Below are 137,434 nucleotides of genomic sequence, written 5' to 3'. Positions count from 1 at the left end.
AAATACAACTAAAACAACAGTTGGATAGCTATTCCCTACTTTATTGGTTAGGATTTTTAATTGCATAATGCAAACTGTTGATTTTCAAAATAAAAAAAAAACGTACCATGCCCGGCATTCCAATGCTGGAGCAGGAAAGCTTGAAATACCTACCAAAACACTTGAATACAGACATACTGTCAGTATGGAAATGCTTCTGTGCAGGTGTTAATCAAGTTAAATCCCAACAGCCAATCAGCAAGAAGTATAGAGGAAAGCTGCATGCCTATTGGTTGATGCCCTGCATTCCATTCTGATGACTCATGCCCAAACGTGGTAAACAAGGCAGACTAACACAGTAATACATTTGCTATAACACAGCCAAAAAACTCAAATAAAACCATTCTAAAAGCCTGTATCACAATAATTTAAAAAACGCCTAGGGGTATTTGCCCACTGTACCTCCATACCAAATTTCAGGACCTTAGGCCCTAAAATGAAGAAGCTGAATCCATTTAAAGATATGGCAGGAGGAGGAGGAGGAGGAGAAGGAGAAGAAACATCAGAAAAAGCAATATGGTTTCACCACACCACTTCGTGGTGTGGTGAACCCATAATTAAATAAGCCAAAGACTAGACCTTTGCTTGGCGAGTAATAGAATTTTCACTACCGGTTATAACTGTACTGAATATGCGTCCATTGGTTTATTACTTACACAATACACAATTTGAATAAATTTTGGTATTGCATTCGATATTCCTTCTTATTCCGCCCAAATGGGTCAATTTTAACAATTATAGAGCGTATTCGGTGTAAGAGTCACTTTACGTAAAGCGTAGTTATATGGTGCCGGGATTTAGGCGAAGCAAGCTTGTCCGAATGCAACATAACATATAACGTTAGCCGCAGCCGTTGTGAATTTGGAGTAGAGCGTTTACAAAAGCATCCCTTTTTTCCGTAGGATTTGGCAAACTTTTACAAGTTCCTGTATTTCATGGATGCAAAAAAAAAAAAAAAGCGAGCGCGCACGTGTAGTTTTTCCCATATATACTGTGTTTAACATTGTGCGGATGGCGTTCAGCACCAAGGACAGGCACCGTTTGCACGGAAACATGTTGGGAGTATGCCTGCAAGCCTGAGGCGTAATCTGCCGTTTTAATCCCACATAATTCGTAGTCAGACCGTTAAAATGCTTCATATGCAACAACACATAGCGTATACAATCGGTGCCAGTCCATGAAAAGCGTAACATTAGGTATATTAGTGCCTGGACTTTCGTACTTTCGGAGTCAGCCCGAATGAAACGTAACATGTAGCCGCTGCCATTGTGAATTTATCGTAGACCGTTGACAGTTCCACTCCTACCTTCCTCAAGTTCATGCCATATTTCTGTAAGGTTTAGCCAGCTTTAACAAGTCCCTGTACCTCACGGACGCTCAAAAAGCGAGCGCGCGGTTGTGGTTTTCACCTTAACTATAATCACTATGTGTTAAACATTACGTGGATGGCGTTCAGCACCAAGGACAGGCACCGTTTTGCATAGAAATACGTGGTGCCGCTTCCGAGGCTGACTGAATTAACAGATTTCGGCTGCTATACTTTGGAGATACCTATAATTGTAGCTGCTGACGCTGCCTGTGTGTAATTTTGACACAAACTAGTCCGAAATTTTGAGCAGAAAGCCATTATTTTTGTGAGGGGATTAATTCTTTGGCGGTAAAGTAGTTGTGGTCATCAGGTTAGTATTTAGACCAGCTGTTGTGCACAGCTGTGTAAAAATCAAAGTGGTACGGTCCACTCAGTCTGCGTCTGTTGGAGCCACGCGGGGAAGACCAGGAATTATTTCTCAACTTTTTGGTAAATTTTCGGCTTCCAACTCGAAAAATATTCATTCTAACGTGTAGAAGAAATCTTCGGGGATGTTTCCATGGCGAAGTTGTAGCGTTTTCGAGATTTTTGGCGAAGAAAATGCGGAATTCCTGACGTGGTTGATTTATGGAGAAGACGAGAAAATGGCGCCCAGTGGAAGCATGGCGTGGTCGTGGGGAGGGCAGAGTTTTCACAAGGTAAGACAACGAGCCGTGCCGTAGAATTTATTTCCTACAAACTGATAACAACACGTTACGATATATTTGTGGTAAGTTTGTGTGATTTTGAGAATGCAACGCGCTAGTTTTTGGGTGGTTTTTAACTTCTTCATTGTTTTCTTCACAGAAAAAAAATGGAGGTTTTTATACACCAATGGGCTTCTTGGTTTCAACAATTATTGTGTCCCTTCCCGGCAAAGGAAAGATGGGTAGGATATTTGTGGGACTTTTGTACATTAGAATGTGTTGGTGAAATGTTCAAAAGAATTTTCAAACATTACTCTTCTGTTGGTTAGATGTTTGAGAGAGGTACAAAATGGCAAGGTTTTACTCTAAATGACAGCCAATCTGATTTCTTGTTTCATCATCTTTTTTTTCTAATCAACATGAAAAAAATGTACATTTGCACATGTACTACTGCTACTAGTAACATGTAACATTCATGGTTTTGTATCAACCCCAAAATGCTCATTTTTTTGACACTAAGTTTTTGACACTAAGTCAGACTGTTTTTCTACTTGTTACAGTTTTCCATTTATCAATACAGTGATTTGAATAAATGTCCATCCTTTGTTGAGTTTGAATTATAAAAGAGGCTAGTATGTTTGTTGACTTTGTGACTTTGATGGTAGAAAAATGTGACTTTTATATTAGAATTTAGGGCTATCACTGGGTGCCTAAGCCTGTTGTTTTTTGGCCAAGCTATGAGAGCAAACCTAATGATATGACTTCTGTTTGTCCAGTTCAAAAATTTTAGCTAGGAAGTACATGTATTTTCCGTACTTACAGAGTTAACATCATTGTGTCTCTGGAAGTACTAGTAGTTTCATGTGTATCCAGTGTCAGTTGCAGACATGTGCCCTTCCATAGCATAGTGCATTTAAAGGCAGGAACATCCAAGCAACATGTCAAAATGTATAGTCACCAGCATTTAAATGTATGAAGCTTTAACGATAAGGTATCTAGTTTGCATTTGTTCAGTGTTTTATCCCAATGTCTATCACCTTGTAACTTATTCTTTTTCATACACTCCTGTAGTTAGCTGTGTCCTGAGAGTCTGCCAGCTCTGCAAGTGTTCCTGTCCAGATGAGATGAGTCTTCTGATGACAGAGGCACCATACAGTAGTATCAATGAGGCTAGGTGAGGAAAATCAGAACTCTGCATTTTGCGTACCATTTATACTTGATTATTTGAGACAAGTGTTTAACTTGGTATCTCTACATAGTTAGGTGGCTGCTGACTGATGCAGTAGTGACGATTCCTGTCTGAACCTGACAAGACTGGATTGGACCAGACCAGACCAGACGACCCCAGAAGATCCAAGTAGAATATCAGGTGATAAAAATTGAAACTCTGCATTTTGCGTACCATTTACTTGTCTTATTTGAGACAAGTGTTTAACTTGGTATCTCTACATTATAGTTAGGTGGCTGCTGACTGATGCAGTGGTGATGATTCCTGTCTGAACCTGACAAGACTGGATTGGACCAGACAAGGCGACCCCAGAAGTCCCAAGAAGAATATCAGGTGAGAAAAATCTTAATTCTGCATTTTGCAAATTCAACTTGCTTGGTGTATTTGAGAAAAGCGTGTAACTTATGCCTGTATATAGTACTTGGCACATTCTTTCTGTTGCTAGTATGTCATAATTACATTGGCTTTAAAGAAATAACACACAGCCTGGATTTGTTTATCAATGTTACAGCATTTTTCTACATCAGATTTATTAATAAGCAAAGGGATAGTTTAATCGGTCAAGTTTCTTATCTATTATTTAATGGTCATTCAGTGTTGAATGGGAGAAGTTTTTGCATCACACTAATTATCCTTTCATTATTACATGTAGGTGTGTCCTGATGTTCCTGTGCTGACTGGGAGAAACCTGTGATGACCAGCAACTCCTGTCCAATGCAGAGCCTGTGATGCAGAGCAAATGAGGGCTTAGCAAACCTGTTGACTTGAAGACAAAGAAGATTTGAGACACAGCACAGAAGACGACCAAGACATTGAACTGGTAAGTTTGTATTTTTTTTCCAAACATACATTTGAAAGGTTGACATGTTTCGAAGATGTTACCTACATAGTGCCATCAGTAACAGTTTTGTCTGACACATCTTTCTGACAGAATTCAAATTTGAAGCCAAACCTTCACTGCATTTGATACCAAAATATCGTACCTGTTTGACACAATGGACCTTTCCGGTCGAACAACGTAATCCCGTCCCTCTGTTCTATTTTGAACACCTCGGTCAAAATCAGCACGGGAAGGGGCGCGCAGGCCGCTGCCGCCAGAATGTCGGTTTTGCCGCCCAACGCTAGGGTCAAGTTTTCAGTGGCGAAAAACTCTCAGTAGCCCCCCAAAAAGGTTACACTATCTTAGTTGAAGTACGTATACACATTCACAGAGTAAAACTTATTTGAGGAGGCGACATGGTTAGTTTAATGAGAGCAAATGTTTTAGCTCAATGCGGATGCAGGATGCGCCGCATAACATCACACGGTAGACTGACAAGAGTGTCCAGTTGCTGACAAATAGCCGACGTAAGTGTTACGCAGAGTACGTGTATCTGTGATAGGTTTTTCACGGCATTTGCTGCATGTATTGCAGCTACATACACGGCCAGGAAAAAACGAAATGAGAAAAAAAACAGCTCCGGTGGTCATGAGGAAGGGCACAACTTATGTTATAATGGGCTTTGTGATACACGTAGAAACATAATCATGCAAACATGGGACATAAACAATAATGAGGGTGTTATAAATAGTCTTTGGTTAACTTGAAATTGCCTCCGATGTCACAAATTTAATTTCACCGGTAAAACAAGGAGTACTCATCAAGTAGACATCAACTCATTTTGCTGCTCTTAGATTTCCCGCGCTGATTTTGACCGAAGTGTTCGAAATAGTACAGGGGGTTTGACGTGTTTGATCCGGAAAGGTCCATTTCTTTGCTATATGGTATGTTGCAAGTTAAGACATCTGGCCAATAACATTTTGTAACAGTATCGAGGAACTTTACCTAGATCTTTAATTCACAATTGGCAGTTATACCTTAAGTAATTTTTGCTGAAGGCAATATTTCCTGCAGTAAGTTGGTGATACACAAATTACTGTAAATCACTTAATGTTTGAGGTGGCGGCAGGTGCAGCAAAAAGAAAGTTGGCAAATTGTTTGTTCATGGTTATAAGTTTGTGGTACAGAAGTGACCGTGAAAACTGTGAAATATAAAAGTACCGTGAAAAAAATCACGATTTATAGTAACTCTTAGACCAGACCAATTTAATGGTCTTTCTTGGTTTTCAGATTTGCCTGCTTTATTTTTTGGGGATGTCAAAAAAAAGTATGCTCACATTTTGGCACCAACAGATGAACAAATTCCTTGTCTTCCTTGTTGCTACTGTGAAAACGTTTCTATTCATCCATGCATGCAGTGATTTGATGAAAAGTTGAAAATTCATTGTCTGAATTGTAAACCAGCCCAGTTTCTTGAACTTGTGACTGTCATAGTATTTAGAGTATCAAGGGATGCCAGAAGGACTAAAATTGTTTACCCTGGACTGCATTGCTTTATTGAAATTCTGCAAAAATCTGTGATAAAATTGGTGTGACCATAGCACATTGTTTTTTGTAATGCTAATCGCTGCTTTCAATACACTGATTTTTGTTTATCTGTCTTCAAGATGACATGTGGATGATTCGGAGACTGGACTGTAGCAGGAAGAAGGACCAGACTTTTGTCGGCAGATGTCAACCTGTGTAAAAGAAGATGGGGAGGTGTGAGTATGTTTTCTTTATTAACACGAGACAACACTCCACATGCATTCAGGTGCACACACTTGCACGCGCATTTCTCTCTTTTGCCCTGTTCTCTCAACTCTGCCTTTTTTTCCACGAGGAGCCATTTACTTTTGATCAAAGCAGTCAGCTTTAATTCCATGACAAAAGACACTGAAAAAGTTTTCGTATTGTATCGTTGAATACCAAATTGCCCCAAAATTGTTACCTTGGACCTTCAACACTTAAATTCTTCCGCCAAAAACTAATAGTATCTTAGCTGGCCGCTTGTATTCCACATTGTTATTCTGAAGTCATATTGTTCAGCTGAATAATTGCCAAATTGCCCAGAAATTGTTCCTTTGGACCTTATTCACTTAATACGTTCTGTTAACCTGTAAATTGAGTGAAATTCTCCTGGCATATTGTATAGTAGAATGCCAAATTGCCCCCAAATTGTTGCTTTGAACCTCTACACAGGTAAATTCTGTGAACCCGTAATATAGATTGAGTGAAATTCTCCCGCCAAAAAGTTTAAATTAATTCCAAGTTGTTATCCTCTTTGTATCATATAGCGGAATGCCAAATTGCCCCCAAATTGTTGCTTTTGACCCTTACACTTTTAAATTCTTGTGCCAAAAACTTTGTACCTTAGTCAGCCCTTTCAAGCCGTTATCCTGAAGTATTATGTTAGGTGTCACTGAAAAATTTTTCATCTTGTTTAGTTCAACTATGCCAAATTGACCAAAAATTGTCGCTGTGGACCTTTACGCTTAAATTCTCTCGCCAAAAAGTATCATGATTCTCTTGCCAAAAAGTATGTTAGCCGGCCACATTAATTCCATGTTATCCTCTTCGTATCGTATCGTATGAATGCCAAATTGATCCAAAATTTGATTGCACTTAAATTCTCCTGCCAAAAAACTTAGCAGCTAGGCCACATGAATCCCACACTGATTCCTTGTGAACTCCATTTTCCTGCCAAAAAAAAAACTAACTGGGACCCTCACCTGGTTAATTAATTGGATTAAGTTTTCCCGCCAAAAAACTTAGTATATGGGGCACTCTAACCTTGAACTTGTGCACCCCCCTCCCCACTCTTCCTGCCCACCTCCCACACTTCTTCCACAACTCACACAGTATGTTAGTTACACTGTTCCAACTCTCTGGACTTCTTCAAACGTGTAGTCACCACACTCAATGCTACACAAACACTTACTGTTGATCGAGTGCAGTTTTTCTGCCACTTAGACTTTAGAATAATCTCTTGCTCTCCTGGTCGGTCAATGCACTAAGTGTACTCCCCGTGGGATGTCTTTCTGGAGACATTGATGCTTCGACACATCAGTATACCAGTGCAATTGACCGACCAGGAGAGCAAGAGATAATTCTAAAGTCTAAGTGGCAGAAAAACTGCACTCGATCAACAGTAAGTGTTTGTGTAGCAGAGTTTGGTGACTGCATGTTCGAAGAGTCCAGAGAGTTGGAACAGTGTAACTAACATACTGTGTGAGTTGTGGAAGAAGTGTGGGAGGTGGGCAGGAAGAGTGGGGAGGGGGGTGCACAAGTTCAAGGTTAGAGTGCCCCATATACTAAGTTTTTTGGCGGGAAAACTTAATCCAATTAAGTAACCAGGTGAGGGTGCCAGTTAGTTTTTTTTTGGCGGGAAAATTGACATTAAAAGGAACCAGCAAACAAAACACTTAATACCAGCTTTGCTCGAAACCTCTTTTACACTACTTTAAAAAAGACTTTCACACTTAAACACTAAAAACTGTCTACTGACTGCCTGAACTTCAATCTGTAACTTAAATGTGGCCTACATTTCAAGTAGAAAGCTTTACATCACATGTCAACTCAACCTCTCACTGCAACAGTCTATCTACAGTAGTGTTTTTAGTTTTTACCTGTGAAAGGTCTAATTTAACGGGAGCATCAAATGGCAACTCTGGGGCCATCCTTGTCGCACGAATCTGAAATTTTTTGCTGTGGTCATGTCGACATTGTGCTATTTAATCCTGAGTTTTAAGTTAATTCATCAATCCAAAGTTTTACAAATCAAAGTTGCCAGTTTTACTTCGGATCCGCCTTTTAAGTGAATGATCACTTAACGCCCTACAAAGTATTGGACCTTGCGCATCGATAGCTGGGCCAAAATCCATCCCCACAAATGAGAAATGTTCTCGACAAGTAGGTGTCTCCTGAATTCCTGTTAAGTTTACGTGCTGCAAACACTTTTCACGTACCTTTTTTAGGTAAAATATACATCACAATATTTTGCCAAAAATGGTACTTAAAAAGCGTGTACAGCACGGAAACTTCACAGAAATTCAGGAGACACCTACTCGTCGAGAACATTATCATTTGTGGTGGTGGATTTCAGCCCAAATATCTATGCGCAAGGTCCAATATTTTGCAGGGCATTAAGTGATCATTTGCTTAAAAGACGGATTAAAGTAAAAGTGTCAACTTCGATTTATATAACTTAGGATTGAGGCATTTTCTTCAAACTTAGGATTAATAAATGGGAGCACAATCTGGACATGACCACAGAAAAAAAATCAGATTCGTACAACAAGGATGGCCCCAGAGTGGTCATTCTCTAAAACAACACACTACTTTTAACTTAGAAAGTCACGTGAGAGTATATGATCCTCGTATTAATGTTGATCTTTTGCAGAGACCTCCAGTACCAGGAAAGAGATCCTGACCCACTGTCAAGGCCATACCTGCTGGTCACTGGACCTCTCACTGTGACTGTACTACATCTAAAGCCTACAACAGCCTGTCTATTTGCGAAATGACTACTTTTAACTTAGAAAGTCACGTGTGAGAGTATATATAATTCTCGTATTAATGTTGATCTGTTGCAGAGACCTCCGGGACCAGGAAAGAGATCCTGACCCACTGTCAAGGCCATACCTGCTGGTCACTGGACCTCTCACAGTGACTGGACTACATCTAAAGCCTACAACAGCCTGTCTATCTGTGAAATGACTACTTTTAACTTGGAAAATCTTTTGCAGAGACCATCGGGACCAGGAAATAATTCCTGACTCACTGTCAAGGCCATACCTGCTGGACACTGGTCAATCTAACCTCTTATTGTACCTATCTACTTACTGTTTAATTTAACTACCTAAACTATTTGTGACGTCACTACATTTAAAGCGGCTACCTTAGTAGTTAAATCGTTCCAAAAAGTGTTTTGTTTTGCTGATTCCTTAACTCAATTCCTCCCTTCAAACATTACACACAGCTTACCTGTAGTACATTTCACTCTACAGAAAGAAAGCACAACATTGCCTTTTCTATTTTCTGTACATAAATAGGACATATTTCTAACAATCATTTTGTGACCAAAGTATTTCCCCAGCAATCAACTCCATCATTGCTTCAAGTTAGAGTCTGTGGAACACCTATAATGTGTTTTTGTATATTTTGTTAATATATATTTTGTTAATATGAATAATCCTGCTTGTTATTTGACGATCAGAGATAAACGTATATAATTTTAGGTAAATCAGAGTCTAGATTTTAATGTTTTTCGTGTGCCTTTTGCAAATTCATAATTGCAAGCACGTTGCAGTGGGAAGATATAGTACGTCAAATTACTATGTTTACACATGTACTATATTTTAGAGATTTAGAACATTCCAGGTCAGAAGTGGATATTATGTGATTCTTCAAAGAAAAACATTTAATTTATTATACAATATACTTATTCATTTGATCATCATCATCACAAAAATGTCTTTGTTTCATCTTTGAATGTTTCATCTTTTTTTGCTTTAAGTAATTGCTTGCTTCATCATGTCGATTGTCATTTCTTCACACAAAAGTTACTAGTAATTTCTTTTTCAGAAAGGACTTTAAAAAGTGAAATCATAATACAGTTTTGTGGTTGTTTTGAACAGATTATATTCTGGACTTTCCTTGAAAGTTACAAACCTTGAAGTTGGTACTCTTGTTGTTCCAAATCATAGTTATTTTTGTATTTTTTTTTAATCAGAAAACAATTTTGTCAGATACCAACAAATGCCAAATCTTGACTGTGCATGTATATCTTCACCAGTAAACATTACAGCTAGAATTCATGATCATTATGAAATGTCTCTTCATTTTATCTTAGAGTAATTTTCCATGTTGAATGCTTTTATTTGCCTTAACATTGTTAATTGTTGCTTTATCGATTGTTTTCGTGTCACCATATAGATTTGCTTCTTCACATGAAGGACAATTGTCATTATGATAATAGAAATGGTTTTTAAAAGGGTGGATGTTGATCATATAATGAAGATATCAGGGAAAACAGTTTGATCACAAATGCTGTTGAAAACATATCCCATTGCTATACAGAATAAAACAACAGACAATTATTAAAAGTGCTCTCCTCAATAGGAAAATGTACTGTGTTCTCCGTCATATTTGCAATAAAATATTAGTCACAACCTTAACCTAGGTATTAGTTAGGAATGTGAACTCTTTCAGAAATGACAACAAATAGCAGGGAGGGCCTAGTTGATGAGTTTCATCAATGGTATTCAGAACAAAAAATTCAGAGGATCGCAAAAGCCCTTTCCCAACATCTTTCATTGTCATTTTTAGGGGTCTGCATGGGAGGTCCCGATCACGCTTAGCGCGCTAACTTTTATAAGGCAGCGACCACGATTTACACTTGACATTAAATCAGAGTTGTTCGACTTCAATTATGCAAATAGCAAGGTGCGAAATTCTGCAGAGCAACGACCCCGTATTACGATTCACTTAATGGTACAGGCTGGACGTTTTATTACATACATTACATTTAATGGTGAATAGAACGACCCGGCTCGCATTAACTAAAACGGTTGATTACGTAATGCGGCATGCAGACCCCATTTTTGAAAGAGTTCAGAAATGAAAGTAGACTCACAGTCAAGTCCGATGTTCTCTTGTCTCGTAGATAGGTGACAGGTCCCTCAGAAACACTTGTCAGGCAAATCCTCCTAGAATTTGAACAGGAACACAGGCAGGTCCTCCAAGAATGTGGACAGGAACACAGGATAGCTGACAAGCCCCACAATGTCAAGCCTACGGTGTAAAAGAAATACACAGTCAGAAATTTCACAGGCTAAATAAATAACAATACGCACAACATCATACATTACTTGCAATTCGTTAAAACTTGAATTGGGTCCTGGAGTTTTATGCTTTGTTTAATAGTGAACATTCAAGCAAAGGTACACATAGAGTATCATGACCATAGAAAATCACATAAAATACATATCACATAAAATATTACATCATAACAATCAATATGACAAGACAAGACAGTGTCATCATACTATCATACTATCAAATATCAGTTCAACAACATTCAAGCACAGGTCATATTGATGGAACATTGTGGGAAAAGCTGGCATACATGTAAGCCCAGCTGAAATAAAACAGTAAAAGGTGAGTAGACTAAACTACCATAAAAGGCTTTGAAAACGGCTCTTAAAAAAGCGCCCCATAACGGCCGCTTTGCTAAATGCAGGCTTAAACCTACTCTCCAAGCAGAGGTTTGGGGTTGGGGGTTTGCTTTTTTATCGGGGTTTCTCTTTTGCACTGGAATTTTTCTTTCACCCACTTGTATGAAAGAAAAATTCCAGTGCAAAAGAGAAACCCCAATAAAAAAAGTTAAAAAAAAGCACACCAAATTCCCCCAACCCAAACCTCTGCTTGGAGAGTAGCTTAAACCCTGGGAACCGTCGGCGCTACAAATACATGTATCTTACGCCATTCTGTGTTTTAGCTTCATGTTATCAATAAACGTTCGGTCCAAATAGTAACCACTATATAAAGGACAACGTTAAGTGCGACTCACCACCTAAAACGGACGTAACGCGTCTTCCAAGACGAATTTTACCGGAGCTCTTTCCCTACCATGCCGTCTTCCTGAAGCGTGGCCTTACCACCTGACAAGAGATCACCAGAATTTGCATATTCTCAATTAAGTAATTAAATCAGATTAGACACCGGTGTGATCCCACATTTGTTAATGAATCATCACAATTTGCATTTCTTTGTAAAGCTTTAAAACGTAATAGATCAACACTATTTTCATTATATCATTATTTCGCTTACAAATATATCATTCAACCTCAAAAATATTCCTTTAATCTTTTATTTCAATAGATGACAGAATTACAGTTGGTTTTAACGGGTTTTAACACAATACACTTTTACTTCACACAGTCCTGAATTGCAATTTGCTCTTATGCTTTAAACAAAATATTGTCTCGAATGTTTCTCAGTATGACATACCTTACAATATCCTCAATAATGCAAAAATTACATTTTGGATTAATCAACTATTCAGTAAATTTGTGTTTTGTCACCCTCTGTGTAGCTAACTACTCTCCAAGCAGAGGTTTGGGGTTATTTTTAGCGTGTTTTTAGGCTTTTTTATCGGGGTTTCTCTTTTGCACTGAATTTTTTTCCACCAAACCCAACCCAATTTCAGGTTTGGTGGAAAAAAATGCAGTGCAAAAGAGAAACTCCGATAAAAAAAGCCCAAAAACACGCTAAAAATAACCCCAAACATCTGCTTGGAGAGTATAGCTAACGTCTTTCCTGGCGCCCTCCCCTTCCATCAATTTCTTTCAGAAAGCTACAATCTTTTCTTGTTATTTTCCTTTATTTAGTGCATTGAATTTCTCTATTTAAATCAATGAGGATTAAAGAATAATCAAATGACTGCCTTACCTTTCTATACCTTTCCTCACTTACCTTTCTACTAGCATTCAGAAAGAATCCCTACTTCTATAGTTCCGGTACGTTAAAATCGCCATGGATCAAAAGCGCCCCACAACGGCAATAAAACATCACTGCAGTAATAGGGGCAATAAGGCTTAAAGAATATCAATTGACTACCTTATCACTTACCTTTCTGTTCAGGAAGAAACCCTGCTTCTACAGTTCTAACACGTTAAAATGGATCAAAAGCGCCATGGATCAAAAGCGCCCCACAACGGCGATAAAACATCACTGCAGTAATAGGAGGAACTGAGCCAACGTATTGCTGCAGTCATGCAACGGACTGCTAGGGGCCGCTTTTGATCCATGTACTACACTTCACTTTCGTAACGTGTTCGCAACGTATCCCGAGTCCTATCGTAGACAGGGTGGGCTCTCTTCGAGGCTCTGCGGTCCCTTTAGACTAGTATCTCTCCGCTGCCTGACTAAACTATGTCTCGGTGGGATTTTTGCGCGGTTACGGTACAATTCTCACCGCGCAAAACACACAACGGGTGCCCACAGCGACCGGTTGCCTGGTTGAGAACGGGCGGCGGAAAGAGTCTACCGCCCCGAGGAGTGCCCGCGCGATCCACGATAGACTGGATACCGTGCTAGTAACTTCGTAAGCCTGGACCGATTTTCAGTCACCAACAAAGTAAAACTAAGAGAAGGAACTGCTTGAGTCGAAATAGTTTTTATTTAATTTATCAGCATTAGTAACTTCAGAGGAAGGGACCGGTCCGGGAAGCCACTCAGCCGCGGAGCTAGGCGCCTGTTTCGGGTCGGCGTTCCTAGTCACCCCCATCAAACTCCTTTCAAGCCGTACCCGGTAATTCGTGCCGTACCCTGTACTTTTTCGCCGTACCCAATGGCGGATATCGCTCAGCCAAGCCAGGATGCCAGGCCCATAACACGCCAAGCCCAGAGTCAGACAGCGTGCCCGTACCGTGAATCAGAAAGGGCCTAGCTGAGTCGGCGAAATATCCAATATCACGCGGAGAAGTGTACTGATTTTGGAGGAATGTACGCTCAAAACTGGAGGAACGTCCGCTCACCTGGAGGAGTGTACGCTCAAACCTGGAGGAATGTCCGATTTTGTGAGGAATGTACCAATTTCGGAGCAATGTCCAGATTAGATTGGTCGGGGTGATGTTGGCACTGGAGCCGATGGACTGGCCTGTGTACGCCCTGGAAAGCAGCCCAGCACCAAGGCTAGGCGAACTCCGCTGGCCGGCTCAAGAGTCCCAACTACCGGTGCAGTACACTGTGGGACAGAGTGTCGCCGTGGACCGGTTGGACTCAAATACGAGGCCATTTAGCCATAGCACAGGCCTCTCTTGACATGCTAAATCATTCCGGACGACCATTTCTAATTATTGCCGAAATGTACAGGCGAAGTATAGATTGAAACTGACCCCGGAAAGTACTAGCGGAGCGGAGCGTTCTTGTCTACCTGGGCGGGCGGACAGTACTCCCAGCGCCGTAGAGATACCTGTAGCCTACGATAGTCTGGATGTAGTAAGTTGGTTGTATTTTAACACACTATTGTCTCTAGCGTACCATAGAGAAACCACACTAGCCATGTGATACTCTACATGACAGAGAAGAGTCACATTTTACCGACATTTTTCTTGAAAAATGTATCCTGGGCGCCTGAGCGCAGACCGGCTTCCTCCGAACAACCGGCCGCGGCCGGGCGCGCGCCCGCCCGCCGAAGTCACCAAGCTTATCCCCCAGCTAGTATTTCTCCACCTCAAATGTAGGAATGGAAAGTTTATGTCATGAAATAAAGTTATTTGTGGTAGAAATTATGCTATCCCGGCTCATTGTTTGTCGTTTTGTGGTGCAAAGAGTTGTACATGTGTAAGGATGCCGGCTTCCGGGTGGCGCGGCTTCGCTTCGCGGTTTCTCAGAAAATTGTGCATTCTGCAAACTTGGAGACCGTGAACTCACCGAAAAATACGACAAAAACTTTAACGTACGGCTTTCCTTTTCCATGGCGTTTGAAGACAATATTAAACATACGACAGAACCGTTGAAAGCTTATTGAAACTGCCAAGCATTTCCTAGAAAAAGAAAAACTTGTGCCTCAATCAAGTAAAATTGGTAACCCCCAAGAGACCCTAATTTCGGCCTGTCAAACCCGGAAGTGAGAAATCGGGACCACCTGTAACAGTTAGGAGATTTAGCCCACTCGCGGATTTGGGCTATTTGGGAATGGCCAAACCTCGGAAACTCGTGAGGGGGTTTCCAGTTTTTACGTAAAATTTGATATTATAACTTTATAAAAGTGTTTACAAGCCCAAAACTAATCATTTTATTTTCTTTAGGTTACTAGTGAAATAATTGGCGACAAGATATCGAAATTCACGCGTTTCTTGAGGCTAGAAAAATATTCTACTGTGGGACTAATATTCATTCATAAACTTCTTAGGTTTCCTTCTGTTTGTCAAATGTATGTATAAATGTAAAGAATGACTCATTTTACACATTATACTGCAGTGGTTTTGTAAACACAACCGTTTTTTGAACGTTTTGTACCTATTTCTAAACAGCAACCCGACGATAATACTGTACAGTATACTAACTCGGCCTTATATATAAACCATAACGCCACTCGTTTCACACTTTTATTGAAAGACATAATGTCTGACGTTTCCTCATCACTGCTATTTTGTGGAATTATAACCTTGAAGCGCGCTCCTCTGCTCAAGGACGGCTTTCTTCTGCCGAATAACTCGGTAGCGTTATGTTCTATTCCCGCCATGTTCTATCTTATCTCCAAGCAGATGTTGGGAGGCTTAACCATAGTGTTTTCCTATCTGATGTTTCTGTCACAAACCGTATGCTGCCACTACGTTAGGAAGGCGGTTTGCGGAAGAATCGGGCATATAGGAAAACGTTACTATTTAGCCTCCCATCACCTGCTTGTAGATATGTTCTATGCATGGATTTTAAACACAAAACTATGGGACCATCTTGGATAAAACCAGAGTATTACATGCCACAGCTCATTATGTATTCTGCAGCTGTGTTGCTTTTTTTATTCCTCAATTGACCACAGTAACAAGTGCCTTTACTTTAGGGCTAATGCACACAAATCTAAATTAGAAATGTTCAAATTTAGGTATGAAGCACAATTTACATACCTTTAGCTGCAAAACTAGGGGAAATCAGCCTCAGAACAACATAATAACAAACAGCGAAAAAGGCATCTTCATTTTTTAAGGGAGAGTCAGTTGAGCTAAGGGGTCCTGAGGTCACATTTTGACCCTTTACAGGTTGTCTCTAGAACAGGATTGAATGTGTACATGGTGATGAGTTCCCTATCATTTCAAATTCAAAGGTATCTGTATCTGCAAGTCTGTAAAGGAATTGAGTGAATAAATATCAACAAATAAAGACCTCAAACATAACAACAAAGGCACATTTTCTTACTCCAACTTGATTTAATTTGGCAATGTATGACACCATCCTCAACATCAAATTTTCACTCACAAATCATGGTTATATTTATATATATATAATATCAATGTTGATTGCTCTGTTAAAATCACACAGATAATTATGTCTTTGTTTACATCAATAGTTACATCATTTGTGAGTAATATAGTGTCAATAGATCACTACATTTTTTTTACAGTTAAATATAGAAGATTACAATAGTAACAATAGCTTAAAAATGGCTCTTTGCCTTCTTTGTAATTCATAATATAAAGACACATTCGTTGAGGAATTTGGCACTCGAGAATAAAAAGTCTATCTTAGATGTATAACTATATAACTTACAGCAGCATGTCGGATTGACAAGATTCTCTAATTCACTCTTATTACATTATATAAAAAAGCATGTTAAAATTTAAACCTATCAATGAATTGATCATTCAACAGTTTTTGTGACATAAAGCAGTAGATACTACTATTCACTCTCCAAGCAGAGGTTTGGGCTTATTTTTGGCATGTTTTTAAGCTTTTTTATCTGGCTTTCTTTTTTGCACTGGCATCTTTTTTTTATGCGAACATAACACCAGATAAAATAGCCTAAAAACTTGCCAAAAATAAGCCCAAACCTCTGCTTGGAGAGTACTACTATTACTATACTTAGCTAATATAATGGATATCTTTCAAATGATGTCCCATATTCGTCTACTGCTGTTGAATTCACATCTGATGAACTAAAGGCCTTGTAGTAAATGTCATCAAAATAAAATCCTTTGGAGGCAGGGTTTCTATTGGGGTGTCTTGGTTGGAACTTGAGTCTATTGACATACTCATACGGCCAACTCTGGTCATACCGGGCTGTTTGGAAGTACGCCCCTCCTCTGTGAGTGAAGACTTTGTTGATGACATAACTCCACTCGTCTGCATAATCAGCTGGTCTGGCCTGGAATGTCATCTCTATGCGATGCCAGGTGTCCAGTTTAAGCAGCGGGGTGATCTGTACGTAGTGGAACTGTGCGCTGTAGCCACAATTTCTCACTCTCGCGCAGTATGTGTAGTTTGGGTACGTTTCTGCTGTTCTCACGATGACGCCACTGGTTGTGGCAAACAGTTCGAGGTAGTTTGACGCCCGGAGCGTCCCGTCCGGATTCCCCGCGCAGACGGCGATACGGGAACTGTCGCCTCTCTTCCTTGTAGCACGGAACCAGAACGAGGCGTAGAAAGCGTCCACGTCGGCGGTATATTCCCCGTCCATGCGTCCTGCTGTCACGGACAGACTGGGAGAGAACGGGGTTCCCTTCCCAAGGGACAGGTCCCCACGCCTCAGCTGCCAGGACTTCCTACCGGAGTGGTACTGCCTGTTGGAGATGGCCTGGCCTCCATCCCTCGCACCTGGAACAACAAGGATAGTATCAGTATCATAAGACCTTACGAGAGCCGCTGTACTTTTGTTGTGTCAAATAAAGTTCTTCTTCGAAATTGTAAACTGTCTCCAGCAGCATGACAAACCACAGTTCCACATCTAAGACTCATTCACAGATCACTGATGATGTCTGAAACATTTTGCTTGTCTGAAACATTTTGCTTTTTGCAGACTTAATCTAGTTGTGTAAATAACCTATATCATATACCATACTTTTGTAACATTTTGCAACATTGTGTTGACCAAAAACGTAGTGACAGTAGTACAAAGTACTGGTGTTCAATAACAGTCAAATACATTGACAGTGTATTCAGTACCAAGGACAGTACTAGTGTCACTGTCAGTAATGTAATTAGTATCAGGACCAAGGACAGTGTAGTCAGTACCAAGGAGAGTGAAATCAGTACCAAGGACAGTGTAGTCAGTACCAAGGAGAGTGAAATCAGTACCAAGGACAGTGTAGTTAGTACCAATGATAGTGTAGTCAGTACCAAGGACAGTGTAGTTAGTACAAAGGATACTATACTATACTATACTATACTATATTATACTATACTATACTATACTATACTATACTATACTATACTATACCATACTATAACAGTGCATGTACCATGGATAGCGAATTCAGCACCAAGGACAGAGTTGTGCCATTATATGTACAACACAAATGTATATCTCCAGACAAGTCTCACCTATGCATCTATTGTTTGTCTTGAAAGGAAAGTTGTCCGGCTGAAAACAGTCTTCCAGAACGTCGGCTATGGCCCCGCCCGTCCAGTTGCTATTGGTGATGCTGTCTCCTAACAACCAGTCGTTTTCCACCGTGTACCCTAGAAATGCTGAAATAAAAGAAATATTTTACTGTAAGCACCAAGATGGTACTGCTTTTCTAAACACTGGTCACCTTAGATTTTTATTTTATTTACTTCATAGGTTACCACAAAACAAGGCTCATGAGAGCCACTCAAAATGTTTTGGGTTACAGTACAGTCAGTGAGGACAGATGTTTGTTGACCTTAGATTTAAAAGTACATGAGGGAAACAATAATGAGATTTGGAAAGGGTATGTTAAAATAGGATTATTGTGTTTGTCTTGACAAATCTGTTAACTGAAAAGTCTTGAAAATATAGTAATCTGGAGGAAGAATGCACTTTCAGAAATTCATTGCATTTTAGAATCATCTAGAAGATGAGTTATTACAGTAAGATTTCAAAACTGATTTTAAAAATGTCTAATAAAATCTTAGATGACCAGTGTTTTGATATTATCAATGGATTCTAGTCAATTACTTAGAACATTTCATTACATGTAACGCAGACTAAATGTTATGGAAAAAAACATATGCATGAAACTTACCTACATGTAGAGTAGCATCTAGATGATAGAAGAAGTAATCTATGCCATAGCTTTCTATCTAATCATAAGTAAGTTTTATACATAACTCATAGTCAAGTCACTTTATTTTATCACCAAATCACCCAGGCCTCAACTCTCAATTGTACATAATTATGTTACCATATTTACTACTACAAATTACACAAACATCAACAAATAATATTTGTCTATATATTGGTTATTTTCTTGTGCGTTTATAGTTTAAGGAGACTTTACAAAGTCCTTGTACTTACTATAAAATTCAAAGCAAAAGTTACAAAATTCACAAATTCTTGTACCAACACAAGTCAGAGAGATACAGTAGAAAGGTAGCCATTATACATGTCGATAAAAAAGCACCAAGTTCCGAACAATGTTACACCTGAACAGTATCTTTGTAAATGTTGATTAAACTATGAAAAGATTTAAATAAATGAAGTGTCTTATATTTCTGGGACTCAATCACTCAAGTTTCAGAAAAGGGAATGTCACCAAACAAGGTTACCAAAGCCGTCAATACAGTGTGTTATTTTCAAAAGATGTTCCATATTCGTCTATTACTACATCCGGATTGGAGGCATTGAACGCTTTGTAGTAGATGTCATCAAAATAGATGCCTTTGTACCGAGAGTCACGGTTAGCATGACGAGGGTAAAATTTCAAACGATTCACATACAGGTATTCGAGGCCAGTGTCGTAACGGGCTGTTTGAAAGTAGGTGCCTCCGTTGTGTGTGTGTACTGAATCTATCAAATAGTGCCATTCGTCTAGGTAGTCAAGAGGTTTGGCATTCAGTGTCATTTCAATGTGGTGCCAAATGCCCAACTCTAGAGGTGGCGTGATTTCAAGGTAGTCTAAAATGTCGAGAAACTGTGCGTTATAGCCACAACTTCGCGTCTGGGCACAGTACGTGTAGTTTGGAAACGATTCTGCGGTCCTTACGACGACTCCTGATTGCCTTGCATACACCTCGACGTAGTTGGACGCTCGTAGCGTTCCGGATGGATTTCCCGCGCAAATCGCAATTCTGGAACCGTCTCCGATATTCCTGGATGCACGGAACCACAGAGAGGCGTAGAAAGAGTCTGCTTCGCCCGTATAATTCCCGTCCGTTCGCCCAACTTTTACTCGAAGGGGAGGGGAAAAGGGCGTCCCTGGGCCTCGCTCAAGACTACCCCTCCTGAACTGCCAGGACAGACGGCCTGAGTGCTTCCTTCGGTCCGAAACTGCCTGACCGCCATCACGGTGTCCTGAACACTGCCCGTTTGTCGAGAACGGGAAACTGTCCGGCTGAAAACAGTTGTCCCAGACTTCCGCCACGCTCCCACCAGACCAGCTTCCAGTGGTGATGCTGTCGCCAACCTCCCAGCCTGTCTCAACATTGTAGCCAATGAAGGCTATCAAACAGGGCAGAAGTGTGAAGAATCTCATGAATTGGTGGCATGCAATGGTATCCTTAATTAATAAGGTACTAAACAAGCCACAACAGAAGCAGAAGAACACTTCAATACAAAGCGAGACAATGCAAGCATCAGTTGGGATGTCGATTGCATGAAGTATACCAAGCAACAGCAAGATGACGAAAGCATCTTATTGCACAAGAAAGCATCTTACTTCACAGGAAAGCAACACCACTTACATGTACGTACAACAGTCAACATGAAGCAGGTCACAGTTTGTTCTTCAGCATCAGCAAAATACAATAACTCCAGGAGCTCTTGACACGAAAGGGACAACCACTGACATTGATTGATCAACAGATAGACACCAAGAGAAAGACAGACATATTTTTATACACCATTATAAGCACAAGAAAGCATCAATCACACAAGGTTCAACCACTTGCGGTGACAAGACCAACAGTGACAGCAAAACTTGGCAAGATGATGTGACAAAGCCAGCCAGATGTTAAATGTCTGCATCAACAGCCACGACTACACAAAGCAGCTTTCAAACCTACCCATCAGCAATCGTGTCAAGCATCTCACAAAACAAAACATGGAAGCCCATGCAAATATACAGCTAATGCTGTATGTGACCGTATAATATGTATTGACTAAGCTATTGAAAGCCAGCCATATAGCAGCAGTAAGTCTTACAACTTAAAAAAACATTAATTTTTCAAAATGGCAGTCGAGTGAAATGATGTAGCGGTGAAAATGAAGCATTGTTGATATCTTCATTTGTCTCTCACATTAAGCACATTCAGTCATTGGCAGCAGCTAGGACCATATTTAAGCAAAGCAGCTCAGTTTTGTTAATATAAGCCAAGGACATTTCAACAGTACAACAGCACACAATTGACATACAAGCTTTGTTGTGTTGGGAGTTTTAGCAAGGTGTGGTAGCGCGGCAGCCAAGACAAGCACTCATACAACAAATGAAGCATATTACTTTGTACTGCTAATACAAGCGGTGGGATCTACAACACTAATGCAGCAGACTGAGTAAAAACATTCTCTGTTGAATGAAGTTTGATACGTACATATTTCGCAGTCCTTCCCCGTCCAGTCCCAGGGACAGGTACAGTAGTACTCATCATCATCCACTGCAAAACACTCGCCATCGTTCCTACAGTAGTTCACATCACACTCTCGTTCTGAAATAAAGTCATCAGGTCATCACATATTTTGCTTAAGAGCAATTTCTAACTGTGAAATCTATAAACCAACAGGAAATCTAAAATCTGCACATATCACATTAATTATATGATGAAAAAGTCCGGCAATCAATGCAAGTACACCACAGCAGATTGGCAAAAGCATTGTATCTGTAAAATCTGCGATCAGATTCTGTATAGCTTTATCAGCTAACTGTCCTTAGGCGTAACACACCAACTTTGCAGGCACACAGCGCAGTGGCAGCTGGTTATCTCACACTGAATGACCTGTACACCTAACCTTTGCACATTTAACTACATATAAGTGTTGTTAGACCTATTTTGTGAGGATGCCTCTACTGTACTGGGTGGCAGCAAGTTCCACTCTGTTATAATATAGGAAAAAAACAATAAATTTTTTTTACATCTCAATCGGTTGAAAACTCTGGTACTTGAAGGCATGACTACTATTTCTTGTTCTTTTCTGAACTGGTATTAGAAACTTGGTGCATCCAACTAAGTTTATTACTATTTGTGTGCTATGAGTGTGCATGAATAAAAACAAATTAAAGCATTAAAACAACTATTTGCATAAAACGGATTAAATCTTTTTAGAAGTTACATGTACATGCAACCAAAAAAAGTTTTAGAATCATGATGCATTTCAAAGCAGTGCTAAAAACATGAGCTAACTTACTTGTTTGACAGTTGACACCCTTGAATCCAGGCACACACTGGCATGTGTAGTAGTTCACATGGTCCTCACAGGTCGCGCCATTTTCACAGGGGAGTGATCCACACTCATCTGTGTCTTGAAAAAGGACGGGAGCAGGGAAAAGATAATCTCGTATATCTATATAATGTGCATGTCTTCAATTGACCTGCACTGTGAGCAGTATTAAATGTTCTTGGTGTCTTGAGAGGAAAAACCTTTTGACCCAATGTTGGTGGTGCATTTTCATGTTGGTGTTCGTGCTTGCATTTTGTTGATTGTGGCTCAAATGTTTTCTAGAGATCTTCAGACTCTCTCAACCAGACAATATTTGTATTAAAAGCCTACAATTCAAATAGAAGAATAATAAAAAACCTGCCTTCGAAACACACAGAAGTATCAATGGTTGTTGAAAAGTGGGACTGTATTTTTTTTCAAAAGTCCCACCAACACTCCCAAGGTCATGTAATTTGATTATATGGATGACATCCTCTGGGAACCCCAAAACTGACGGGAGCGTGCGAATGAAAAAAAAAAGTTTGGCAAAAAAAAAAAGTTGCCTCCATTATGAAATCTAGGTGGTCATGACAGTTGAATAGACTCTTCATTTTCATTCCTTGACATTTTCTTTTTGTCCCTTGGAATGTTTCAATATTTTTCCAATATCTTTTTTTTAATTTACGGCATATATTTGCTCCTTTTGCAGCTACTCTGTAGGATTTACAGTATGGTCGAAACCTTTTTTGGGGGGGGAAACGGCCAAAAATTCATGCAAACATAGATGTCATCCATATTATCAAATTAACATGGCCCAACTTACTGATCTCACAGTTGACCCCCTCAAATCCTGCCGCACATTCGCACTCGTAAAAGTATGTCAGACCATCATGGCACGTCGCATTGTTCTGGCACGGGTTTGATGCACATTCGTCAGTGTCTGAAACATAACAATTAACACAAAACTGTGAGAATTTAAATGAGATCTTTAACAAGTCACCAAGTTTGTATCTGTCATCTTACTATGGAGTTTCATGTTAGTAAAAGCTATGAGTTTGAACAACTATATTTAGTAAGCAGGATATCTTAGTTCATATATTACATGTACCTGTAAATGTCTCCCAAAAATTACATATTTAATGTCCTTCTCTCTTCTGGACTAACAAATATTATTCAACACAAGGTAGATGTACAACAGATACTGCAAAGAACATCAGGTCTACAATTCAGTCTTACTAACAAATCACAAAAACCCAAGAAAAAATGGGTTGTATTTCATGAGAGGTTTTCATATCAAGCTGCCTACTGTTTTCGCAGTGGACGCCTGCCCAGCCCAGCGGACAGGAACAGATGTAGCTGTTGTGTTGGTCCCCACATTTCCCCTCATTCTGGCAAGGATTTGAGGCACACTCGTCTGTATCTGTAAAAGAAAAAAACTTATTTCAAATCTGAAATTTTGTACATCACCATCCTAACTTCTCTTGCTTTCTTCTACATTCTGAACTTCTGAAAAATCCATGCATCTTGAAACTTAAACACACAACATTTTAATATCTGAGTGTAATGCTTCTAAGTAGTATACAGTCACTGTCACATTCTTTATTTTTAAGAAACTGGTATCATGGCCATATACATGGCATAGACATATCATACTTGCTATACAGAACAAGACAAACGTTTTGAATGTACAATGTTGCCATGAAATATACAAGAAGTTGCCATACTTTTACCATAAATTAAAAGGGCCTCCAAAAGAGCAAATAAAGGTTTAAATGTGTAGAAAAAATTTTCCAGAAACAACAACTAAGTTAACTCACTTATTTCACAGTCATACCCCTCCCAGCCGACAGTACAGTTACAGGTGTAGCTGATGTGTCCATCGTAGCAGGTAGCGTTGTTCTGACACGGAACGGAAGCACAGTCATCTATGCCTACAGATAGAAGAAACACAATTCAACAATTTGTCACCTGGTAGGAAATTAACAGTGATTGTACAGTGCCTAATGTATTACTTGTATGTACAGGACTTGTGAATGTAAGAGCAGATGAAGTTTATTAATAACACTGAATACATGGTCATCTATGCCTAGTCAGGTGTATAAGAACATGATTCAGCGATATGTCATCTGGCAAATAAAAAATTCAAATGCAACCTGTCATCATATCAGCTAATTATACCATGTATTGAGTATAAGCTTCATCTGCTCTTACATTCACAGCAACTGTTGAACCTGTACATACAAGTTTACTTAATCTTATTTATTTGGATTCGCCAATGGTACAAGAAATATATATGTGGAAAGGAGGGAAAAACAGGCGTACATGTATAAACACCTGTACATGTATATACATGTATAAACACCTTGAAACTTTGCAAGTTGCCTCCCACATAATACAATAATACAAGTAATTTGTTACACATTTAGACATTTTATAATGTACATGTACATGTACATGTAGTAACATACATGTACCACATTTTCATATCACTGTAACACTGTACTTAGACCTATAACACAGGACAACCTTATCAGCCTAAGATGGACTTGTAAGAGAACAAACCTACTGTAAAGCCTACTAAAGGTACACATGTATCTCATTCCATTACAACTATATAATTGTAACTTAGTAGTATAAAATCCTGCTCACTTGTCTCACAGTGTGTTCCCTCCCAGCCTTCTGTACAGCTACAGTTGTACCCGTTCACTCCATCCACACAGGTGGCTCCATTTTCACAGGGGGACGATTCACATTCATCAATATCTGTATGGAGCAATAGAGAAATGTAATCATGGTGAAACATATTTGATTGTATCAAGGCTTGTACCCCTCATTTAACTAGTAGGACTGTTAAGATTGAAAGGTATATGCAGCCAGGCAATCTTCAATCCAAGTGATTTGAAACTAAATGATGAAGTTAAAACCACATGTCATTGAGTTTTCTTTTACAAGTACTATCTGTTAGAAGTAGTTTAACTATCTGTAAAATTGTATGGATGTTTGCCCATTGTTTAAAAATGACATTTGCAACATTTAACATGCATATCATATCAGTGTAATGTATTTGCCATACACCATACACTCAGTAAAACAAATTGCAACAATGTAGGAATAGTTTATAGTAAGTTGACTTAAATTTATCCTTCCAACATACATTTGTACCCTACCCAAAATGTAAAAAGGTTGTTCCATCTCAAGGTGAAAGTTACTGTAACTTTAATAAAGAAATAAATAAATAAATACTGTAACTTTCTCAGTCAAGTTTGTGGCAAAAATGCTAAAACTTTATTTGTCAAGAAAGACTAAAATAAGACATTGACTTCTTACTGATTTGACAGTGTACTCCAGTATACCCAGGAACACATGTGCAGACGTAGAACCCGATGTTGTCCAGACAAGTGCCTCCATTCTCACATGGATCTGATGAACATTCAATAACCTCTGTGGAAAGAATGGAAAAATCATTATAATATATAAGTAAAGTTAGTACATGTGTATGGTCTACCTTTGTACACAAATTGTAGAGCAAGGGTACCATGGTCTAAATATTCAGTGTTACAATTATAGTTGTTTTGCTATTATGTACATCAAATAATTAAGTAAGTTGTGTAGGATAAGATGATGATTTCTGAACAAATTTCTTCCTGATTCCAATCAATGTAGACTGAAACTGGTTTATTGGAGAGATTACAAGCAACACTGAATGTGAATGCACCTACATGTACTTACTAACTCTTACTAGTAAATCTAGATAGTATACAATGATAATACATGGCATTCAAGCAAAGTGAATCTATGACAAGGCAATGAATGGCAACAATTTGTAGTCACTGATATGAGTTGAAACTAGTGATGCATACCGGTTCACTGGACTTGGATCCGGACTTGTAAGAATGTTTAGGTTCAAGTCCAAAAAAACCTAAAAGTCAAGAACCGAGTCCGGACTTATTACCATAAAAGACCACTTCACATACCCCTTTTCTTTCCAAACCACCTAAAACCTTCCGTAGATCGCAAAATCTTTGCTGCAAAATGAAGAAAACATTGCCATCGGGCATCGTCAAGTACCAGCTTCCATGTTATGTGGCCAAGTTTCATCTAGACAACATTGCAAGGTTGCCAACATGCAATTTTGTATATGTCATGGCTTTAGGTCCGGACTTACAAGTCCGGAACTGAACCTAAACCTCTGGACTTGAATCCGGACCTGAACCTAAAATTGGGTTTAGGTATGCATCACTAGTTGAAACCTACCTATTTCACAGTTGACCCCAACATACCCCAGCACACAAGCACAGCTGTATCTGTTGATATGATCACTACAGGTGCCGTTATTCTGGCACGGGCCCGAGACACACTCATCTGTGTCTGAAAAACAAATAAGGGGCACAATAAAGTAGTAACTCTTCTTCATGAAGCATATAGTAAGTCATTGGTAGTAGTATAACATAATTGCTTCATATGGCTCATGTTTTCAGCTACATGATTGTATATGACTGAGTCACCCTTAATCTTCTTGATGTGTGGTGGGACCTTTTACATTCTTTTAGAGGTCTGCTACCTAAGGTCAGCTTTAGCTTCCCATTCAAAAAGAAAGAATGAATGCAACCACAAGCAATCATGCCTGAGTAGGGTTCAAACATACATGTATGTCTAATGGAAAAAGTCTACATTGACTGTAAACATGCAACATCAAGGTATCAATAACTGGGTGTGCAGATTAGTTATTATAATTAAAGCACAATCAAGATAACAAGCAGTTGTTGAACTTACTGATCTCACAGTGAACACCCTCCCATCCTGGATCACATTCACAGGTGTAGTAGTTGATGTGATCGTGGCAGGTGGCGTTGTTCTGACATGGACTGGAGGCACACTCATCAACATCTGTAACAAAGATTATGAAGCAAAGATGAAAGTCCTTTCTACACCATATTGTGTATAGGGAGAGTGGTACACAATGCATACATCAATACTAACAAAGATTATAGTTTAAGTAGTCATTGAATTGTTTAGTGTTAAAATTTATAAAAGTCGAAGCTCGTTACTTACTGATTTCACAATTTGTGCCGTTCCATCCAGGTCCACACTCACAGCTGTAGGCATTAACGTGATCCACACAGGTGGCGTTGTTCTGACAGGGGTCGGACTCACACTCATTGGAATCTAGAATGATGTACAGAGAGAAAAGGAAATATGGTTTGCCACAAAAATGACAAACTGCAAACTGAAGTGTGAGGATGTGAATGCAGATTATATACAAAATGCTACAATACTTCTTTTAGTACATGTAGGTAGAAAATTACATCATTGCAATATACTCTTAGACTACTGCTACAGATCCTTTAGATATTCTTTTATGAACTTACTATCTCCACAGTCCAGTCCAAACCAGCCTGGCATACAACTACAGGTCCAGAAGTTGATGTGGTCATGACAAGTTGCGCCATTCTGACATGGATTCGAACTGCACTCATCAATGTCTACAAGGAAAAAAACAGTAATGTATTATGATTTAACACAAGCAGAATTTTCTTACTTGCCAGCATTTAACTAACAATGCTCATCATCAGGGCATGTTGATTTAATACAACTTGTCAACCATGAACAGAGCGATTTGTGTGAGCACAACGGTTGTCTTCTATGACCGTTTGTGACAGGCTGAATAAAAGTTCTAATTGGGAACTATGTGGCTCCAGATGTCTTACTGAGGGACAATTGCAGTGTGATATAGATGTCCATAAGCTGAGGAATGAATCCCCTCTATTGAATACCGCAAGGATTGTATTCTAGTACAATGTACTTACCTATCTCACAGTGGATGCCATCATATCCTGGGTTGCACTCACAGGTGTAGTAGTTCACAAAGTCATGGCAAGTGGCATTATTTTGACAAGGATTGGAGGCACACTCGTCAATATCTGTGGTAAAGACAGGAATCTGATCAACACACATTGTACAGAAAGAAAATAAAATGGCACACATTACATTGTAAGATATTCAGATTTGAAAAAACAAAAAATTAATCATGATTATTATTGTTGTTAGAAGCCCGCTACATCAGACTTTATAGGATCCTGCTGGTATCAAAGGCATCAATGCCACAGTATTGAAGCAAAGATTTAGCTTACTGATTTCACAGTTGGTGCCGTTCCATCCAGGCCCACACTGACAGCTGTAGGCATTGACGTGATCCACACAAGTGGCATTGTTTTGACATGGGTCTGAGCCACACTCATTGGAATCTAGAGTGCATGAGGAAAACATTCATTAACACATTACATGTAGGCTTCAACACACCTCATGTGGCACCTGGTAAATACAGTAACTGTATCCATTTAGCAAATAGGAATGTTAGCTGCCTCTGTATTTTCTAATTGATAATACACAACATGTAGCAAGTCAACAGAATGTACTGCGCCTGTGCAAAACCTAGATTTTTCATGGTTTGCATTGGAGGTTTGGTCAACGTTGCATCTAAATTTTTTCCCTTTTTCCTATTTTTTCTGACACAACATTATAAAACTATGATGGGATGGGATCCTTTAAAAACATGCAGACATGGCCTGAAGTTCTGACAAAGTTCTTTGTATTAATACATTATGGGTTTCACCCAGGCACAGTAAGTTCTGCCAAAGTGCTATAAGTTATAATTGTCAGACTTACTATCCCCACAGTCCAGTCCAAACCAGCCTGGTGAGCAGCTACAGGTCCAGAAGTTGATGTGGTCATGACATGTTGCACCGTTCTGACATGGACTGGAGCTGCACTCATCAATGTCTGGAAAAAGAGGAAATGTATTATCCTGTTTACATTTTACAAAAATTCCCCTTACTGGTTGTAAAAGGAAAACAAATTCAATGTGAATAGGTAAGATTTGCTTTGGTTGCACCCTACCCACTCCCATTCAGAATTACTGTGAGTGGTAACTGAAATAAAAAAAAGTCACCTTATTCAAAACAAGACAAACTCTCATGTCGAAACACTTCATTTGTGTGTTATAGTTGCCAAAAATTGAGTTTGCAATCTTATTTTAACTTCAAAATTATCTTCTTTGAAATAAAGGTGATAAACAAAAAAATACTAGTACAGTGTTTCAAAGAGACAAAACTAAGGTAGAGAACTACAATTTCAAGGAAAAAGTTGGCAATGTTGCAATCTTCCATGGAGTTGTTTGCTGCAATACAATGTATAACATTTAGTAGATCATAATGGACACTTTTATAGAAGATACTAATACGAGCATGCTGATGTCTTGGTGTCTATACAACCATGGGTATGAAACTAATACTTGATTTGATGCCTATAACAATACACAGTAACAGCACACATGGGTCTCTCCTTGGTGCTGAACTAGCTATCATTTCCATGTTTGCAGGTACAGTAGTTTCCTCAACCTTTTGAGTTAGAAATATACTGTAGCTTAATGCTGCATGTACAGATTGAATTAATTGTATCAACATTTCAAAAGGAAAAGAATTTTGGCTTGGGTCTCTCCTTGGTGCTGAACTCGCTATGATTTCCATGTTATCAATTAGTTTCCTCAACAGTTGAGTACTTTTGACTTGGAAATACAGTGTAAAACTGCAGTACAAATTGAATGAATTGTATAAACATAGATGAAAGGGAAAAGAACGTTGGCATGGGCCTTTCCTTGGTGCTGAACTCGCTATCATTTCCATGTTATGTAGTTAATGTAGTTTCCTCTTTTGAGTTGGAAATACAGTTTAAAACTGCATGTGCAGATTGAATGAATGGTATCAACATAGATGAAAGGGAAAAGAACTTTGGCATGGCTCTCTCCTTGGTGCTGAACTCGCTATCATTTACATTCATTTCCATGTTATGCACACACAGTAGTTTCCTAAACAGTTGAGTCCTTTTGAGTTGGAGATACAGAACAATTCAATCCTGTATGTACAGATTAAATGAATGGTATCAACATAGATGAAAGGGAAAAGAACTTTGGCATGGGTCTCTCCTTGGTGCTGAACTCGCTATCATTTCCATGTTATGCAGTAGTTTCCTCAACATTTGAGCCCTTTTCAGTTGGAAATACAGTTTTCTTTTGCATGTACAGATTAAGCAAATTGTATCAACATAGATGAAAGGGAAAAAAAACTTTGGCATGGGTCTCTCCTTGGTGCTGAACTTGCTATCATTTCCATGTTATGCAGTAAGTTTCCTCTACAGTTGAGTGCTTTTCAGTTGGAAATACAATTGTTTAATCCTGTATTTACATGTGTATAGATTACATTAGATAGTATCAACATAGATAAACTTATAGGGTAAGCTCAAATCAACTTAAGAGGCCACTCAAGAGGCAGTTGAGTCAGATGAATATACAATCATGTATATCTGGTCCAAAACAGATGTTTGAAGAACCAATGGCTGTGAGCATCCATCCAACACTCACTGATCTCACAGTGAACACCCTCCCATCCAGGTGCACATTCACAGGTGTAGTAGTTCACCCAGTCATGGCAGGTGGCATTGTTTTCACATGGGTTGGAGACGCACTCGTTTGTATCTGCAATAGAAAGTTGGTAATGGCAGCATTGCAAGTCGCAAACAAAAATGTGAACCTTATTTACTGTTTTCAGCAATAACTAAATGTTCTCTGTGAGCATTTTATTTTGTTACATGGTTGTGTTCATTTAAGGCCATAAGTCAAGAAGCTATGGATGGATTGTTACGATACTTGTGGGACTTGACAGAACAATAAAACAGGTCATGGACCTCCTGATGACTTTATGTCACTGAAGTAAAACTTTCAGCTTCGTATCTTGTGTTTTTAACAAAGTATTTCTTTCCATGTACTTTGTGGCCTCAGAAATAAGTGATGATGATTCAAACTTACTAATCTCACAATGAATGCCCTCCCATCCAGGCCCACATTCGCAGGTGTAGTAGTTCACATGATCATGACAGGTGGCATTGTTCTGACATGGATCAGAACCACACTCATCTGTGTCTGTAGAAGAATTAAACAAGAAAGCTTACTATGTGTATTAGACAATAAAAATGACACTAAAACTAAATAACAAATTCCACTCCATTAAAATACGATTAGAATTTCTGTAACTTACTGATTTCACAGTGAACACCCTCCCATCCAGGTGCACATTCACAGGTGTAGTAGTTCACCCAGTCATGACAGGTGGCATTGTTCTGACACGGGTCCGAGCCACATTCATTTGTATCTGTGAAAAACACATAAAGCATTACTAAACATGGAGCGATTGGATCAAACCTTTTAGTCTGGTTCTTACACAGCTCATACTTATATACACGCAACATACAAAACTTGTGTTACAGCTCAACGTACTTCTGCTTGTTTGAACCTTTGTAGTTTTTTCACAAAAGTCATGAAGAAAGAGACAAAATACATTTGAGAAGAAGAAAGAGACATAACATACAGTTACGGGTTACATTTAATTTTTGAAGTCCTTACACATCCATAAACACAAAGACTAAGTCATATAGTGAAGCCATAGACATACATCGTTACACATACATGGTATTACAAACTTTAAGACACATAAAACAAATGAATATCTGCAAACAAACTTACTGTCCTGACAGTGGACGCCCTCCCACCCTGGTGCACACTCGCATGAATACTCATTGACACGATCATGACAGGTTGCCCCATTCTGGCACGGGTCTGAGGCACATTCATCCGTGTCTATAGAACAATTCAAGAAAAGAAGATGATATCAAAGTGTCAAACAGTTGCCAAACATTGTTCCCCAACAGCTAGGAGTTGTCTACCATCACTTAACTGGTGGATGGCACCCAGGCTATAACACTTGACCATGCCTTTACAATTGGATAACACAGTCACACATCTAACAATATTTACAGTTACAATGTACTAGTAATTCACAATGTGTGATTTCTGTATTACAGAAGAACTGTGGAGAGCAATACTCAGTGACTGATGGAAGCAATGAGACTGTCTTCCAAGACAAAAATAGCCCATGATAATCTCTATAACATGTTGTGATACCTATGGTATGATTGGAGGAAAACTTTTACAACTTAATGGTATTTTTCTTAGATATAAAAGATCAAAACCATTGTAACAAACTCACTGATTTCACAGTGCACGCCCTCCCATCCCGGCAGACACTGACACGTGTAAGCGTTAACGGCATCTATGCAAGAGGCACCGTTTTTGCAAGGGTCCGAGGCACATTCTTCAGAATCTGGAAAAACATTTCATACACTACATCAGCTTTCTAATTGGTATGTAATTTTGATGTTCCTCTCAAATTAAGATGTTCAAAACCTAGCATATCTACACTATCAACTTTTGAAAGTAATGTATATCTTTGAGTACAAGTACCAAAAAGTATACTTAATTTTTATTTATTATGTTTGGGCAAGGGATTCATTCTTAAAGGCTTTTAAACTTGACACATGGGCTATCAAACAAGATTCTTACATATGTTTGTTAAACAGTATAAAAATAGTGGAGTGATGATCTTACTAGCATCACAGTTCACGCTGTACCAGCCAGGTGCACATTCGCAGGTGTAGTAGTTCACCCAGTCATGACAGGTGGCGTTGTTCTGACATGGACTGGATGCACACTCATCTATATCTGTTATGGATAATGAAATCAGTCAGCAAAACATCAGCATTTGTGCCATCCTCCCCCATCCTCTTCTATACTGTACCATCCCCAGCCTTGGTGCAGAAGTGCCATCCTCCCCCATGTACTATCCTGTACCATCCCCAGCCTTGGTGCTGAAGTGCCATCATCCCCCATGTACTATCCTGTACCATCCCCAGCCTTGGTGCTGAAGTGCCATCATCCCCCATGTACTATCCTGTACCATCCCCAGCCTTGGTGCTGATGTTCCATCCTCCCCCATGTAGTATCCTTTCAGTTGAGTTTTCACTTGAAACAGCTAAGACCAGGTTATCAGTGTTAGTGAACAAGTCAATCCCATTAATGAATCATCAAGAAAGTTTCACTACTCACTTATTTCACAATGGACCCCATCCCATCCAGGTCCACATTCACAGGTGTAGTAGTTCACCCAGTCATGGCAGGTGGCGTTGTTTTGACATGGCCCAGACCCACACTCATTCGTATCTGTGTAAGGGGAGAAAAACAGCACGGAACAAGAAAACAGATAACAACGGAAGTTTTCAGCATGCACTGTACACTCAGCCGGGTCCAGCAAAACCCTACTCTCAAACCTTAACATAATGCTCTGTATATAATTATGGGGTTTAAGGGTAAAGACAGAAGTGCACCACTTACTTATTTGGCAGTGCACTCCCTCCCAACCTGGGCTGCACTCACACATATATCTGTTGATGCGGTCATGACAGGTGCCACCGTTTTGACAAGGATCGGACGCACATTCGTCAGTGTCTACAAAGAAATGCATGCAAGATTTTGATGATATTTTGATTTTTTCCTCTTCAAACCTCAAATCTAGGCTGGTAATATTCTGAAAGAACTTCTACTAGAATTTCTAGCAATTTTCATTCAGGATACATTGTTATCAGTAGACAATTTAACATGTACTGGTAATAGTGAGACTGTTGCTGCTTTTAGTTGATGATAGGAGCTGATGAATTAGAAAAACCAACAAAATTAGCAGACTAAGTCAGGTAGCAATCAAGTAACAAATTTAAAATGAATATTGGAAAATAAGTTGAAAACTAAATTTTCCTTTAGCAGAAGATCTTAGTTGCTTCATGTATCAAATCACATTGAATGTCAGATTCCTGTAGTAGACAGTACTTACTGATTTCACAGTGAACACCCTCCCACCCTGGACCACACTCACAGGTGTAACGGTTGACAAGATCATGGCAAGTGGCATTGTTCTGGCAGGGATTGGATGCACACTCATCTGTGTCTGAGCAATGTATAATATCAATGTACATTGTCAAGCATCTCAATGAAGCAACTCTGGTGGTATATGGTTGGACGTATCCTTATAATGCCACAAGACACACCTGTACAAAAATGCCTACTAGGAATTCTCAATTTTAGGCTCCAGCAGATAAAAGTCTCTCAGAGGAAGATACTGTGTCAATCTGCTAAGTATGCTGAAGGGATACATAAAGCACTGAGGGATAGGCCCTCCTACAACCGAAAAGAAACCCCAAGTCAGCGCTAAGGGAGCGCATGGGACACAAGACACATGAAGAAGATGAAGAAAGACTGAATGCAGCTGCAGGACTTTTGTGCATGGAAAACACAGTGGAAGTGAGAGAGAAGAAAAAGAGTAATCACATCTCTAAGACTTACACATTGACAGTGTAACATTGCTGACAGGAGAATTGATATATTTAATGCCTTACTGATTTCACAGTGAACACCCTCCCATCCAGGTCCACATTCACAGGTGTAGTAGTTCACCCAGTCATGGCAGGTGGCATTATTCAGACAGGGGTCAGAAAAACATTCATCTGTGTCTGTAAAAAACAACAATTTTCTTATTTATCCATTCAACATCTCCAACAGATAGTAAAAAATAACTATTCCAATTCTTCCTGAAGCAAGAGCCCTTTGCAACCACAAAATCCAGAATGTCCAGAATATGACATCAAGTTCATGTGGCATCATCATCATTGTTGAACCTGCAAAAACTGTTGAAGAATAAGCTTTTTACTTGATGTCTTGGTGTCCAGAACACTAAACATCTCAAGTAACATAACATGGCATAACAATTGCTTAGCATACTAGTATAGAACTTACCGTTGTTATGTGTGGAACACCAAATTTTCCCATCAATGTACGAATTATTTTTACACATTCACCCACAGACTGAGGCAAAAGCAGAAGTTTTCTTAATTCCTTGACAAAGACTGGCGCTATCTACTCAAAAATTCATTTGCATTGGAAAATTGCAGTAACTTTTGATTTTATTGCAAAACAAATTCTTCCAAGAACACGTTAGATTAACCATATGAGCCTGTAAGACAAAATGTTCAATATGTTCAATTTTGTTGAATGTGGCCACAGTAAAGTTGTTTATCATAGATGGGTCAATTTGGCCTTCCCCCTCCTTACCTATCTGACAGTTTGACCCAGAGTACCCAGGAGTACAGAGACAGGTGTAGTTTAGATGTCTGTCAAGGCAGGTGCCCTGATGCTGGCATGGGCTGGACAGGCACTCATTAATACCTGAGGGTGGTATCAACAAAAGGGGGATTAAATCTTAGATTTGCAGAAAGTTATCCTTAACGTTATGTAGCATGCAATAGTCCAGTGGTTAGCAACCCTGCCTCTGGACCAAGAGGTTGGGAGTTCAACTCTGGCTATCATCGCTTACACATGCATACTACTGTAACAGTCCTTAGGATGAGATGTTAAGCTGTGATACACTGTTCATTTGGCCTGTCAAAAATAGCTAGATTTACCCAGTACAATGGACCAGGTCCTGTAAATACTGTACACAGCATCTGTCTTCTCTGTCACAACCAGTGGAAGAGTAGCTCTTCAGTGAGCTAAAACTGCATTGACATCTGTATTCAGTCCACATTCTGTTACCTTTGCCAAAAAGGTTAAGAATATGTTTTTAGTTTCATTGTTGTTCTGGTTGAACATTGGGAATTTTTGATGTGTATTTGCTTGCATTGTATTCCATTCTAGTTAAACTTACTGTCTTCACAGTGTGTCCCCTCCCATCCAGGAGTACAGTTACAGTGGTAACTGTTAATATTGTCTGTACAGGTCGCGTTATTCAGGCATGGATATGACGCACATTCATCGATATCTGAAAGATGAAGTTCTGTTAGTTCATACATTTGGAAGATGTTGCAGATATTCAACACCAAATACAAAGCAATTGAATCACTAGCTCATTTTCTTTCTTCCTTCCTTTCTTCTTTCATTCTTAATCTCTCTCTCTCTCTCCCTCTCTCTTTCTCTGACTATCTCTTTCTTGAGATTGCAACAAGACAATACAACTTATTCCTGTATTGTAAAAGTACTTACTTATTTCACAAGTGTATCCAGTGAAACCAGGAAGGCAGTCACAAGTATAATATCCTACATGTTCATTACAGGTGCCATCATTTCTACAGGGTGAAGAGGTGCATTCTATGGTTTCTGAAAATAAAGAATTATCATCTATAAGTGGACACAATCAACTAATTTATTTCAAATTAAGGCATGATGCATACATTGTACCATTTAACATATCAAACTGCATTGTTTTCTGTTAATCAAATGTGGATATTGTCTCATACAAGAATAGCATTATCACAGACATAAACATAGCAGTCCACACAATTGCCTTTGACTGAGTGTGTGACTGTAAGAGTACATTTCAATAATAATAATTTTTTTCAAAATGAACCAATCATTTAAGAACCCTGCTAACTGCTGTGCTGTGAATGAACCATTCATTTAAGATCCCTGCTGCCTGGCAAACTATAGTAAAGGATGCCAGCATGTACTAGCAATATATACAAGAAACCCAGTATTCATATGACATTGTGATACATAAGGAAATTGTTGCTGAAGCAACTTGATGGACTATCCAGTTGCTTGAGTAACAATTTCCTTGTGTATCTGATTACCTGGATGTCTAACCTTCATTGAGACATATGACATTGTGTACACTAGTCGATTATAACCCAATAAGTACCAATAACAACAACCAGTGCTCACCTACCATAGGTGTTATCCACCATAGAGGCTAAGCCAAAGGACCTATGGGAATGGTGGGGTTGATGTGAAGAGCACCAGGGAGAGAGGTAAACTTAAGATAATTACAAGAAGACTCCCACATAGCAAAGCAATGAATTTTGTACACCAAGGTGTATCTTATGTGCTGAGATTATACATTTTCACTAACTAGAATAAAAGTGCAAAACCCACATTGCTGACTCACAGCATGCATGCATGCATATAAAAGTGATCCCTTTGTCAGTGTCATTGAAAGCAGCAATATGACACAGATAATACATGACAAGCTCAACTTGGCATTATCATGCAAGAAACCAAAAGATGCAATGTGTATGTGCCATATTTTGAGTGCCATATTTAGAGTGATGTGAAATTTAAGGATGTCACTCAAGAACAAAAGAATGACTATGTATCAACTACAAATCTAATACCAGCTCAGAAAAGAACAAGAAATAGCTGCTATGCCTTCAAGTACTGGAGTATCAAATTCCTTTTCTTTTCCTAGACCTATCATAGAGCGGAACTTGCTGTACATGTGAAGCACATTTGAGGCATCCTCACAACACTAATGGCACACACGCAAACTTAAGGTTAGGTATGACAGGTAGTTCAGTGTAATACAACCAGCTAGCTGCTGCTGCGCTGAGTGCCTGCAAAGCCCATGTATTGCAGCCAAAGGGTGGTTATACTAGTCTAAGAGCTAGTATACAGATGCAGAAGCTGGTGTGTTATGCAGAAGGGCAGTTATATTGGCTATACACCTAAGTTAAGGTGTAACAGGTCATTCAGTGTAACATAACCAGCAACATGTAAAATCAAAAATAAATTTCCTATGACATATTTTAATGGGCCACAATAAACATTGTAACACAGTTGTGACATTTTTTGCTACCAAGGATAAAGTTACAACTACAAGTGCCACACCTACCATTTTGACAATTGTTGCCAGTGTATCCCTCAGTACAGGTGCATTTATACCCGTTTATCAGGTCTGTACAGGTCCCGTCATGTTGACAGGGGTTGGACGCACATTCGTCCGTGTCTGAAGAACAGGGCGTAAAGGTCTCAGGCAACAGACATCTTGGTTGTCCATGATACTGGTAGATACTGCTCTCTATAATCCTTTTTATAAAGCACTCAGCAGTTGGGAAAGGGTATGGGAGTTGAACACTCACATCACTTCCATTGAACCAACCCCTTGTTGTTAATAGCATCCAAACTTATACTTGATATTCTGCGAATACCCAAAGTTGTGTGGCCCAAAGGCTATTGAAACAGAGATGGGCATAACGCTATGCACTGTGTGGTGTGGGAAAGACTTTGGCTCTTGAATGAATTTGATGTCTATAAAATGGGAGTTATTTTTCAAGTATACGACATGTCAAACTCAACATGTAGATTTATTCATAGTGTTGCACGTAGGGTAATTCTTTTGGATGTATGTATGTTGCTGTACTTTTGTTGTGTCAATAACGTATCTATCTGTAAACATGTACATCTGCCTCATTAAATCATGACTGGTAGTAGAGTTGAACTTAAGTCTACTACTATAACTGCTTTCAAACCCACTTACTGTTTTCGCAGTGTTCGCCATTCCACCCAGGCAAACACTCACAGAAGTAGCCATTGACATCATCCCAGCATGTTGCTCCATTTTGACATGGGTCAGACAAGCATTCTTCTATATCTGGAGGGGGAAAATATAAATACCTACACTGGTATACTAAATCTTTCTATGCCTTATTTGTGTAAAATGGTCAGGCACCAACAAGTTACAGGTTTATCATACTCATGTAATATGCAATTCATCACTCAAGTCTTTTATTTTTTTTACAATGATGGCATTAATTTTGTGAATCATATAACGTTGTTATATGCTAGCCAACCTTGCAGATCAACTACAAACCACAGTGGACTTTTCCTTGACTGATTCCCAACTATGGTTATCCCTGTAACATCCTTGCATGACAGTTGGGAGTGTTTAGATGGCTATTTTCAGATGTGTGTGACAGGGGCTCAAGACAATTGTACATGTATTAAAAGTACATGTATGTACAAGGAATAAACTTAACTCTTGGACACCATCCTCTTACCTTCCCCACACTGCACTCCCTTCCATCCGAGAAGACATTCACAAGTAAAGCTGTTAATGCCATCACGACAGGTGGCACCGTTGTAACACGGCTGGGACGCACATTCGTCTATGTCTAAAAGTGGTAGAGATGAAATTTTCCCTTGTTGTAAACTTTTAAAAAGTTCATCATTTTCTGCATCAAAGAGTTTGATGCTGCCACAATATCTGAATTTACTACTAAACATTACCTTTGACAAGTAGGTTATGTTTTTGGTTGTGCAATGGTGGAGTGGCTGTTGTCTGGGTCTGCATGTGTGTCAACAGCATAACTCAAGCACCTGGTGCTTTCCTTCTATACTACATCGAGCTGTGTATGCACACGTATGTAGATGTGTTTGTATGATATTGTGTACAACAGATTTGTTTATTGATGACGATGTGGCATGTAACAAATGTCATGAGAATTATGGTATAGAATGTGTTGGTGTGTCATCAGTCATTGACTTTGAGGCTTTTATCTAAACTACATTAAAAGATTGATTTTTCCTTGAGTAACTGTTCATTTCTAGCTTACACCAGTTGCTACAGTAACTACAGTATGCCAAGTTAACACAGAGTATTTAGTCCTTGCTGTTCCAGGGTTTACTCTTGTATTCAATTAGTAGGTACTTTATGGAACATCTTTGAAGTCATGCTTAGGAATCTTCCTGTCTTGTGGATGTTCTAATTATTATACTATTATAGATTTATGTAAATGAGTGGTAGTGGTAGTCTTGTGTGAAATGATTCAGTCATCATTAACTGAGTATGTGTTGGAGTTTGGCCGGTGTCATGTGTATGATTGTGCACATAGCTGATCATACTGTAATGACTCACATTCAAACATAGGCAAACAGACCTGTCCTTGGTGCTGACTTACATTCAAACATAGGCAAACAGACCTGTCCTTGGTGCTGACTCACATGCACACATAGGCAAACAGACCTGTCCTTGGTACTGACTTACATTCAAACATAGGCAAACGAGACCTGTCCTTGGTGCTGACACACATTCACACATAGGCAAACAGACCTGTCCCTGGTGCTGACTCACATCCACACATAGGCAAACAGACCTGTCCTTGGTGCTGACTCACATGCACACATAGGCAAACAGACCTGTCCTTGGTGCTGACTCACATTCATACATAGGCAAACAGACCTGTCCTAGGTGCTGACACACATTCACACATAGGCAAACAGACCTGTCCTTGGTGCTGACATACATTCACACATAGGCAAACAGACCTGTCCTTGGTGCTGACACACATTCACACATAGGCAAACAGGCCTGTCCTTGGTGCTGACACACATTCACACACAGGCAAACAGACCTGTTATTGGTGCTGAACTACATTCTCACATAGATATACAGACCTGTCCTTGGTGCTGATCTACATTCACACATAGGCAAACAGACCCCTGTCCTTGGTGCTGAACTACATTCATACACACATATATAGTTGAACAAACCTGTCCTTAGTGCTGACACACATTCACACACAGGCAAACAGACCTGTCCTTAGTGCTGACACACATTCACACATAGACAAACAGACCTGTCCATGGTGCTGACTCACATTCACACATAGGCAAACAGGTCTGTCCTTGGTGCTGACTCACATTCACACACACATATATAGACAAACAGACCTGTCTCACAGTCACACATTGATGTGCATCACAGACAATAACTGAATCAGATGTAGGAATACTGGAGTATCAATAGCTAAGAACTCTGTATCTACACTATAAAGAACAACATTTGGTGATTGTTGACAGAAAGCACCCTCACCATATTGCTACTGAGTAAAGATGACAACACAACTCATTGACACACTTTATCACAGTAAACAAACTAGACAGCAACACAAAGACTTCAACATACAGACACAGAGGTACATTAACATGAAGACTGCACATTTCCAGACAGGTTTCTTCAACAGCCAACAAACCGTGTGTCACACCAGCTTTGTTTTGGGAAAACTGGTATCACATTAGGTCAACTGGATGTTGAGAAACACAACAAATGATGTACTTAGTCTGGAAACTGCAGTTAAACAGGGAAGTGTGGATTTAGTGTGAATGTTTGGAATGGAGTATACACCAATTTCAATTTGTTTTTTTGCATCAATTTGTTGTTTTTTTTGCATAATTTTCCTTAACTACAAGAGGCAATGATACCAAAATTCCAATCCTTTAGAAGGCATTCAGATAAAAGACTTTGTCTAGAAAATGAGTGTTACACTGTCAGAAGACTGAACAATATCAAGTTTCAAAGTGAAAAAATGGTGTATCATGACAACATTTATTAAACACGACATCACTTTAATACCTTGTCACTAATTGTTTTTTCTGTGGTTTGAAGAAGAAAGGCACTCAAGTGTTGTCTCCATTGTTCTTGGACCAGGGTGATGACAGGTGAAGACGTCCCAGCTAGAAAACTAGTGTTCTCTGCCACAGTACCTTCTACCCTTGTTACTCACAACAGTTGCTTATAGAATCTTTGCAGCATTTATATGGCATTTCCATATTTGTTGACACTTTTTAATGATGGCCTGATGTGTCATAAACGAATAGGCATGGGAGGAAATAACTAGAGGTGCTATGGTAAGGAGCAGGTGTGTAGGACTTTTTGTTCATTTTTACATTCTATAGCAATGTCTTTTGTAAAGTTGATTGATTGACACTTCTAATGAATCATATGTAAACTGATGTGTGAGTTGACTGTGTTGTGCTAGACTATGATGTGCTAGCAAAGCTGTGTGGCCAAAGGGCCAATGAAGCAAAGATGACTAGCACCCAAAACACTGTACACTGTGGGAAGGAGTTTCCTTTCAAATTGAGAGTGATGAAAACAACTGTTACTGCAGTAACAAGAACAAAGGTGAAATGGCTGAGGACACCAGTTTTCTGGCCGGGTGGACCACAGGACAACACGGATTGGAGGACGGACGGTGATGAAGGAATGACGATGATGATGAGTGCAGCTGGTGATGAGGAGAGTAGGGGATGATGGGAAGGGATGGCACACCTCAGGAAGGATTGGCACACTTTGGAGAGGAGGGGGGGGGGTTCCGATGGCTTCAGACTATTTCATAAAAACATTATTGCACTTCTTTCCCCATAATGTTTACACAGGCGATAATTATGTTTTATTGCCTCGAACATTATTCAATTTCATTTTCTGGAAGCCTTTATTTTGGCACTGCAGGAGGAAAGAACGTGCAATGATGTTTTTTGTTGCAGGACGTACTGATTTGGCAGTGGGTCCCGTCCCATCCTGGGGCACACTCGCAAGTGTAGGCAGCTAACAGGTCGTGGCAGGTTGCATTGTTCAGGCAGGGGGTGGAAATGCATTCATCTGTCTCTATAGGACACAGAATCAAGAGGGATGAACACATTAATGAAATGTTTTGTACAAAACTTACATGAAATAATTTGTTTTATCTTTGAAGAGAATCTTTTAATATAAAGGTGGTATGCATGGTCTTCAGTCACCCTTTGAAAAGAACAACTGTCACAGCCTGTTACACATCTAGTATAGAAATTAGATGGAACATGTGGTGTTAAAATTTTAGAAAAAATGATACTTCTGCCTCTATAATGAATCTTAGATTTTGATCTGAATCAAAAAAATATGAATTGTCCATCTAAGGCATTAGATAGTAACTGTCTTAACTGTAATTGCAAACTATAAATTATATATATATAACATCCATACCATATTCACAGTGAAGTCCCTGGAAGCCCAGGACACACTCACACACGTAGCCGTCTATGACATCCACACAGACACCAGCATTTCTGCAGGGCTGGGATTCACATTCGTCTGTTTCTGGAAAACAATACAATTTCATCCATTGCTATTAGGTAAACTCTAAATTAGGGTTGTCATACTTAGTCTAGTAATCTAGATTCAATTGGTCTAGAATTGGCAAAAGTATATTATACTGAGCATTGTTACGATTAGTCACTGAATAAAGAGCCTTTTTTGCACAATTAAGTGTTTTAGTCATCCAATGTTAGGTGACTGTCACCTTCCTCACCTCAGGGTAATTCTAACTGGTTCTGAATAAGGTTACTGACAGTCACCAAAAAATATTGGCTGAATAAAACACTTGGTTGAGTAAAAAAAAAGTATTTTTATTCAAAGAATATTAAACTTCAGTACACAACTGTAGCAAGGACCTACCAGTTTCACATACTACGCCCTCGTATCCTGGCAGACAGATGCAGGTATAACCTGCCACATCATCACGGCATGTGGCGTTGTTCCAACAAGGGTTTGAGACACATTCCTGTATGTCTGTAACAAAGATAGAAGCAACGATGCAGAGTGTATTGAGTACAATGTCTTTTTTTGCATTAAAGACTATCATAATTTTGTATCTGGTGATTTCTCCAAATACTTTCCACTTTCTTCTTCATTGTCTACACTGTGTGGTATTCTGTGTCTGTTTACAAGAGAGGGAAAGAGATCAAAATACAATGTGAAAAAATTTTGCCCTCTTCCCATCTCTTCTAAACAAAAGACACAGAAGTACAGCTTGATCTATGATAAGTCAATATCCATGCCAATGAATTGAAGCAGACATGTGCTAGCTATATAGCCACCTTGTTAAGTTGGTGTCTCTGTTTGCAATTAATGGATTGTAACTCAAGCTTACATATCTTTATGTCATTGGCAAAACAATTTTGTGTGAGATTTACTCAAAAGATTCTAGAGTGTACCTGTCAATGGGAAAGAATGGCTTATTGTAAGGGTGCATGAGTTTTTATTGTGTGCAATGATATGTTGTTTTTGTGTAAGCTTAACATATCAAGAGCTATTATTAATGATAGAAGCAGCTGCTGCAATGCTGTATTGGGCAAAGAAGAACAAAGTTGAAACTACTGTGGGAGGGGAATTTCTCTATAAATTTTGGCTTACAGAAAAAAGCAGTGATGCCACCACATGTTATCTTGTGTGAACACCAGATTAACATTTAGATATCCTTTTTCTCACCTTACAAGACACCTCATGGCTTTTGACAGAAAGTTCTGCTGAAAGTCAGTTTCACATGGAGACAACACACATAGTCACGACACAACACAACACAACACAACACAAGACAACACAACACAAGACATGGCTACAACACATGAGGTAGGACATTTGGGATGGGATGTCAAGATTTCATCTCTTAAAGAATTGGCCTTTATGTGATAGGGATATCTTTACATTAGACTGATGATCTTAAAAACACTATTTGTCTTTCTGAGTTTGATTTTCAAATTTGTACAGTTTTGCAAGACATCCCATCAAATCTAGAAACTTAAGACAAAAAGACGTCATTGAAGTGCACTTAGTGTTGCTGGACCCAACATCAGTTAACATAACATTCTTATTTAAGTATCAAACTATCTAGGAAGTATCTACTTAAAAATCTATCTTATAGACCATCACTATCAGATTCTATTAATTTAACATCCTTGTTGTCTACAAATGTAGGAAGCTTGAGCACTAATCTAGTTAAAAGATAATGCTATCATCACAAAAATATATCAATCTGTAATATGGAAATGATAAAAGGTATGATAATCATTATATATGATTTTTCTTTTTTACACACAATTATACTTAATATCTCTTATTACAATGTATATAAGATACATTGTGCATGTATGGTATTCTGTACATGATATGTTGTCAATGTAGCTTTAATAAAGAAGCTTTTAAAATAAAACCTACTTATTTCACAGTGCTCTCCTTCCCAGCCTTTTGTACATTCACAGAAGTAGGAGTTGACATCATCCCAGCATGTGGCATTGTTCTGACATGGCTCTGATGCACACTCGTCTATATCTGGTGGGTAACAGAGAGGATTTTACTTATCAAAATAAAACCAAGTGTCACAGATTCTACAATGCAATAAGCAGCTGAAATTTGATGGATGTACAGTTCTTGTAAGATAAGTGCATAACAATGGCTCACATTCTTTTAATGATTTTATAGCCTCACAGCTTATGACTGCCAGTGAGCCTGAATTACTGTGTTGTTATGTTTACCGAAGGAAAATATATTGTTTTTACTCAGTTTTTTCCTCTTCTTCTTCTCCAGTTATCTCTGACCTGACCAATGACATGATTTGTTGCTGTCTGTCAAAATGCTGACTAGTGTTGGGTTACATAATGTTGCAATTTCATGGTCTGCTCTGCTCCTGTCACCATATACTAGTAGTACATCTATGTGAATGTGTTGGAGTAAGAATTAACAGAGCAGACCATGTCCGAAGGTAACATTATGCATTTGCTTTGCAAAATTTAATGTTACTTCTCTAGTTTATTCATTTAATAGATCAGCTTGACTGAAAACATTTCACGTCTAGATTTAAAAAAAGACTTACTACTTTCACAGCGGACTCCCTCCCAGCCAGGAAGACAGTCACAGACATAACCATCTACCTGATCCACACAAGTAGCTCCACTGAGACATGGACCAGACTGACACTCGTCAATGTCTGAAAAAAAACACAACAATAGCCATGTACATGTATGATAATCAAACCTGATAGATAGCTAGGTTAATCATTGGTAAAATGCTAACATTTGATCCAACAAAAAGGAAACTGACTGACTTATACAAAGGATAATATGCTAAAAGCATTATGAGTGCTATTATTGCTCAAAAAACGTCAATACATTATGCTAAAGATTTACTCTCCAAGCAGAGGTTGGTGGGGAAGACTGTGACCTTTCTATAATATGCCCCATTTTCTGTCACTACTACTAGTTGGTGGAGACAAGTAACACAAAAAGGGACAAATAGAAAAGTCACAATCTTTCCCAACAACCTCTGCTTGGACAGTAAATCTTTAGTACAATGCATTGAATTTTTATGGGCAACAGTAGCACACATAATGTGTTTAACATACTACTATTAACTAGAAATGGCACCATACCTTCACTACAATGGACCCCAGCCCAACCAGACGCACACTCGCAGGTGTAGTGATTGACATGATCATGACAGGTGGCGTTGTTCAAGCATGGATCAGAAGCACACTCGTTTGTGTCTGCAGAAAAAAGAAGGCATTGTCATCAGAAACTCTCTGTTGCTAAATTCTAAAATGACGAAAACCAACAGGCTTGCTGGACAAGAGACTTGCGCTAAGTGAATGAAGTCATTTGTGCGTGATGACTTTGGAAGCCATTTTCATATTGGTTTCTCAGGGCTTGAAATACTGGGTGCATGTGCACCTTAGTGCACCAAAATTTGGAGCTGTGCACCCAATTTTTTCCTGTGGGTGCACCAGTGCACCCAAAAATGAATTTCGAGCCCTGTTTCTACATGCATGCAATTTATAGGATATCTTAAATGTATTCTAACTTTGCTACGATGTACCAATTCATTGTAGCAAAAAACCTGTGATCATCTGTGAAGTTCCAACAGGTTGGTTATTCATTGAATAAAGTCTACAGACTCTTTCACACATTCAACCAGGAGGTTTATTTAGCTGGTGTTTCGATGACTGTCTGTGAGGAAGGTGATAGATGGTCACTGAAACATTGGCTGAATAAACCTCCTGATTGTGTAAAGAGAGTCTCTGTATTATGTTTACCGAAGGAAAACATTATGTTTTTACTCAGTTTCTTCCTCTTCTTCTTCTCCAAACTGTGACCTATGACCTGACCAATGACATGATTTGTTGACGTCTGTCATCATGGTGACTGTTGTTGGGTTACATAATGTTGCAATTTCATGGTCTGCCCTGTTCCTGTCACCATATACTAGTAGTACATGTACAATGTATGTGAATGTGTTTGAGTAAGAATTAACAGAGCAGACCATGTCCGAAGATAAACATTATGCATGTTGCATTTGCTTTGCAAATGTTACTTCTCTAGTTCAACCTGTTATTGTATTGTAAATTAGGTAATATTTGTTGTCTGTTTGAAGAAGCTCACCTGTTTCACACAGCACTCCCTCCCACCCAGGAGAACACACACACATGTAGCCATTCACATAGTCCTGACACGTGGCATTGTTCAGACAGGGGAAGGATGCACATTCATCTACATCTGTGTTGAACAGGACAGTAAGAACAACACCCAGAATTAGGAGTTACGTCAGCTTGGGAAATTAGTATTACTAGTTCTTAGATACTCAACATTACCATTGGCTACAGCATTGAGGTGTAAGGACGCACATTTGTCTACAATATAAATTTTAACAATGTGTAATAATGTGCAATAATATTTTTAATAATAATACCTTTTGATAGCATATTTTAATGATATTTTGTGTTGACCACAGAGCAATTCAGGCATCCAGTTTGGTTGCCTGCGAGTCTGTTGACAGAGCATATTTTGTATGTTTGAGGTCTAAATGAATAACCCATTCTACTATTACTACTACATTCTGTTACAAAATGGAAAGAATGTATGTAACAGAACCAATTGGTAGTTTGATCAGGTTGGTAAAATAGTGTTCTAACTAGCTACTCAACAACTCTGAGGTAGAGTAAAATCAGCACCAAGGAAAGACCCTGCCCATACAAGAGAACTATCTATCTAATAGTATGATCTTTTGCTCTCATATAAAATGTAGGAAACTGGATATGGATGAAAAAAAGCTAAATGAAACATTATGCTATAACAGTAAGGTGATGTAAAATCAGCACCAAGGAGAGACCCTGTCGATAAAAGAAAACATATCTATCTAATAGTATGTTCTTGTGTTTTCATACAGAAAATTGGATATGCAAGAAAAAAAGCTTTGGCTACAACACTAAGGTGAGATAAAATCAGCACCAAGGAAAGACCCTACCAATTCAAGAAAACGTATCTATCTAATAGTATATGTTCTTATGCTTTCATACAGAAATTGGATATGCAAGAAAAAACGCTAAGTGAAACCTTTCGCTACAACATTAAGTTGAGGTAAAATCAGCACCAAGGAAAGACCCTGCCTATACAAAAGAACTACCTATCTAATAGTATGATCTTTTGCTCTCATATAAAATGTAGGAAATGGGATATGCATGACAAAAAGGTAGATGAAATCTTTAGCTACAACACTAAAATCAGCACCAAGGAAAGGCACTGCCCAAAAGGAAAATGTATCTATCTAACAGTACGTTCTTTTGCTCTCATATAAGGAATTGGATATGCATGAAAACAACCAGATTTGCATTCATCCTATTTACAGATTGAGTCTGGTAATTTTAACTACATAGTTTTATAGCAAGAATTGTCTATTTACCAATTTCACAGTGTATACCATCCCATCCAGGCCCACATTCACAGGTGTAGTAGTTCACATGGTCATGACAGGTGGCGTTGTTTTGACAGGGCCCAGAAGTACACTCGTCTGTATCTGCAAGGAGGAGCATTATTTTAGAAGAAAGTGGCTATATTTTATTCTTTTGTTTTGGATCAAAAGTCTGGGGCATAAATCCATTACCAAGTAGTTTCACCATTCCTGAATGCCATACATGCAAATAGGAAAACATGACAGACCAAATCGACCATTTATCAAAACATCGACATCATTTTGAGTTTTTTCGCTTTACTAGTAAATCGGTAATACTAGCAAACTTACTAATTTCACAGTGGACACCCTCCCATCCTAAGTCGCACTCACAGGTGTAGTAGTTCACCCAGTCATGACAGGTGGCGTTGTTTTGACATGGATGAGATGAACACTCATCGATATCTGAAACAAAAATATATAACCTAAACAACATATGACAAATATGACTAACTTGTATACAGTTTAATTTTTGGCTTGAAAATTCATCTGATATTTTGAACAAAATACGGGTTTGCCCAGTTATACCATCGCTTAAAGCTACAAAAAATGAGAGAAGTGGTGATGACTCAAAAAGATACAGTTAGAGTAACTGTTATAACTTACTCTGTTCACAGTGGACTCCAGCCCAGCCAGGTCCACACTCACACACATATCCGTCTACAACATCATGGCAGGTAGCGTTGTTCTGACAAGGGTCCGAGGCACATTCCTGTGTATCTGTGAGGCAAAGGGACAACATGAGAGATTTTGGATGCGACAGGCATTATTAAAAAAAATTCACTTTTTACATTTAGTGGCATCTGTGTGTAGTGTGTAGTGAATAGAGCGTCCGACTGTCAAGCAAGGAGACCCAGGTTCAATCCCCAGGGATGGACCGAGACATGTCCGGACATGCACTCAGACGTTGTGCCCTTGGGAAAGGCACTTAACACGTATTTTCCCCCTCAGTTAGAGGGTTCCTGGGCCCTACTAGGGTTTGGGTTGGCATTAGGAAGAGCATCCAGCCGTAAAAATCTTGCTTAAAAAAAAAAGACTTGGTGCAAGCACGTCTAACCCCCGGTTGGAGAAAAATGATGTTAAATTTGGTTTAAAAAAATACAGCATGAAATGCTATGAACACTTTCTGAGTCTATGCCAAGTATACCTTATTATCATATAGCCGGACGGCGTGGACCAATCAGAGGCCCGGATACCCGTGCTGTTATTTCCCGATAACAGCACATGTGTTGTTATGGTGGAATAACAGCACATGTCGTGTTATGGCTGATACCATTATGTTATAGGGTATAGGGGCATGCGACTCTTTCTGTTAACCTTTGTAGCATTTTTCTGTCCAATAAACTTTTTTGTTTAGCTTCATTTAAACTACAATTTGCATTAAATGAAATTATCCATATTTGTTTTAAAGCGTATAATATATTCGAATGTATTTTTATGTATGTATATATATTAAAGCTGTTGTATTTCAAACAGGAATTGTGTTGATTGACAGTTTGGATAGGCTATATGATAATAATTTTAATGCACTGCCTTTTCCTCGTTGTATATGGTGTCATAACTGCATGGGCAGCTGCCATAACCACCTCATAAACCACCTCGTTCGCTTCGCTCACACGGTGGTTTATTCGGTGGTTATGGCAGCTGCTCATGCAGTTATGACACCATATACAACTCGGGGCAGTGCATTAACCCTTTATTATTACATTAGAGGCAGTTGGTCTAAAACAGACACTTAATTTGTCTTTTCAAGACAAGATGGACATAAATAAATTATAGGTTGATAACAGTAAAATTAATACATCTACACGTGATTTTTAAAAGTTGTATAAAAATGTGTGATAAAGTTACTTACTACTCTCACAGTGGCGTCCAAACCATCCAGAGTTACAGACACAAATGTAGCCATTGACTTCATCCACACATGTTCCATTGTTCTGGCAGGGGAAGGACTCACATTCATTGGTATCTGTGGAGAAACAAGAGGTCTAATTGTTTAAATCACACGGAAACTATATATCATAATTTACGTATGTATATAGCAAGTATATATGACTATTGCATGCTTATGTAATGAATAGTATGTATCATGTAAATGTTCAGGAACTTAACTAGTAGTTGAGCTATAATTGCAAACCTTATTTTTCCTTATTTTACTTTACTGTACAAAAAATGTAACTATCTGAATTAAGAAGAAGCCAAACATGTTTCTTTAGAACAGTGTACAACTTACTGCTTTCTAGCGATATGATTAATTATAAAGTTGTTCTTTGAGGACGTAATATATATTGTCAATGTAAAATGTTTTTAAATCGCATTTTAAAATGTAGTTTTTATTGATCTGCTCTGTGTATTTTAAACATTTTCATGATTGTAAATATTGAATTGAATTCATGTATTGAATTCATGTCATGTCAGTGTGAATAAAGCTGAATCTGAATCTAAATCTGTTGTATGTCATTGAGTACATGGAGAGATTTCACACTTAGTCTATAATAATGAAAATGTTACCAATACTGCAGAGTGTTCCCTCATATCCAGGAGCACATCTGCACTCATAGTAGTTAATCCAGTCAACACAGGTGGCCCCGTTTTCACATGGATCTGAGCTACACTCATCTGTATCTGTGATAAAAGAAAGCAAAGAAAGATATCAAATCAGGTCAATGCAATTCTGTAACTTCAGAACTAAATTGTATATACATGATTATTACCGATTTACCTACTGACATTTCAGTAACCATTCAGCTAAGTTCTTTGGGTACTGAAAAGCTCTACTCCTCCAAAAAAAGTGTTTTATAATTCCCACCATGTACAGTATAGTTCATTTTCTCAGTCCCAAAAATTAGCTTAAAGTTTATCAGTTATACTATTACCAGTAGCAGAAATCATTCAGCTTATGTTATAATGTTGAGGAGTGTTTTTGAGTTCTTTTTTTTTTTGTCAGGTTATTGTTGGTTATAGATTATTTATACATGAAGATGGCACTTACTGGTCTCACAGTGAACACCCTCCCATCCAGGTGCACATTCACAGGTGTAGTAGTTCACCTGGTCATGACAGGTGGCGTTGTTCTGACAGGGATTTGACATGCATTCATTGGTATCTGAAAAGAAAAAGCTGATCAAAAGAAGGCTTTTGCAAGACATATCCCTTCAAATAAGAATCCATCTCACAGTTCCAAGTGTATAGTAACACTGTTGCAGTCAGGAAATTGTTAAACAGACTACAACACAGTACATGTGCAGGTGGAACTGTGAGACAACTTATTTGATAAAACTGTATCTTTTATACTATGATATGACTGGGAATATCACCAAGAAGTTATCATGTTACATGCACATTCTTGTGTGATGTTATATTAGTAACACCCATAGAATGGAAAAGAAGAAAGTTAGATCATACATTGTTGCTCAGAGATAGAGAGGTGACCACCCTGTGTACAACACCCACCAAAGTTCAAAACCTTTAGTTAGAATGTGAACAATGCAGGACATCAGCCAGTATTCTTTATATTGCTCACATGACCTGTTCCCAGAAATGCATGTTTCATGATAATAGGGAAAGCCATACTGACAAGACGATTTTAGGTATCTTTGAAATTTTAGGTATCTTCAAAATTCAACCCTTCCCATATGATACAGTTTATTATACAGTATACAGGACTAGGGCAGTGATTGGGGTTTGAAATTCTAATTTTCTTTAGCATTTTGGAGACAAAATAGCATGCGCACACAATACAAAAGAAGCAGGCAAATGTCCCAGACAATGCTATTCTGTACATTTCAAGTCAGACCTGTAGTGTAAGACATGCTAGTTGGGTATACTCTACACTACAGTACTACGTGAGACAAGCAGGTCCAGCAAAGCGTGTAAGAAGCAGACAGCAAGAGTTTCTACTGTAACAACTACTTGTATTCCTTAGCAAGAAAGGTATTCATAACATTCAGTGAGTTTTTGTAAAAAAAAGTACACACCACACACATCTCATACTTAATACCTTAAGTAAATTTTACTTCGTACTTGGTGTTTAGATGTTTGACATTTGTATGATTCTTACTTTCAAGTCTGCCAATTTTGACTTTAAGGTTACATTCTTCACAATGGAATTTGAACAAGATTCTTCATACATATTGTTTATAAACCAGTGGCACAATTTGTCATACAAATGTCATCATTAACACAATTAATTATTTAGTGACCTACTCACCGTGTTCCTACACAGACAATAGACCCTATGCACACCCACTACCATGCAAGTCAGTGCTTTTACCACCCAGAACATTTAACGGTTTTCCAGCTTACCCAACAAGAATTCCTTTTCTCCACCTGCTGAACTTTACCCAAATAGCTTATAATGAAGCAAATCTACTAACATTGCTGACACCGTGTATTTGCACACACATATTATGTTGTGATACAGTATGGCAACGCTTTGCTGGACCCAACATGAGAAACAACAATCATGTGACTTACACCTATTGTAACCTAAAACCTACTGGCCATGTTGGAGTTCTAAAAAGAACAGTCACTGTGACTGTGTTCTTAAACAAATAACTTTCAATTGGTTGAGTCTATTACATGCCATTTGTGTCCACATTGAGTTCTATTTTTTCTTCTTTTCTGTTTTATAGTATGCTCCAACATGGCTTTAAGGTTATGTCATAAATTGTACTGACTTGTTTGTATGATATTGCATGTTAAGATTAAAGCATTTATGATCACTATGTACCCATGTATAAAAAGGACACCAAGACATCAAGAAACATGGTAATAACTAGTGTTCATAAATAATGTCATCACACATCATTCAGACTTCAAAATGTTAATGTAGCTTATTGAATGTTTGGCAACACCTACTTATTTCACAGTGAACACCCTCCCATCCAGGTCCACATTCACAGGTGTAGTAGTTCACCCAGTCATGGCAGGTGGCGTTGTTTTGACATGGATCTGACATGCATTCGTTGGTATCTGTAACAGAGAAATATAAACTGAATTCCCCACAATTAACCTATCCTAAAAGATATCTAGCTTCAGTAAACTCTAACTGAAGGGACAAGCATTTTATTATCATGGATGAAAACAGGTGAAATCTGTATTTTGAATGGGTAAAACTGGAATTTACCTATGTCTGCTAAAACCCAGCCTAAAATATAAATTGTATACATACAATATATGACATGGTATCAAAATGTTAGAAGGTTATCAATAAATAAGGATTTTACTTCCGAAAACAATTCATCAGGCTGATAGAACATTGGGTATTGGAGTTTCTTTTAGACCTAAATCAGCTACCAATACCTGCAAGAAGCAGTACTCCAGTCAGACGCTCTGAGGAAGATGTCTGATAGATATCAAAAGACAAGGAGGTGAGAGTCTTTACTGGTTGTGTAAAAGAAAACTCCAATATCCGAGTATCTTACTTGTTTCACAGTGTGTGCCCTCCCACCCAGGGCTGCACAGACATGTGTACTGGTTCACCTCATCTTGGCAGGTGGCGTTGTTTTGGCAGGGGTTAGAGTCACACTCGTTGGTATCTATGGAAGAAGTAGGTAAAAAAAAGATGTAGGTTAAGTCTTTGGAGGCCATATTATATCTACTTATACATACCTTTATTTCAGCACTAAGGACAGGAATGCCACCACTTTACTGCATTTTCTACATGAATATCCTGAGAACTATTGTAGAGTGGAACTTGCTGCCACCAAATACAGTAGGGGCATTATCACTTGATAGCTTCAAACAATGTTTAGAGTTAGATGTGCAAAGGCTAAGTGTAATAAGTTGTTCGGTGTAGCTGGTGTGTTTCGCAAAAGAGCGGTTATACTGGCTATACAGGTACAGAAGCTGGTGTGTTATGCCAAAAGGCACTTAAAGTAGCCAAAAAGATGTCTATCAGCATCAAGAATGTCTATCATAGTAGGTAGACATCTCTATCATAGTAGCTAAACAGATGTCTATTAGCATCAAGAATAGCATAGCAAGTGTGAGGCAGGGTGAGGAAAGCCATGTTAAGGCCACCATTATTTCAGCACCAAGGATAGGAGCAGCTCTAAGTTGAAAGCACAAGAAAGCACGACATACTGTCATCACAGTTGATTCCTCTCCACCCTCCCACACACTCGCAGGTGTAGTAGTTGACATGGTCATGACAGGTGGCATTGTTCTGACATGGGTCAGACTCACACTCATTTATGTCTGAAGAAAGAAAAACCCACAAACATACAATATCATTAGTAATAATACATGGAAATTGTTACTCAGTCAACTGGATACATTTTCAAAACTGTCAGACATTTCATGTAGCATCCATTACTTTTTGTCAGTGACTTATGATTAGTAACAGTTTCTTTTAAAATGCTGTTTGGCCCAGTAAAACCTAGATGGTTGATAGTAAAAATTGAAATTGAGATGTAAAAACATTTACTGGAAATTAAACTGAATTAAGGACATGCATGAAATAATTAAAGTTGAAAACATCTTACTTATTTCACAATACAGTCCATCCCATCCAGGCGCACACTCACACCGGTAATAGTTGACCTCATCGTGGCAAGTGGCATTGTACAGACACGGATCAGATGCACATTCATCAATATCTGGAAAACAGTCATTGTATGTATCATGGTATATTCAATGACTTGCAAAGCACAAAAGTGTAATGTTAACACATAGTGTCAAGCTTTACCCATGTGTATCAATTTGGCTACTTTATATTTAGACCGAATCTTAATTCAAAGGGAGGTTGTATTATTCACAAAAAAGGGTTTTTAATGATAATTACAGATAACTATGATCTACCGTTGCATACATATAATCCCAATACAAACTGCACAGGTTTAAAGTTAAAACTTTTGGTCCAACGCAAAAAAGTTCTCATACCTAGAGCTTTCCACCCAGTGAAGCTTGTCACATGGCTTCTTTGAAGTGTGACGTCAACACTGGGTCAGTCTACTGAGGAGGACCAGAGTGACTGGTCAAAAGCTCTAGGTGAGAGAACTTTTTTGTGTTGGACCAAAAGTTTTAACTTTAGTTTAAACATATAACTACCAACACAGATGAACTTTCATGATAATATAAGCTACACAGCTTGTGACAATACATACTTGTTTCACAATGGGTGCCGTTCCATCCAGGTGCACACTCACAGGTGTAGTAGTTCACCCAGTCATGGCAGGTGGCGTTGTTTTGACATGGGTCTGAAGCACACTCATCTGTATCTGTAAAAGAAACGTGGTGAAAGACAATCTAAACAATTGCAGTTTTTGAAGAGACCTGCAGAAATTCGTTTCTGATTATCTCTCACTATATTTAACATCTTGAGTTTTGGGGGGATTTTGTTTTGGTCATTGATCACAAAAAATACCTCCAAGAAATAAATTCAAAGTGTTGTAATATATTAATTTGAAAGTGAGTTAAGAAAACTGTATCTTCTGTTATGTTTGCCTACTAGACAGTTATCATTCACAATGTACTTATTTTCTGGTTCTATGAACAACACATGATGTAACTGTTACATTCTACGATACATACTGATTTCACAGTGAACACCCTCCCATCCAGGTGCACATTCGCAGGTGTAGTAGTTCACAAAGTCGTGGCAGGTGGCGTTATTCTGACATGGGTTGGATGCACACTCATTGATATCTGTATTGGGATTTCACACATCTGTAAGCATTTGAACACAATGCATTTCTGGTGTAGAATGGAAGAGGTAGGACCTTCAGAAACCAAACCACAGAATATCTTGCATTTGTTTAGCAATGACATTTAAGTGGGGGAATCCAGCACAGACTAAAAGCTATACCTAGATTTTTCAAAACTAAAGAGATAAAACAAAAAAAATAGAGATTTACATAAATCATCTAGTAAAATCATAATCCAGAATATTATCAGGTTAATATTCTTTGATAAGCTGCAAAGTAGAATTAACCTGTTGTTTCATACAATAAGAGAATAAAAAAATTGATGGAAATTACTTGTTTCACAGTGGGTGCCATTCCATCCAGGCCCACATTCACAGGTGTAGTAGTTCACCCAGTCATGACAGGTGGCGTTGTTTTCACATGGTCCTGAAGCACACTCATCTGTGTCTGAAATATTTACAGTCACATGATACAGAGATGTATTGGCAATATCACAAGTCTAGGATTCAGAGGCGTGAATTCCAAAGAAAACCCTTGCCAGCATTATTGAGTTCTCTCAAACAAAATCAGACTACCAAAACCAAAATCCAACTCTCAGAAAAGGCACTTTCTGTACAGAATGTCACAATTGTGGAATAACACAGGCGGCAACTAGCAAAGTACTGGACTGTAAATAGTGTATTTAAGGAATAGTGTTAAGTTTGCTATATATATGTACTGTTAACATTGTAATGTTTTTGTACATGTGTCATACATGTATGTAAATATGAATGTGTAGACGACAGGAAGAATAGCCTCTTATGAGGCTAATTGTGGATCTAAATAAAACTCAAACACTGCATGAAAGAATGACTTACTAGTTTGACAGTGGACATCCTGCCATCCAGGGGCACACTCGCAAGTGTAAAAATTGATGTAGTCATGACAGGTGGCATTGTTCTGACATGGGTCTGATGCACACTCATCAGTATCTGAAAAAACAAACATATCATGAATAATTTTCTACACCAAAGTTACTGTAAGACCCCATTTTTTTAATGGAGTGGTTCAATGCAAGGCCTATACGACCACTTCTCGGCACTGAACTAGAAATATGAGAGAAACATAGCTATGTCAAGAGATGGCGGTGAACGTTTGATTTGAAAGCCTGTAGATTGTAGGTTGGTGGGAAACACTTGTCAGGGAGGGAATTCCAAAGCTTGGCGAAAGAAACTGTCACTGACTGTAAAAAGATTTCGAACAAGGAATTTGGACGGTGAAGTTGTGTGAGCTAGTGGAAAATCTAGTGGAATGCTTAAAAGTTCTGAGGGGTGGAACTAGTTGGGTGAGTTAAGACCATATTAGACCAAAGGTACATGTAGTATTCTTGATGTTAAATTTGGCATTATGTACTTAGAAAACATCAACTATCAAAGATAATGACATTGTCAGTAAGAAAAACAATCAGCAGTAAAAAAGAACAAATATCAGTGCCTTCTACTAGATAAAGTGTTTCAATTTGCTTGCAACACTCCATGGTTTAAATGCTGAACAGATTTGAATGTTCCAGCTTAAATCGTAAACAGTTGTGCAATGTGATCTGTACAATAGGACTTACTTATTTCACAGTGAACACCCTCCCAACCAGGTGCACATTCGCAGGTGTAGTAGTTCACCCAGTCATGGCAGGTGGCGCTGTTCTGACATGGGTCGGATCCGCATTCGTAGGTATCTTCATTTGAACAAAGACATGAAATTGTGTGAATCAGAGCTTTTCTATGGGATCTAACCAACTTTTAATGACTTCTGTACTGCACATAAAATCACATTATGAAGCAAGACTATCCTGTGCAATTGTGACTTCTAACACAAGGAATTGGACATGACAATGACTGGAGTTGTACAGTCAAAAATCCAACATTTCGTGTTGGAAATTACGGTTTAGGCTTGCTTCATAATAACTCCTACCAACACAGATGAACTTTTATGCTGCCCCAAAATCTGCTAAAAAAACAAAAGACAGTTGGAGAGTGAGCTATACTGACCAATTTCACAGTGAACACCCTCCCATCCAGGCCCACATTCACAGGTGTAGTAGTTCACCCAGTCATGACAGGTGGCATTGTTCTGACAAGGGTTTGATGAGCATTCGTCTGTATCTGAAAAGAAAGTCATAACAGTATTTTAGAAAACCTGTCGTTATATTAAGGTAACACCTCTTTATTCAAGCTGTCATTCTTTTGCCCACCCTGCACCTTTTCACCTTCACTCCACCAGAACCTAAAAGACAGACAAGCAAGTAAGAAAGCTTGAAAGAAAAATGATAAAAATCATGAAAACTTTGCAAGTGATGATAGCCTTTTTAAAGTAAAAAGTTAAAAGCATCTAAAATGGCACATTTTGTACATTTTGTATTTTCCTTGAAATGGCAGTGCATATTGTTTGAAGAAAATGCATTTACGGTTAGCAAAATATGCTGCACCTTGGAGTGTCAAAAAGCGTGGATCTTAAAGTTTATAGACCAATCCCGTTGCCCCTAATTCAACTCAAGCAAACCCATAGAAATGCTCAAAGCAGATCTTTGCAAGAACAAGCAAAATAGCAGATGCAAGAAGCAACAGCTATGCTTATTGGCTGATTACAACAAGCTGCTAATTAAATTTTGACGGACAGCCGGGATTGGTCTATTGCGCATGGATAGAACTGCATGCAACACCCGTAAGATGGGATGACATCAGAGACCTTACCTTCAACCCCCCTCCTACCTCCCTCCAGCTGGAAGTCCCTACTTTACCGTACTGGATCCCAATATTCCTTATGTCCACTTTATTCCTTCAATTCCCCCATTTGAATACATGTTGCTTCAGCACTTGAAGATTAGCTTGTACTACAATTGTTCAAGAGAATCTTCGAAGTGTGAAGCAACAGTGCCATGTAGGAACAAGGAACAAAGTGGACCACCTAGATGTTCAAGAGCGAAGCGAAGCAAAACAGTTCTGTTCATGCGCAATACATCAAGATATGCTGGACCCAACTGATGACAGACGCGTGCGTGTGTTTGTATGTTTGTTTCACCCTTTTCCTCCCAAGGTATATAGACACCAAGACATCAAATTGAATGCTTAAAACAAATTCTGCAAACATAAATTCACAGCTTATATTTCATTTGCACCCTTGCCATTTTCACACTTGAATCATCCCATAACTTGAAAGATATTTTTGGGAAGCGAACTTTTCTAAATGCAGTTTTTAACTCCTAATGTGTGTAAAGGGCATGCGTGACAACTCTGGCATGTACATGGATTTGCAGAGATTCTATTAATTTAATAAGTCACTTACTGATCTCACAGTGAACACCCTCCCATCCAGGTGCACATTCACAGGTGTAGTAGTTCACCCAGTCATGACAGGTGGCGTTGTTCTGACAAGGGTCTGAGCCACACTCAAAGATATCTGAAAATAATAAAATGATACAGTAACTGTAACATTGTCATTAAGACATCAATGAACTAGAGAAGTAACATTTGCAAAGCAAATGCATAATGTTTACCTTCGGACATGGTCTGCCCTGTTAATTTTTACTCAAACACACTCACATACATGTACTATGAGTATATGGTCAGTGACAGGAGTAGAGCGGACCATGAAATTGCAACATTATGTAACCCAACACCAGTCACCATGGTGACAGACGTCAACAAATCATGTCATTGGCCAGGTCAGAGGTTAGTATTTGGAACAGAAGAGGAGGAGGAAGAAACTGAGTAAAAACAATATGTTTTCCTTCGGTAAACATAAAAAAGAAATGACTGGCCATGTAGAAGCATATTGCATCTAATGTTGACTTAATCAATGTTCTTTTAGTGTTCATGTAAATGTTTGATGGCCAAAACATAGTTTTTTAAGTTGCATGAAAACTCACCTATTTCACAGTGAACTCCTGCCCAGCCAGGACCACACTCACATCTGTAGGCATCCACTAGATCATGGCAGGTGGCGTTGTTCTGACACGGGTTGGACCCACACTCGTCGTTATCTGTGTTACAGAATGGCATCTGAATAATCAGGACATGGGTATGCATGTTAATAATATCACAACCAAGGCTAAACAGACCTCATTGGATCAGTCTACTGAGGAAGACCAGAGTGACTGGTCGAAAGCTCTGAGAGAATTTCTTTATTGTTTGTGTTGGATCAAAAGTTTTAACCTTAAACATGTAACTACCAATACAAATGAACTTTCATGAAAGGATAAAATCTCTTGCATACACATCTCTTGTAAGACCAAATCTAGAATTCCTTTATGCTTTAACATATATCCTATTACTGATCATGTTGTTTTCTATATTGGTTCTCCACTTTTTCATTTTTGTTGTTGTTACACGTAGCTTTTTGCCAATTGTCTCTTTCAAAACCTACTTTCATCTTCTCTTAAAGCCATCATTATTTCAGCACCAAGGACAGCTCTAAGTTGATATTGTACAAGGTAGACCGACGTACTGTCATCACAGTTGATGCCCTTCCACCCTCCCACACACTCGCAGGTGTAGTAGTTGACGTGGTCGTGACAGGTGGCGTTGTTCTGGCAAGGCTCTGATACACACTCATCCACATCTGAAAAAAACAACAACACACGAAACAGTAGTACTTGGGCATGTTTCATAGCTAGGAAGCATGTCAGTTTGTTAAAGAAAAGTGAAACATAGCTCTAAATTGTGCAATATAAGATGTGTCATAGTTATTTGAACGTTTGTTATATCATGAAAGCATACAACACTTTGAATTTTGATTAATGTTGACTGTGTATCTATAGATAAAACATGATAAACAACAAAAATTTGTTTGTTTCTGCTGCTATACTACCTTGATTTGCCCCATTCATATTTTTGAACTGTTTTAGCGTAAAAATTCCAATGGTTTTGGTGGATGTTAAGAAAGGCTCAACTTACTGATTTCACAGTGAGTTCCATTCCATCCAGGCCCACACTCACACCAGTACTGATTCACTTCATCATGACAGGTGGCGTTGTTCTGGCAGGGATCTGATGCACATTCATCGGTGTCTGAAAAAAAGATCAGAATTAAATTTGTGTCTACATACATGTACATGTGATAAGCTAAGTGTGCTTTAAGTCTTCTGCTAATTAGCCACAAATTATGATAGGACCATTAGAAAGCAATTAATCACATAAAACTATTAATGATAAACTTCATTTTGGGTTGAAGGGTTCAAGATATTTTCTCTACTGAAAATGCAACATACATGGAAAGATGGTAGCATGCAATCTGCATAGGAAAAGCAGCATTCATAGTAAATGAAAAGCAACATACTTATCTCACAATGGACACTCTCCCATCCTGGTTGGCATGTACAGTTGTACTGGTTGACCCAGTCGTTACATGTCGCATTGTTTTGACATGGGATGGAAGCACACTCATCTGTGTCTGGAGTAAGAAATTATACCTATTTTAGAACGTTGTCTCATGTGAATAAACAGAAAACACAAAATCACCAGAATACTGTTAGAGTTACTGTTACATTTATTTGAAATGCCAGAGAGCATCCATGCAATGATGCGAACATATGTCAACTGAGACAATAATTTGCCACAAATCAGATACAATTCAGAGCCATACAGAAGCACAATTTTCATACTTACTGATCTCACAGTGAACACCCTCCCATCCAGGTCCACATTCACAGGTGTAGTAGTTCACCCAGTCATGGCAGGTGGCGTTGTTTTGACATGGGTCTGATGCACACTCATCCGTATCTGTGGCAAAAATTCATATTTTCTCAACCTCTTGAACATTCTTGACCAAAATTTATGATTCAATTACCACAGAGGTAGCTGGTTTTACACAAAAGGATTCACAAAATCAGCAAAAGCAATAAAACTAAAATTTTATGATTTTGAGGATCTTACTTATTTCACAGTGGGTGCTTTCCCAGCCTGGACCACATTCACAGGTGTAGTAGTTCACATGGTCATGGCAGGTGGCGTTGTTTTGACACGGACTAGATGCACACTCATCAGTATCTATGAATATCAGAGAGACAAGTGTGGTATAAGTACAGACAAAACTGAGACAATAATTTGAATTTTGTAGGATGATGGCAAACTGAACACTGGCTACTGTTAGTGAGACCTGTAGTTTAATGCGGCCTTTTTTTGTTGTGACTTTCCAAAAATCAAGTCAAGTGGTAGGTGCTCAAGATGGTTGTTGAAGAGAAGAATGGTGACTCAGGCCGTGTTCATGTGAAGTCAGTGAAGGCGCTTTACATGTGGTTTACCCCGAAGCAGGTTTCAAGTGGCCCCATCTGAATGCTCCAAATCACATTGAAAGCGCCTCGATCCGAAGCCACTTCTAGAGGTTGTTTTGAATCGGTTTTCCCGCATCGCGATTTGCGTCTGAGCACAATGTGATTTCAATGTGACTTCACCCGGTCATGGATTATGCGGTGATATATCTTTATTTATATGCAATACCAAGTTTTACGTGGCAGCAACTTAAAGAGCAGCAATGGTCAAATAATATGTCCATTCTAGGACGAGCTTCACCGCCTCTGGCGGGACCACGTCGGCATTCGGCCGAGATACGCTGGGAGGGGGGCACCAGAAAGCAGGTCGTTGACCTCTGACATTTATAACACACTACCTTTTGAGTTTTCATCAAACAACAATAAATGCAGTTTCAGAGAATTGTGATCGGGAACGGTTTGAAAGGAATGTATGGCACGTGGACCAGATGTGAGTAATGCGAGTTACCCAAATCGTGGTTTGGGTAACTTCACATGAACAAGGCTTCAGACTTGCATTAAGACTCAACATTTCAACTTACTGGTCTCACAGTGAACACCCTCCCAGCCAGGTGCACACTCACAGGTGTAGAAGTTGACGCCATCATGACAGGTGGCACCATTCTGACATGGATCCGAGCCACACTCTCCAGAATCTGTATGCAAATTAAGTTGTAGACATTTCAATGATGAGGGTAGTAGGTATGCAACAATTAAGAATTATGTAATGATCAACATTTTGCAAGAAATAGATTTGTCTCAAAAGTATTGACAATAGATAAATCAAGTAATGATACGTATTATCTCAACAACAACAACAAAAAAACAGGGGGGCCTGCTTCTTGTTTATTTGGCAAGCATAGAATGTAAATAAATTCAATACTCTTTAGGTCACCATTAGTTTTAAAAACTGCTTTACCTATCTCACAGTGGACTCCTTCCCAACCAGGCCCACATTCACAGGTGTAGTAGTTCACCCAGTCATGGCAGGTGGCGTTATTTTGGCATGGGTCTGAAGCACACTCGTCTGTGTCTAATGTCAGAAAAATGAGAACAGAAAAAGTTCACATAGTGAATGTGAATTCAAAGAATAATAGACAGCAAATAGTTCCAATGTGACAGAAAAGAGATAAAAAATATTTTGGGTTTGAGTTCTAAAATTAAAACCTTACTTATTTCACAGTGGATTCCCTCCCATCCTGGCCCACAACTACAGGTGTAGTAGTTCACAAAGTCATTACAGGTTGCATTGTTCTGACAGGGATTCGAACCACATTCGTTGGTATCTGTAAACGAGGATACAAAAATATTGTATTGTGGCATTCAAACATAGGGTAGGCCAAAAGATGTGGCCAGACCCTGTTATAGCACGCATTGACAAAAGAATTTACAGCACTGAAAGGGAACATCGCATGCACAACATAACTTTGTTGAAAGCAAGAATGTGCTATGGTGGGTTCTATGTTATGCTGTAAGTAAGTCAGTGTGAGGCCTCAAGGTACCCATAGTGTAGATACAAAATCTACAAGCTTGAGTCAGTGAAATTTATGTTTCTTGGTTCAGTGTGCAGAACTGACAAAAGAGGCATTGTTGTACATGTATTCTGCGATTGGTCTTCCATCTTCACTCTTAGCTAAAGCTTAATTTCTTCCAGAAAATAAAGGAAAATAATAATTTCTATTCAACTATTAAACCTAAGAAAACCACTTAATTAATAATAGGAAGTAGAATCATTATGATAATCATAAAACATATTATCATAAAGAAAACAAAACAGACATATGAAACTTAAAAAAACAATATGATAGAATTTAGAAACCAAAAGGACAGAATCTGATACAAGTGTGTTACTTCATTTCCTTCAATTCCAGGGTGTAAGAGATTTTCCAAGATGTTATGAATCTCAAGATGGATTACCAACCGCCTAAGACATGTAACGTCACCCATGTGTCACCAAGTTACACATCTCACTGCAGTGAAAAACCTTGTGAAGTGAATATTCTAAGAAACCATCTGACCTTTTTTGCCTTTTGCACACCTCTATGTCCATCATGTGTTTCTGAAACGCTTTACGAAATCTTTACGAAAAAGCACCACAACAAATATTCATGTACATTTTCAAAGTTTTGCTGGACCCAAGCTTGTACAAACTCAAATAGTACATTGGTCATAAAGAAGGTGACATTCATACACGACAAAACAATCTCTCAGTTTCTCTTCAAAAATGAAACTTAGGATGCTCTCAGCAACCAACAATTAGAAGTTCTGCTACATGTAGTAGGAGGTACACATAATAGTAATTAATATGTGTGTACCGAGTCATTCAGTGTGCCTGCGAATCTAGTATGTTATGCCAAAGGTTAGTTATACCAGCTATACAGAATGATACATAGTACATATGTTCATGGAAATATCCTAAAGAAATACAGACTCTATTGAGTGTATTTCTTACTTAAAATATTCATTTTCAGATATATTTGAGACTGAGTTAAACAACACTCAACGTCAACAGTAGAAGTATATCGAAAGCATAATTATCTAAATATTTTGCACAGCGCTAGCAGTGTTCAGTGAAAAAATTACCTCCTTGAGGCCTCCATAGTGTAACACATTAGCCAGGCACTTACTGATTTCACAGTGAACACCCTCCCATCCAGGTGCACACTCGCAGGTGTAGTAGTTCACCCAGTCATGGCAGGTGGCCCCATTCTCACATGGATCAGATGCACACTCATCAGTGTCTGCAAGAGACATTAAACAGCATCATGAGATTAAACTTACTAATAGACAAATTTGTTGCACTTTTGACAAAGGTTTCTAGCCATTTGCAGCATATAGTTACATACAAATGTAGCTGATATTTTGTGAAAAACTTATCTTAAGATTTTCTGCACTATCTCAAGATTACTTGAAACAATCTTAAGATTTTTTAAAAATTAATCAAATCATCTCGAGATTTTTTTCCAACAATCTCGAGACTTTTAATTTCAAACAATCTCCAGAGTTACTAAATCCTGAATCAAATTACACGTGATAAATTTCTGACACTTTAAAACTTATGAAAGATCTCAAATGTGACATACTGATCTCGCAATGGACACTCTCCCAACCAGGCCCACATTCACAGGTGTAGTAGTTGACATGGTCATGACAGGTGGCGTTGTTCTGACATGGGTCTGATGCACACTCGTCTGTGTCTGTAAAATAAATTAAGTTTTAGAAAGGACAAAACAGGTGTCCTTAAAAACACACATTCAAAGAAATCTCAGTGAATATAATCCAGCCAGTCAGGCATTCTTAAACAATCAATGTTAGTCTAAGACATAACAACATACTGATTTCACAATGGACCCCATGCCATCCAGGCCCACATTCACAGGTGTAGTAGTTCACATGGTCATGACAGGTGGCGTTGTTCTTACATGGTCCTGATGCGCACTCATCTGTATCTGTAGGAAAACATAACATTAAGTTCAACATTTCTCAAGCCACCACCTTTCTATAAGCAGTCCAAGTAAAGAGTTAAGTGTAAGATACTGGGCACTTAATACAGCTCAAGATCAGTAGTTTCTTGATAGAGAAGTACATTAGATAAGTTTTATGAAAAGTAATATGGAGCATTTTTCTTATTTCTCATTGCACCTTACAAACAATAATCTAGAAATGTACAAGTTGACACAAGATTTTAAGAGGTTCTTACTTATTTCACAATGGACCCCATGCCATCCAGGCCCACATTCACAGGTGTAGTAGTTCACCCAGTCATGACAGGTGGCGTTGTTTTCACATGGTCCGGATGCACACTCATCTGTGTCTGTGTTTCATCACCGGGGAAAAAGTTTGTAAAATCTTCTTCCAGCAGAAACAATTTTTAGATTTTCACAAAAGTGTACCCTGTCTTGGTGTCTTGAGTTTAATGGTAATATTCATAAAAATCTATCTCCTTATAGATTATGAAAAGAGGATTAGCCTGGAAAAGAGAGTTTATTTATTTTGTTACTGTCGAACTCACTGATTTCACAGTGGGTGTTTTCCCAGCCAGGCCCACATTCGCAGGTGTAGTAGTTCACCCAGTCATGACAGGTGGCGTTGTTTTGACAGGGGATGGAGGCACACTCATCTGTGTCTAAAAGTGTAAAAAAGAAACATCACAAATGGCTCATCACAAATGTTAGATCGCAAGCAGCTACATGTATCAATGAAACCAGTATGTTACTGGTACGTCACAGCTGTGTTATGAGACCTCAATATTCAGCATTTGTGGCATTGCTTTAAGTAACGGTTGTTAACAGAGTTACAGACGAACATGTATGTTAAGAAAACCTACTGATTTCACAGTGGGTTCCCTCCCATCCAGGCGCACACTCGCAGGTGTAGTAGTTCACATGGTCGTGACAGGTGGCCCCATTTTCACACGGATTGGACCCGCATTCAAAAGTATCTAAAAAGAAAAATTGAAAAGGATATTGCATCAAACCCATGAAATCATTCCATGTGATATATTACAATTTTGGATTATGCCAATCCTCTACGAAAACATTAAGTACAACTTTTCCAAGAGAATAAAAAGTATGAAAAGAAACATTTCTTACAAATCATTTAGTATGGTGCTTGGTGCCTTGAGACAAAGTTTTTTTAATGATCAACATAAAATAAAGACACAAAGATAGCACAAAAGTCATTTCAGAACAAGACTTTATTTCAGTTGTTGAAGCAATGTGTGACTGTTGTGGTTTTTATTACTTGAAGAACTAACTTACTTTCCTCGCAGTGTGTGTTTTGCCAACCCGGAGCACACTCACAGGTGTAGGAATTGACATGGTCGTGGCATGTCGCTCCGTTTTGACAGGGGGAGGATGAACACTCGTCTGTGTCTGAAACATTCGAGTGCAGGGATTTTGTTTCAAATTTGTTTTTTTTAGCTCTAGAACGGTATATTTGTACTTTTTGTGGTCTTGAAGTCTTTCCCGAAATATACTGTCATATTCAATACCTACTAAAATAAGAAAGTGTATAAACAATCTTATCAAGCTTTAGTATTCTCATTACCATTTTCAAACAGACAGCAAAAAATTAACAATGTCAATGATAGACTGCAAAACTCCATTGACTTAAGAACAATTTATTTACAATACAGAATATGCCAACAATGTTAAATCCTAGCATCTCTGGTTGATTTTGTGAGAAAGTTTTGTCGACTTACTTTCTTCACAATGTGTATTTTGCCATCCCGGAGCACATTCGCAGGTATAATGGTTCACGTGATCGTGACATGTGGCACCATTTTGACATGGGTTAGACGCGCATTCATCTGTGTCTGAAATGATTGTCCAGAAGAACAAATTAAAATAAAAGTAGTGGCAAGTGCAAAGAGATGAAAACAAAAGACAAATTTAAAGCAAAATGGTGAAAATCTAAATTGAGTTATAGAAACATGATGATCCAAAACACTTGTCTCTTTTGGACAAATTGATCTAAAAGTTTATCAGAACTGGTATAATTTTAGAAATATTAGAGACTTGCTGTGTAATAATATTTCCTTACTGATTTCACAATGCGTTCCCTCCCATCCAGGCCCACATTCACAGGTGTAGTAGTTCACATGATCATGACAGGTGGCATTGTTTTCACATGGTCCCGAGGCACACTCGTCTGTGTCTAGAGGCAAGGGACAAGGAACCTTCTAAATATCCCAGATTTTAATAAGAGGTCCGTAGCAAGATTCAAACTGACACTTTAAACTCCAAAAAAGCATAATGCAGTTGACCACAAAAGCACGAGACTCACCCAACTACAATTTTAGCATAACATTCAGCTCAAAATGTATGATATGTGAAATGTGTGCAGGCATGATATTCTCCTCGAAAATTACACAATACTTGGTTAGAAGGCTCCTTACTGATTTCACAATGTGTTCCCTCCCATCCAGGCCCACACTCGCAAGTGTAGTAGTTGACATGGTCGTGACAAGTCGCGTTATTCTGACATGGACCGGAAGAACATTCCGCGGTGTCTGTACAAATCAATAAGGAATAGGACAGGTGTGAACAGTTGCTGACACAGCTAGTCTAAAACTGCCTTGAAAGCCAATCTTTGTGAAATGCTACTATAACAGTATATGATATTTGATTACGAGTACCATCTTTGAACATATCATAATGGTATTACTATTAGGGGCATATATTGTGTATATATATGCTTGTGGCAAAACCAAGTAAAAGTTTGGATGACTATGATATATTTTTGCACATATCTTATCACAATGAAATCTGCATCTTCAAGTAAACTTTTCTTTGTTTAGACACTGGAAGATGCACATACTAGTACATTGTATAACTGATATACAGACTTACTAATTTCACAGTGAACACCTTCCCATCCAGGTGCACACTCGCAGGTGTAGTAGTTCACATGGTCATGACAGGTGGCTCCATTTTCACACGGATTGGACCCGCATTCATGCGTGTCTAACACGAAGACTTGGTTAGAAAATATCTCCCTACAAATCAAGTTACTGCTTTTTGTAAGGTCCATTAAAGAAGAAATTGTGACTGATCGCACTTGTCTCATGCTGGCAAATACCTACATGACAAGGTGTAGTCGCTTTCTCTGAGGAAACTGTGAAAAAACTTTCGTCCAACTAATCATTTACTTCTAAATATATGGGGATTAAGCTAGTCAATGCGAATTCCAGAATACCCCAGTATACCAAATCTCACTATTGTGCAGGCTTTTTTTTAATCTAAAAACCATACAGTATGACTGTACTTTTCATCTTTGAACGTCATTTTGCTAACTTGAGCAGGTAAGATACATTTTGTACATGTAGATTGCTAGTCAGATCAACAGCAAGTGGGATCAGTCCTTATGGTAAAAGCAAGTTGAGTGAATGTAGTTCAATGCACATAAAGAGTATGAATCACTTAGTAATACACACCACACAAACCACCAGCTGCTACACCATACATCAATAATAAGCACCACCAGCAAAGCTGTCTTTCCTTGGCTTACGGATAATTGAGAAACTTATGCCATTGAAAATAGCTTCTCCCTAAGCAGTGATTGTATCTGCCCACCTCTTTAGTTGTCCCTAATTTTGTGTAGTGGGTTAAAATGGCAGCTATTTTTGCCCCCCAAGCGTTGCAAGCTAATATATTAAAGTGTGCCTTGAGCTTACAACACTAGTCACCAAATCAGGGGCACAGCTTTAGATGTGTGCAATGCAAGCGATGTTTGCAGCGGTGCTACAAAATCACCACAAAAACAGGCAGTCGATTCACTCACCTTGCTATATCATCAGGTCTGGGTTAAATGACAAGAGATCTCACGAGAAATCGTGGGAATAGGCCCTGGCATAGCTGAAAATGTGCTATACTAGCGGCACCCTGGCCACTACACACTCAAGTAAGGGGCACCTTGAACTATACCCTAGTAAAGGATTTGCTGGACCCCAATAGGAGAGCGCCGGTGGTTTGTGTGTTGTGTTGAAGATTCAAACAAAAATCTAAATATCTAAACTTTATAAAATATAAAAACTTGTCAATGCAAAATATGAAACAAAAATTAATAAATGAGAATCTGTTGGGAATAAACTAATGTTATTTGTATTCACTGGTCTCAAGACACCAAGACACCGCACCACAATGTATGCACATTTATACAATCTCATTAAAGAGCTAGTTGGAAAGACTAAAACACTGGTAACTTCAGATTTACTTCCCTTAAAACAGGAAAAGTCCTTTGCCTGTTGTGTATTAAACACAATCTTTAACCTAGATATGAAATATTGCATACATCCAATAGGGAATTCTAAGTTTAAAACAATTTCTAAAGTGAACAGTGTTTTGGAAAATGATATACAGTAGCAGAGAAAATGACAGTGAATATCTCATAAAGGAATTTGATATTAATCTAGGAATTAATGTTAAACATAAAGCACTTACTGATTTCACAGTGGGTTCCTTCCCATCCAGGTGCACACTCACAGGTGTAGTAGTTCACCTCATCATGGCAGGTGGCCCCATTCTCACACGGGTCCGAACCACATTCAAAAGTATCTAGACAAAAATGTTGCTCAATGTTATTCATCTATTCACTCACCACTCACAAGTTTCTCAGTATCTTTATCTGTATTTAAGCTGGTATAACCGCCTTTCGGCATAACACACCAGCTTTGCAGGCATGCGGCACGGCGGCAAATGGCTATGTTACACCTAACCCTTGAACTTCTATCTATAGACATTGTTTAAAGCTATCTAATGACAATGCCCCTACTGTACTATAGTCTCATGTAAGCATAGCTCGTCTACAAATTCCTCTTATATTGTCCATATTATTTTTTAAAGAAAGTTCAATGTGTACCCTTACTCAGTTTATCATGTGGCAGAGTATGATAGGATAATTTAAAGCCCAGAATTATCAATTATACCTTCAAATGTCGTCAAATGCAGTGTAGTGGCGATTGTTTACGTTGGAACCCTACTATACTTACTAAGTTACCGAAGCCTTGGATGCATTCCACAACTTCGCACTCTATATCTCGACTTAATTTGAAGATACGACAATAATTTTTGGTCTCAGAAGATCCTGAGATACAGTACACTCACCTACTACGCTAGGTAACGCTACAAACCGGTCAAAACGAAAAACGCTAGAAGGGAAAACCTACCACCGCTCACGCGATTGTTGCTGCATCGTCGCCATTTTGGTGACGTAGTTGTTGACCATGGTTACGTAATTCTTTAAGTCTATCTCTAAGATAACTTGTACGATAACTACTTGTGAATTAATGTCGCATTTTATACAAGGTTTAAAGATATGTAGAATTCAATATCAGGAGTAACAGTTATGAAGTCAAGGCAAGTACTAACTTAAAGGTAACATTACTACACATGTAGTACAGAGACAATATCTGGCCATACGTACTATTTTCGCAGTGCACACCCTCCCATCCCGGCGCACACTCGCACATGTAACCGTCAACACCGTCATGGCATGTGGAGTTGTGTTGACAGGGGTTGGAAAAACATTCGTCGATGTCTGTCGAGAATAGAAAGATCGCATTTTGTCAACAATGATCTAGATCGACAGTCGGTTATGCCTTTTGCACGAGTACTATTTGGATAATCAGGGCGTAGTACGCTTGAACCTTTGACCTTTCACTATTGTGTCCTGATTACCCAGATGGCGTAGAGTATAACCGCTTGTCGATCTAAAGCGCAATAGACTTGCCTATTGTAATCTCTTCTTTACACAAGTGAGAGTGGATTGATGTAGTATCGTGGGAAGATGTTCAAGTATCCCGATGTTATCCATTGTCTTCAAATATCATAATTATAGATATCTGTCAAGATCAAACAATCCTATTCTTCTTGAGATGAAGTATGGATAAGGACGTACTTATCTCACAGTGGATGCCGTCCCAGCCGTCTGCACAGTCGCACATGTACCCTGCTATCCTGTCCCGACACGTGCCGCCATTTTCACACGGGTAGGACGCGCACTCATCTGGAACAGTCGCAGGAAACAAAGCTGATATAATTATCTGAACTCACACCACGCATATGAAAAGACAAGAAAGATGAGTGGGCTTGGTAAAAATTTTTAATGTTGTAAAACGTGAAAATCCAATCTCAACCCCAAAAGTACGAAATGTGAAAATATGTGAATCCACATACCTAAAAACGAACGTTTTTGATTTGAAGATTTTTGATTACGTAAAAGATGAAATCCAATATTTGAATGCATGACTGATTTACCGACATTACCACTCCTAGAGACATTTTACACGAAAATTTTAATCATTAGTCATGACAAGAATTAAAAAATGGCAAATGTTTTATTATTAATATACGTTTAAAATTAGCGAAACAACTGGGTATATACTTCTTATAGTGTGTGATATTTCGGTCATTAATCCCATGATGAGACTTGCCTATGTTCAAAGTGCAGTTCTTGCCGGTCCATCCTTCCTTACAGACGCAGTAGTACCCGTTATGTCCCTCCAAACACAGCCCGTCATGCCGGCATGGGTTAGGGGCGCACGGGTCCGCTACACGGGCGGTGGGGAGGCGGGAACAGAACAACCTCGAAAATTTACTTGTGTACCTGGCTATGTATTTATCATATACACAGAATGGCCTACATGTAAAGTACACAATAAAAGATATATATGAGCGATAGCAAGTTCAGTACCAAGGAGAGATCCTGTCACAGATATTTAATACTAGTAGTTGGTGATAGTGAGTTAAGCACCAAAGAGAGGTCGAGGTATGTAATGGTTAGTGGTACGCAGTTCAGTTCCAAGGGGATGTCCAGTTACATATATGTAATAGTCGTTGATACCCAGTTCAGTACCAAGGAAAGGTCCTGTCACATCTATGTTATAGTTAAGTTAGTGATAGTGAGTTTAGTACCAGGGAAATGTCCTGTCACGGAAATGTTATAGGAGGTGATAGTGAGTTCAGCACCAAGGAGAGATCCTGTTACAGATATGTTTTAGTTGGTGATAGTGAGTTCAATACCAAGGAGATGTCCAGTGATAAGTTTGTAATAGTTGGTGACAAACAGTTTAGTACCAAGGATATAGAGGGAGTATTCTCGTCACAAATATGTTGTAAGTGGTGATAGTGAGTTCAGTACCAAGGAGATGTCCAGTCAAAGATATGCAATAGTTGGTAATACTAAATTCAGCACCAAGGAGAGGTCCTGTCACAGATATTTGATAGTTGGTGATAGTGAGTTCAGCACCAAGGAGATGTCCAGTCGTAGATTTGTAATAGTTGGTGACCAACAGTTTAGTACCAAGGATTTAGATGGAGTATTCCTGTGTCACGGATATTTTTAATTGTAGGTGGTGAAAGTGTGTTCAGTACCAAGGAGATGTACAGTCAAAGATATGTAATAGTTAGTGATGCTCAGTTCAGTAACAATAAGAGGCCCGGTTGCAGATAATGTAATTGTTAGTGTTACCCAGGTCAGCACCAAGTTGAGGACTAGTCAAAGATGTGTAATACTTTGTGACAATTGGTTCAGTGCCAAGGAGAGGTGCTGTCACATACATGTTATAATAAGTGATGCCCAGTTTAGTACAAAGAATAGGCTCAGTCACAGATATGTTATAGTTGGCGATGCCAGGTTTAGTACCAAAAAGCTGTCCGGTCCTGTCACAGATATGTTATTGCTGGTGATAGTCAGTTCAGCACCAAGGAGAGGTCCATATGTAAAAGTTGGGGGTGATAGTGAGTTCAGCACCAAGGAGAGGTCCAATCACATATATGTAATAGTTGGTGATAGTGAGTTCAGCACCAAGGAGAGGTCCAATCACATATATGTAATAGTTGGTGATAGTGAGTTCAGTACCAAGGAGAGGTCCTATCACATATATGTAATAGTTGGTGATAGTGAGTTCAGCACCAAGGAGAGGTCCTGTCAGAGTTGGATTTCTACATGGCAACACCGGGGTGTCTTTGCTCTTTTGGATCAAGATTGATAACGCAGAATGAGATCAATCTTTACACGGGATGTTAACGAAACAACAGGATTATCAGTCAAAGACTTGACAACAATACCACTTACATGTAAGTGCACTTAAACAGCGAGATACTGTTTATGAAACTATCAAATTGATGTGATGTATAGTCGAGTGTACTCCATCATGTAGAAAAGATCATCGGTTCGCGTGAAGGTTCAACAAAAGCTGTTAGTAACCATGGTTACCAACAGGAATGATAAACGAAACTTCACAAGTCATAAAACGCAGATATTCCCCTGGGACGGCTCACGCTGTTCCGAGGTCATCTCATAACAATAGGAGGAACCGATCTTGCGGAAACAAAGTCATTTTCGATTAGGTGATCTGACATTCTGATTTTGCACTTCGTGACTGGATCCTAATGTGTTATATCCATATCAAATACATCTTTGAAATCTGAAATTGCTACCTTCCACTACACAACGAGATATTATTACGCTATTTAAAAAGATATGGACTTACGTGGTTTTTGGAACAATCTCATTGACGCTTGCCATACTGAAAGTTGGAAGAAATACCATTCGTCTGTAAGTACAAGGTACAAATTGTAGTAAAGTACAAAAGTACGGCATTGTACTTATGTGTGATGTATATATTTTTGGAGTAAAATTATGTATGGCTGAATGAATTAATGAATGGATGGATGGGCGGATGGATGGATTTACAAATTTATGGATGAAAACAGGAATACGTACTCAAAGTCATCTTTTTCAGATTCGGCAAACGCTTTTTATGTCGTGCTGCTTGTTAAGCCTCTTTGATATCTTGAAATACAAAAAGGTTCTTGAACTCATTACATGATTGATTTACGACTGCTTTTGTAACTACTATGAATCAGCTGTCGCCTGAGGACAAGGTTGGCTGATGAATAAGGTTTAAACACGCCAACACTATCGACCAAACTTTACGGCAAGGCCGTCGGTCTTTTATAACAAAAGGGCATTGACAACTGACATGTCGCAGACCTCAGTCAAGTCTAGCCACAAAATCTATTTCTGCTGGGAGTAATTATGAAGTGATTTATCAACTAATTTTTCCGCGTGCCTGAACATGAAATTCCTTCACAAAGCGCATTTCATGAAGTAGGTAGACAATGGATGAATGAATGAATGTCATTTTTCAGGTATTACACCCATTGAAAACAACGGTACAATCATAGAAACACAAACTATACATACAGCATCAATGACCAATACCTATTGCAACACGTACATATGAATGGAGACTTGCCCTGATTTAATACATAGATTTCTGACTGTACTGATTTTAGAGACGTTTCACAGTAACTGGAAAATACAACATGTACTACATGCATACATAGATAGCACTTATCAGAGATATTAAAAGTGTCCTATTCATACTATGTATCTTTGTCCTAGGCAGACAATACAACTACCCAACGGTATCATCAAGGAATCCCTCTGGCCTATAAATGATCTTTTACACTTAGACCTGGGGTATCTAATAGTAAGTGTATGAACATACAATCAATATCACTCAAAATATATCTCAGTGTTTGCCTTGAACGATATGTGAAAATGTTTCAAATGATTATGACACAAGAACCCCAACAGGATGATCTAGAGCCTTTGTCTAATGCATTAAACGTACCTATTACAGCAGTACTCATTTGAGTAGAACTTAAGCATATTCCTTAAGTTAAAATTACGGTGTAGATACTCTCCAAGCAGAGGTTGTGGGGAAATGATCGTTAGCTTTTTATATATGGTCGTTTTTTGTCGCTATCCCCACCGTTGCCGGCGACCTTCTCTGGCTAATGGATACTTGCCACCGAAAGGGATCTGCTTGGAGATTAGGTGTAGAGTCCTACCTTGTATGTAGAGTCCTACCTTGTATGTAGAGTCCTACCTTATATGTAGAGTCCTACCTTGTATGTACAGTCCCACGAGGAAGCCCAGGTGGATGAGAAGCGTGATGATACGGATGGCGGTCTCGAAGTGGTCTCCCCGGTTGGTGACGGCATAGTCGACTTTCACAGTAGACAGGGGATTCGACTTCATGCCAAGGAGAGAACCCGTGGAAGGGTTCTGAAGAAGAAAAGTCCGGCAAAAGTTTCTTCTTTTAGAATCTGCAAGCTTCAGTTGACTATGTTACTACCTAGCAGCTATGGCACTGCAGAAAGGTGTCGTACACGCCTGTTTACATGCTAAGACAAAAATGAAGCAAGCCTCAAAGTCCTCAAAGACTGCACCCTCCGGCCATAGTCCTTTGCTCTTCTGGCAGTAGAGTTAGGAGATGCACAGGGAGACTGGTGACCGTATGTACTAACACTGTCCTCAGAATGGCGTGCAAAGACTACTATCAAACTACGTGTCTTGCAGCTACGTGGCCCTGACACACCCATATACTCGACAGGCCTGATTACCTCACACAAAAAGGCAGACAATCAACGCAGGACATAACAAATGCGCACCGGAATAAACAGTCCCCAAGGACCAGTACTAATAGATAACAGATAGGAGATACCAGATGCTGTGGAGTGTCACAGAAATCTTTAACATCAAAGGAAATACACAATGTACTATGTACATAACGTAACACAATAGACTTGTCAGATGCAAGGTCCTGGTCACACAGATGAGACCCATGCACTTCTTTTTGTCACAAAGAACGTTTTATAGTGGATTGTTAGTGGATAATACCCGCACAATATCCTACAATAAATTAAAGTGTATCATAATATTATCAAATCAGGATTGAAAAAGGTTGCGTTTCCATTACATAACTGCCATTGTGGAAACACAAGAAGAGAATTTTAACATGCTCATGGATATGACTACACGTTCAAGTCGTTACTACTGCAAACATTGCTACAGTGCTAGAGGACGTAATGAGTTGACGTTACCTTTTGAAAGCTCGCGCCCGTAGTGACAGTCATGGGCACCTGCCGGAGACCTTTTTATAGAGAAGCCGTTAGGAAGCCGGGCCGTCTCCTGAGTATTCCCTCACCTGGCGCCTTAGTCAAGCGCAGGAGGCGATATCATCTACTCTATCAGGGGTGTCGACAACGTTTTGATACGCTCTGGTGCACAATTGCAGTTGACGCGCGCAGTCAAACGTCAAAGATCTGGACACACTTCCACAACTACCTACCAAACGACACAACCAACTGTACGCGTTTCGCCCCTAAGGTTAAACTTTTGCACCAATATAACTAAGAAATCTTGCTATCATACACGGAAAGTTGAGTAGAGACAGTCTGATGTTCCTATGTCAACACGTACCAATAGGAATTTTACAAGATGTATAAATCAGCAGGTTCGTGATGTGGTTCGGTTCCCAAGAGGTCGCTTAGATACAGTCGTGTTCGATTTTCCGTAAGAGATTCCATGAAAAGGCTTCTCTAGATCATGGTTGATCGATGACGAAGAAGAAAGGATATCCTACATTTTGATGGATTTGCACTCAGTTTTCTGACAGGCAGAAGATGTTGTCTTTGTGTTGAAAATAAAGGAGTGCCAGAGAAAAGTAGCGCAGGATGGAACCATCGATTGAACATCGACACGACATTCGACACCGATCTATCGTCTTCAATCAAAACTCTCCATTGTTCATTCCATCAACCATTGTCCGTAGCGGCTTACAGATCTACCGAATCGCGTGCAAAACAGGTTTATATAATGTACATTTTTTTGATGATGAAAAAATGTATGCAGGTCTGAACTTTCAGAAGACCCTCTCGAATACAATCCACTAGCTTTCAGAATAAACATCCTCTGCCATCTTCTGGCATATATATCTGTCGTACCTACCTAGCTCAGTTAAGCTAAGGTCCCAATTGGGAAAAGGGGCCCTGGCGGGTAGTTCCCGAGCTGTTTTTTGCCACTTTCGGGCGGGACCCCGACGTGGCCCCGCGGGGCACCCTGCGGCTACCGGGCTATTTTTTGGCCCGTCGGGGCCCCGATAAGAATTTAATTCTGAGTTAAATTCTACCCGGGCCCCGCTGACAAAAAGACGCCGTGACCTCATCGTGAGAACACCGAGAGGTACCCCTCCGGTTGCCGGCATTCCACCGGGACACATTTCTTACGTCACAGACCACATGAACAGAATAAAGGTGTGTACTTCGTAAACCTGGGTAAAATGTGTGCCCTCACAGATCAAATGATCACAACAAATACGTGAATTCTGCATTACGTATAGGTCAATACAAGACATCGTCAGAGAATCTGCTGGGTACCTGCCGGGTGCCTGCCGGATACCGACCAAAGAGGGTGACAAAATTTCTAACAAAATGCTACTGAAGGAAACTTTTAATTGTGACCACGACAGCCGATGCCCACTCGACTCCTGAACCCGGCCGGGGCCAGCCGGGGCTACATCCCCGACGGGCACCGGCGTAATTGGGACCTTAGCTTTAGCCTGGGTGCCATCCCCAGTAGTATTCGCCCGCTCTATAATGTCGCTAGCTACCAGTTGTAAGCTAGCGGGCGAATACTACTGGGGATGGCACCCAGGCTATAGCTCAGTGCCTAGACTTGGTCAATGGTAGTCAATGGTACAGGTGATACAAATTCTATGAGCGATTGAATGATCAAATATGTCCATAGAGCAAAAGCGGAAACGTTGTATTTCCTCAACTTCCTTGAAAAAGGACGGAGCGTAAAATCCATATTTATGATCATTATTGAGTTCTTGTTCATTTATCAGAATACATGTACAATAGACTTGTTTTTTAGCTTCCTTGCCAATTGTCACAGTCACAATCAACCCCACTACGACTGGTGATAATTTAGCCGAACAAAACTACCAACACACATTGTGATGAACCCTGTACATCGCACCACTACCTACACCCCCCCATGGGGCATAAATCATGCAAGAGACCGTTATATTTCAAACAACAGGTCCATTACATCCATCCCACGCAGGTCCAGGACCTTTGACCTCTTGGCGATGACCCAACCACACAAGTCTCGGTGGAAATGGGCAGAAAACTGATGAATCGGTTTTAAAATTGCTTTAAAAAAGTTCAAGATATCGAACTTTGGTTAACCTAGATTCATTGTTAGTTCCCACTATTAACATTATAGATATACACAGAAGCACAGAATAGCCAATTTCTTTTAACTTAAAACATTGCATGAAGTGAAACATTTTAGTGTCGAAGTCAATACAATTATCAGTGGTCTTCATATCTAATGCAAGATATGATTCTTAAGCAGTACATACGAGAGTCAAGTTTGTGTTTGTGTCGCTTATTAGTCTCCTTTTAATTACTTCTTTAAGATCGATGAACCACTGCAACAAGCATTAGGGTATGTTACTGCAAAATACACATTATCGTAACAAAATTGTTGCTACCAAAGCAAATGTCGTAGACATACACACGAAAATTATGTAGATTGGCCAGTCAAGTTTACATCCAAGCAAATCACATGAAACCTACTTTTGATCGGCAGTTGCAATTTTTCCTCGAGACGATCTGCTTTGATCTTACTGCCTGGTAACAATAGGGCAGCTCTAGTTATGTTTACCGAAGGAAAACATATTGTTTTTGCTCAGTTTCCTCTTCTTCTTCTTCTCCAAACAGTGATCTATGACCTGACCAATGAGATGATCTGTCTGTCACCATGGTAACTGGTGTTGGGTTACATAATGTTGCAATTTCATGTCTGCTCTGCTCCTGTCACCATACACATGTACTAGTAGTACATGTATGTGAATGTGTTTGAGTAAGAATTAACAGAGCAGACCATGTCCGAAGGTAAACATCATGCATTTGCTTTGCAAATGTTACTTCTCTAGTAATTCATGTTGACACCTCTCGTGCCATCGCACCAGAAGGGATACCTTTTATTCCCCCCATCTCCAGAGGCCAACACGGAGGTAAAAAGATCAATACATTCTCATTACAACTGCTGTTTATCACTGTCTGATAGCTTACAGATGATACGGGTTCGACCAATATGTTGCTTGGAAGTAATATAAAGTTTTCTGTGGCGGTACTTCAAACACAGAAACTTCGTTTAACAGTATTCAACTAGTTGCAATATTTGTCAGCAATACTGGTAACTTTGTAGATGGCTGAAGAACACCCGTAATGAAATATAAATCACACACACATACACACACACACGCGCGCGCGCACCCACGTACAAACAAACAAACAAACAAACAAACAAACAAACACAAAAACACACAAAGTGACGTGTCACACAGTAGGTATTGAAGTCCTTTTTACACAACAATTAGCAATTACCTGACAACGAAAAATGGAATCTTTAAATGTGGTCTTTCCCTGTTTCAAGAAAAAAAATAGAAAAAAAATTAAGACCTAGAGTCAGCATTTTGGCTAGAATAATCACACACTCTTCGTTGTTTGCTTATCTTCTATTACTTGCAATTCGCCTTGAACGGGTAAGAATTTGTCATAAATTTGTTACTAAATTATTTGCCATCATAACCAGTGTCCTTGGTGAAAGTACGTATTCCTGTTCCAATGTGCAAACATGTTAGGTTGTATTATTCAAGATGAGGCAATATACTTCTCCATACTAACCACTTATGTAAAAGGAATTGGCTCACTTTGTTTACCTGGTAAGTGCTTATGAGTACTTGACATGACATGCCCTGATCAGTAATAGCAGGAGCACCTGATACACAGTTAAAAATATAGAGACGCCCACTGTAGCCTTTGACAAGGTTTTCACAAGTTAGCAGATGTCGAGGCACGTTCAATTTGAGGAAAAAGAGTGGGTCAATCCCATGCAAGGCAGACCGTCAGCATCTTACAGAATGGACGATGAGGTATGTACGCCATGTGCATAATACTTTGTGGGTGAATGAGAGTTTCAATACGTTTTAGGTATGATGTCCACTCGCAGACTACAGTGGAACTTAATGGCAGGCTGTTTTTCTAAAGGTGAGAGGGGTGTGGAGCTACTGGTCAGAAAATATGAGTATTATATGACTAAAATATACGTTTTTGCATACATATATTTTCATGTTTATAAAAGAGAGACAATTATATACCTACATCTGTCAGTTTCGTGTACGTTTTTTTCCAATGCAATCGAGTTGTCATGTTCTGAAAGGCATAATTCAGGCATAGGCTGTTTATTGATTAAGGACGTATTCAGTGGATACCAGTACATTGAACCAAGTAATTACCTTTAAAGTGCAATGGTTTCGACTGCCTCATATGTCTTTGCTTCCGAAGTCAGATGGGCTTACGTTTTGCGATTCTTCCCAGCAGGTAGAGAGAAGTTGGACCGTGAATTCTGCAAAACGCAGAGCACAGCGTCGTCAGCAGAACAGAGGAAAACGGCAGATTAGTTCCAGGACCCTCATGTTCATATGCCTTATTCTGCTGCAACTGGTCGTCCTCGTCTGCGTGGCTGTCATCTGTAAGATACGCTAATCTTAATACTGTTGTACCTCAGTAATCTTACACTATAATGAAACTTTATTTGCAAAATCATACCCGAAGGCTAATTGCTTTTACAATCAAGTACTAGTATACTACTCAAATGATACAGCCATAATATCATGGATAAAAAAGTTGTGCATCATTCAACAAGTATGAATTTTTCACAAAGAGTAATAGAAAAATCGGTAGTGGTTAACCTTTCCTTGAGGTACAAAGATTTTTTTTCAGTTTTGGGAACACAGAATACCTGTTTTTCTAGACTTAAACGCTTGTTGTTAATATGTTATTATGCCATCATATACAACAGTATGGAGAGTACAGGATGCGGCGGCGGTGACGGGCCAAACTGAAGGTACGGACGATTTGTATACGTAGCTTAACGGATCTCAGGCAATGTATCTTACTTCTATCTTAAAACCAAATGGACTTGTCTTATTGATGTGACAAAGTTATAAAATGTGCCAGTTACTATTCTGTCCATTCCTGTTCCTAAATTCCCTCTCTAAATATACCTTAGTGGTTGGACTAAGGACTCAGTGTAACCACACCCATCATTGACCTGGTTTATTTTGGACTGACGCTAGTCTGGTATTCGGCAAACAGTTCCCGTGATAATTACCGTTCTAAAGTCGATTAACGATCACTTAGGACACCGCAGTTGATTGACTCAATGTTGTCACAATAAGTCAATAATGCGAAGACCCAGCTATGGCACAAACTCCAACAGCTAGAAACTTATACTGAAAGTTTATTCACGGAAGTGGTGGATTGCTCGTTCCTTGACAATGCCTGGAGTTACACAGTCGAAAATTTGGGCAAGTTTAATCTCCTGTTTTGGAAATTACAGTTTAAACTGCTTCATAACAGCTAGAAACTTCTTTAATTGTATTAAAAAGTCAGTCTTTTCCATTTTATATTGTGTGTAGGGCCTATTGGCCAGGCAACTCAATGCAAAAAGCAAAACAGACCATGGTTTGTCAGGTTCTATCCTGTTAATGTATTGCTATATGGTCTTTATCTCTGTTTGTCGGTATCTATAGGACAAACATGGTGTAAGGATCAGCCCTGCCAAAACAACGGAGTGTGCGTTGAAGCGACTGACGGACGCTACTGTGTCTGCAAAGGAGGTTGGGAGGGTGACAGTTGTGAGACAGGTTAGTCTAAAGTAAATCTCTCTCAGCTACCAGGTTACCATGAGCTAAACAGATGAACCTCTCACTGAAATACTCTTTAGTACGATGCTGGTGTGTTACGCCGAAGCTGGTGTGTAACACCGAAAGGCAGTTATACCGGCTATAACGTTACAGATACAGAAGCTGGTGTGTTACGCCGAAGGGCGGTTATACCGGCTATACAGATACTAACATAAGAGTTTCTCTTGAACAGATGTAAACGAATGCAAGACAGCAGAATGCCACCATCTAGCGATCTGTGAAAATACTGCAGGGAGCTACAGCTGCCAGTGTGATGAAGGTTACCAAGGCGATGGGCTTGAGTCATGCACAGGTAATTTAGTATTTATTGGTCTAATGATTGGTTAATTAGGATAAATATGTAGTCATTTGCTTGCCAAGTTTTAAATCTCTTTGTTTTAACCAATCTAATTGCTATCAGGGCTTGGTCTCTATCTCAAACGCTCTATCTTAAGTCATAATTTTTTCGTTCAGACAAAGATGAATGTCTAGAAGAAGACATCTGTGGACCTAATTCCATAAGCTGCAGTAACACCATCGGCAGCTACAACTGCAGTTGTCAGCAAGGGTTCTTCTCAAATGGTACAGGTTGTGTAGGTAAGTACTGGCGCGGTATTATGTTGTGTTCGTGATAAACTGCAATTAGTTGAGTTAGGTACTGCTGTGTTATATGGCAACTGTTTGCTTCTTTCTTAGTTTACATACCTTATGCAATCCTTCTTTCTAGTTCAAAAAGTATTGTAGTCAATTGTTACTTGGAGATCGATAATGTAATTCTGATTGCCCTTATTCTCCTGATAGACCTAGATGAGTGCCTGAGTTCACCCTGTCACGAATTCGCAGACTGTGTCAACTTGTCAGGTAACTACACCTGTACCTGCAGGCCAGGGTACACTGGAGACGGTCTGGGTTCTTGTCAAGGTGAGCTAGTATCAAAAGGCTTCAAGCACCAAAAGGCAAAGACGTTTCATGCAAGAGCGGGTATTATGCAGATAACTCTTGTTTCCGTGTAGTACTCAAGTAGGTGTTGGATATAGGTACGTTTAATTTAACGTATTGCTGTACAAAACTGATCTTTTTGCAGCAAGCTAACAAAAAAATTTAACTTATTGATAATCAAAGTTGAACCTTAGTTCAGCTAGCTAGCTGCTAGCCATGTAGCTAGTTAGCTACATGACTAGCAGCTAGTCAGCATCTATATGCGTGTGTATTGATTTTTTATATAGTTAGTTAGCTGCTAGCCATGTAGTTGGCTACATGACTAGCAGCTAGCTAGCAAGGTATCTATCTTACTAGTTTTCGTTTCCTTTCAACCTATCAGTGCTTCTTTGTGAGAAACAAGAAGACGGTTGGTCCTTAGGCAGCAGCATCTCTGACGGCAGCTGGTCTGGCTTGACCAATGACTGCGCTCAACCTGACGACTATCCCTTCCCTACATCCTCCTGTGGACAAAATGGCGGCCAGGCCATATCGAATGCATCATCACGATTAGGTTACTATTCCTGGCATTTTAAGAGAGGTTATGACAGTGCAGGGTCAGGTACACCATACACAGCTTCGCTAAATGCAACAGCCGGTCGTACAGACGGGGGCTATCAGGCAACCGCCGATTCATTTTTTGCATCTTTTTGGTTCAAAGCAGCAAATGCAAGTGGAGATGGCTCTAGAGTAGCAGTAGTGGCAGGGAATCCAGCTGGAAACGATCGGGCTTCAAACTATCTAGAGTTGTATTCCCTTCCTGAAGGTATAACAGTAAGAACAGCAGAGAGCGCGCCAAATTATACGTTCTGTGCCCAATCTAGGAACTGTGGCTATGATACAGATTTCCCCACCACCATTGTATCAGGTTTAGATTTAAACGCATGGCATCATGTAGAAATGACCCTGACCACCATGCCTGAAGACTACATGGACCAATGGCAGTATAGAGTAGATAATACACACACATTTACAGGAGGGGCTTACTTCCAGACAGCGAGATATGATAACGGCTGGAACTACGAGTATGTCAATAGGCTCAAGTTCCATCCAAGACATGACAATTATGACGCTAGTTTTCAGGGTTTTTTCTTCGACGACATTCACTATGGGGTGTTTGATTCCAGCTCCAGTGAGAATTTTATCGAAGAATACTGCATCTCTTTCGAGGAATAAATGACAAACATTTATCATATTATGTAATTATATATACATATATATGATCATATTCTATGGTTATATATCAGGGACTTTGGACCCTTATGATGTTAGCACTAAATAGCTGCATTGTGTATTCAGAATGTATTTTTTATTGTGTAGACAATTTGATCTGAATAAATGTTGGAATTTTTACAGAACTGAAATGGGCATATTCTTTTGTGTCGTAAACTATTTATCAATCTACAAGTATTCAGGTTGATGCAACACACTTTATACGGCATTGGGGTCATAAACTACGCCACTCTATGATAATTTGTTGAAATTTGCTCCTTGAACGCTTTATGACCTTTGCTCATGTGAGCTGATACGGTGTTCCAAAGAGCACAAGAATTCTCACATGTTTGTTTTGTGCGCCCCTTGTGTTGGAGCACACAAAATGGCGAAGGTTCACTCCGTGTCCGAAGAGCTGAATGGAACCAACGGCGGAAACTTTGAGGTAAATGGCACGTATTGGAGTCAAAATAACATGTATGATAATGCAGAGGATACGTAGAGTCAAACACTGTGTACGCATTCGCATCCCCTATTAGTAATTTCGACCTTAGGTCGTAGGATTTTGAAAAAATAGAGTATGACTGTTGAATGCAATAAAGAAGGTTTTCAGCGATACATAAATCTATAGAATTGATAAAGTAACATCAGAGATGTGATTCATCAAATTTAAACTTCCGAACTTTCCGTACGTGTTGAGTGAAGTTAGACATTGCACTTTGATACACACCTACGTATATATACGCTCTTGCCAATGCTGCAATGTTTTCCAAGTATATTGATGAACCGCCATATGTAGACATAGAATGGGGAATGACTTATAACTACGTAGGCATTTCTAACGAATGATAAAAAAAAAACTGTGAACATTAAAGGTTTGATAGTAACGATGCTGTTGTAAAACAGGAGGAAGAACGAGGAGGGCGCTCTACCCCGGTAGCAGCGAGGCCACCAAACGGAAAAGGCCAGAAGTGCAGGTGTTCCATGTGGCTCGTCATGTGGTCCCTGATTGTGCTACAGATCGCCGTGCTCACATGGCTGGCTGTCGTTAGTGAGTCAATCATTAAGTCAATTTAAGCCTTTGTAACTTAATAGCTTTTTTGGGAACTACCAAAACTACGAACATCCTGTCTTTGCTATGATGGCAAATGTTTAAACTACCACATCAAACATCATCATAAATATAATCTAGCTGCCGTGCTGCAGTCTTGAAGTAAAGTGTACGATTTCTTGTCGTTCTGCGACAAACTACACTTATCCACTTCGTTAGACAGTGCAGGTTAAAGTCAAAAGACCATATCATATATGTATGAACTGTGTTCGAATATATAGATATTGATAACATTGTCAAATAGAATGTTCTAGCTCATTTTTGACTATCTTTAAACCGTTTCTGTTACAGCATGGAAGGTGTTTTCCATCTCGGCTATTGTCAGCCAAAACAATGGTAAGTAACATTCTCTATTAAGATTGATACACATACTGCCGTCATTTTTAAGATCACCCCAACGCAAATCAATAGTACTTCTAATGTAATTTTAAGACTCATTTTTCGTCGAATTCAGGGCAAACGTTTTGCCAGGGCGTGACCTGCCAACATGACGGCGTGTGTTCCGAAATACCTAACAGCTACCAATGCAACTGTACGGCCGGCTGGGAAGGCGAACATTGTGAACTAGGTAACATATTTTGTTTACCTACAGAAACATGGATTTGTACTATTAAAAATTGTGACGTTAAAGTTATCAACTTGACCAGTTCCATCGATACATAAAGATACTAACCCTCTGACTTCCCTAGAACACGTATCTTACCGACTTGTATCCAATGATATTCGTATTCAGACAAGAGCAATATTAAAGTCAATTGAATGAAAAATATAGGAAATCAATTGTAATGTTATGAAGGGCATTGTAGCTCAAAAGGCGTCAACCACGTCTATTCGATTTTTAACAATGGATAAACGAGTCGTTTACCTGACCCCGAAAACATGTCATCTACTACTAGTAGTATGTTAGTGTGAAGCCACCAGGGTATTGTTTGCAACTTATATTATCTAATTAGAAGGTACTTCTTGGTACCATCCAGAACCAAAGCCTGCACTCCGGCCATGGATACTATGTAACCTGAGGTCAAAGTCTAAAATGTTTGTAACCACCTGTTTATAGGCAAAATCTCGTGCAAACTTATCCAATTTCCACAGACAATGACGAGTGTCTGTCAGCAACTTCTCTAGTCTGCGGACCTCATTCAACCTGTGTCAATACCATCGGCAGCTACAAATGCTACTGTACCCCAGGATTCGTACTCAATGGTTCAACCTGCACAGGTATGTAGTTGTCTATTGTTACAAGGAATGCTGTTCCCATTGGGTGTAAGTCCTTAATTGATATGAAACATTCAATTCGATATTTCTGAGAACCCCCTGTACACAGATAATGCTGCAATGACAAAATATGCTTTAAATGATCGACATATTCAATGATGATTGGAGAAAGCTGAGACTTGGGAATGGAGCAAAAAGGGTTGAATATTGAAACTCTAAAAAATGCAAAGAAAGCTTATAAACTATTTGCGAAAGATGGCCTCTTAGTTAGAATACCTTTTGGTTATACCGTACCGATATTCCATCTCACAGACATAGATGAGTGCCAGACCTTCCCCTGTCATGAATTTGCTGACTGCATCAACCTACCCGGAAACTACAGCTGTGCCTGCAAACCTGGGTACACTGGAGATGGGGTGTCGGTGTGTAAAGGTACATACCAAAACGTGAATTGTTTTAATCAACTATTGTCTGTTTAGACAGATGCAGTTAGAATCAGGCCCTAAAGCTATGAAACAAATGTATCTTGGTATGATATGATTGAATAGATATAATTGTATTATACTAATTTATGTACTTTATGTACGCTTTCGTTTCTAGATGTTTCTAGATTTGATATTAAATCTACGTTTGTCACAGACCTAATGTTAAAAAGGTTTGTAGGAATAATGCAAACACCTATAAGTACATCGTATGCATAATCTATTTGTATGTAGGGTGAATTTGTATAGAAATGATTTTAGATGTCGTTTTCGATTACTGGCCACCCTGAAGTTATTCATAAAAAGCAACAGCCTCTCATTCTCTCATGGCGACTTTCTTTGATCATCTACACGTATTTCTTTTTATTTCTAGTTCAACTCTGTGGCAGTCAAGAAAACGGATGGGCTGTAGGTCAAGATGTGACAGAAGGCGGCTGGTCCGGTGGTGCTCAGGCGTCAGTGACAAACGAATGCAACCAACCAGACTCCTTCCCATTCCCAACACCTCTATGTTCGTTCCCATACCCTGGGCAAGCCATAAGTAACGTATCATCCCATCTAGGTTATTACTCCTGGCATTTTAAACGGGGATATGATTCCACAGGTCAGGGTACCCCATATACTGCACCTCTAACAGCTACAGCTGGTCGTACAGATGGGGCGTACTCTGCATCTGGAGATTCTTTCTTTGCATCATTTTGGTTCAAGGCAGCAAATTCATCTGGAGATGGGTCTAGAATAGCAGTAGTGGCAGGAAATCCGGCCGGAACTGAGCGGGCTTCCAATTATCTAGAGGTGTATTCCCTTCCTGAAGGTATAACTGTCCGAACTGCAGAAAGTGCACCAGACTATGATTTCTGCGCCCAATATAGGAACTGTTCATGGAGTGCGGAATATCACAACATAGTCACAGGTTTAGATTTGCAAACATGGCATCATGTAGAAATGAATCTTACCGCCATGCCTGTAGACTACATGGACCAATGGCAATATAGAGTAGACGGGACTTACACATATACTGGGGGGGCTTACTTCCAGACTGCGAGATATGATAATAACTGGGACTACGTTTACGTCAATAGGCTTAAGTTCCAACCAAGACATGCAAATTTTGACGCTAGCTTTCAGGGTTTTTTCTTCGATGACATTCACTATGGAGTATTTGATTTCAACTTCCCCGAGGTCATCGAAGAATACTGCGTTTCCTTTGAGGAATGATATAAACTGCCATTGAGATAAACACTCAATAGCATCTGAAAATAAACTCGCTTGTAATAAACTTATACATGTACATGTGTGTGTGTGTGTGTGTGTGTGTGTGTGTGTGTGTGCGTTGTTCTTAACGTAATCTTGCATAGTCCAGATATCCTTATTGGCTACCACATATATGTAGGTCTCTTTCGCTTTGAAGTGATAATAAGTGATCGATTCACCCTTAGATATTTCCGTTATGCCTGACACACTGACATAAGTACACGTACGTGTCATCGGGCCAGGCACGGACTTTATATGTTATCTTGGGCCACCTAATATCAAATATAGACCTGGGACTAAGTCCATTGACCACACCTGCGAGCGTCCGACCGAGTATATCTTAAGAGTAGAGTAGAGTATAGAGTTGTTCAAGCCGGGTAGGAGCTCTGCTCCAGTTTGGGCTTTTCTTAAATAACTTCCTTGGTCCGACACACCAGGGAACATGGCTGGGCGCTTCGGTCTCCGTCGCTTTACATGGAGCAACCCTATGTACTTGCCGGACCCTCATTTGGACGAGGAATACGAGGTAAAATGTACTGAACATATAGTCCGGTCACCTTACTGTTCATCGGGCGCTGGCACCACGCCGCTCGGCCGACAAAGAGCCACGTGCCGCCTGTACTACTAAGCCTGCCCGGGGAATCTTTGCTAGGGCCAGATTATCAGAAATACTGGCTATGAGAAAAAGTAGTCATATCAGAAATGTCATATTTAGACCTGTCATATCAGAAATGTCATATTTAGACCTGACAAAATTCTTTCATATTATAACATGATATACCTTTAAAGTAGTAAAGATAGTACTGGATAGTGAAACTTGCTATTTACTTCGTTCATGTTCTGTTCGCATGTGGTTCCGCTGGTATTTTGAACGGTTTGTTCATCAAATAATGCAGCGATAGGAATTGTACTGACGTGTTTTCTTTGCAATTATAGTGTGGGCCAAAACACTTACAGTTAGGTAAGGTGCAAACTAACAGTAATACCTCTGTTTTGAGCATTGCTTTCTTGGTCAGTATCATAGATTTTGACTTATTTGAGTATTATTACATCGAATAATCTTATTTATGATAACCAATAAGTAATAATGCCATAATGATATACTAGTATACACTGTGGTATACGGAATACTACTGAACAATAAAATGACCGTAATGTACACAGGATGTTGACCGGGAAAAGCAGCGCAAAATAGTGAAGAAGCGAAAAGCCTTCAACATCAAGGCGATGTTTGCCAGCCTAATCGTCTTGCAGATTCTCGTCCTTGCAGTCACCATTGTACTTCGTAAGTTGTTTTTTATCATCAAATATTTTTCCGCAAGAAACAATGACATGACAAATATATGTATATGCTTGTCAACTTCACTGCGTTATGATTTCAAATCATATAATTTTGGAAAATAGATACGCGGTTCATTCTAATATTAAAAGTTATCGTTTTTGCCCCTGTCACAGTATGGAAAGCGCTGGACACATCGGTGGCAACAAAACTATCAGGTTGGTGTTTTTTCCCTTATCAATTGTGTTTTTCAATATCTTAGTTGATTTAGATGATTAGGTGCATGTTATAATTAATAATTGCCATGGATAACGGAAATAAACAACAATAAAAAGCAAAATAAAAGAATACTACTGACATAATATTGTATGTATTCGTAAAATGTATTAAATAACACTTCTATTTATACGTTGCCCTATCATTTAATATGCTATACAAAGCTATGTTCTTTCAAGAAACAATTTCTCGAAAACCATAAAAAGTTCAACAACGGCAAACTTGCCCAAGTTTGTTAGAAAAAAAATGAAAACTTCTTGTCTCAGTTTTGGAGACGTGTGACATTCTAATTGTTCATGATCACGAGCATTCTGTCCAGACAGGACAATGTCGACCTTGTCCTTGGCTGTGCAAAAACAGGACATCGTACTATTTATTTAGCGATTAGTCTTTTGTGCGTCTGAGTAGTTCAAACAGCGAACGGCATACTTCAAATACTTGAACTCATTGATTATCTCACAGTAAAACCAGCCTGTACTCTATAAGTGCTTGTTCTCATGAGCACTTAATATTGGTCGTGTCGCCATATTATCTGTCCTGTAGATTATGTACGTTGAAGACCACGTAAAGACATACCGGCACCGATAAAAAGCGTATACAGTTACACAATATTGTGGAGAGTACCGTGATCTGCTATTACAAAGGTTTTTACATAGCAGACCGTCTACTACACACATACGTATACTGGTCACAACTTTTTGTCTAAACTTGAGGATCATTGAACGACTTACTGGGAAGAAGTAATGCCATTTATGTTAATTCTAGTACATCCCCGTACAAGCTAGGATAAGCACTGTTGACACCGTAAAAGTGACACGTTATAATGTGTATAATTATTTCAGTAATAATGAAATTATGTGCGCACGATCTGCAAATTTTTGGTTCTTAAACTAACTTTTTGGCCTTTTCATGTTATTTTTATATTTATCACATTCTTTGATGTCAGAGTACCTACCAATGTCCAATGTATCACCAAATATTTGCGTGTGAGGTCTCATCGGTTTGTTGACTTTGGTCAAACAAAGATATGAAGTGGGTCCATCGAACACTGCTTAGGTATGTGCTACACTAGGAACGCCAGTGGCGCTAGCTACGTAAACAGTGTTCTTTGAGTCTACCTTAGGGGAATTCTGTATACCTTATATTAGGCTTAAGTTTATCTCACTCTTGAATGGCGCGAGGTATGGTATATTGTATATTATCATATTGCCAGAAGACGTCGACCAATCAGAAGGCTCCATTCCCCATCGGTTACCAGGCCGTAACCTCAAAAGTGGACCGTACCATTATACAGGGGACAGGACACTAACAGTCAGTAGTGCCAAGACTTATAGTCTATATTTATCAAACAATGTAGTGTAGTTTATTGCACCTGACCAGGTGTTATCTCACCGTATACACCTCGGGGCAGGGCATTAACCCTTTATGATAATGACTGTTTGTTTCATTGTTAGAATCCGGTGCAAACTGGTGTGCAGACGAGCCCTGTGACCACGGAGTGTGTCTAGAAGCGGTCGATGGCTTCTACTGTGTGTGTAGAGGTGGATGGGAGGGAGAGTTCTGTGAAACAGGTGTGCATAAATGTCTTCTTTCTTATACGTCGCTCAGATAAACTATTAACGTAAAATATCGTGCAGTAAATGTTAAGATTGGTCTATTGAGACAATATTAGATACATAACCTGCTACAAACAGACCTATGGATTTTTGTGACGTCCTTTTGTACATACAGATGTGAACGAATGCAAGACCATTGGATGCCACCCCCTAGCGACATGCAACAATACTGCAGGAAGTTACATCTGCGAATGCCATGAAGGGTACGAGGGTGATGGAATAGAGGCGTGTACAGGTAAGTCACATATAAAGAAACTTTTTCATTCAATCTACGACTTACAACATTTTATATTATCAAAACCTACCGTATAGATGAGTAAATGCAAATCTTGATAGTACATTATTGCGAAAGAGGAAGCATTCTAATAAGTTACATATCCTTCATCCACAGACATCAATGAATGTTCAGAAGAGGACATCTGTGGACCTTATTCCATCAGCTGCATTAACACCATAGGCAGATACAACTGCAGTTGTCAACCAGGGTTCTTTTTCAACGGCAAAACTTGTAGAGGTAAGTATCGTTTTCCACGAGAGACAAAAAGCTCCCCCTAGACGCTGCTTGAAGCGCACATTTAAGGTATGCAGAGACACAATCCTAAGGATAACAAATGGTTAGAAAGTGTTCTTTCACGGTACTGTTGACTTCCTTAATCGGTTGAAATCTCTCTTCAAAATTTCTTGCAGCGAATCGTTCAACTTACTTAACTGTAGAAAAAACAGTTCAGATGTCAAAGCTCATTAATTGTTATGTGCTATTCTTCAGATATCGATGAATGTTTAGAAGAGGACATCTGCGGACCTTATTCGATAAGCTGCAGTAACAACATAGGGAGCTATACCTGCAGTTGTCAGCTAGGGTTCTTCGCCAATGGAACAACCTGCGAAGGTGAATATCATTCTCTGCTATTATCACTACAGATGGCCTAAGTTACCTTCAAGTTGTCACTTTTCATTTGCATCTTCTAAGAAAAGCAATCATACTTAAATTCCTTCATCCCCAGACGTAGATGAATGTGAAGATGAGGACATCTGTGGACCGAATTCAATCTGCACTAACACCATAGGCAGCTACAACTGCAGCTGTATTGAAGGCTACAGACTCTCCAATGGCACAGAGTGTGAAGGTGAGGTAAACCTATAGCTAGTTTTTGATCAAGCAGAATCCAGTAAAGCGTCTCACTTCTGTTGATAGCAAGGAGACGGTAGTACTGAGCTTCTTACGTTTAGGAAAATCTTAGAAATTGACGGATTCAGTAACGAAATACAAGTATGAATCATCATCCTTCTGGTCCTCCTGGGCCTACAGGGAAATTGGGCAGCAAACTTCCATCATCAGAATGGTGATGGTGATGATGATGATAGCACGGGAAAGAATGAGCTGAAACATTTGCAAAGTACACCAAGACGGTTTCAAACACAAACAATATTTGAGTATCGTTTCATTTCTACAGACATAAACGAGTGCCTGACCTCTCCCTGTCACGACTTTGCTGACTGTACAAATCTTCCCGGGAACTACAGCTGTGCATGTAAAGCCCAGTACAGGGGAGACGGGAAGGTATCGTGTAAAGGTAATTATAAGCAATAACTTAACTATCACGTTCGTTGGACCGGGCAGCACATGACGACATGACTTTTGTGTGATGAGTACAGATGCTAAACAGTTATCTTCTTAGTTGGAGCTCACTCATTCAAAGTCATCCTAGCATAGGGCAAATCTATCGTCTTGCTGATTTGTGCAACATATGTAAGTGTTAACGACAAGGTAGTACTAGAGATAATGACGCCCATGTGTTTTTTTTTGCTCATAGTCTACCTATGTGGAAGTCAAGAGGACGGTTGGGCGTTAGGCAAAGACGTAACTGACGGCGGCTGGTCTGGCGGTGCTCAGGCGTCACTGACAAACGAATGCAATCAGCCGGACTCCTTCCCGTTCCCAACACCATTATGTCCGGGTTCGCATGCTGGCCAAGCCATCAGTAACGTGTCCACACATCTAGGTTATTACTCCTGGCACTTTAAACGGGGCTATGGTTCGTCGGGCCAGGGTACCCCATATACTACACCGCTAAATGCTACAGCTGGTCGTACAGACGGGGGGTACGCTGCAGCAGGGGATTCCTTCTTCGCATCGTTTTGGTTCAAAGCAGCAAATTCATCCGGGGATGGGTCTAAGATATTGGTAGCGGCAGGAAATCCGACAGGAACTGACCGGGCTTCCAATAATCTAGAGGTGTATTCCCTTCCTGGAGGTATAACGGTTCGAACTGCAGAAAGCGCACCGAACTATACTTACTGTGCTCAGTCTAAAAACTGTAAATGGGATGCGAACTACCACAGCATAGTCACAGGTTTAGATTTGCAAACATGGCATCATGTAGAAATGAACCTTACCGCCATGCCTATAGATTATATGGACCAATGGCAATATAGAGTAGACGGGATGCACACATTTACGGGAGGGGCTTACTTCCAGACAGCTCGCTATGACAATGGTTGGAACTACGAGTATGTAAATAGGCTAAAGTTCCAACCAAGACATGCAAATTTTGATGCTAGCTTCCAGGGTTTTTTCTTCGATGACATTCACTATGGAGTATTTGATTCCACCTCATCCGAGAATGTCATCGAAGAATACTGCGTTTCCTTTGAGGAATAGTATAGACTGAGTCATTAGGCCATGTTGATTTGATTATATGGATGACATCCTCTGGGAACCCCAAAAGTAATGCGCGCGTGCGAATAAAAAAAAGTTTTGCAAAAAAAAAAGTTGTTTTCATTATGAAATCTACGTGGTCATGAGGGTTGAACAAATGACACAGAATATGGTTTGGCGAATAATCTACTCTTCGAATTCATTTCTTTACAATTTCGTCTTTTTTCGTTTGATTTTGGCATTCTACGACATTGGTATGTTTTTTTTGTAACTTACGGTATATTTTTGCTCATTTTGCAACTGTTTTGTACGATTTACAGTATGGTTGAAAACTTTTTTTTTAAACGGCCGAAAATTCATGCGCGCGCGGATGTCATCCATATAATCAAATCAACATGGCCTTATGATAAACACTCAATGGATATCTGAAAATAAACTCGTTTGTAATAAATTTTCACTGACTCTGGACAATATACATGTGTGTGCGTTTTGTTTTCGTGATGTTGCATAGCCCAGATGTGCCAACTGGCCTTTGGCAACCACATGTAGGTCTATAGGTCTATACACGTCTCTTTCGCTTTGAAGTGATAATAAGTCATCGATTCACCCTTAAATATTTCCGTTACGTCCGACACACTGACATGAGTACGCGTACGTGTCAGCGGGCCAGGCACGAGCTTTTATACGTTATCTTGGGCCACCTAATATCAAATATAGACCTGGGACTAAGTCCACTGACCACACCCGAGTATATTTTAACCTCCTTGATCAGACACACCAGAGAACATGGCCGGGCGCTACGGTCTCCAGCGTTCCACTTGGAGTAACCCTATGTATGGACGTAGTTCGTGGGATCACCATATGCCCGAGGAGTACGAGGTAAAAATATACTAAACGTTAAGTCTAGTCACCATACTTCGGTGAAGGTTAGACATCCAGGTAATAACATACGAAAAAAAAACCCCAGTAACTCAAGCCACTGGATATGATTTTGGAAATCAATTTCAAATATGTTTTTTTCCAAAATCGTATCCAGTTGTTTGAGTAACTGTTTTTTTTTTTTGGCGTAGTTACCATAATGTTCTTCGATCGAGCCCTGGCACCACGCCGCTCGGCCGACAAAGAGCCACGTGCCGCCTGTACTACTAAGCCTGCCCGGTGAATCTTTGCTGGGGCCAGATTATCAGAAATATTGGCTATCAGAAAAAGTAGCCGACGGAAATGTCATATTTCGCTTAGACCTGCCGTTACTCTCATATTCTGACGTGCTTCATCTTTTTAACGTTGAAGATAGTACTGGATATCGAAACTTGCTATTTACTTAGTTATGTTCTGTTCGCACTGCCATTTACTTTCTGGTTGTACCGATTGTTCGTCAAATAACACAGCGATAGGCTTTATTGGGGTGTTTTCTTTGCAATTACCGGTGATGTGCACACAGCATTGCCTCGGTTTTAAAGCCTTGTTTGCCTTTGCATATACAAATGGTCCATGTTATAGCTTTCGACTAATGTAGGGCCGTCTTTTTCATTGCAAATGAAACGGTGGCGTCGGTGGCGCAACGGTCAGAGCGTTGGACTTGGAACCGAGAGGTCCCGGGTTCGATACTCACTGTGGCCCGACGTTGTGCCCTTGGGAAAGGCACTTTACACGACTTGTCCACCATGTACGGTGTAGTGACGCCCACTGAGCCTCTTAGGCTAATTGTCTATCTGGGTGCCAAAAACACCCTACGGATTTGGTGCGCCAATGTGTCAACATCAGCACATTTGCGATCAAGAGCCGTTAAATCTTTTTTCTGATAATGCAATAATGGAATAGACTTTGGCGAATGTTACTAAAGAGTGACCGTATACGTAATGCCCACAGGATGTTGAGTTGAGCTGGACGGTAAACCGAGCAAAAAGGGAAAAGCAGCGCAAAATGGTGAAGAAGCGAAAAGCCCAGTCCTACAACCTCAAGGCGATTTTGGTCAGCTTAATCGTCCTACAGATTCTCCTTCTTGCAGTCACCGCTGTTATCCGTAAGTGTGCTTTTACCATCAAATATTTTCCCGCAAGAAATTACGTTAAAATCTACATCAGGTATCCTAAATCTAAAGACCAAAGCTAAAGAGCTATCACAAACCTATCCCTCTATAAGGTGTATATGTATCAATACCGACAGCATTTAGGCCTGTTTAAAAGATTGCTAATGTCATTGTGTTATACTTTACTTTATTTCTTTATTTCAGGCATAACTCGCCCATATACAACATACATATAAAATACACACACAATTACATGAACTCGAAACATATAATTGTGCAGAATAGATGCGCTGTTAATGATAATGTTTGGCATTAACCCTTGTTACATGGCCGTAGTTTTGCCTCTGTTACAGTATGGAAAGTGCTGGACACATCGACGGTATCACCACAGCCACCAGGTTGGCATTTTCCTCTCTTATCAACTGTGTTTTTCAATTAATCATATCCTAATTGAATTGGATGATAAGGTATCGTGTCACAATTAATAATTGCCATTGATAAGGGGAATGAACAGCAATAAGGGCATGATAAAAGAATACTAATGTAATGTCATCATATTGTATGTATTCCTAAAATTTTGACAATACTATTTATACGTTGCCGTTTCATTTGATTTGCTACAAAGCTATGTTCGTAAAAAAATCATTTCTCGAAACCCATAAAAAAGTTCAACAACGACAAACTTGAGCAAGTTTTAGACGATTTGGTAGAAAAAAAAAGAGAAAAATCTTGTCTCGGTTTTGGAGACGAGTCATATTCTATTCAGTTCATGATCACGAACATTTTGTCTAGACAGGAAACCTTGCCCTTGGCTGTGTAAAAACAGAACATCGTACTATTTGTTTAGCGATTGCACTTTAAAGTCGTTCAAACAGCGAACGGAATACTTCAAATACTTGAACTCATTGATTATCTCACAGTAAAACCAGCCTGTACTCCGTAAGTGCTTGTTCTAATGGCCACTTGATATTAATGGTGTCGCCAAATTATCTGTCCTATGGATAATGTGTGGACAGAACACTTAAAGACATTTCGGTACCGATAAAAATCGTATACAGTTACACAGTATTGTGGAGAGGACCGTACCTTTTTACATAGCAGACCGACTACTACACACATACGTTGTTACGTATACTGGTTCCAACGTTTTGTTGAAAACGTGCGGATCACTGAACCATTTACTTGGATAAAATAACGCTATTTACGTTAATTCTTTAGATCCCCGTACAAGCTAGGATAAAATTAATTGACATCGTGACAATGACACGTTTATTGTGTATGTGAGATTAAATAGTTATAATAATTAATAGTGGCAATTAACGTCAGTAGAAACAATCAAGTACTTCTCACGATATGCAAATTATCATTTCTTGTGCTAACCTTTTGGTCTTTCGAATTCATGCTAAATTTACATGCTTTGATGTCAGCGTACTTACCAAGGTCCAACTTATCATCAAACATTCGGGTGTGAGGTAGGTCTCATCGGTTTGTTGACTTTGGTTAAACAAAGATACGGAGTGGTCCATCGTACACTACTTAGGTATGTGCTACATTAGGAAGAATTCTGTATGCCTAAAGTTAGGGTAAACGTACTTAGTAGTAGTACTTCAAAGAATTGTACCTATAGGACAATATCTCTAAAAACAACCCCAAACGCTAGAAATTTCAATTGTACAAGTAACTGCAAAAACACATTCTTAACGAGAGATCTAATACGTTTGACCTTAATTGTATAATTCTTGTGCAATAAAGTTTAGGTATGAAGTTTAGGTACCTACATGTATTACAGATGCTAATCTCTTGTTTGCGTACGTTCTAGGCTGCTGAACCATCATCTTGGTTCCATTTTTGATTGATTATTGTTTATCCCAAGGGGACAGCAAATTTATATCAACTGGAGCGATATCCGTACGTAATATGTTTACTGAATACCTACGGACATGGGTGTGTACTCTAAGCTTTAAGTGTCACCAAGCAGTTGTGTTATTTTGGACCATTTATTACTCTTAGGTGGTAATAACCCCCGTTATCTACATGTAGCTTTACCACACATTTAAAAACAATTGCAAGACAGGGACACAAACGGTGAAGCTATTAAAAAGATGGTAAAGCAATCGGCATAACAGCTAGACATTCAAAATTTCGTGAAAATGGACCAAAAATAACATATCTCTTAGAGCCTCACCTCGAGCACGTAAACGATCCAACCACATCGAAAAGAGTAGCTGTCCTTCCCCGTGTGAGTGGTTCAAACCTTACCGTCTGGTCTCTGCTTTGACATCTTGAAGAGGTGACAATCACCTATTATGCCAATCCTTCCGCAAATGTGGTAAATCTTTTTAAATTGGTGCATTAATTATGGCTGTTTATTGTTTTATTGTTAGATTGCGATACAAACTGGTGCAAAGACGACCCCTGTGATAACGGAGTGTGTGTGGAGGCGGCGGACGGATTCTACTGTGTGTGTAGAGGTGGATGGGAGGGCGAGTTCTGTGAAACAGGTGTACATAAATGTCTTCTTTTCTTATGTGTCGCTCAGATACTCACTCTTAACGTAAACTATCTTGCAACTTGATTATTGCAGTATCTGTGCTACTTCAGTGTTGCCATATTATCCATGTTATGTTGTTATTCAAACATTAAATTGGTATCTGTTTGGTGCAGTTTATTTTGGTAACAGCAATCTGCGGCTTATACAAAACAAGTCCATTGGTACATGTAGCCTCAATAGCTCAAGTTGATACGTGTTATGTAGATTTACTTACTAACATAACATGTCAAACATCGTGGTGAAAGCTGTTTCGCCGTTGACAACTCTTTGTGTGAAATGAGATTAATTTCAAGTGTTGTTTCCACCTGTGTATATAGTTAGCAAGATAGCAAGGTTACTATATAGACGACTTCTGGCCAACTGCCATTGTTTCTTAGCTATGTTGTTATTCTGAGACTGTAATTGAAGGTCTAAAGTCTACATTGGAACGTTTAATTAATTACTAATTAATTTCAAGGAGGGGGGTATTGGTCCGAAATTTTACTGATATGCCCCAAACTCCTACATTGCCAATGGTAGCTGACTCGACTCTAACAAACAGGCCTCTGTATTTTTGTGACGTCATCTTATATATTGCACACAGATGTAGACGAATGCAAGACTGTGGAATGTCACCCCCTAGCGACATGCGAAAATACTGCAGGAAGTTACACCTGCGAATGCCAGGAAGGGTACGAGGGAGATGGGAAAGAGGCATGCACAGGTAAGGCACATATCAGGAAATGTCATACAAAGAAAAGTTTTCATTCAATCTACGAGTTGCAACTTTTTCATATTATCAAAACCTACCGTACAGATGATAATCATGTGTTGAATACAAATAAATGTAAATCTTCATTGTACATTATTGCAAGAGAGGAAAAATATCCTAATAAGGTACATATTCTTCTTCCTCAGACAAAGATGAATGTGTAGAGGACATCTGTGGACCTAATTCCCTAAGCTGCAGTAACACCATAGGCAGCTACAACTGCAGTTGTCAGCAAGGGTTCTTCTTCGATGGTACAAGCTGTGTTGGTAGGTTATTTTAAACGCTGTTTTGGTTGTAGGCTTCTGTCTGTTAATATGTTACACGTACAGGAGGACAAGTCACAGATGCTCAGAAATTACTAACTAGATGTGATTAACATGTAATGGTATCACAAAAGCTGGATAACCAAATGCAATTTCCACTAATTGGAAACTGCGCAGGATGTGAACAGTCGTAACAAAAGGACGTTGGTCCATTCTTTTGCAGACGTGGACGAGTGCCTGACCTCTCCCTGTCACGACTTCGCTGACTGTACAAATCTTCCCGGGAACTACAGCTGTGCATGTAAAGCCCAGTACAGGGGAGACGGGAAGGTGTCGTGTAAAGGTAAGCAATCAAATCAGTTGGATCAGACAGCATATGATGGCATGGCTCTTATGATGTGTTGAATACAAATGGTGAACAGTACTACTGTATGCTGGAGCACATTCATTCCTGCATAGGCGATAGGGTACATTTATCGTCGTGTTGATCTATGTAAACGTTTGTTAACTATGAGGTAAAGTATGTATACTAGTAGTTACATGATCAATCTAATACCTTCTGAACTACCCCTATTGTCATGTCGCAGTTAGAGCCGTGCGTCTACTTTAAAACAAAATAATCAACGTGCAATAAAAGACAACGACGCCATGTTATCTTTTGTTTCCAGTTTTCCTATGTGGAAGTCAAGAGGACGGCTGGGCGTTAGGTGAAGACATAACTGACGGCGGCTGGGCTGGTGGCGGTCTGACAAACGAATGCAATCAGCCAGACTCCTTCCCGTTCCCAACACCTCGATGTCCGCACCCTGGCAATGCGATAAGTAACGTATCCACACACCTAGGTTATTATTCCTGGCATTTTAAACGGGGTTATGATTCAGCAGGTCAAGGTACCCCATACACTGCACCTCTAACAGCTACAGCTGGTCGTACAGATGTAGGGTACACTGCAACAGGGGATTCCTTCTTTGCATCGTTTTGGTTTAAAGCAGCGAATTCATCTGGGGATGGGTCTAAAATTATGGTGGCAGCGGGAGACCCGGCCGGAACTGACCGGGCGTCCAATTATCTAGAGGTGTATTCCTTTCCTGGAGGCATAACCGTCCGAACTGCAGAAAGCGCACCGAACTATACCTATTGTGCTCAATCTGGGAACTGTGGATGGAATGCAAACTATCACAACATAGTCACAGGTTTAGATTTGCAAACATGGCATCATGTAGAAATGACCCTGACTGCCAAGCCTGTAGACTATATGGACCAATGGCAATATAGAGTAGACGGTACACACACATTTACAGGAGGGGCGTACTACCAGACAGCTAGATATGATAGAGTAGACTGGGACTACGTCAATGTAAATAGGCTGAAGTTCCAACCAAGACATGCCAATTTTGACGCCAGCTTTCAGGGCTTTTTCTTCGATGACATTCACTATGGGGTATTTGATTCCAGCTCCCCTGAGAATGTCATTGAAGAATACTGCGTTTCCTTTGAGGAATAAGAGTTGTGTCAAATTGTTAAAACAGCATTGTGTATATTTCTGTCCAGATTTCATTTGTCGTGAGCAACGGAAGTTTAAGAAACATACGGCCGTGAGTTCAAACTACAGTCTAAACGTAACACTTTATATAGGTAACAGGTAGTCTACTGAATGTGTATACTGTATACATAATCTTTGTTACCACCTTTGTAAAAATGATTTTACCATGCTAAAATGTGACCGAGAAAAATCTTCAGTTCTATATGCCCAACTCTGTCTGTATTGTTGCAAAACTTATTAATGTCAGAAGATGTTTTGATAGGACAAAAATGTACATGTAATGTTACGTGCTGACGCTAACAGGACATGTAAAGAAGTGTGACCTATAAGATACTATAATGTTTAGCTACTGGCCCAGTATTGTGTTTTAAAAGAAAATTGTGTTTGTTTGTAACGTCTATCTCCTTTGTAATTAACTACACTTTGTATATATATAATGATCCTTTCCGTGAAGTTGATATCTGCAATTTCTGCCAATTTCGTATCTTAATATGATATGATACAACACTGAGGAGTTTTAAACCTTCCTTTGGGGCGACTGTCTTTCGATGATCGAAATAAAATAAATGCAAAGCTGGAAACAACTTGTCTTTCTTTCAGAACAACTGATCGAAGACATCGAAGCCCATACGAGATGCCCATGCCGACGCTAACGTTATGTTGTTTGGTGTACCCTGCTTGTCGGTCATTTCATATAGCCCCACATTTTAAGGCCCACAACCCGTACTTCTGCCGAATAGATGTTGTACCAACCTAGGTGATGATGTCAGGCGATGTGGCCTCTTCAGGGTTCCCACTTTATAGTTTTAGTGGCTTCGTCGACGACATTCTGACGAGTTTTCTGCAGACGATAGCTTCGATTGAATTTCCCGCCGCCATTTTGAATATGTCAAAGGTCATCCGTAGCTGTGCGGCCTTATGACCCAAATAATAGCGCCGGTTATACGTCTATAGTTTTGAGTACTGTACATAACATATAACCCACTGTGCATGCCTTTCCGTGCCGAATGACGGTCAGAGTAGACAAAAGGTGCGTTGACTGTTTGCAATTTTTCATCAAGTTTTGGCTTACTTCCAAGTAAAATTTTTCATATCGCGTGTAAAATAGAGAAGCTCTCTTTAATATTCCTTTACGAGTGTTTTTTATTCACATTTCGTGACAATAAATCACCACTTAATGGCCATTTCTAACATGGTTTATTGAAGCTTTTTCACTTATCTAGAGTGGCCTAGCTTGTAGAATAGCAACACAAATAAGCACCAGTAGCATTATTCTTATGCATTAAATCGGTAAAGCATGTATATAGAAAAGGAGATCGAATGACATACTTTTACTGTTACTTACTTTGACAGATTTGAATCACGATTTTGTGGATTTTAAGGAACACATATTTGTTAAGGAAGGGGATATGATTCAAATGATGTTCCATACTCCTCAATGGTCACAGATTCCTCCTCCACATTGAAAGCCTTGTAGTAGACATCATCAAAGAAGAATCCTTGACACTTCCTTTTCCTATTTTCATGTGTCGGCTGGAATTTGAGTCTGTTGACGTACTCATACCACCAGTCGTTCTTATAGTTCTCTGTTTGGAAGTATCCCCTTCCAGAGAAGGTAGATTTTTGATCGACAGAGTAGTGCCAGGTGTCGTGGTTGACTCCTGGTATTGCGTGTAAAGTCATCTCAACCCTGTGCCACTCTGCGATGTCCAGATTCTCGGCGACCACCGCCAGGCGTCCGAATATACTGTCCTGGACTCGAACCCGCAACCCTTGGATCGGGTCAGCGTAGATCTCCAGGTAGTTCGAAGCCCGCGCGTCGCCGTCAGGATTTCCTGCCACCACAGCAATCTTCGACTCATCAAGCCGAACATTTGCAAGCTTGAAAAAGAATGACGCGTAGAAAGAGTCAGCATCGCCTGAATAATTTCCATCAGTTCTTCCCACCCAGTTGTTCAAACCAGTAGAAAAGGGAGTTCCCTGTAGTTTACTGGTGTAACCTCTCTTGAAGTGCCAGGAGAAGTTCCCGCTGTGAGCCTCCTCGTTGCTGATGGCCTGGCCGCCGTCGGACGGTTCCACACAGTCGTTGATTGTAGGGAAGGGGAAGCGGTCGGGCTGGTCACAGTCCTCCTGGAGTCTGGGGTCCCTCCCTGCTGACCAGTGGCCCCGCGTGATGGACTCGCCCAACTGCCACTCGACCTCGACGTTCGTACCGAGATAAACTATCATAGAATATCATGGCATCAGTTTTTTTTCTCAACTTTCATAGTTTTTATATGTTGGAAGATGAAATAAGTGGGTTATCAGTCTATCTAGAGAGTAGAGGCAACCCGTAAAATGAGAGAAAACCCGTAAAATGGTTTCACATCAGCTGTGGACCAAAGTAAGTGGTTTATCAGTCTAAAACGTGTCTCGACTCTTACTCTTTGATGACATTCGAAATTGCTTTCGACAGTGCTTTTATATACTATAGTTACTTGGATTTGTGATATTTATTTATAATGTATGTTGCTTTCCTAGTATCACTAAATTGACATATTCAGCTAAATGTGGTGACGTTTTGTGGAATGTACAATATTTTCAACTGAACATCAATGCATGCAATACCGTGGGGAAAAGAAAAAAAAATCTAATGTTGATCAATAATGTTACTCGTATTACCTTTATCACAGTATATCCCTATCCACCCTGTATAACACACGCACTTGAAACCTTCCGGTACTGTGACGCAATGTCCGTCATTCTGACACGGGTTGGAGTCACATGGAAGAGCTGAGGAAAGACAAAATATAAAAATCATTAATCCGTCGATCTCTACTGTCAAGATATTGGTATAGTTTTTGAGTGCCTTGGATATAAAAGCCTTTGTTAAAAATGAAACTGAACGAATACTACAGCTTGCATCTTCGCTGGCTCGTTGTAATTTATAAACATATACTGTCCTGCCTAACACTGTCAAAACATTCTTAAAATATAAAAGATAGAAATGCAAACCATTGACGGATCACTCCCTTATGGGCTAACCCGATAATTGATAGACACCTGCGGAATTGGCCCTTCCACATGCGGGTTTTTAAAAGTTACTTGTTACTCCTACCTTTCATTTCATACCATCAACACCTTAAGTAGCCCTATATAATGGTAGACTGAACAAAGATATCCATGAAACCTTGAATATTTTATGACTGTTAAAGTGTAGAACTCACAGATGTACTCCTCACAGTTCCTGCCTCGCCAGCCGTCCTGACACACACACCGGTAACCTGGTGACCTCTCCACGCACCGCCTGTCATTCTTACACGGGTTAGACGCGCAGAAGTTACCTGGCGATAGAGAATTCAACGGAGCAAACGTTCAAGCTACTTGTTCAATGTTTTATCCTATTGCTCCTCACATTCAATAAGACTTATTTTTCGAATCATCTGTTATGTATTAGATTTTGAACATTGTCCATAGATCATACAATGGCTAGTGTGGGGGCAAACATAAGGCTTCCTGTTCAATATTTTACATCAGTGCACTGCTACTTTCATCAAGGAAAATCTGTTTTCGAATCATTGATTACTTTATTTTTAATATTGGTAGATAAAGTGCGTTTATTGCGGTAACATATTGTACAAATATTTGAGGCCTTGCGAGTACAAGTTTTGACACATAGAATGCTTCTTGGTTTAACGATTGGGGAGAACTTTTCATTTTAGATCAAAAGTTCTTTTGCATGCGTTAAAGTTATGCTTCTGCTTCATATGTTTACATACTAGTTGAGTACTACATATGGACCTACAAAAGTGCACTATTGATGCACAACTGAATGTAAATTTAAAGCAACTACAACAGTGTAGACAAACTTGTTTAACGTATGATACTCACTGATGTTGCAGACGGCTCCTACCCAGCCGTACGGACAGATACACCTGTACCCGTTCACCTGGTCTCTACACCGGCCTCTGTTCTGGCATGGGTCGGACGCGCACTCATCTATCTCTATGGTTGGTATTAAAAAAACTATATCCACATCTCCTCTGAATTGCTGCATACTCAAATCACAAGGGAGTACAAAAAATACGACTGTATCTATCTGTTCTGACATTGGGTAGACGCGCACTCATTTATCTCTGTGGTTGGATATGTCAAAAACTACACTTAAAATCCACATCTGTTATAAAATTTCTGCATAATAAATCATGTGAATGACAGAAAATACTACAATATTTAATGTCTATTAGATTATGGCTTAGGTAAAATCTAATGTCTATTCTTCTATAATTCAATTTTTGTCGTTTTCCTTTTTATAAGTAACACTACCCTAGAGTACATTGCATATCAGTTTGCCTTTGGTTTGTTGATTCATCATAGTTCATGCATTGATATTTTCAATTTGACACTTGTGAAGACGTCGGCTTCGTGACAAAAACTCTTCATACATCTGAAACAAGGTAAAAGGGGAAAGAAAACAAAGCCTCAAACTTGTCTAACTCACCTATCCCACAGTGCACACCCGTGTATCCATCCGCACACTCACATCTGTAGGAGTTTATAAGATCCTTGCAGGTGGCATTGTTCACACAAGGATTGGAGATGCACTCGTCTATGTCTTAAAGAAAGTATCAAGATAAAGAAAATCAATCATCTATGTAATAATACTCTTTTCTAAGAAAACACCATAGATTAGCTTTAGTATTATTATGGACTATAGCTCGTTAGAATTATATTTTAGTATTAGTTTGTGTATGTACCATTGTTGTTTCTTTGCCATACATTGTACCAGCTACAGTTGTTGAGCAATAAAGTTGATTTGATTTTATCTATTTTTCTCTTCCTCATAGTGTAAAATGACATTTTTGTTTGGAATACCGAAAATTCCTGTCGTATGCAGTATCTCAGATATCTATGGTTTCTTATAGTCAATTTGTAATAAAATAAGACCATCACTTCATTGAGAGATTGATAAAAGACCAATTGAATTATAAACTGTTGGTTACTTACTGATGTCACAGTTAGTCCCCTCCCATCCAGGCGCACACTGACAGATGTAGTGGTCCGTCCTGTCGACACATGTAGCGCCGTTCTGACAAGGGTCCGAGATACACTCACCTTTATCTGTTCATGATCAGTTAACGTAGTAGAGAGAAAAGGTAGTTAAGTTTGTTTGTACACAAGCATGTCAACTTGCATGTACTAACTAAAGACTTCTGACATTGGGTCCAACTATTGTGGCCTACCATGGCAAGAGAACCTACCTTGCGCTTTACCTGTACATATCCAGTACCCAGAAACTGCTGCAGGCCTAAGAGCTTAATAGGCCAGCAACTTTCTTTGGCATTTCTCAGACTGAGTCCGGTGTCCTTCTCTGCTACACGTAGCCGAAGATGTCTGCTGGGTGCTTGCCTATGTCCAGTGCCGGTTTCATAGCTGTCAGGCATTGCCCTCCCCAAGCTTACAGGATGTACTAGTCTGTCTTCCAGGGAATGTAAAAAATCATCTCTTCTTTATACTTGACACAAGTGACTAGTCATACTGACTCGTTGGATATACGGGTTTGACGACACAGAAACAGATTTGCTGTTAAACATACGGATTCTAGACTTAGTTACACTGGAAGTGGAGATGCCAGTTCTGGGGCTTACCCACATCTAGCCAGAACAGTTATACTGCCTGACGATTTATTACCCTTGGATACGATCTGACCCAAACACATTGGCACTGATTTTGAAGACAGTAGAATGAACTTAACCTTCGCACGCAAAGTGTAGACAGGTATCATAGTTATTAGGGGGTTTCAGGGCGGCAACGTATTGTACTTCTTTGTAAGTTGTGGCTTGTGTAATTGAACACGAAAACCGTGGCATGGCCTCAAATGAATAATAGATGAAGCCATGTCTTAGCTGAAGTCCACAGCCCTCAAGCATTCAGAATGGGGTCGTGTGGCGTAGCGGCAGAGTGCGCGACTCGGAACCAAGAGGTCCCGGGTTCGAGTCCTGACATGCCACCGATCTTGTGCTCTTGCCTTGGGAAAGGCACTTAACACGACTTTCCTCACTTATCTCAAGTGAAAATGAGTATTGTCTGTCCAGTATTCGTTTCTATGTGCGGGACACAACACCAGCAACAGCTGCCTCTGTTCCGCGTGTATTGCACTGTTGCAATTTCAATGAATAAATAAAAATAAATATCCATACTTGTACTACCGTATTGTTTTGACAAACTACAATTATTAAACGAAATATACTGATCTTAAAAACAACATTTTGGCTTCCTTTGTTCAATTATTAATTCCAAATTAACGCCTCAACATCGATCGCGTGAAACAGGTACAGCAACATAAAAGCAATTGTATTTGAACTTGCACAGCCTTAGTTTTGGTAGATTAGTGCAAAGATGGCTGTTTCCTCGACATGCAATTCACTTGTTCATCGTGAATGGCATCAGAAACAAAAGCAGTACACAGGGCTGTGTAAATCATGGTGGAGGTTGCGTGACAGAAAAGACAATTGTCAGAACTTTGGAATAAAAGTCACGTTCCCAGCATTTGTATCTTCAAACAGTTACACCTTTGCATGCATTTCATTGTTCGACATTGGCATTGCCGTGACAAGAGGTAATATAAGAATAAATAATAAAAGGAGTATTAAACCGGCCTCAGAATGTCAGAAACTGGCTGATGGGAAATGGAATATCTTATACAATACTAATTTAATTTCTATTAATTGTTATTAATCTTGGTTCTTACGATTTTTCAAGAAAAAAATATGAAGCGACAGGGCGAAAGGAAACAGGCCTAGGCATCATATGATAGCCCCACTAGCTACGATAGGAGCCATGAAGTCAACATAGCTGGCTGGTTTGCAATTCGAAAAATGAATTTTGAACTTTTAAACTATTGCATTTAATTTGATAGATAAAAAAACTTATGTCATGACCACCAATAAATACTGGATGCAGGATATAGTTATTATGTGTTTAATATCTTCTATAATTTTTTGTCATTGGAACTTGAAATATAGTTAACATATATTACCTGTTGCGTAGACCAATATGGTCCTTTGTCGTATTTTCATTCAGTTACATGGTGATATCATAATTATAATAGACTTTATTATTTAACAATTGCACATGGTACATCAACAATACTACAAGACTAACCTATCCTACTAAACATTATCAATGGCAGTATGTAACTTCCGTGTATTTTGTGTGTAGGGAGAAGTTTTCCATAGTGGTAATAGTCTGTAACAGTGTATCTCTTTCTACTATAATTAAGACGAGTCATCACAAAATGAAATTCATCTTCAATACTTTCATTACATGTTGAATGATATGTGTAGCTATAAACTTCTTATCTTGGACTTGCCATTTTCTTATGGCAAAATGACTTCTTCAAACGACGTTCCGTATTCCTCAATTGTGTCAAATCTCTCTTCCGCGTCGAAGGCCTTGTAGTAAATATCATCGAAGAAAAAACCTAGATACTTCTTTTTATAGTTATCATGCCTGGGCTGAAATTTGAGTCTATTTACATACTCGTAGGGCCAACCTTTATCGTACCTCTCTGTTTGAAAGTACGCACCTCCAGAAAAGTTATACTTCTGATCTACTAGGTAGTGCCATTCGTCGAAATAGTCTACCGGTTTTGCGTGTAGCGTCATTTCAATTCTATGCCACTCAGAGATAGTGAGATTCTCTGCTATGTAATAGAAGTGCCCGCTTGTGCAGTTCTTATATAGCGAGCAGTAGGCATAGTCAGGGTAACTATCGGCCACCCGGACATGGAGCCCTTTAAATCGGGCACCCGATACTCTCTGCTCCGGTTCTGCGTAAATTTCGAGGTAGTTTGAAGCTCTTTCGTCCCCATGTGGGTTTCCTGCCATTACGGCTATCCTCGACTCGTCAAGTTTATTGTTAGCGAGTTTGAAGAAGAAGGAAGCGTAGAACGAGTCCGCGCCCGCCGTATACTCTCCGTCCTTTCTGCCCGCCCAGGTGTGTAAGCTAGCGGAGAAAGGCGTCCCCGCGCCCAGGCTGGAGTAACCTCTCTTGAAGTGCCAGGAGAAGTTCCCGCTGTGAGCGGCCTCGTTACTGATGGCCTGCCCGCCGTCGCCAGGCCGCAGGCACTGGTTGTAGGTACGGAACGGGAAGCGGTCGGACTGTCGGCAGTCCTGGATCAGGTGCTCCTCGTTACCGGCTGACCAATTTCCGCGGGTGATGGACTCGCCGAGCTGCCAGTCCACCTCGACGTTTTCACCGAGGAACACTGTACCATGAATAAAAAGGCTTAACATTGCTAAGCAAGAATTTGGAGATTTCAGATCTCCATGAAATATTAAGACCTTGTGTGATGGTGCCTGTGTCCTCTTTGCATTCAGCATCATGTGTGTACATGGAGTTCTTTATTGTGCAAGGAAAACAACATCTTTCTGCTGTCAAGGAGGTCATGTAACGGAAAACAGCGAGCGCTACCAGATCTCCCTCTGGGACAGACCATATCTATGACCATGCGGAAACACAGACACACACACGGACACACACACACACACACACACACACAGATACACTTAGTAGCTTAATTATACAATTTTTAAAGTGCTGCAGTTGAGTGCTTGAACTATGATTCACTGAAATGCAAATAAGGACACCGATATGGCGGCGGACACATCGATGACGTCACGTTAACATATTCCCTCCTCACCTTTCTCACAGTATGTCCCTGTCCACCCCCGGTAACACAGACATCTGAAGCCTTCCGGTACCATGATGCAATGGCCGTCATTCTCACAAATGTTGGTCGGGCACGGGCGGTCTGGAGGGAAGACGATAGTGTTGAAACGATAGGAAAACCAAACGTAATGTTAACATTTCAACAAACATTTTGAAGATAACTTAGTCTGTTAAGCCGCTACTTACCTATGAATTCCTCACAGTTCCTGCCTGTCCACCCCTCCCTGCACTCGCACGTGTAGCCGGGAGGTTCGTCCCGACACGTGCCGTCATGTTGGCACGGGTTGGACGCACAGAAGTTACCTGGGACAAAACGGTAGGAGCTTTTAATCTCCAAGCAGATCCTATGGTGGCAAGGCTCTAACCATCGGCCACCAAAGATCTGTTGACACTGAAACAGGGGGGGGGGGCACTTCTTTTGAAAATGGTGTTGTTGAACCGCCTTGTGGACTATGGTGGCAAAAAGTCACCGTGGGATCTGCTTGGAGATCATGAGATTTCAGAGGTCGGTATACAACATTTACTCGCATCGTATACTGACAGTATGCACTGGATATGTACTGTCATTTTCGGTCTAAGTGAAAAAGAGGAGAAAGCTATGACAGCACGCAAAGGACAACTTTAAAAGATACTGTTTACGCCTTTGAAGGCTTGACGAACTACCTTCGAAATGTTCCATTTTTACCAACAGAACACATGCATAATACACGTATCTCTACTACGCGCTATTTAAAACAATATATCAATTTAGTTAATTAGTCTAGAGGAAACTTACTGATGCCACACTGTGTCCCGATCCATCCGTACCGACAGAAACAGCCGTACCCGTTCACAATGTCCAAACACCTGCCCTGGTTCTGACAGGGGTCCGACAGGCACTCGTCTATGTCTGTGGGAAGAGTGCTCAACATTTTAGTTTCAGAATCATAATGTTGAACGATGTAACAGTCGAACATTGATCAGGCTAGGGTTTGGCATTTGGCTATTTTATGTGAAATGTGCTATTGCTGTGTTTTCTGTATGTCTTATCCAAGAAAGGTAGACTTAAAAACTAAAATAGGTAAAACATTAAACAATATCTAGATATCAGAAACAATAGTTTATCTCTACGTGCATATTGTGTGTTTGCTAACTTTAGTTGTACTTTTATGTATAGCAGTAGCCTCGGTGCCAGACTGTTTCAAGGGCCTACACAGGGCCAACATGCCCCCTAGGAAATTATAGCATAGCCAAAGTTTGGGCCTGATTCAGGTACGCTGGCCAACTCTGGGCCTGGCGTGTTATGGGTCTGGCATCCAGGCTACCATAGCTGTAGACGTTCGTGTGTTCAAGAAGACCTTTACAAAAGCCTCCTTAGTACTTTAGTCGTGTCAGTGAAGAAACCGTTCACTCCACCCACCTATATCACAGTGTACGCCCTCCCATCCCGATTCACACTGGCAGGTGTAACCGTTCAGGTGGTCATGGCAGGTGGAACCATTTCTACACGGGTAGGACGCACACTCGTTGATGTCTGAGGGCACAAAGACATAAGACATAAGTAAACTTTCTTAGCATTGACAGAATTTAAAAAAAATCAGAGTTATTGCTGATTTACAAATACAATAATATCAAATATCACCTTTTTCACAGTGTGTCCCACTGTAGCCAGCCGCGCATTCACAGGAGTAGTAGTTCACCCAGTCAAGACAGGTGGCGCTGTTTAAACAGGGGTCAGATGCGCACTCGTCTGTGTCTGGAAGAAAAAACGCGAGTATTCTTAGTCAAAGAGTTTCTTGTAGTTTTTCAGTTTAATCAAGACTTAACTGGATAGTAATTACCTTCAACAGAAGGTTACGTTTTCGGTGTGCCATGGTGTGGGTCAATATGTATATCAGCAGCAGCAGCTGTGAATGGATTTTCATGATATTTTGTAGGAGGGTAGCGGTTGTGGAAACAAAAGTTAAGTTCGAAAATTGCGTTTTCCACCGGTACTGCAGCTGGCTTTTTACGCGTTTGCTGTTTGTATGTGTACAGCAACAGCAAGCCGAGAAGTTGTGAATGGATCTTGCCTGCAAGATCTTGGCTCCCCTCAATGTGCATTACCTTCTTCACAGTGTATCCCATGGTACCCCGGTGCGCAGTCACAGAGGTAGTAATTCACACGGTCACGACAGGCGGCGCTGTTCAGACAAGGCGAAGACGCGCACTCATCTGTGTCTAAAGCAGACCAAAAAAGCGGCAGATACATATCTTCCTCATTTAATAATTCCGAAACTTGATGTCGTACAGTTAAACTTTTGGGTTCGGGTGTAGGGATTTGTAGTTGGAAGCTTCTTCATAATGACAGGTGGCCTTTCAATCAAACACTAGACATATTTTAGCCAATTTTATAGGAGTGCTAACAAACAAACAAACAAACAAACATACAAACAAACAGTCGTTACTGACTTATCTCACAGTGGGTTCCCTCCCATCCAGAGGTGCAGTTACAGGTGTAGTAGTTGACATGGTCATGACAGGTGGCGTTGTTTTGACATGGTCCGGACGCACACTCGTCGATGTCTGCAAAATCATGGACAATAGATGAGTCCGTGTAAAATAGATTATGATTGAACATAATAACTTCACTGTAAGCCACAATGGAACAAATAATTTAATCTCCAAGCAGATCATACGATGGCAAGGCAGTATCCATTGGCCAGAGCAGTACCAGCGTCTAACGGACACTGACCAAAGGATACTGCCTTGCCATCGTATGATCTGCTTGGAGATAACAAATAATTCAGCAGGCTTATTCATTCATATTGAGTATCAAACTTCATCATGGAATTTACCTATATAGATGAGACATTGTAAGTAGACACAGAATGTAGATATTAGCCGTAATTATATGCAATTTATGTTTGTATGTCTTATTTTTGTATATTTTAATGTCCGGGAAGATTAGCTGTTTACCAAATCAATGTTATAATGTCAGCTAACGGGCATAATAAAGTATCCAAGAGTCTAAAGAAATAAACTTACTGATGTCGCAGTTAGTTCCCTCCCATCCAGGCGCACACTGGCAGACGTAGCGGTCCGTCCTGTCGACACATGTAGCGCCGTTCTGACAAGGGTCCGAGATACACTCACCTTTATCTACAAACACATCGTGAGATCGTGCGGGAAGAACGGTTAGTCATGTACAGGTTAGGACAAGCAAGGAGGTTCAACATCAACCTCCTTGATGCGCGCGGTTAGTACGAGGTTTGTTTCGTGTTGGGTCCAGCAATGTTGTGTACATACATACAGTGCCTACATAGGACACGGGTCCATGCCGGCACTGTTGAGTGCATATACTTACCTCACTTACTTACCTCACTTTTGTTTTTTAGTTCTGAAAACTTACGGGTACAGGGACGCGGGTAGAAATGGAGAACCCGATACTAGTGGGAGTTCCTGTAGAAAGGAGATTGGATGCATCAGCCACAGAACACACTGCCAAGCCAGGAGCTTGCACAGCAGCTGCAGTAGACCGGCTGCCGCCACGGAAAGAGCCGAAGAACACATCTTGTGCTAGCTGGAGCTAGGTTCTGTCTCTGCAGATGTCTCTATATGTGAACCTCATTTCAGCAGACAGTGGCATCCACTGCACAAAAGAAATAAAGGTAGTCAGTTCATTTCAGTACTAACGATGAAGAAGAGTGACGTTATTTTTATTTTTTTACTTGTTATTTTGGAGACAAAAGTAGCAAGTTAAGACACTAAAATTTTCATTTCTAATTTCATTTCAGTATGAGTGTATACGTTCGTTCGGAAGTTTGTGGCTTAGGGGAATTTGCCTTGCATTCTTATCCTCCAGATCTTTAGGGTGCCTGCAAAGACAGTATCAAACTGGCCAGGCAGTGCTCATTTGCCAAACAGTGCCATCCCGAGTTGAGCTAGCGCAAAAAGTTACCAGTACTAAAAAGAGAGCCCGATAAAAACGCCTAAGACGCAAATAACCCATAGCCGAAACCTCTGCTTGGAGAGTATTGCATCCTATGCATGCTATCTTTAGCTAACGCAGCTGGCGTACTACACTTGCCCTCCACACGCACAGTGCGTCACGACTTAAGCAGTAATTACACATTTCCGTGCCACAGAGCACGGGGTTCCATTGTGCGCTGCGGAGAGAGGAAATTGTACGTGAAAACCACGATAAAACCCAGCTGAATGGACGATGCGGGTCCATCTATGCCTGCGTTGATACCGGCATCATGACTACGGTAACTACAGGAGGTCCCTCAGGGAATGGCGTCATCACTGTAGCCTCCACTAGGCCTTTCTACGGGAATACGGATCGTTCGGCAAAAAGGAGAGTTAAATTGGACAGGGGAGTCCGGCCGCGGAAGGTTGTTTCTTTCCCTGCGCGGCCAGTCAAACCCCAAGGCGGCCAAACTCCCATGGCAAATATCCTCCTGTATATAGTCAGCGTAGTTAGTTTAAAAAACTATTATCACAGGATCTTTGGCGCTATCTGACTTTTTGAAGGCAAGCAAAGTGATTTCAGGGCTATGAAAGCTATCTGGTGATGATTGGTGCCCCTACTGTACTTGGTGGCAGCGAGTTCAACTTTACGATAGTTCTAGGAAAGAATGAGTTTTGAACATTTCAATTATTTGGGTTGATAACTCTGGTACTTGAAGGCATGACTATTTTCGATAGGTGTGGTGGGCGTGCAAGGTGGGCGGCTCTCCACAAACACGAGGACTCTGCTTTATGTCCTATCCTAGAGCACGTCCCTAACCGAAGCTAGGTACTCATTTTCACCAGAAATAGGTGCCTCTCCTAAGAACACAACGCTGGGGCCTGCCGGGGACTCGAACCCAGAACCTTCAGATTCTGGGTCCACAACCCTAGCCACAAGTTCAGCAGTCTACTAGAAAGTTAGAGCAGAATCCTTTCTCCCGGGAACTTTATCTTGAACTTCAACCTGCCATAGAATCTACTCCCATCCCATGCATGCACCAGTGTCGTGAGAAAGCTGCCCGATCCATGGCCATTGTCAAGATCAATCGTAGTAGCTGAAAGATGACACTAACGGCATGGCACGCCCTTGTCAAGACCACGGTCAGATGTAATGCATGAATAAGTCTCTATCAATGAATATCTTTTGCAAGAACCTTTGCTGTCATATCTATCGTGGGGTGGAGCATGTTGTCACCAAGTACAGTAAGACACCCTCATTAGTTAGCTTTAAACAAGGCCAAGAATAGACGCATATATACAAAATAAGGTGCTACAGGTCATGATGTACCATAATGATAACAAGTTGCTGGCGTCCCTTCTACTGAGTTATTCCACAGGGCTCGACAACATTGACAATACATTATTCACCGACTACAAGAAAGAAGCCTTGTGCCATATCTTCAACACTTTCATCAGAAAAAAAAACAACAAATTTTCAACACAGTGGAAGGTGTAAGTGGCTCTCACGAGCCTTGTTTTGAGGTGAATCTGAAGTAAATAAAATAAAAAAAACAGGTCAAGATAGTCCCGTTCATGAAACAACAAACTCCTTTTGGAGTTCAGTTCCACATTTGACGTCGTCAAGCACAACATCTTACTGGTTAGACTAAGTTGTGGTTTTGTTGAATCTTTTACGGGTTGGGACAGAATTTACTTTGCAAATACAACATGAAATTCAGTTTCTCTTCGTAAGATAAGTGCGAGAGCGGGCAGTACTTTTACATGGACTTATCATACGAGGCATGAAAAGACGTACTTTTAATATTTTCATTTCTCTTAGTGTCTTAAACAGCCCTTGCATCTGGAAAGCTATCCGGCAAAATAAGGAACTTTTGAAAAAAAATAGACATTTACTTACCAGAACTTGTTCCTATGAGGCACATCGCTTCAGCTGTCCATTTTTCCTGTCTCAGCTCCGTGGTAAGATCTGTCCAGTTTTGCGCACTACCTGTCACCCTCCAGTCACCAAAGCGCAACCCCTCAAGCGCAACTGCCTTCCAGCGATTTGGCGGTAATGGTTTTATACAGGGTGGGTCACGCTATGTCACCCTGGAGATTTCTGGAGTTATGAGAACCACAATGGCCAAATCTTAGCAAAAAGCGGGCCATATATTTCTAGATAGTAAAACTGTGACAAAGAATGTTCCATGTGTTATGTTTTAAGATAGCACACAAAGGACGAGCTGTTTTTATTGGTCTCAAGAGTAACATTTTTGATAACGTTATCTTAGAAAATCTAAAATTGCGATAGTCAGCTTTTAGTGTTATCTCTCCTGATAGTGGCGAGACAGAAAGATACAAACCTTTGTTGTAGTATCAACTTCAATCAAAAAGATCCACTCCAATCTACTTATCTAAGAGTTTAGCACGGAAAGGGGATTTTAAAAGTTTCCTTCTCTAACATAAACGCAAGATCAACTTTTGAACAAAACGTTTCTGACATCACTAACATAAATTGTAGCATAATTTTAGTACATTGTAAGGTTGTGCTAGTTTCTTGCTAAGTGGATCACATGTAGTCTATTTCTCTAAAATTAAAATTAAAACTGTATCTATTTGTGTCTAGCGATAAATGAAAGAAGCTAAAGGTTGATACATATACAGAAGAAAATTACCCCTTCTTTAAAAGCATGCATTTTTTCAGATGCTCAAGTTTGTGTTGGATACGTCCATTGCAAACATACAATATTGCTAACGCTGTGCATTTATTGTTTTGCCTATTTGGCCACCTGTTCTTTGATTTATGTACTAAACTTTGCTTACCACAGCATTAAACAATGCATTCAATCAACAACAGCTTGATCTTGACTGTTTCTCATACACACCTGCACTTGTACATAATGTACGGACCAAGCAACAAGAGCTGGAAGAAAGCTCCCTGCTCTTTGATTTATGTAGCAAACTTTGCTTACCAGGGAATTAAACAATGCATTCAATCAACAACAGCTTGATCTTGACTGTTTCTCATACACACCTGCACTTGTACATGATGTACAGGATACACAACTTGGGCTTGAAGAAAAGCCAATCTGACAGCAGGAATGGATTTGACCCCCCTGAGATGTCCGTGGTACATTGACCCTGGTATTGACAGTGACACGGGGTGCGTGCGGCATTGTGCCGGTAACAAAGCGGTCGTGAACCGGGTATTGACATGGCTGACCCGCTAAAGCCTAATGATTTATTACTGCCAATCGTGTAAAGTAGCCCATAGATATCTTGTATGTTCCACGCACATATATTTATATCAGTGAATGAATGTTCCTCCGCAGACTATAAATTAATCTAATGCGAGCGAGCGAAAGAAAACAAGGCGGGCCGAAAAAAAACAAGGTTACATTTTAAAAATTTTGACTCAATCATTGTACAAATGGTTTTGATTCAGTGGGAACATCACATATACACAGCCAGCATCACATATCACTGCATCAAAGTAAGAAACAAAACATTAAATCAGAGCCTTTTCTTGTCTCCTCTTTTCATAGTTATCTGCCATCCATCCACCTTTCGGCATGGCAACAGACATTTTTGCCCATTTTCGGCATGGTGACCACTGTCAGAAGGCAACAAAATTTCCTTTTTTTCTCCAAAATCAGGCAAAAATTAATGCGCGCGCTGATGTCATCCATAGAAATTACTTACTGTGGCCTAACATTACGTATGATAACCACGCTTGCATGACTCAAGCAAGTAAAAGGGCCTTGCTTAAAAAGAAATAAGACCTACCGATGTAAAAAAAAAAAAGACAGTGAAATGACAAATCCTTAGCTATAGTCTCGCATCTTAACAGGTGGTCCTGAGTTCTGGTCCCTGTTGGATACGGACCTCTGTTCAACCGGTCCTACCACATCCGGAAACAAAGGGCTCTTAAGGTAGTGTAACAAACAAACAATTTGTTTATCAAGCAATCAAAGAATCAATTCATTCTTGAATATTGTGATGTTACGTCGCTGTTTTTTTTATACGTTCACTTAATCTTACATACATCTAAATCGAGAACCTGCGGTAGAAATCGACTTAAGAAATGCTTTTATGCGAAGTAGGTCACGCTATGTCACCTGGGCTGTAACGCCAGAACCTGAACAACTGGTCTTCCTCGACATCGGTCTCGAAAAGTCTGGCAGTAAGCGATATTTTGTGCAACATGTGAGAGTTTGCATAATGTGACAGGCCTTAAGTACGCTTATTCTGTCACCGGTACGTTGGTTACTTGGCGAATATTCGTGCGAAGAATTCTACAAGCCTTACAAAAAACCGTGAGCTCGCTTTCTGTCTATAGCAGGACTGTGTTCAGATTTAGGGCAACAATGCATGTAGCCACCAGAACAGCAAGGAGACTGTGTCGCAAGTTCCCCGGCTGGTTTCGAGTTCTGCTCCTTCTCATTACGTTGTTAGCTCTTGGTTTCTCAGTGAGCAGCTACTGGCATAGCAAGGGTGGAGCAGGAAAGAGACACACAGGCGAGGGAGACAAGAAATTTGCAGAGAGGGAGCTTCGAGCTAAGACGACGGTGCCAGAACTTAGAGAACTGAGGGACGAGGTAAGAACGATCATTGTTTCAATAGTTTTGGCGTAAGGTACTGTGACGTTATGTGGCAGTCATATTGATTGGGTGACCAGTTGACACATCCGGTTTTGTTTTGTTTATTGTTTAAGATTACTTGAATATCTCACCGAAACGTTCTTTGAATTTACCATATTTTACATGATCTCACTTCTAGGTTCATGGGATTTCAAAGGAACGTGAATATACATTGGCCAAGGAAGCTGAAGCAAAATTAGACATTGCCAAGGGGAAGCCTGAAGAACCTCAGACATTCAAAAGCCTCCTGGCGGCCGAAAAATGTCCTGCATGTTTTGGAGACTCGCTCTGTGAGCAGGCAGATGCAGGTGTCATCACAGTGGACGTTGCCAACAAAGAACTAGAGCACAAAGGGGTCTACTTCGGACGTTTTAAAGATACAGATATCGTCGCCAAACGACTGGCAGGCACGTCTGCATGGGCGCAGTTGGACCAGTTCATATGCCAGAGCGCTAGCTTGCCCAACGGTTGCGATGTGTCTAAAGTGATCTCTACAACAGTACTAGTGACAGATGATGCTCTACAACTATCATGGCTACGAGAAGCCTGGCGCATCGCCCACACCGATCGCCAGATAGCACTGGAGACTTGCATAACTGCTAAGCTACTTGAGGAGCTTAAGAAAGTGTACGACCAGAATCTAGATGGGCAGTTGAGTAAGACCGAACGAGCTTATATGATCACATCTCTACTGATGAACCCAGAGGCTGCGGTACTGAACTATTTGACGACCAGGTCTGAGAGAAACTGGCCCTTCCCTCAGTACCTGGGGGCCTGTGGACGAGTTATCTTTGTAGAAAACGGTGGGAAACTCCTTGATGCCAGTCTCGAGTCTCCGTGGAAAGTAAGGGCAAACCTAGCCCTGCAGCTCTTGGACATGATCGAAGCATTCCGAAACGGCGACCCCGATTGGATCGTGATGTTCCTCGATTTCCGCTTTGAGAACTTTGCCGTGGACAGAAACGGGCGGTTGAATCTGATCGACTTTGATGAAGTCGTTCTGGTCGACAGAAAGGAAAGCAGCGGCGTTGATGAGAAGAAAGAACCGTTCAACTTTGAGGATTTTAAAGAATTTCTTTCTGTAATAGAAAAAGGCGGTCTTTGTTTGCATGTGTCTCGGTACTCTGATGTGATGTATGCTTTAGCCTGTGTTCGCTTGTTGTCTTACCTGCCTGAACACCGGACAAAACTTAACCCGAACAAACTAGTGCATAACAAACAGCGTCCGCTAGAGGGCGCAGTCAGACCACCTGGGCTACTATGGGGGCCACCGGAACATGAAGCAAAGGCGTTAGAACCGTTACTGAGAGGCTGTGTGTTGGAAAATGTAGCAGGAGGTCGGCTGAACGCAGTTGAGGGACTGAAGGCAATTCTACGGCGGAATGTAAAAGGATAGAGGTCACGACAATGATGTTTACTTGCACATTCATGCCCATGAGGGCTATTAAAGCGCATGTAGTTTTACATGAGTCACATAAACACTTAAATTCTACAGAAGTGCTACACTACATCTATTGCATACAGATGGATGAACATATAAGGCTATATGTTGATTATATCGTTTACGTGTTTTAATAAAACACATACCATTTGTTGTCGTTTTCAACCTTAAATTTGCCTCACAAATGCGTTCCAAAAGGTTTGAATGACCAGAACGTCTAACATATAATACGTACCTATGCAGTGATAGAACGGCGCCTGTATGACGTCATTTCCAACATGGCAGCTCCCTTGACGGCCGGTGAAAACAATACAGTTTTTTGTAATAAAAGATGTAAACTGTGTGAGGTCAGCTAGGATAATGATTATTGTTATCCTACTACACAATAAACTAGAGTTCCCCGATCTCATACCTTCGCCAAATGATGTTAATCTTTATGACTGACAAAGTTTAGATTAGATTATTCCCCCCTGATTTAAGAAATAGGAACCTAATTTTCATGAATTATATCATTTTATCATAATCTCAACCAAAAGACAGTCTTATATTAACAAAGAATGCATTCTAGCATTTCCTAATAAATTATGCAAATGAGGTCCTGATTTGAATAAATTATGTTTAATGATGTTCACCTCAATTTAACTTTCAAATACCACAAGTATGGAATTCCAGGCAGTTATCATTACATAATTATAAAATTTTCTCATTAACTATGCAAATTAAGTTCTTTTTAACATAATCAATATCTTCCTGTGTTTCTCTCGTTGTCAATTACCAATGTCACAAGCTTCAATTGTCCTATCATGGAATGCAGCTGATTTATAGAATTTCCCCATAAATTATGCAAATTACATCCATATTTGCATAATTGTCACATAATTATATTAAGCATCACGTAAGCTACCTACATACCAAAAATCACGACGATCCGTCAACCGGTTCTTGAGTTATCCCCTTTTGAATATTTTCAAGAATTTATCCCTGCAGTTCCAGAGCAAGCCTCTAGGGGGCCTAAACTCACGCCACTTCTTTCCCAGCACAAGAGCTACCTACCATCTAAATTTCAATACCATAGCATGTCTAGATCATGAGATATCAAAACCGGAAGTTCAGCTGCAGTACCATAATAAGCCGCTAGGGGGTCCAAAATCTAATCATTTTGAGGTCTCATCAAGACCTACCCACCTACCAAGTATCAAGACAATCCATCAAGGCCTTCTCAAGTTATCGTGTTTACAGACAGACACACACACACACAAACACACACATACACGAACGCCCCTGAAAACATAACCTTCTTGGCGAAGGTAATAAAATGGAATTCTCCTAATAACAGGAGCATCCATGGTTGAAAAATATTAGGGCCTTCTAGGAGCGCCCTCCAGTGATTTTTATTCAAAGTGCAGCTTTCAACAAAGCCTAAATCGTTTCAAACGATGACAAAAGCCAAGAATTCCTTACGTAAAAATGAATGCAGAATATAATGAGTGAATGTCAAAGACGCAGGGCGAATTTAACGACAAGATTTCTTCCCATCATCTGCTTGGAGACAAGTGATGACGATCAGTCAGCTGATGAGAGCACACTAAATATAGACTATACACATTACGTCACAGTCGAACACCAGGCTTGTGAAAGAAATCCATCCGCGGTTATTATGGTTTCTACAAACATTAATCTAGAATCCACTAGTTACCATCATTAGATTCTGATTAGCTTACAACTAGTTATATTAATAATTTATTGTATAAAATGTACCGATACATTGCAAAAATACGATTATTCTTTTTGGACTATTTTATGTAATGCGGCATTGTATCACGTGATGGGCTGTGAAGGGGCTTGAGGAAAACAACCCTGGAACGAAAGAAGAGGGACACAAAATCGTGAAGTTTTTTGCCATCTTTGTCAGCTTTCCGCCACCGAAGTGGCTCAAAAAGGCTGCTGACAACCCCGGGAAGACATCATGGCGGAGACATACGTTCTAAATGTCGATTTTAACGGGGAATGCAACGTTTTTCACGTCTCCTACAACACCACTTGGGAGACCGTCGACATGTTGGTACGTAAGCGTTCCTTTGACGAAAATGTCCAGAATTTTCCCTCCGATTTTCGTTTTTGTTGCAGAATGACACCCAGACACTGTGTTTATAAAACGTCTAACGTGTTTGGAAATGTCTGTTTCAGCTGAAAGTGAATTGCGGAGAGGATATTAAAGTGACCTACACCGACGAGGAAAATGATCAGGTAAACAAACAGAATTTTTCCAGGCCGATGTTGCAATGTTTTTGTGTGCGGGGCTTTAAAATTCCTGCAGAATTTTACGTACAAAATCAGCTGTTCCGTGGGTTATTTCTGTATCTGTATCTGTATCTGTATAGCCGGTATAACCGCCTTTCGGCGTAACACACCAGCTTCGCAGGCACGCGGCGCGGCGGCAGCTGGCTATATTACACCGATCGACTTGTTACACCTAACCCTTGAACTTCTAGCTCTAGACATTGTTTAAAGCTATCTATTGACAGTGCCCCTACTGTACTTGGTGACAGTGAGTTCCACTCTGCGATAGTTCTAGGAAAGAATGAATTCTTGAACACCTCAATCCTTGGTTGATAACTCTGGTACTTGAATGCGTGGCTATTTCTTGTTCTCTTCTGAGCTGGTATTAGGTACTTAGTAGTTGGGACATCCACCAGTTTATTAGTCATTTTGTACATCATGCATAGTCTAGACATCTTTCTTCTGTCTTCAAGTGAGGTCCACTGTAGGTTTCTTTTCATTTCCGTGACACTAGCACCTCTTACATAGTTGTTCATACAGAATCTTGCAGCTTGATTCTGTACCCTTTCCAATTTGTCTTTCTCTTTCTTTGTATATGGGTCCCATACTGTCGCAGCGTATTCTAGATTCGGTCTTACAAGTGACGTGTATGCAAGTGATTTTACTCTCGTTGGACATGCCCACAGATTACGTTTAATCACTCCCAATGTCTGTTTCGCCTTAGTTGTGATATTATTAACATGTGCACCCCACTTCAGTCCGCTTGTCAGCGTGACGCCCAGATACGGGTGGATTTTTGTGGTTGCTAAAGCCTGACCACAAAACTGGTAGCTAGTTGCATGTGGTGTTCGTTTGTTTGTTATGTGCATAATGTAGCATTTTTCGGGATTAAACTGCATGAGCCATTTGCTTTGCCATTCTTCCAGGGTGTTCAGGTCTTTTTGGAGAAGTTGTGAGTCGGTCTGTGTAGAAAGCTCTACATACAATAGACAGTCATCGGCAAATAACCTCACATTTGAGTCAAGCTGATCTGGTAGGTCATTTATATACAAGGGAAAGAGCAATGGCCCCAGGACGGTTCCTTGAGGGACCCCAGACGCTACTTTAACTGGAGCCGACGTTTAGTCGTGTATAAATGATATGCAAAGCGTTGACAGTGTATTTCTGTGGCCTAATGCTTTCTGATCGTTTTTGTGACGTGTTTTTTAAGCTTGCGTAAGGATTTTTAATGAGTATAATATGACTTAGCATAATAGGAGAAAGGGGGAGGGGGTACATGTTATACATAACTGTATAATTGCCCGTGTGTGTGTGTGTGTGTGTGTGTGTCGGTATGAGGGTGTTAACAAACAATAAAGAAAAATAAAATAAAATGACATGTAAATAAAAATAAAGAAATTCTCGAATATAATGTCCAGCCAGAAAAATGTAATTGCTTTACTTTTCTTAATTGCCTTATGGTAAATTCCATTGTTATTTCAACTTTGTGATTGTGGGGACTTGATTTTTCAGTAGGATGGAAGACAGACAAATGGTGGAAAAAAATTAATGCAGTGCAAAATAAGTTGTTTATATTGACTTACAGTACATGTATCATGATCATCACCTTTATTAAACTCATCAGGGCTCGAACTTAACGATGTCCCGATGTCCCCTGGCCACTAAAATATCGGCCGGGACAACTGAAAAATCACTTTGGGACATTTTTGGGACACTGGAAAAATAACGAACATTCACAATCAGAATGTCAGCCGTTCATACGTTTGTCAGGCGCGCAACCCATTTTTGGGCCTCACCAAAAGCCGCCGAATTCGATATACACTCAGCTGAGCAGCGCGTGTGGCACCCGTGTACGCATGTGGCCACTATTTTGTCGCCCCGCCCGTCGCCTTTGATCTATTGCAGCCCGCCGCCTTGGCGCCACTTTCCCACGCCAGTTCCCAGACATTCTATCCATGTAAACAACATTCAACCAATCACAGCTTCCATCCAATCAAGGCATCTGCCATATATGGCGAACTGTAACTGTTTAATGTTCGGATATTTCCGGAGATGCTCGGGAGATCAGCTGACAATGCCAAATATAGTGAACCGGCAAAGCTCGGGAATGTACGGTGTCTTTCGGTAAACTTCGCCTAGTTTCCCGCGAAATGACGAATGGAATGCCGAAAACAGCCGAAATCAGAAAATTTGAGAGTCATGGCCGGCATGGCACAGAGGAAAATTTCCTCTTTTTTCTCCTCGCCGCGAGCGGCCCCGGCGTCGAATGCAGTCAATGCTGTCCATCCTCAAAGACGTTCAGGATCATCTCAGTCTGACGGCGTGGTTTCAACAACTGAGAGTCAGCCTCCAGATCGTACGGCCGGTACGAAAGAGGGATGCGCCTACGGAAGGGGGGAGGGGGGCTTGAAATGTAAAACATTTAAACATGTAAATATTTGTGAATTGTAATACATGCAGTTAGGGGTGGGTACCGGTCCAGGTGGACCGGTTCGGACCGCAAAAATTTTATCGGTCCGGTCCGAAAAACCGAAACGTCAGTGGACCGGTTTTTTGGACCGGAACAAAAATTCAAACTTGTAGTTACCGATGATCACTAGATACAAGAAGCCAGCCAGGAAAACGAACATCCAGCCTCAAAATAAAAGAAATTTACCTTAGTTTCCGTATCTCTCATTCTGCAACAATATTCTCCATATTTTCATTACCAATAGTCATCTAGAAATCATCAAAGGGAACTTTACAGATTGCGTTTGCTTCGGATCGATCAAGCCGAAAATCACTGATTTTACACCACATTCTCACACTGTACCGCACATAAATTTTCACTCGAAATGAGAAATAAGTACCCAACAAAACGGACCATTAGGTTCCCAAGGCTGTATTACTCTTTTGTTCCTGTGGTCAACTTGTTTTCTTTGCTTAAATCGCGTAAAATACCAAGGAAAATACAAGGAAAGTTCGGGAATCGGCTCTGAACTGTGCCGAGCGGCGGCCATCTTGGATTCCCTAATTTGGACCTGCAATTTGGCCCAAACCGCTAAGGGGCGAATGCACAAAATCCTGCGATGTGATTGGTTGGGAAGTTTAATGTATTAATATATTCGGTTCTGAGGTTTAGTAGCCATAGGACATGTAGGACAAGAGGAGAAGCTTGATAATGTATAGAACGGATAAAATAGGATAAGATAAAATTAAAATAGGATAAAATAAAATAAAAAATAAATTTAAAAAAAGATAGATTTTAAAAAATTTAAAAAAAATAAATAAAAAAATTTTGTAGTGGTTACTTATACATTAAGCATTTAGCAATGATCATTTAGCAAAAATTATTTGGTACTGATACTCCGGTATCCAGAATCAGGTACAGGTACAGGTCCGGACCTGGACCTGATCCTCTGGACCTGGACCTGGACCTGGACCTGAAAGAGCCGAACAGGTACCCACCCCTACATGCAGTATAATATAGTACTGCAGTGTGCAGCATGCAGTATGCACACTTTACAGGGGCCACTTGCTGTAGCCTACACATAACAAGTGGAAGGAAAGAAAATGGAAAGAAAGTTTGAAAAGAACTTTGGCTTGTCTTTGTTACATTTGTCGGCACAATAAACCAGCCAAGGCAAGTTTCAATTTGAGTTGATTTTGTGTTTATTTCAATTGACAATTAGCTTACACAGCAATACTGTTCTCTGACTCAGCTTTATTGTTGTTGTAATACATACTTCCTGAAAACCAGTTTGGGACAGTCAATCCTCACTTTGGGACAGTTGGAATTTATTTTTGGGACAGTTCTGGGACAGTAGGGAAAAAAGTTAAGTTCGAGCCCTGCTCATCCTAAATTGCATTACAGTTAAAAACTACAGTAACCTCCTTTTCTGCTCCAATGCAAAATTATGTCCCCACAAAAAAATTAATTTACTGTATTATATAAATTGTGTTTACTTATTGGGACCTCATACTAGTAACACTCACACTCACAGTTTATTGACTATGAGTCAAGACGGAAACAAGACAGACTCACTCGTTCCCTGTAGCTTTAGAAATATTACTGGTATGCCTTTCATAGGGCGGCAAACTGATTGGAATTTTTTAGAAAGCGGTGGCAAAAATTTGATTTTGTCTGTGTATGTGCTTAGAATTCAGCATTAACCATCCAAGCGTTGCATAGCTTTGCATACCTGTGTTCAAAGCTTATGTCACCTGTATATGCAGGTTAGTTAATACAGGTAAAATTGGAGCTGTGCAGGTTTTTCTGATGTCTACCTGCACTGATCCATGTACTGAGTATATGCAGGTTAGTTAGTGCAGGTAAAATTGGAGCTATGCAGGTATTTCTGATGTCTACCTGAACTGGTTTGTTCTGTTTGTCACCAGTATAGACAAAAAATACATGACAGTGAGTCATGATCTGATGACATCATGCTTTATACTGTAAATCTCGAAAATATTTTTGGGTGGGTCTATGTTTGTTGTTTGTTGATGACTATTCTGCTGCCACGAAATCATCAATGACGCCATGAACAATACAGATTTTCTGTCCTTACCTCAAACTGAAATGGCACAAATGCTTCATTTTTAGTTATTACTACACTCATGAAGCCCCCTCAAACTTTAAAGTGAAGTGAATTTACAGTACTCCTACACCTATCAGATCAGATAAGAATTTGACCTAGCAGACTGTTTTGATTCAAATGCTTTCAATTTTTAAACCACTGGATTAAAAAAAAAAATGCACTTGGATTTATATACAAATGTATATAAGGCTTGGTGTCATTTAACAGTACATAACAAATACGTATGTGATCTGTGACTCAACTAATTTGAATCTTTTCTTTGTTTTTGCAGGTGTGCATTAACAGCCAAGGTGAGTCATCTGACAATTTTTCTGTTGCATTAACTTTCAGTTGCTATAAGCATGTTGCAAAACGTTAATACTAATTGTATATGCTTGATAAGTCACATGTCAACATGTTCCATATTCCCTTGCAGCTGAGTTGGAGGAAGCTCTGAAGTGCACCCGTAATGGGAACGATGTTCTGTCCGTGCAAGTGGTGGAGTCTCCACGTACGCCGCCCGAAAACAGCATCTGCCGTGACGACGGCTCGACATCGGAAGTGTCGTCCGTTCCCGAGACGCCTCCGCCAGTCCCCGAGCTAGTCCTCGTGACAGACGAGCCAACCAAGCTGAGCGAATTTCCCAAACCTATCGAGGAGCAACCGCAGGCTGACAAGACTAGGAACAAGGTGGGTGTATGTACAAAGGCCCAGAGCTACAATATGAGAGGGCATTGCAAGCAGTGCCTTTTCCATGCTGGTACCGATCAAGGTGGGTGTAAGTACGAAAGCCCAGAGGAACAATATGAGAGGGCATTGCCTGCCTTTCATGCTGGTACAGAACAAGATGGGTATAAGTACCAAAGCCCAAAGCAACAAGACCCACAATGATATGGTAAGAAAGCTGTACCAAACACATCCCAAACAACAATATGAGAGAGCATAATTACCCACCTTTTCCAAGCTGGTAATAATTTTATTACAGTACGAAGGCCCATAATGACATGCAAGAAAGCTAGCAACTGAAAAAGTTGATGTTGACAATGTTTTCCTCTCAATTTCATCTGACATTACTTTATGTTACCAATGTTACAAGAAGGTATTTTCTTGTTCTTAACCATCAGGGTAAAAGTGGGAACAGAACCCCGTACCAGCTGCTATCGGGGCCGTCCCAGCCTTTACTGATGGACACTGTGACACCAGACATCACCGTGACGGACCACACCTACAGCAAGACCCCTGAGGAGCTGGAAAAACTGCCTGATGTAGCCCTGCTTGGACAGGTAATGTATATAAGACTGGGGTACAAAAAATCTTTGCTAATGATATGTACAGATAGATGTTATTTGAGTTATAGTTGTCTACCTTTACCACTGTGGTATACATATTTTGCTGTTCATTTCAGAAAGGTAACATGTAGGATTAGCAGTTTTTTCTGCATACATACAATTTTTGCACCATTAGAATCATACAAAGCACTGTGACAAATGTTTGATGACCGATCTTGTCTCCACCAGGAAATATTTAGGACTATTTTGTCCTTTAAACCCAACACATTTTTTATAAACTGACATGGACATGATTGCTTGAGTGACATGTAAGAATAACAGTGTAGGGTTTGCTCGTTAATTATGCAAATGACATCTTAGACTAATCCTTTTACCTCGTACCAGGATGTGCTGCCCTCTGTGTCCAGCCTCCCCCGCCAATCCAAGTCAGACATCCCCAGGTCCCGCGTCTGCAAGCGCAAAGCCAAGAGTTACTACGCCAGCCTGGCCGAGAGCATGGGCGCCACACGGGCCGCCAAGATGGCTGCCATGATCGGTCCACAGGTCGGTGATACGGTAGGTGGTTTTCATGGACTGGTTTTTGGCAAAGTTTAGGCAACACCAATTAGTTCTTGGATTTGCTGCTTCATTTTTTTTTTTCAGATTTGCCCAAAAAAGTTTTGAATTCATAATCAACTCCAAAAATGCTCTTATTTTGGCCCCAGCAGTTGAGGAAAGTCCTTGTCTTCCTATAGTTGTTACAGTTTTTCTATCTATCAATTAATGCTGTGGTTTGATTAAAAGTCTTAATCATAATCCAGCATAGTATGTTGCCTTCATGGCTCCTATCATAGCATTTGGGGGTAACATAGGATACCTAGTCTGTTTGTATTTTGGGCAAGATGCACTCTCTAATGTCCTTCTTGACACATTCCAACTAAGTCTTTCTTAGTCTACCCATGGTGACTGTAGGTCAGTGATAAACCTATAAATATATAACACTAAAATATCATTATACCTATAGCTAAATCTAGTCTTTGCCTTGTAATCCCCAGTCGGACCAAGCAGATGGGAGGATGCATGTGGCGCGCTGCCTGATGCGCTCCCAGAGCCTGCCTGACACTGAGAAGCCGCCCAAGTGGTTTGTGGACTTCATGAAGGAGGTGAGATTTAATAGTTATTCAGAGATGGGGCTACCAGGTCTTATGATTATGATAGCATATGCACCTTAGTGCAGGTAAAATTGAGGTTATGCAGGTATTTCTGATAATTGTCTACCTGCACCTACAATATAACCTGCTCTGGTCCATGTGATATGTTTATATGTTCAGTACATGTAGGTGAATGGTGATTTTTTTCTTTGCAGCATTTACTGTTACCAAATGCTAAAAACTGTCTGGTGCAGGTACCTTTCATCAGCTATCTGACCCAAGTGCTTTGTGGTGTGATTTTTTTGGATGAAGACCAAGAGATTTGGTCGAAAATTCCTTTTGAGTTGGAGAACAGTAATTTTACTAGTGTAACTTTACCAGTAATTTTTTCATCATGTATTCACCTTATTCATCTATCTTTACCTTTTTCCAGTTCAAAGAGGAAACTGGGAAGGAGATCACAATGGAAGTTCTGAGGAGCATCAAGGAGACCAACTCGTCCCCGGGGAGCATCGAGGCCCCCTCATCCCCTCCTCCTGTCCCAGGCACAGCTGTCCCAGTGCCTGTAAATGTGCAAACAGATGGTAGGTGTATCACAAACTCAGGCACTTTTTTGTAATGGGCAGGTCTTGCATCGTCACAGCAGTTCTTAAAACATTGTAGTACTTGTAGAATGCATTGTCCATGTATCATGTACATGTATTTTTGCTAAAGGAAAAGTTCACATCGATATGAAGCTTTTTCATACTTCATTGTGATTTTATTTTTCCCCCAGGCTCTGCTGCCTATGTGCATGCAGGAATCATCTGTGACCAGTGTGAACAGATCATTGTTGGCGTACGCTACAAGTGCGCGTAAGTATGACCAATATAAAACTGTGTGTGGAATGCTATGTATAACCGATAGGCTACAACAGGCGTTACTATAGCAGTACGCGCTAGTGTGAGGACTACTATGTACAGTATAATAACATTGGATTCTTCATCAGATGTGAATGCCACAATAGTTCTTAAGCAATAATGGTAAAGAAGTATTTTGGAAATCGGGTGAACTAGCAATCCATGCATGCAAACAGCTGCAGTGCAGACTCAAGACTGTCCAACAACTTCAATAGTCTCTTCAATATGCTTAGAACAGTCTATAGCTAACCACATAGCTACTGCCTTAAACTAAGCATATATACTTAACTCATTCCTACAGGAACTGCAGTGATTATGACCTGTGTGAGGGTTGTGAGCAGACCCATGAGCATAATCCCGCTCACGTGTTCCTGAAAATGAGAACCCCGGCCTTCGGTGCAGGCCGCAAGAATGGCAAGATGGTGCCGCTACTCAAGAACTCTCTGTACGGGGAGGAAACAGAAAAGACCGCACAGAGGTTAGCATAGAAATTTAAGTGTCTGAAAACGCAACTGTAGTAAAGCAGCATTGCACTTCTAGTACTACTTACTAGCTACATGTATAAGCTTCATTTTTACCTCCGGGGAAGGAGATATCCTTCCGCGAGGAGGTTTTACTATTGTTCGAAACATTTCTGTCAGCAGCTGTTTCTCGCGATCGGCTGGACGGATTTGTCTGTGGTTCGGTATACGTATTGCTGTTGGGCTGCAGATGATGCAGAACGTTTTTGTTTAATTGCATATGTGTTTATGGGCGTCGAAATAAAAGGTTTTTAAGTGCTCCGGACACCCCCGCCATGCTGAAAATGGAATTTACCAAGTTGTTAAGGAATGGGGAGGTTTCAGTTTTGGGTCTTACCATTCAAAAGGGGTCAAACAGAGGGGTGTCTGGTTCCGATAAAAACGTTGGGTGACGGCGCAGCAATGACGGCGCGGGATGACGGCGGGGGTAATGGCGCGGGTGACGCTGAACGCTGGGTGCAAGCCGAGTCAGCGCTAGATCTTCGTGTCGCGGCATTTATTTCCAGAAATACGGCGATACACGTCAATTTATTTCAAGTACGGCGCGTAGCTAGCATGGCAGCAGCCAGCAGAAGCGGTGGGCGGGCGGTATGCAAATCTTGCATGACGTATCCGCGTTACGCGTCTCTGATTGGTTGTTCGCTTCAGCTGAGATCGCCGGGCGGCAACATGAAGGGCGCGGGGACGCGATTTTTCTGTTTGAAAATATGCACTAAACGCTGTTTTCCAGGACTGCATAGCCACATCTAGTGAAAAAGTCGAGGAGAGCACATAGTGAATGCACAATTAATATAAATTTGGGGGGAAATATTTGTTTGTTTCTTTGTCGATTTATGGTGTCGATTTATGGAACCCGGAAGTGCAGCCGAGACCAGCGCGCAGCGTAGACCAGCGTGGCAGTTTGACGTGGACGATCAAAACATAAACAAAACTCCCGCTGAAGAAGGGAAATTATCCTGTATGTATGCATTTCAGATCCCAGTGACTATGTTTACGATGGGAATAATTGTGGATACGCACGATGCGCACGATAAGCCTCAGAAATTTATGTCGCAAGTGGGGCATTCTATAGGCTTGCACGGCCAATGTCTGGCACGCTACGCGGCGTACGTACACTGCTGCACATCACAGCCAGCGATTCAGTGTCTTAAAATATTTTTTAACATCAGTATAACAATATTTTTAAGCATATGTGATCAAATTTCTGTAAAAAAATTTGCACAATTGTAAACATAAAACATGAATAGATCGCTGCTATACTGGGCGTACCATTTCGCGTACATGGCCGGCTGCCCGGCGCAAATACTGTCCCGATTTTTCTCAGTAGAAAACCAGAATAAATCACGCACCCGTAATTTGGCTTCGACCCAGAGCTCCTACTTCAGAGTTGAAACCTCAAAAATAGTAACTTTATTAGAGCATGGAGGTATTATACCTCTATGATTGGAAGAAATATAGTATTGCGACACGTGCATAGAATTTGACAAGTGGGGGGTGGGCTGGCGCTACCTAAAATTCTGCTGCGCTACCTAGTTTTTGCCCTAGGTAGCACACTGTGCTACTTTGCTCAAAAAAGTATTTCGAACACTGCGTTAATCAACAGTCCATACCGAACCAACCGTCAGTAGCCATCAAACCGGCATACAAACATATTACGCACATAACTTTCATACTACACACAAACAAATAACCTAAACCAATAGAGAAAAAAAACCCGGAGGTTTGAAATCTACGATTTCCCTTGTTTCCTTTAATGTTTTTTGCACATTTGTAACATGTGTGCATAGTTAGATAACACATTATGATTAGTACATAACATTACAATACCTTATTTACACATTGTTAGAGTTGCAAAACCATTGCTTCTGCCTTTGTCTTGGCTAGGCTTATCTTTTTAGAACTTTTTTGACAGGGTTGCTTAATTTCCCTGTATTTTCTGTGCTAGGCTTTACTTCCTAGAATGTATCTGTATCTGTATAGCCAAATGTAAAAGCATCATGCATGATGCACCTCTAGCTATTTAGAAAGGACTGTTTTGTAATGTAAAATATAGCAACCTTTTACTTATTGTTCCCTTCAGTGACACCTCAGTGGCGAGCCCCAAGCCTGCAAGTGAAACCAGAGAGACAGCCGTCACATCTCCGGCCAAACCCGTGCACGAGGCACGCGTGCGGGAGGAGTGCAAGAAGATCAAGGAGATGAAAGTCAAGGAGTTGAAGGAGGAGAGACGCAAGCTCAAGGAGGAGCGGCAGCGCCTTAAGGAGGAGCGTAAGAAGCTGAAGGAAGAACAGAAGAGGCGTCTGGAAGCAGGGTTACCCCTCATGGCTTACAGGTGGGTAGAGCTGATGAAAATATAGTAGTAGACTAAGTATCCAGTCTTTAATCATACTGTTGCGGGGGTTCCTAACATGAGTGGGTAGCAGTCGGCTAATCTTCCCATCACATTTCCAAGTGACTATGGCTTTGAAAAATTGAAAAAGTTTTTTAACACAAAGCTTTGACCTCTGGTCCTCTTCATGATGGCTGTCAAGATTATATTGGGATGAAATTTTGAAGTCATAGCATAAATGGAATGAAATCATAGCATAAGTGGTACCGTAGTAAAATGTTTTAAAGACTGTAAAGACTGTGAACATGATGTTGACCTTGACTTTGTTGTTCCCTGTACAGGAAGTGGGGCCGGAGCAGCAGTGGCAGCAGTGAGGGAACGAGTGACCCTGTGTACCGCCCCCTGCCCCCTCCACCTCCTGTACAGGCACCCAAAATCACAAGGTAAGACAAACACTAGTGTAGGGACAAGGCTGTGGACCAAAACATAGCATCAGGTACAGGTGTGGAGGTTTGGGTACAGGACCAGACAAGGGAAAAGCAGGTCATTAACATTGAAACTACAGGGCTTGAAGTACTGGCCAAAAAAATAACGCAATGGTTTCTGTACAGTTTTAGTGTGATCCATACTTCCTAACTTCTGAGTGTTGCAGGTAATTTTCAATGTTTCCTGTACCAGTGCAGGTGTGCAGAAAAAAGGATTTCAACCCCTGATTATATATACAATGTAATATGCAAGTCTTGACACAGTTGGGATTAGAACTCATGACTTTTTGGTCCAGTCCAGGGCTTATTTGTGATGTGTGTTGTTTCTAGCCACATGGACGCTGTGTTTGTCTGTGACGGCAACATGGGAGACGGGACTCACGTCCAGCCTGGGACCAAATTCACCAAGCACTGGGTCATGCGCAACGAGGGGGCCGGCAACTGGACATCCAACACTAAGGTCAGACACACGTTTGTACACTCAGATTCAGCCTTACTGCTGTTATGAACCCTTTTGCCACTACCCAGCTTTACCACTTCAGCACAACTTCCCTAGTCACAGAATGGAGGAGTTCAGGGAACTTTATCTCCAAGCAGAATTTTTGTGGGGCAAGGGGAGTCTACATTGGCTGCCGATGTCCACTGGCCTCCTGTAACCATTGGCTGTGTGGGGCAGCCAATATAGACTGCTTTTGCCCCACAGAACCTGCTTGGAGATTACAGTAAACTCACTCCGGTGTAAGACAATTCACAAAACACAAGTCTTTAAAGCAATATAATTATGTGAGCAGCCAGTTCTTCACTAGTATTGTATACAAAAATGAGATTGTGCCAGTTTACAAAGAACATAATATAACTGCATGTGACATAGAACCATGTGTCTGTCTTTCCCATTACCTAAACCTAATTCTGTTTGTTCTCCTCTAACTAACCCTGATGTAGGGGACCATCACAGTTGTCTCTCCCAGTGAAGTATCAGTACTTATTAATAACCCTTCCTGTGATTGTTCTTACAGCTGACACTGATGTGGGGAACCATCATAGAACAAAATGTAGTTTCTCCCTGTACTTAAACCTTCCTGTGTTGTTTGTTCCCCCTACAGCTGACCCTGATGTGGGGAACCATCACGGTTGTCTCCCCCAGCGAGGTGTCTGTGCCGTTCCTCCAGCCCCAGGAGGAGGGAACCATCAGTGTGGAGTTCCAGGCACCCGACCAGCCCGGGGAGTACCAGTCCCACTGGAGACTCATGCACCATGGACTCACCTTTGGACATCGCGTCTGGTGCTCCATCGTAGTCGACCAACCTGAGGTAAGTATAGGGAATCCCACCCGTATTTTTGCAGGTTAGTGCAAGTAAAACTGAAGCAGTGCTGGTATTTCTGATGTCTACCTGCACCTAACCTGCACTGGTCCATGAACTGGGTATATGCAGGTTTGTGCAGGTAAAATTGGGTCTGTACAGTCAGGTATTTGTGATGTCTACCTGCAGTTAGCCTGTACTTGCATTTCAACACTACAAAGAAGTCTCACAGAATTTTCTGCTGTCCTACTGCGGCCTTCATCCAGATTGAATGATGTGCGTTGTGTGACCTTATGGGCCAATTATGTCAGCAATTGAAAATCTAAAATGATCCCTGAAGCTTGCCTACTAGCCAATGTTTATCATAGTCTGATCTAAAATCATGATACCTTTATCTAGATCCTGGAGCCAGTACTAGAGGCTGCCAACATGGTCCAGAACATGAAGATTACATCATCACCACCAGCCAATCAGGAAACAGAGCAGGAAGAGTCCACTGCTAAAGCAGGGGAGTCTGATAGCCAGAAGGCAGAGGATGGGGACAAGTCTGAGGACCAAGACCATGCAGGTGGGAACGTGTGTTTGTGTATATTTGTGTGTACAGTATGTGTGTATCTGTGGGCTTGTATTACACAAAAACTGCACCTCAAGCTCATAGAGACTTAACCTTTCTGTCATGCCTTGCAGGGAAGAAACAGCAATAATTTATACTCTCAAAGCATGTATCTTTCTGTCAATATCTGATTGGTCTTAGCAATACAGCCTTAGATCATTTGGTGTAATACAGCCAGGTACTGCAGACTATCACACATAGACACCACTAAAATAACTTGGTCTTGTCAAAATTTCCCCAAATCATGTCAGACTCTGTAATGTAGGGTACAATTCTTTTCTTGTTGCAGACTTTGCTGATGCAACCCAGGCTGCTATAGCAGCAGTGGCTCGTCTGAAGACGCCCCCGTCTGACTGCAGTACTCTGATCAGTGCTGTGGACATCCTCACAGCTCAGGACCTGCTGTCATTCGAGATGTTAGATGTCGGGGAGGGCAGAGAGGTGGACAATGTACCCAACAACACTCCTATTGGTCAGTTTACATAATATGATGATATTATGTACCTAGCAACATTCTGATTGGCCAGTTTACATCATTATGTACCCAGCTACACTCCTATTGGTCAGTTTACACCATTATGTACACAACAACATTCTGATTGGTCGGGAGATAATATGATGTACCCAACAAACTCTTCTATTGGACAAATCATAGTGTACCCAGCAACATTCTGATTTGTCAGTTACTGTAGATATTGTGATGAACAGAGCAACACTCCAATTGGTCAGTAGACATCATAGAACAATTTTCACAAAAAATACTGGATAGTACTTACTACTTTGGTCTGTTGAGATTATATACATATCCTATTGGAAGGGAATTACAATTATACTGTAACAAAAAACTATTAGAAGAATAGAAAAAGATTATACAGATGTCACCCTCACTTACGCTGAGAATGAGTGGTAAGTTTCAGTTTCTTAAACTTAAATGTTTGAACCCTTCCCTTTTTCTCCCACACAGACATGACACCCAGAATTTCCCCACTGCCTTGTATTGAAGAGGACCTGCTCTTCAAGCAGAACAGTTCTGGCCAATCACAGACCAGCGTGGTTGAAGTGATCAACGAGGTGGTTGTGGATGGAAAGGAGAGCGCGAGTGCTGCCGCTGCTGAGGTGGCACAGATGGAGGAGGGGGTGCTGGTGGAAAATAGAATGGCCGTCGTGGAGGTCAAGAAAGGTCAGCGCTGTTCCAACAAGACTTAATGTTAATTCCCAAAGTGGCTTCAAATCATTTGACTTTCAGTCAACTTAGGGCACTAATCATATTATTTAATTGTAGTAGTCTCTGCCTTTGTAAAGCAATGTGAGCTAAACTTTTTGCATAACTTGATGCTATAGCTTTTCTCTTTTTTTTTTTGTCTACCGATGTTTTGGAGCTATACTACTACTAGCTACATGTATAGTTTAGCTAGTATGAAAGGGAGTTAGGAACTTGTTTTTGGCTATAGTTTGTAAGTTATTTGTTGGAAATGGATGCAAAATACCGTAGTTGCTTCTTTATACTCATAATATATTAGCAATTATTACAGTCATGATCGGTATTGAAAATAAACGGGGTTGACTTTCTTGTTTTTTTCCTGTAGAACCAATAGATGAGGAGACCAGCAGCCAATCATCAGACAGCACGGTGGACTCAGAGGACTACATCGTGGTTCCGATGCCTGACTGCTTCAACCCTGAGATCCCGCTGGACAGCTCCTGTAGTCTGTCCTCTAACACTGACGTAGCCATTCAAACCGACGGGCCACTGGAAACTGCTGACAACGTGGACTCAAGATGCTCCACACCGGAGATAGTACAAGGTACTTAGTTTAGGATATGAA

The 137,434-nt window shown here is 40.1% G+C and overlaps 8 protein-coding genes across 8 annotated transcripts in view; 5 read left to right on the top strand and 3 right to left on the bottom strand.

Moving 5' to 3' along the window:
* Window positions 1-16,713: 16,713 nt before the first annotated feature.
* Window positions 16,714-75,746, bottom strand: LOC109461859 (fibrillin-3-like). The gene is made up of 74 exons (XM_019758329.1): window positions 75,584-75,746; window positions 74,158-74,193; window positions 72,097-72,213; window positions 71,562-71,669; window positions 71,088-71,201; window positions 70,106-70,219; window positions 68,062-68,175; window positions 67,366-67,479; window positions 66,923-67,036; window positions 66,490-66,603; window positions 66,175-66,288; window positions 65,863-65,976; window positions 65,498-65,611; window positions 65,246-65,359; window positions 64,790-64,903; window positions 63,082-63,195; window positions 62,705-62,818; window positions 61,789-61,902; window positions 61,522-61,635; window positions 61,193-61,306; window positions 60,811-60,924; window positions 60,362-60,475; window positions 59,784-59,897; window positions 59,201-59,314; window positions 57,907-58,020; window positions 57,480-57,593; window positions 56,740-56,853; window positions 56,216-56,329; window positions 55,770-55,883; window positions 55,343-55,456; window positions 54,722-54,835; window positions 54,321-54,434; window positions 53,660-53,773; window positions 53,094-53,207; window positions 51,226-51,339; window positions 48,525-48,638; window positions 48,186-48,299; window positions 46,889-47,002; window positions 45,883-45,996; window positions 45,328-45,441; window positions 44,673-44,786; window positions 43,134-43,247; window positions 42,195-42,308; window positions 38,920-39,033; window positions 38,400-38,513; window positions 37,755-37,868; window positions 36,131-36,244; window positions 35,796-35,909; window positions 35,204-35,317; window positions 33,437-33,550; window positions 33,152-33,265; window positions 32,654-32,767; window positions 32,256-32,369; window positions 31,733-31,846; window positions 31,248-31,361; window positions 31,019-31,132; window positions 30,575-30,688; window positions 28,825-28,938; window positions 28,290-28,403; window positions 27,966-28,079; window positions 27,528-27,641; window positions 27,211-27,324; window positions 26,932-27,045; window positions 26,413-26,526; window positions 25,486-25,599; window positions 24,808-24,921; window positions 23,976-24,089; window positions 23,465-23,578; window positions 22,982-23,098; window positions 22,147-22,260; window positions 21,336-21,449; window positions 19,573-20,247; window positions 18,168-18,314; window positions 16,714-17,441 (listed from the first exon to the last, which is right to left on the bottom strand). The coding sequence occupies exons 1-74, from the start codon at window positions 75,714-75,716 to the stop codon at window positions 16,714-16,716; spliced, it is 9,585 nt and encodes a 3,194-aa protein (XP_019613888.1). The 5' UTR covers window positions 75,717-75,746.
* A 4,708-nt stretch (window positions 75,747-80,454) lies between these two features.
* Window positions 80,455-88,497, top strand: LOC109461858 (protein crumbs-like). The gene is made up of 9 exons (XM_019758328.1): window positions 80,455-80,466; window positions 80,915-81,065; window positions 81,396-81,440; window positions 82,129-82,242; window positions 82,475-82,594; window positions 83,083-83,202; window positions 86,037-86,150; window positions 87,110-87,229; window positions 87,653-88,497. The coding sequence occupies exons 1-9, from the start codon at window positions 80,455-80,457 to the stop codon at window positions 88,495-88,497; spliced, it is 1,641 nt and encodes a 546-aa protein (XP_019613887.1).
* Window positions 88,498-88,897: 400 nt separating this feature from the next.
* Window positions 88,898-94,366, top strand: LOC109461898 (fibrillin-1-like). Its single transcript, XM_019758372.1, has 8 exons — window positions 88,898-89,059; window positions 89,698-89,818; window positions 89,989-90,030; window positions 91,543-91,659; window positions 91,820-91,939; window positions 92,709-92,831; window positions 93,159-93,278; window positions 93,858-94,366. Exons 1-8 carry the CDS (start codon window positions 88,976-88,978, stop codon window positions 94,364-94,366), a joined length of 1,236 nt encoding a protein of 411 aa, XP_019613931.1. The 5' UTR covers window positions 88,898-88,975.
* Window positions 94,367-95,140: 774 nt separating this feature from the next.
* LOC109461857 (neurogenic locus notch homolog protein 1-like) lies at window positions 95,141-101,461 on the top strand. The gene is made up of 8 exons (XM_019758327.1): window positions 95,141-95,242; window positions 96,233-96,386; window positions 96,746-96,790; window positions 98,777-98,893; window positions 99,527-99,646; window positions 99,841-99,960; window positions 100,181-100,300; window positions 100,950-101,461. Exons 1-8 carry the CDS (start codon window positions 95,150-95,152, stop codon window positions 101,459-101,461), a joined length of 1,281 nt encoding a protein of 426 aa, XP_019613886.1. The 5' UTR covers window positions 95,141-95,149.
* Window positions 101,462-102,895: 1,434 nt separating this feature from the next.
* LOC109461856 lies at window positions 102,896-106,910 on the bottom strand. Its single transcript, XM_019758325.1, has 5 exons — window positions 106,889-106,910; window positions 105,981-106,094; window positions 104,707-104,823; window positions 104,162-104,272; window positions 102,896-103,722 (listed from the first exon to the last, which is right to left on the bottom strand). Exons 1-5 carry the CDS (start codon window positions 106,908-106,910, stop codon window positions 102,896-102,898), a joined length of 1,191 nt encoding a protein of 396 aa, XP_019613884.1.
* Window positions 106,911-108,858: 1,948 nt separating this feature from the next.
* Window positions 108,859-113,363, bottom strand: LOC109461855 (neurogenic locus notch homolog protein 1-like; the record flags this gene model as incomplete). Its single annotated transcript, XM_019758324.1, has 8 exons — window positions 108,859-109,748; window positions 110,184-110,294; window positions 110,988-111,101; window positions 111,612-111,725; window positions 111,834-111,947; window positions 112,298-112,411; window positions 112,643-112,756; window positions 113,219-113,363. Coding segments are annotated over 8 exons (1,716 nt in total), but the record flags the coding sequence as incomplete, so codon positions are not given.
* Window positions 113,364-118,491: 5,128 nt separating this feature from the next.
* LOC109461854 (deleted in autism protein 1 homolog) lies at window positions 118,492-120,160 on the top strand. The gene is made up of 2 exons (XM_019758323.1): window positions 118,492-118,722; window positions 118,904-120,160. Exons 1-2 carry the CDS (start codon window positions 118,492-118,494, stop codon window positions 120,158-120,160), a joined length of 1,488 nt encoding a protein of 495 aa, XP_019613882.1.
* Window positions 120,161-122,033: 1,873 nt separating this feature from the next.
* LOC109461897 (next to BRCA1 gene 1 protein-like) overlaps window positions 122,034-137,434 on the top strand; it is a 19,270-nt gene continuing 3,869 nt past the window's right edge. The window contains exons 1-18 of the mRNA XM_019758371.1: window positions 122,034-122,267; window positions 122,393-122,452; window positions 127,334-127,352; window positions 127,478-127,731; window positions 128,166-128,324; window positions 128,715-128,885; window positions 129,365-129,472; window positions 129,894-130,044; window positions 130,236-130,314; window positions 130,661-130,837; window positions 132,961-133,212; window positions 133,551-133,652; window positions 134,025-134,154; window positions 134,798-135,004; window positions 135,395-135,563; window positions 135,898-136,080; window positions 136,573-136,788; window positions 137,195-137,413. Coding sequence (XP_019613930.1) covers window positions 122,172-122,267; window positions 122,393-122,452; window positions 127,334-127,352; window positions 127,478-127,731; window positions 128,166-128,324; window positions 128,715-128,885; window positions 129,365-129,472; window positions 129,894-130,044; window positions 130,236-130,314; window positions 130,661-130,837; window positions 132,961-133,212; window positions 133,551-133,652; window positions 134,025-134,154; window positions 134,798-135,004; window positions 135,395-135,563; window positions 135,898-136,080; window positions 136,573-136,788; window positions 137,195-137,413 — 2,752 coding nt within the window. The 5' untranslated portion in view covers window positions 122,034-122,171. The remainder of the gene's footprint in view (window positions 122,268-122,392; window positions 122,453-127,333; window positions 127,353-127,477; window positions 127,732-128,165; window positions 128,325-128,714; window positions 128,886-129,364; window positions 129,473-129,893; window positions 130,045-130,235; window positions 130,315-130,660; window positions 130,838-132,960; window positions 133,213-133,550; window positions 133,653-134,024; window positions 134,155-134,797; window positions 135,005-135,394; window positions 135,564-135,897; window positions 136,081-136,572; window positions 136,789-137,194; window positions 137,414-137,434) is intronic.

The sequence above is a fragment of the Branchiostoma belcheri genome, unplaced genomic scaffold (assembly GCF_001625305.1).
Source record: "Branchiostoma belcheri isolate BF01 breed outbred unplaced genomic scaffold, Haploidv18h27 scaffold97, whole genome shotgun sequence".
Lineage (NCBI taxonomy): Eukaryota > Metazoa > Chordata > Leptocardii > Amphioxiformes > Branchiostomatidae > Branchiostoma > Branchiostoma belcheri.
This window is presented reverse-complemented; position numbering and strand designations above follow the sequence as displayed.

Bases quoted from the DNA above. Each gene is read 5' to 3' on its own strand.
- LOC109461857 (XM_019758327.1), top strand. From the start codon at position 95,150: ATGGCCGGGCGCTACGGTCTCCAGCGTTCCACTTGGAGTAACCCTATG. The intron at 95,243-96,232 runs GTAAAAATATAC...TAATGCCCACAG, and splicing joins ATATGCCCGAGGAGTACGAG to GATGTTGAGTTGAGCTGGAC. The intron at 98,894-99,526 runs GTGTACATAAAT...TATTGCACACAG, and splicing joins GGGCGAGTTCTGTGAAACAG to ATGTAGACGAATGCAAGACT.
- LOC109461858 (XM_019758328.1), top strand. The intron at 83,203-86,036 runs GTGAGCTAGTAT...CGTCGAATTCAG, and splicing joins CGGTCTGGGTTCTTGTCAAG to GGCAAACGTTTTGCCAGGGC. The intron at 87,230-87,652 runs GTACATACCAAA...TTTTATTTCTAG, and splicing joins TGGGGTGTCGGTGTGTAAAG to TTCAACTCTGTGGCAGTCAA.
- LOC109461856 (XM_019758325.1), bottom strand. From the start codon at position 106,910: ATGAAACCGGCACTGGACATAG. The intron at 106,095-106,888 runs GCAAGCACCCAG...ACTTTCTTTAAG, and splicing joins GAAACCGGCACTGGACATAG to ACATAGACGAGTGCATCTCC. The intron at 104,824-105,980 runs GTGAGTTAGACA...CTCTATCGCCAG, and splicing joins GGGTGTGCACTGTGGGATAG to GTAACTTCTGCGCGTCTAAC.
- LOC109461859 (XM_019758329.1), bottom strand. From the start codon at position 75,716: ATGAAGTCGAATCCCCTGTCTACTGTGAAAGTCGACTATGCCGTCACC. The intron at 31,847-32,255 runs GTGAGTTTGTTA...ATTGTTCTATAG, and splicing joins GGGCGTGCACTGTGAAATCA to ACACGGATGAATGTGCCTCA. The intron at 28,404-28,824 runs GTAAGTCTGACA...CATGCACTCTAG, and splicing joins TGGACTGGACTGTGGGGATA to ATTCCAATGAGTGTGGCTCA.
- LOC109461898 (XM_019758372.1), top strand. From the start codon at position 88,976: ATGGCTGGGCGCTTCGGTCTCCGTCGCTTTACATGGAGCAACCCTATG. The intron at 90,031-91,542 runs GTTGGTGTTTTT...TTTCATTGTTAG, and splicing joins GGTGGCAACAAAACTATCAG to AATCCGGTGCAAACTGGTGT. The intron at 92,832-93,158 runs GTGAGGTAAACC...TCATTTCTACAG, and splicing joins CAATGGCACAGAGTGTGAAG to ACATAAACGAGTGCCTGACC.
- LOC109461854 (XM_019758323.1), top strand. From the start codon at position 118,492: ATGCATGTAGCCACCAGAACAGCAAGGAGACTGTGTCGCAAGTTCCCC. The intron at 118,723-118,903 runs GTAAGAACGATC...TCTCACTTCTAG, and splicing joins TTAGAGAACTGAGGGACGAG to GTTCATGGGATTTCAAAGGA.